The sequence below is a fragment of the Achroia grisella genome, unplaced genomic scaffold (assembly GCF_030625045.1).
Source record: "Achroia grisella isolate CSIRO2021 unplaced genomic scaffold, CSIRO_AGI_Agris_v1 utg308, whole genome shotgun sequence".
Lineage (NCBI taxonomy): Eukaryota > Metazoa > Arthropoda > Insecta > Lepidoptera > Pyralidae > Achroia > Achroia grisella.
This window is the reverse complement of record NW_026712791.1, coordinates 886,504-1,028,781: the sequence shown is the minus strand read 5'-3', so window position 1 is coordinate 1,028,781 and position 142,278 is coordinate 886,504. Positions and strand designations below refer to the sequence as shown.

The following is a 142,278-nucleotide window of genomic DNA, read 5'->3' as shown; positions in this document are numbered from 1 at the left end:
GTATTTATTTTGATGAAAAATTTTAAATGTCTGCATACATATATTGATTTGAAAGTAGCTATCATATAATATTAAAATAATAGTATATGCATATTTAGTAAGTAAATTTACCATTTAGAAATCTTTGCCTCTGGCTGTTTTGTGAAATTGATGATCCATTTGATGAATACTTTCTTCCAAATATATTTTAATTATTAATCTAGTAAGCAGAGCATTATGTTATATAATTTTGAACGTAAGTTTTTGTATTATTTTTTAATATTATTGATACTGGTAGCGTAATAAATACCACAGCTTAAAGCACTAAATAAAACTGCATGTGCCTATAGATATTTTCCTTTTGATGAATTGTTATAACCAGGAGTTACAATTATATATGTATATTCATTTACATATAGTACTAACCATATAGATAGCAATATATAGCAAGAATAAGTTTATTTGCGGACAACGTTATAATTTTAATTTTCATACTGCTTTCTTGATATATGATAGCGTAGCGGCTTTTGTATTGATTGCCGCATGCATCCTTATGTAAAGTGCGAATACTGTAACTACCATATAGTAATTTTTGTAGCTATGACGTGGTCGTGTGGAATGAGTAGTCATGCTCACTAAAATGTCCAGACATGTGGCGGCGTGGTGGGCCGGGTCAATGGGTTCCCTAAAATATGGTCGAGCGCAGTGATGGCTGGCTCATCCGTCATACTCGTGAACGAGTGCTGCTTGTAGGGACTGGTCTGCTCTTATCACTACGACTGATTAAATCTTATTGCATGATTATATTTGACCCAAAAAATTAGTGCTTGTTGGTAGTTTGTATTCACACGTTTCGACTTGTAAATGTAAACTTACAAGGATTATTTAAAAGAGCAACACACAAGTTTCTTGCTCGTTCTTCTTGTGATGAGACAGCTTTCCGAACGAGTGGTAGATAAAAAACAAATTGTTATGACTATTCAAAAGTGCTTAAATTAAGTTTATTTGAATAAATGATTTTCTATTCTATTCTATTCTATATCTCCCTTGTCACAAGTAATAATGTTTAGAGTCATCTGCACCTATCGACTGTCTAGTCATTTGAATGTCGCTCCACTTTTCTTTCTATATAATTGGAATAACAAAAAGGCTAATAACCCACCTGAAAGAAAGTAGCAACGGTCGCCTATGTACCTTCATGAATAGCACCCCTTACGTCCGTCTGATCCTATTTTGTCAGTCTAGTGGACTAAGATGTATACCCCCATGCCTCGTAATTTAGCGTTAAGGGGGTTTGGGCTATAACTTGGTGCTTCGGCCTGTAGCACTGCGACCTGCAGAGATCTATTGTGTTCGCCCCTTTTTTAGAGTTCACTACCTAGAACCATTAACGACAATAATTAAAGGATATTCTTAGGAGTGATGGTTTTATGTCCTCCTAGAGTGCGTACTTTCCAAAGGAGATATATCGTTTATTCATGAGTTGGCTACAACCACATATCTGTGGTGACTACTCACAAGTCGACTAGAATAAGCCGAACCTGCGCAGATGTCTTTATGCAAAGTCTGCGTTTGTAAAATAACTATCTACTGTCACAATCTAGTGCGCGACTGCATACTCTCAGTAATACATCTCATTATATAATGTTAAGATTGATTATATACCTTTTTGCAAAATGGTTCTCCATCTTTTGTGACTCCGAGTTTCGTAAGCTTCAAAGTGAGCCGCATACTTTCACCGTCGCTCGCGGCAATCACCAGCCGCCTGGACTCTTGGTGATTTTAATTAACTGTCTATCTATGGACATTGTTATTGGACTATCTAATAGTCACTGTCAGGGAACTCTGTTATACCCACTCATATCTCATGACGTGGAACGGAAAGTCACTTTAGTGTTTATATAGAACTCGTGAATGAATACAGTTCGTGTGTCCAATTTTTGTTTAAAGGTGCCTATTTCAACGGATACGAAATTAAATAAGGTATAAAAAAAGTTAAGAATAGAGTATTGTTATGGATTTTGTTTATGGAAGAGGCAATATATTTCAGAATATTTGCAATAGAAGAATGAACTTAAGAATAAGTTTTAACAGTAACTAAGTAGTGGTGTGCTTAGTTTTGTATATTATTTGAATAATGTTTAAAATCCAGTGATAGTATTAGGGGGCACCTATAAAATACGTCACGCAAATTTAATAATTTTTACCCATCCCCATTTTGGTCACATTTGTGAGACTCGATACATTTTCTAGTATGACATCACATAATTTTCAATTTTTAAATAAATATATTTAATTTCTTGTTAATAATTCCAATTTGTTTACTATTGGGTTTTCAAATGTGACCGTTTGTTTGCGAGGAAACATTAACATCAATCTTTCAAATCAAATTAAATTATGTCAAAACTTATGTCACTTCGGAGTGTTTTAAAGATAAGAAGTTATGACAAGAAACTCAGCTCTTATTGTTATAAAATGTGCTCAAGCAAGCTCATGAAATGAATCTGTATTATTGTAATGATATACAAATATCATTACAATAATACAGATTCATTTTAATAAATATTATATAAGACTATAACTTAAACAAGGATAGCAATATACGATTATTATTGAAATCATCCCTATATCTTCTCATCCTTTCCACATTTATTTTTTCTTTCAACAATTTAGATTTATTCCTAGAAATCAGATTAATATAAGCAGAGGTACCTATTGATGTTGGATTCCGTTACTAATTGAAACACTATTATATTATAGGATATTTTGAGATGTCAATTTTCTATTATTATAGGTCGTTATCGACCCGTTAAAAACGATTAGCCTCGATGTACTGGAATATTAATCACACATACTGTGTACGAACTACTATTACCGTATTCATTTGTATATACATGATCACCTAATTATACCTACACCGTTAGGTCTATGCGAAAGTTTTCGCCAAATTGCTATCCAATATCCGATATCCGCATAGATTATGTGCAAAATTAGCGTTTTCAATTATCATACTTACTTGTACTTGTAATTCAGTCACAAGTTGTTCTAGTTTTTGAGGTCATCAAAATTAAGAGACAGTCAATATCTAGAAGTTTCATTACATTTTTTTTTTACTATTTATATTTAATATCATGTTTTTTTAGTAACTATATGATAAAGGAAGAGTCTTGCCATCCACTCCTGCATAGTGATTGGCCGAGCATCAATGAACATAGAAAAGTAAGGAGGAACTTAAGGCATTTAGTTTTTGAATGCATCACGAATTAAAATTGGTAACCTACAAGTGCTTTTAATAATATATTATGTTTTATTCGTACTAAAATTATGAATGCGAAGGTGTGTACATATCTGTTACCTTTTCCCCGTAAACGTATGAACTGATCCCAAAAAAATTGTCGTAAGTTTAGATTGTATCATAATATTCGTATATTATGAGGCTATCTATAAAATGTAGCTTAGCCTATACTCTAAAAAAAGGTAAACCAGCAACCAAATCGGGGATAAAGAGAATTGTTATATAGTTATTTAGGTCTTAGTACTTCAGTACCTAATAGGAACTACAGTTAAAAAAAATTGTTGAGATGAATCAATTTCTTAATATATTTATATATATATATATAATTTTATGTTATATTATATATTAATCACGAGGATAGTAATATGGTAATTTTGTATTCAACTTTTATTAATTATAATGAATTAATTATACGGTTATTCAACTTTTATTTAATTATTATATTTATGACATTTAAAAAAAATTTGGATGCTGGAAAGTGAAATTGTATTTTATACTATAATAATGATAGCTGGGCCGGTTTTCCAGTTATTTACGCTACTGATATATTTATGGCTTAATATAGTACTGCATTAAATCAAACGTTATTTTTTTTTAAAAACCACTCTAAAGATTTAACTTTAAAGTCTAGTTTCAAAAATTTGCATAATTGAGTTAATGCTTTAAAAGTGCGAAATTTGTGGCTCAAGTTGCCATTTTTGTAATGCTTTTAGCAGTTTTAAGAATGAAAGTCAATATGTATGTTATTTATAGAAACGACCAAATAAGAACTTGTTTCTACAGTACAAAAAATGATATTATGTCGTTTAAAAAAAATTATTACTACTTTAACTTTGCTGATCCAACGTAGCAGCGGGCACAACTATTGCCGTCCCTCAAATTAACTGGGATCGTTTCCGAGTTTTCTTTTAGCGGAGAATTAGGCAGATATATAAATAATAGCATAGAATTTTTTGGTGTTTACCAAATTTGAACTCTTGAACTTTCCAGTCGAAGCCGGTTAGTAACATTACTGTTGGTTTTACAATTACTTATATCAAAAACAATCAAACCAAAAACCATTTATTAATTTAGGAAATTTTAGCCGCTTATGACCGTAAATTTTTTTGTAATAATATTTTTTCCCTACCGTCCTTTATAATAATACTTAAGTTAATATAGAGTAAATACTTTACTTTATGTGCTTTAATTGAGGGTAGGTACAATTATGTTTGTGTTGTTTGTGAGTGTTGTGTTTTCAGTCTATAGTGATAAATAAACAGTAGCAGTATACCATCGTTATTACTAGCTGTCTAACTTCATGATGGATTTTATAGGATTACACTCATGGTGTTGTACCCTATGGTTATTCTGGTGGCCAATTATTCTATTTGTGGGGCGGAGATGGCAGTTCTATAGCAACACTTAGCTAGTACGGGAAAATTGCCTATGGTTGAAAGGTCCACTGACTCAATTGTCGAATGTATACGTGAATATACTGTAGAAATGTATCACAGGTTAAAGACATAGATTTTATTAACGATATTAGAATATAATAGCATCTATGATTACTTAATTGTAGTGAAGTGTCTTTGTGGAAGTGGCTTTTTATTTATGTTAAATAAAAAATATATATTGTAAACACAATGTGTACACCTGTGTCACTATGAGAACGACCTATTGTTCTAAACGAGTATTTTTTTTTGTTGAGGCAACTTTATGTTCTTGTTTAAAATCCATAGAGCAGAGATTCTCAATCCCTTTATGAAACAATGCAGTACAAAAGCTTTGTGGGGTACGGGATAGATAATTTGAGATTAGTTACACACGATAAAAAAAAAGAAACATATATTTTTAAAATTGATTTTTTTATTATTCTTAATAGAGTTCCTGAAAGTGATTTTTATATTAATAAGTATTTATTATCAATTGTGAGATTTTATAGATTAATTTAAGATTTTATTTGAATACAAACTACCAAACAGTAGTAATTCACAAGAGTAAACTTTTGAATATATATATACTTGAGAAACAAAATAAATTAGTCATAGCACAGTTAAGATAATATTACATAGTCATAGAGATCAGGGGAGACGAGTTCCTACAAAGAATAAAATGGACCACATTATAATATAAAGACCAGTTATTACATAGGGTAAAATTGACCACATTACTTGTACATTGGCAAGCGGAGAGAGCGAGAGCAAAGAAATTTTCATCCGGCAATAAATCAGTTTCTGTTTATAATAGGTATAGTTCGGAACATGGAAACAGTAAAACATGAATGCTAATCAGTTCAGTGTACAATGAACGAGTTGTGTACGGTCACCTACACATATGTATCGTACAATAATTATTCAAAGTTATTTTTCTTTTCGTCATAATTTGATAATAGAAATTAAAATAAGATTATTTTCCCTTCCATCTTTTTTTCAGATGTAATTGGATCTTGCCTGCATTAATTTGGGATCTCAACTACAAAGCGTAATAATCATTAGTATTTTTATTGTAATAAGAAAAAGGGTAACCGGGATGTATGGAAGCGAAAAACATATTACGCCGACCCCAAATAAATGGGATAAGGAAGAAGCAGAAGATGATGATGAAGAAAAACGGTAACCGGTGTCCTTAAGAATAATCACAAATGTTATAAACGCGAAAGTTTGTGAGCATGGATGGATGTTTGTTAGTCTTTCACGCAAAAACTACTATACGGATTTTGATTAAACTTTTCACTAATATACCTTATATATCAGAATAACATATAAATTTCACGTTGATGATACCATGGGGACAGCTAGTATTCCAAACAGTTATATTTGGAATAATTATGTAATTAATAAATGGAAAGGATGAATGCGTAACATATTTTCGCAAAAATACATTATATTCTACATGCTAATATTCCATAAGGTGCTACTTTTTATCCAAAACAGTTAAACAATTTTTTTACCAACTTTCACATTTATATTATAGTGGGGTGCCGTGGATTAACTTTCACGATATTGTAAATCATACAACATAATCAATCAGAACATATTTAATGACGAATCGTTAATTTATTTCAATATGGTAAATGGTTTAATTGGTTCAATAAAAAGTAATTTCATTTGTTGTTTAATTCTAAGTATTTAATCATTCTTTCAATGATTTTTTGTGATCAATCATACCGGATGTCTGTCCGTTTTTATATTCCCAAAATTACGTTTGAAATTTTAACTACGTAAATATAAGTTTATTTAAAAAGGAATCTGTGTATTTGTAATCGTATACCAGCTTCATTTGAGAAGTATAAGAGCTGAGTTTCTTCTCAGGTCTTTTTAGTTCGAAAGCACTGCTAATTGATGGTGGATTTGATATCCTAAGAGTTTTTAGTGGACTTACATTAATATTTTTATTTCATTTGATTGTGATAATTTTATAAATAGAAAATAATTTATTATTTTTTCGAAAAAGATAGATATTATATGCATTTAGAAATTCTTGTACGTACAGCTTTCTATAGATTAGCTATAACATATAGATATGTATACTGTACTGTACACTACACCCTTTTGTAATTCATATAAGGGGGTATGTCTATACTAATGTCATGAATGTGTTTTTTTTTTAATTGCCTCTAAATATCATTAAAATCATTAAGATCTTAATGATATTTAGAGGGAAAACGGATTGTATCCCAGGGATAAGCAAAAAGATTGCCTTGTTTCTTCTTCTTTTATGCAAAAAGAGCAGAAGAAGTCTCGCAAACAAAACTGCATTTTAAAAGAAGTCTTATAGACTTTTCGTATTGGATGTCCATTGCATGCATATTAGACGCGCGTGCATCCTGCCACTGCACTGTGTTTGGTAAATATCAAATGAACTCGATGACCCTGTCCAACTACACGTGCATTACACACACGAAATCCCATGCGCTGTTATGGTGAAAACAGATTGTTTTTTTGGCAATTGTATTGTTTGCAAGATTAATATATTTATACTAGTCCGCATCCGGTTATTCAGAACCATGTCTGCCTTTTTTACAATAAAGGATAGCTTTTGTCTTCGTGACACATTGAGATCCATTCAGCCGTTTACACGTAGAAGGATGACAAATAGACAGACAGATAGTCTTCCACATGGAACAAACTCTTCAGCTATATACATATACATATAGCTGAAGAGTTTATTTGTTTATTTGAACACCCAAATTTAGTCTATTCTAAATTTAATTTCTTAAGCTTAATGTGATATCCCTGTCATGAAAATTGAAGAAATAATAATAAAATTATTAGTCCAGTTAGTTAAAGGAGAAATTAGTTTCAAACTCGGTACCACAACTAACAATATTAAGTTACTTTCAGTAAAAGTATTGAAATATATAGAAATAACTTTGCTTTAGTAAAATAGGAACCACGACATTGATTAATACTATAATCATTAAATTTATTCAAATTTATAGCTTGAATCGATTTATTACTCTTGAAATGTAAAGAACCGAGAATATCTGTAATGTTAATTTTGAATTACATGAGTACCACTTGGGCTAATATAATAAAAGTGACAGAATAATATGTCTTCTGTATAAATAAAATTTGTATACATAAAAATGAATAGATTATCTAACATGACTCAATAATTTTAGTATTCATAATTAAACCTTCGCGTTTAATACACATCTATAATATTATAAAGAGGTAAAGTGTGTGAGTTTGGATGGTAGAGGTAATCTCCGATTATTCTGAACCAATTTTGATTATTCTTTTAGTGTTGGACAGCCCATCTATCGAGGAAAACTATGTCAAAGTGGCTATAGAACATAACGCTTAGACTTGTAGATGCAGAGCTGGAATTTTGCAGAAAGCGGCAAAATGTGACGCAAACGAAGTACAGCATGTCAGCTATTTATATATAGTTAATGAATTATTAACACGAATAATTTCATGGTAGGTAAGATATTTACCTCTTTTGACGTTTTCACTAGGTTGCACTAGCCGTAGTCATGAGTCATCTTCTGACCCGATTAATTATATTAAAAATCATGTTACTACATGATAAGTTTTGAATTGTTTGGATTCTGTTAAATGATATTATTTACACTACGTAAATGCATCAGAATATATATAGTACATAATTTTCCGTGAAGCTATATAACAAAAATTTAATATTTTATCATTTTAGTGCAGTTAGGTAACCAAAAGTCTATTTGTATTGTTATTTATATCAATGTTCATTTATGAACCATTAAAATATAATATCTTATAAATAGATCTATTTATTCAATATTAAATTAAATAGTATCTATACATTTTATAATCATTAAAACTTAATTATTATATGTCAGGGATAGGAAATTCCTCCAATTTCACTTCCTTTAATGTTATTATAACTTTCTTGCATTAGTTTCGTCTCCATATTTAATATATACATCTATACATATAAATAAAATAGGAGTGTCTGTTTGTAATATTGAAATAACCGTTTTTTACTACATGCATATGAATATAAATACGGCACATACATCAAAATATTTTTTTTTACAATTTTTGTCTGTCTGTCTGTTTCGGAACTTTTAATGGCAGGTAGCTGATGTAATAAGGAGTAACGTACGTAGTAAGTAAATAAAGTTAAATTCCACGCGGACGAATTCGCGGGTACAGCTAGTATTAAATAATTATGCATTCATATAATTTTTATGTTATTAATCAAACTATGTTTTAAATTTTTAGATATATTCTGTTTGTATAAACTGACTTCTAAATGTATATAACGCGGTATTTTGGTTCAATATTAATGGTTATTAATGATTTCTTTTATATAAAAGATTTAGACCCGTTATGACCTAATATGTTATTTTTCACAATGGATAAGATTTTATTAAAATAAATTATTATCCTTTGTTAAGTAAGCATGTGTAAGTTTTGTTTAAATAAAATAGATAATACAAGCAGTACACAATGTATGTGATAAATAGCGCCTACATTACAAATATAGCAATAATTAAAAACTGCAACTACTATTTCTATTGTATATTTAAGTAATCGTTATTATATAGATTTTAAATACATAACTTATTTAGATTGAAATATTTAGTGAAGTACGAGTGACGAATGAATGAATAAGTAAGTATAGTCATAAATAGGAAATTTCTAATCTATTCCACATACAATTAAGTTATAATGATTTTTACATTACAAAAATATTCAAATTTGTTAAACAGTGTCAAAAATACAGATTAATAAATTTATACTGAATGCTCTGTTATGACAAGTTGTAAAAGCTTTTATGATAATTGTTAAGAATGCTAAGAATTCATTTTGTATTTATTGTTAATCTGATTTCTTATTATGAAAGCGGTCCTCAGTCTACTGTGCATGTCATACATAATGTGGGAAGCCCACCCGCGAGTTATAGATTTGGGTTCATTGTTTGTATAGGGACTTAAGACGCATTAATGACATTAATATAAGCCTCTCAGGCTCTAGGTACATACATATACGCATATTCGTCTGTTGGTGGGTGGTTATAGACATTAGTAAATTTTCTAAAAGATCCCTTTCTGTGCGATTGACAAACTACTTGATAATAGTAGGAAGGAATGTGGATGTGAATATTAAGGAAATTTAATATGCAGTTCTAACGCGGGCTGCCCTGATAAATATTATGACAAAATAATTTGAAATTGATAGTTTATTATATATAAACACAGTGCAAAAAGTATGCATGTAAAATATAAAAAAATAATTTCTTAGGAATTCGCCACGATACATTACTGACCTGATTTCAATCCTCATCCTTTACTGGGTCAACGCCAGTGTAGACTAATGCATTACATTATATATTCATATATTAAATAAAATATCATTAATATAAATATAATTATTTTTATACTTTTTTGCACCAGGTACAGAAAAGATTAATTAATATACAAATATGTATAACAATGACGAGAATGAAAGGCAGCCTTATCGCTAAGCAATCTCATATAGGCAACCTTTAGGTAGACGGTGAAAATATAAAAAAAAGAGTAGGTGGTACAAATGACAACACAACTAAGATAGGTATAAATAATACATGCAAATATACATAAATATATATAGACATACACATGTAGATAGCTACATAAACTTAATAATACACATATCCATGGAAGGTTTGAAGGAAAGAATGGGAATATAAGAAAAGGAAATGTAGAACTAAAAGGAAAGGAAATGAGTTTTTACTGTTGCTTTAAAGCTAGCAAGAGATTGAGCGCACCGAATAGGAGCGGGAACCGAGTTCCAAAACCTAATAATAATATAAATTAATAATATGTATATTTTATTAATAAAATATTGCATATATTTGAAGAAGGACACGAATTATAATGATTCTTTTCTGGGGCGCGTTTGAGGTACCTGGGGGTAGTGACACATACGTTCACAAATGTGGAGAGTCGACAATTCTCAAAAATAGTAAGCTGTCCGGTCTACTGTCACTATATACCTGCTAAAGCTAAGATAAAAAAAAACATTGGTTTATAGGTCACTGTAAATGCATGCATCTATAAATAACTTGGATAAGTTTCTCTATAGATACAAAATGTACCCAGTTACCTATAGATGGAATGTAGAGAGGAGGGTGGTGGCAGTAAAGTTGAGTTGATATAATTAGAAACAAATTAACGTTCTCAAATCATTGGAACTGCTATAAATGACGCCATTATACAAGCACATGGAATAAATTGATCTTGATTTTCGTTCGCTGGAAAGGCACTGATCAAATTACACGGAGACATTCCCTTGTAATGCGTATTCCTCGTCACTTCACTGTAATTCAGAAAAAACACGATTTTGTTTGCGTGAACACGAACCGAAATTTATATGAGGTGTTATTAACCTATATTACGATAATAGAGGTATTTGATGTGCTGTTAGTGGTACCACAGATAAGATAATATTACATAATAGTAGGTACTAAATTATTATAGAAAAAAATATATAGATACAAAATTTCTTAATTTAATATAAATAGATGTCTGTAAAATCCATGTCAAAATCAGTTTATTATGTCAAGCTGACTTAATAAACTGATTTTGACATCATTTGTACAAATAATATATAAAATATAATGTATATACTATTTTTAATATAGTGTCATGGTAGACGTCATTATATGTACACACGTCTATGCTAATGTATAATAATAAAGAGATAAAGTTTGTTATTTTTTATGTTCGGTGTAATTTTCGGTGGTACTGATTCGAATTTTAAAATTTTGTCTTGAAGAGCCCATTTTTCGAGGAAGAAAGGAACTATATAACGTAACTCTACAACTACAACCAATAGGAGCCGAGTTATAATGAAAAATATAGCAAAATCTGTGAAAATGTAACGGAAATCAAGTTGCGCGGGTCAGCTAGTTAGAGAATATGATAAAAAACAATAACATTGAATTTATATGAAATAAGTAATTTGAAAATAAAATATTCATATCTCATTCGTTATATTTCTATATAATAATAATAACACTGGACAATTCACAGCGTTATCAGATAATTTACATAGAGCCATTTAAACCCCAGCTAAGTAGAGCTTGTCTAATGGATACTAGACATCTGATAAAAAACTTATATATATTTTTTGTATATAAAAATGCATAATACATAATAAAAACCCAGATCGATACAAACAAGCATGGTCGTGAATATCAATAGTGCAACTATGATACCGTACCGTACCGATAACCGTGCGAGGAGCTGAACTCGCGACCACCGGAAGTAAAGCAGTGCGCTAAACCGCTAGACCACAAAGGCTGTCAGTATATACATATGTATATTGTAAGTAAATAGATAACATTACATTTAATAATACTTTTAGTTAATACTTACGACAAAGGTCAACGAATCGAAATAAAACAATGAGCGCTGTTGATGATCTTTTGTCTTCAGTATTCGTAACAATCGCTTTTGTCAACGTCTTCCTGTCCCATACGAACACTTTATAATTTACTAGACTCTTGAATAACATACTTTTGTTATTATACATGTGTGTATAATAATAAATAATAAATTTCTAGAGTCTGTAGGTTTTTGTTGTACGACTAAATGCTTAAATAGCTCAGTTTGAAGCTAGTGGAAGTAAAGCTAGAGTAAGTAAAGTATTACAACCTTACTTGTGATATTTTCATAGTGGCAATGGTCTATTTTACCACGTTGTATGAACATATTTGTTTCTGTAGATATAGTATCAATAATAATGTACTATACGTTCTTACATATTATCTTATCTGTGGTTATTATACTATACCTTAATATTACGTATTATACAATTATGTTAATTTTAAGGTACCTGTAGAGGCTCCTGTTTTATTTTGAGTTGATATATTTAAATGTGCGACTTGAGACATATTGCTAAAAAAATAGTTATACCTGGAAATTTATACATATAAATAAATTTGAAGTGTCCGTTTATAATATTAAATTAACAGTTTACTACATGCTTATGAATATAAATACGGTACATACACCAAAACAACATTTTTTTTACAATTTTTGTCTGTCTGTCTGTTCCGGCTAATCTCTGAAATGGCTGAACCGATTTGGACGGGACTTTTTTTGGCAGGTAGCTGATGTAAAAAGGAGTAACATAGGCTACTTTTATTTTATAATATATCTTTTATTTCAGAAAAATTAAAAAGTTAAATTCCACGCGAAACCGCGGGAACAGCTGGTATTAAATATATAAACACACATATTATTACCGCTATATTGGGTATTAACAACATATTTGTTTCGATGTATATGATGTTACTAAACATTTAAAAAAGTTCTAGTAGGCACGGATAGTTCTGCCTTATCAAAAGCTGTTGTAGAAAAAAAAGGAATTCGGAAAAAGCGGCAGCTCGATAACATATCAGTGACTAATATCCTGCGTATGCGCAAATGCATAAAAGTTCGTTGTTTTAGGTTTGTATAGAGCTTCGTTTGACTCATGGTATATTGTCATCCAAAGTACAATTCCAGGGTACTAATAGCCCCGGTTTAAGTCAACATAATTTTGATACAAGCTTGGATTTTGTTACATACAAGATTTCACCTACGTTGTGTGTGTGTACTTTCTCAAAATTCGTCTGCGTAGAAACCTCAGTTCACTTATCATATAGCTTCTTTTAATATCAATTGTAGGATAAAAATAGGTAGTGAAATTACATGATAAGAGTCATGAAATCTCAGGCCTCGAGAATGGAAATATAATAAAAAATATACATAAAAAAAACAGCATATGGCACCGAAATAGAAAAACACACTTAAAAGTGAATTTGGCTAATTAACCTGACATCATTCTGTTCGATCCGCCCTTCTCTTATATACATTAATAAAAAACAAACAGTACTGCTACGTTAGTACATTGTAATAATACATTTTCTAAATGTATATACATACATATATACAGTCTATATATATACGAATTAGTTGATTATCAGCTTTGGATCTGACATATTAAAATGGTCTGAGGTCTAGATTGGTTTGAAATAAAAATGTCTATAATATAAGCCGTTACTTCTCAACGTCGAATTCTTGATTGTAAATCATGATAATGTGTATTTAATATTTCATTTAGTAGCTATCGACTTGAGATATTTTATTTTATTTCCTGGTAAAGTCACTCGGCGAGATAAAACGCATTTATTTACATATATCCTTGCATTTAGCCGGAAACATTCGGCTTCTGAATATAGTTTTTATCTGTTCTGGAAACATTTCTAAAAAAGTTTAGGTAAAGAAACAAATACATATTTTTATTGTAGTTGTAGTATTCTTATTATGTGCAATTTCGACACTAAAAGTTTACTAAACATCAGTATATGGAGGAATTGGCAAAATAATGATAGGTTACTGTCAATTATTTTGAAATTTGTTAAATCCAACAAGCTAAACATTTCTATAAATATGTATTTAAAACAAAATTTACTTCTTATTCATTTTTTCTCTTATCTAATCACATGTTATCTTAAAAGAAAAGTATATTTCACATTTTTAGACATTAGACAACAATGCAAAATCTGAAACTATAAATAATGTATGCAACAATAAAAACAATATATACATATATAGCATGAGTAAATACGGAAAAAAAAATTAAAGAACTGTACCTACACTTCTTTCGAATAACACTTGAATATTTTTTCCGAATATTGCAAATGTTGATACCGTGAAAATATGAAACGAACAGAAATACGTAGAACTTTAAAGTTTTGGGTCATTGGTAAACAAACATGGAAATGGATATTCCCGCTGGAGATAGGACTTTCTAATATTTTTAACGAATGCGTCAGACATTACCAAGTCAAAAACTTTCCAAGACCAGTCAATGAAATCACTAACCTTGCGCCAGTTGGAATAGCACAGAGGTTTTACCGCGAACTTTGTGTTGATGTCATATTACATATAATAAAAATATACAAGGAAAATAATATGTGTAGTCTGTGTAATATTGCATTTTGATAAGCTTTTATCGGTTTATATTTGTGTGATATAGATTTGTATATGTGTGTGATTTCTGTGAGAACAGTATCAACAGAAATCACACTAGTCTTTCCAGAATAAAAGTACATGAAAAGTGACAATAATTTATCAATCTTATAAAAAGGGTGCAAAATTTCATATACATACATTTATTGTCTTTTTAAAGAATTTTGTATTTTCATAATAAATATTATTATTTTATATAAGATATATGACCATTACTGCAAAGGGTAAGTGACCCAGTATCTGACCGGTAGTGATTGCAGCATAGTATCCTATGTGAGTCATTGCCATTGTCATTGCACGTCATAATGACGAGAATTATTTTCGTTGAATTAATTGTTATGACATTTAAGGAACATACAGTATATTTAACTATTCTAGTTCTGTAAAAAAATGTTATATTCAAAACAAAATACCTTTATTCATGTAGGTCTATTACAGACTCTTATGATATCTACTGTCAAATCTACCGTTAGTTCAGAATGCTTTCGAGATGAGAAGAACTGACAAGAAACTCAGCTCGTATTCTTTTCAAATCAATATATCTTATATATAAATATGAAATGACGTTAGTTAAAACTCAAGAACGACTGGACTGAATTGATTAATTTAGTTTTAGAAATATAATGTATTTAAAATATGAAGGAATTACATGGAAAATAGTAAAAACTATAATTTTATTTTCCCATACAAACTGTTCGTACCTATTAAATATAGCGTTCAGAAATTTATTATAATACATAACTAAACTTTAAAAAATCTTTGTCATGTTATTATTATTTTGTTGCGGAACAGAGTTCGTGGGGTCAGATAGTATATATATATGTACATAATTTTCAAATGAGAGTGAATTCGATTGTGGACGACAACAAAAAAAACTTTTTGCATAATTTATATATATCAAAAATTAATCCGATAAACGATATTAATTTATGTTTTATTTATATTTACGATGCTATCTATTACCACTTACCATTAATCAATCGATCAATCAGTTTACTTACGTTTAATTTATTCAAAATTTCTTGTACGTAATCTAATTAGCTACGTACAAATGCATAAATTTACCATTGTTCAGTATGATATGGTGCCTTCTAATAAACCATTCGATACCAGAGTATTGTTGGTTACGTTTGTTACACCGTATTTGTTCGTCATAGTTGCGACGTGTTATATTGGTCGATTGTATTAAGATTCCGACAGGATTATGAAAATTACTGATTTAATCTAATTAATAATAATTTAATTAAATTGCATATAGGTATGTAGTTTTCAATAAGGGAAAGTATACGATTGAGTATATTTGGATGTATAGATACTCCTGATAGATCATACTCAGAATTGAGTTTGTATTAAGGTTTTGGGACGAGGAGTGATTTCTTTGTAGAATTTGAATATACTTAATAAATTTTAACCTTATCAAACTAATATTATATATGGCTAATAAAACTGTTATAAGGCATTTGAACATCATGTTTGACGTATTATCATTTAAAATAGAAACTAATCAACGGCTTATAAACGTATGTTGTGTCTGAATTTATTTATTATTACTGAATTTAGATTAAAGCCAACCTATCGTCGAGTGTAATTAGAAGTAGAATTATTTCAACTATTATAAATATCTTCAAACTATTATTTAATGTATTATCGATCATATTACGTCGGCTTTGAGTTTAAATTGCCGTAAAATATTAATTTGCACCTACATTGTCCTACATAATAATATCAATAGTAAACAACTGCAACCATTCACATTAATTATAATGATAAATAAAGAAAGAAAGTATGTGATATCAAATGGAATGTCAACGGATTTCCTTTAAAAGGAGTCCATATCTTATCCGTCTAGTAGAACAAATTAATCTTATCATAACCAGTTAAATAGCCAAATCCCCTCGAATTTCTATTTCTTAAATTTATAAGTATATTTATAAAATATTGTAGAGTATGTATATGTAACCTGAAAGTGTGGTTTTAAAAGTAACTAACTTCAATCTTATTATAAGTATGAAGATGGGACGGAATAGAAAAAAAAACTGTTATGAATTTTTACAATCGATTACACACACACACACACACACAAAACAGTTAAGTTAATATTCTACAATTTTGTAAACTGTAAAATATGCACTTAAGTTCATGACGAAGAAATAAAGGCGTATATAAATTTTATACCAGTATGGTACAGACTTCTTTATAAAATTCCAGACATATATAGGAATATAGAAAATAAATATTAACAGATAATTTTCAATGGCATATCTTTGATCATCTTAAATTACTATCCCTGGGGTCCTGATCCCTGATCTATCCAATCATAAATAGATCACACATTTATAGAGCTAATAGGACCACCTTATTTTTTATTACCTTGATGCCAATGCACGACAAGTTGACAACGTCGACACAGATTTGCTTAATAGCGACACTTAGTAATTGTCACGGTGCAAGACTCACACGAAGATGTCTTGGTCCAAGTGAAATTCGAATTTTCATTACTTATCCATATTATATATATGTAAAGAATCTGTATTATATTTACACTTATTCAAAATTAATACTAATTTGTTTATTTTTAAATTGTAATCATAAATATTGAGAACTCTTTCAAAAAATGTACAAATACTACTAATATTAACTCACACCTTTATTTTTCATTATGATATACATAGTTTTAAAGTAATGACTGAATGCTGATGAAAAATAAACGATCGATACACATTTAAAAAGCGATGTTTGTCCAGCACCTTTGAAAAGTAAATCTACAATACCTTACCTTCTTGTGTGTAATATAAATATTTTTTTCAAATATTATATATACTAATCAATTCATCCTATAACTTTTATTTTATTTATAACGAACTTCTAATTATCTTGAAGGCCACCCACTAAAAATCTACGCTGCAGTGACACGCTGCTACAATATTAATGGAAGCCTTTTTAGCTTATAGTCCAAATTAGTTTAACACTTATTGTTATTTTATATTTTCCTTCAGTGTATTATGCTATGATATCTGAATAAATATATATTATTATTATAAATCATTCTCTCAACATTCTCATTCAATCAATAAATCTATCTGTTCAGGCATTTCTTTAATATTCAGATATATAAACGTTGCCGCTGCAGTTGCTTGTACCTTAGACCACCATGTTCGTGGCTGCACTTTGTCTACCTGTTTTAAGTGTAGTACTGACGTCTAATGACCACTTACCGGTGTTGTAGACATAACACGATGTATCATATCAGTCGCCCACTACTTAGAAAGTGCACCAACGCGCAATGTTTAGTATCCTGTAATAAAACCAATGTAAACAAGAAAATCTTTAATTACTATTCTTAGGCTTTATCGATACTAGGGTTCATGATTTCTCGAGCTTTTCAATTTCTCGGGTCTCGAGAATTCTCGAGGTTAATTTCTCGGGTCTTCTCGGGTTGTCGAGAAATTTACATTTACGTACGTTTTCTCATATTATTTGGTTCCAATAACGTCAAAAAACTCAGTAGTTTCATTTGAGACGAAAACCATTGCATTTTTGTTAAATATTAAATATAAAATTTAACTATAAAATTAATTATAAAACTTTTATTGTTATATATTATACACATTATGAATATGCAATTTTTTTTTTTAAATACTGAAATATATTAGGTTCTTACATATGAAATTAGCGTTTTGTCGTACTGGCCACTTTGATCTTAAATATCTCCTCTTTGGTTAGAAATTTCAATTTCAAATTTATACGGCTATTCACTCATGCATTTGTTTTTCAAAAACCGTAATACATGTGCTTGGTTTTTTCTTTGGGCCACTCAGCTTATAAAATGGATAACTTAAAATATCTCGTCATTTACAAGTACGAGTATGAGTTCCGCCGACTAGTGCTGCAGAAACGGCTCGAAGGATTAATGATGTGTATGGTGGTGCTGTCGCAAAACAAAACACAATGCATTTTTGGTTGCAACGTTTTCGTTCTGGAAATTTCGAACCTGGAAAACAATCCCCGTGGGCGGCTGGAGCCCAAGGTTGGTAATGAAGAATTGAAGGCTATTGTGATAGCAGATCCATCGCAAACCACGTCCGAGTTAGTTGCAGGTTGCGGTTTAATGACAAAACTGTATGAATCCACTTGTAGCAAATTGGGAGGGTGAAAAAGCTTGAAAGGTGGGTCCCTCATGAATTGAGTGGACAATTCGCGTTTCGATCGACAAACGCGCGTAGACTGCTGCGTTACATTAGTCAACCAGCATAATAATAAAGGGATTTTAAATCGAATCATTACCTGTGATGGTGTGGATCTTGTATGATAATTGGAAACGCTCATCGCAATGGCTGAACCGTGGCAAACCAACCAAATCCTGCCCCAAGCGAAAATTGACCCTTGAACTAGTTCCGGTGTTGTTCACTTCAGCTTTCTTAAATCTGGCCAGATGATTACGGCAGATGTGTTTTGTCAGCAATTTTTTTCAGCAAGCAGAAACCATAATGGAAAAGCTAGCTGCTAAACAACCGAGGCTGGTCTATCGCCGTAGGCTACTGCTGCTTCAGGACAACGCTAGACCACACACTGCACAACTGACATTTACCAAATTAGAAGAGATTCAATTGTAATGTCTAAGACTTTACAATTGCTCCCCGGATCTTGCTCCAACAGATTACCATTTTTTTCGAAATTTGGATAACTGATTGGGAAAAAATTCAAATCCAATGAGGCAGTCCAAAGTACAAAGATTTTATTGATATGTCCAAATGTTCACGTTCAAATGTTTTTTTTTTTTTAGTAAAGATTTCAATGAAGTACCTATGAGATGGCAAAACTGCATAAATAGCAATGGTACATAGTTTGATTAAATAAACATGTTATATTTTGAAAAAAAAATACTTCAGGTTACTCCCTTACGAAACACCACTTTCATATGTTAAGACTTAATATTATTCAGACTTATATTTATAATGACAGCACCATTTTTGGCTGGTTATTTAGAAAAAATCTACCTTAATCTTGTAAACAAAAATAGTTTCTGTAAAACAAAAAAAAAATACACGGAAGAAAACCTTAATATCTTGTATTATTGCGCCGCCACGCAATACAACAAACGTCAATTTAATTTCTATATAGGTACTTGATTTCTCGAGTTCTCGACTTTTCTCGAGCTTGATTTCCCGGGAACAAAACCCAACGATTTCCCGGGAATTCTCGACCCGAGAATTCCCGGGAATGAACCCTAATCGATACTAATATTATAATTGCAAAGGTGTCTCTGCCTGTCTATTTGTTGACTGGTCACCACTAACGCGCTAAACGCATCTTAATAAAAGCCATGAAGATAGTATTACTAGGATGAACATTCAATATTTCTTACCTTAAATAATCTGCATACACAAAGACTTGCAAAAAGAAAACACCAGTTAACTTGATATTTAGGTAATAATAGTAAAAATTCTAATGAATGATACATATAAAAAAAACGAAATTTTATATAAGATAAAATGTAAAACTTATAACCATGCAAATTTCTGTAACAATCTCAACCACTTATTTTTAAAGTGGGTTGAAACTGTATTTACTGATAATTTGGATTTGGACTTTAAGTTTACTCTGTCAATAAACACAGAGTGGAAATAATATGCCGACCTAAAACTCTATGAAGTAGGAAGTTCTATTAAAGTAATAGCAGGTAGTATTCTTGATACAATTAAAATGAACAATAGTGTCTATCTATAATAATAACTATATAATTGAATACTAAAGTACCCGACATTATAGATAAACAAAACATATTCTAGGTTCTTTTTTATTACAGAACTATGCTCTTTAATCTAAACGGCCGACAGCTCAGAAATATAACAAATTTCTTAAAAACTGGTTAACACGATAAACGCTGTCCTGTCTGAGCTATAAACATTAAATTCTAAGTGCCAAACTCGGGAAGATTTTTTCTTTTATTCTTTTGTTCCGTAAGAAATTTCTACAGAGTGTTATAAACCTACAGAAACACAAATTATGGCGTAACCAATGGAAAAAGCTATTCATTCTTATAAATACAATCTATATTTATAAGAATGAAACCTCCTATGACTTCTGAAAGTCACACTAGAAAGAGGAGTAACGGGTTACATTACTAATAACAGAGCAATTCACACAGCGTCGTCTAGTCCTTAACTTAAATAAAGCTAGAACTGTGGGTCAAACAATTGATAAGAATAATAAAAATATATTTTTTTATGAATATAAAACACCTAGGTCAATAAAATGAATAGTCTAAGAATACAAATGTATGTCGTGCGGGGAATCAAACTCGCGATCATAGGAAGTGAGGCGATGTGCTAAACAGGGGTCCAATATCATTGAATTAGACTACAGATACAATATAGTAGTATACTTGAAACTGCATAAACAGTGTAAATGATTTTGATAAAACATCTGTACGTGGTGTGGTATGGAAAGATTGAAAATTAATCACTTTTAAGAGTTATATTTTCTATAGGTATTAAAGATAAATGAAGAATACCGAGTGTTTCACAGTGCATAATTGTATATTGAACTCTATGTGATTTGTTAAATTAATTGACCATTTTTGCAGTAATTGTCAGTGCACTATTGTCATGTTTATGTGAAAGGGGAAATACAGGAACAATGGATGTTTTATTTACTTGAGTCATTATTTTTTACAAGAATTGGGTATGTCTATGTAATTTCGGTTTAATTAATTATGTACTATGTCAGATGAGTACATCTGACATAGTACATATGAAAATAATAGGAAGTGTTTATTACATTTCTTTAGTTGTAAAATGAAGACTCAGTATTCCAAAAATCACCAGGTAGGTACTATTAATTCTGATAAGATTATTTTGGATATAAAGCATTAGTGGCAATGTCACCTGATCTTCAACTGTTTAAGCTGACTTTTTTGCATCATTTGATAGATCTAAGTGGCGTAAAATATATCTCATAACACGTACGGATTTATATATATATTTACATAAAACACAGTGCGTTCGTCCTGATTTTCGGAATTCGGTTGAATATATTGTACAGAGATGGTACACTAAGTAAGTAACATCTCGACGTAGATCCATAAATTAAAATTAATTTCCAGTATTAAAAAGACAGTGATCCGAATAGAGGTATCGTATAAGCGTTTGATAAATATGCCATTAACATTCCATGGTTTAGTAGTTGAGTGGGGAGCAGCCGCTATCTATCTTCTTTATTGGGATTAGGATATTAAACAACATAGATTAAAAAAAGACTTAAAAAGTTTTTTAAAGTATAGTTACTTTTGTGAGACCTACAAGAATTTTGTTTTTTTATGACTGTGTAATGTAAACGTCTGTTTTAGACCTTAGAGTTTAAAGTTCAGGTATTAGTAGATTTTTTATAAAGACTTTATAGAGAATTATTGAGAGAAGTTTGATCGTATTATAATACCTAAATCTTGAGAGCTGGAAAAAAGCGGATACAATAATTAAAACTTTTAAATAACCCTTCAATGCTGAATAACATTAAATATTCCAACAAAATATATGATTATTTACAAATTTATTATATACAAAATATTGAAGAATTTTATACAACACCATTGAAGTTACGTCCATCGCAGTCAAATATATGGACGGACTGTTTTCTTTTTAACAGCAGTAGTAAAAAAATAATTGAAACTTTATAAATTATCTTTATTTAACTACACCGCTCTCAGTAGGGAGTCTTTCTATATAACGCATTATTCTTGTAACGACAACAATGGACAAGAAGGGAGTGATAAATAAAATATAACTTTTATTACTTTAATTATAAACCTTATTGCTTACAAAATAAATCCGATAAAGTGCTCTGATATATTCTTTCAATACTTTGTTGTGGGTACTGATCGTAAACATTTTCCAATAACATCGCAGGGTGATTTATTCATCTATTCAGATGGCTTTAGACCCTAAACGGTGTATCATAAAAAAGCAGAAAATATATAAAGCACTGTTTGATCTACTAGTTGAGGACAACGGTATTTTTTAGAATTTTATTAATTTGTATTACGTAAAACTTATTCAGTAAACTTCAGTGATGATGGTGCCTTAAATACTACCTAATTTACTATACGTAGACTTTAAAAAGTCTTCTGCATGGATACCTACCAGTCTCACTTGTTTCAACCGTCAGTCAACTTACTTTGTAAGTTATGTTTAGGTTATAGGCTCATAGTACGCTAAGAAATGACAGACCGTAGTCTTCTGAAATGGTAACGCAATGATGTCTGTAATGCTGTTCATGTACATCTATAGTTGATGGTTACCGCTTACTATTGGGTTATCAGCTCTAATTAGATATTCCAATTACATTAAAAAAGAAAAAATAAACATTATTTTAATACAATAACAAATCAGTTTTTTATTTTCATCAAATACCTCTAACTACCTATATTTTTAACATTTTTGTACAAATAAATTAATAATAATAAATTAACAGTAATAGTAGTTTGAATTATTTATAAAATCATTCAATATAGGAGGACAGCGTTAGTGCTTATTCGTGTCACTCTGGACCACTCCCAGAAGGAGTGCCGTACGGTTCAACGGAAAGCGGCCGGAGGCTTTATTCCACTGGTGATTAGCTTCAACTCTTCTAGTGATTGTGAACATCGATCGTGAAAGCTGCGCTAGCACACTGTCAGAAAATTGTTCATTGCTCACTCATTGATTTTTCACAAGGTGATCGATTCAGTATAATTGATTCAGTCTGATCAAGAAGCATTTTTAAGAAAAGGATTGCTGCCTTTAATAGAAAAAAATCTTTATGGAAATATTTTCGCTATCAGCTTTTAACTAATCACAATTTCTACTTCTAGATATATCTATTAATTATGAAGTATTATTAAAATATATGTGATAATACTCACATTTGACTGAGCTCGGAGTCTGTCGCAATTCTTTTTACTGATATATAGACTAAATAATTTAAATATATTGGCTGTTTCTTGTAAAGACGGGATATTCAATTTATTCATTTAATTAAAAAAAATATATGGTAATTAATAGCACGCCCATAGTAGGCGAATAACAGCATAATTATCTAATAATCGACTCGTAAACTTGAAAGTTCGAATAGCACAAATTCGCAAGTGTGCTAGTAGCATTAAATACATCAATTTGATTCATAAATAAGCTTGATTGATTTGAGGCTCTTGTTAAATAAGTACATCAGTATCGTTCAGAGAAAGGCAAAGAAAGTGATTTTATAATGAACCTAGAATGGCGACTAAAAAGGAACGATAATGACTTTACTTGGCTTTTCTTTGATGTCACTTCAGTAGAAGCGATATGTTTTTTAAGTAAATGTTATTGATTGTGTAGTTTAATATATATATATAGCAAAATATGACTTCAGGTACGTGGTAAGGACTTTCTTTTTAACCAGAAATCTTTTTATGGCCGAGGTAGATTTTGTAAAATGCAAAAATGGTTGTGGCGTTACTAATGTACTTATATAGGGGAATGTTGCGAGCTAGGTGGGGTTAGAACTTAAAGTGAGAAGAAAATTGAAAAAAACTCATACTCTTAGACAGATTTTTTTTAAATGTGTGTATTTTACACGATAATCCCATTATTAGAGTAATTTATTACAAATATTGGAAACTAGATATCATTGAATTATCAAGAAATGTGTTTCTTCGATAGGCTTTGATAGTGACTACAAATGTTTTGTTTTGAAATACATAAATTAATCTGTCCGTCAATTTGCGCCATGAAGGTCGTCATAGTTCTCGCGGCAAGCATAGCATGTTGGTGATCATATAAATAAATATCTTTGTATATACTAAATCTGATATATTTTATTGTTGTTAAATTTAAAAATATAATTATTCATTACATTGTTTATTACTATGTTATGTGGTTATTACAATGAAGTCAAACAATGATTGTTCCAAGTGTGTGCTGGCAATGAAGTCCTGTCGGTTCCTGGTGATAACAGCCACTACATAGAGGGTGAGAGCCGCTTCATCTGGATGCCGGATGGGGACGGCGTACCTCTCTTGGTTGACCTTGAAGAGTCATTTGATGAGGAATTGTTGAACACACGTTACGGTGCCAATAATGAGTATTGGCTTTATACCAGGTACGTATACATATTATGACAAATTAATCTGTTATTTTAAGAAATTATATATACCTATTTTGGATGTATATATTCTTGAAAATTATTAAGAGACTAAAATGGAAACAAAGTATCTCTCCTCTCCTTATTTTCTTTTTAAGTAGGGGTTTCAACCCTTTAATATACTGCTATAATACAACATAAGCGCCTATGATACAATATTCTTTATTTCCTTTAATTTCAAAAATTATATTCATTACGATAAATGTTAAGAAGAAGGAATTATCTCTAAAAGACATCTCTTTCAATCAATCGCAGTATTACTGCGTGGTATAGGTAGTGTTAGTGAGATCATTATAGTGCAAATAATATTTTTATTTTTTCTAGAAAGAACCCGAACATTTCTCAACTCATTGTAAAAGGTAATGCAAACTCTGCTTGGAACTCCAATTATGCTAGTGGCAGACCTTTAAAAGTCCTTGTCCATGGATGGCAAAATAATGGAAACTCTTCTATGAATACTCTTATCAAATCTGCTTTTCTTGAAGAGCAAGACGCGAATGTCATTGTGGTAGATTGGCATGCTTTCGCTAGTTCAAACTATTTGACTGCCGCTGAAGGAGTGCCTGAAATTGGAGAGTATCTTGGAAATTTTCTCATCTGGCTTATAAATACTGCCGGCGGAAATTGGGATAATGTACATCTGGTAGGATTCAGCTTGGGTGCTCACGTTGTGGGTAATGCAGGCCGACAGGTTGACGGACGGGCGGCTCGTGTAACTGGTTAGTATTTACAAGAATATAAAAAATCGTTCACCTTATGTGAGAAAACTTAAATACAAAAAATACGTTTATTGTTTCAATCGAAACGCCACACAATCAATACGCGAGTATTACTATCCCATATTTTATGGTAAATAAGTTATCTGGTTTACAAAGTACTTTTTATGAAATAACAATGGAATCTTTTTTGAATGGGATTGGTTTTTTGTTCGCATTCGAGATGTTGAATTTTCCAATATAGAGTATATCAAATTTATTTCCTAGGTTTAGATCCAGCCGGTCCTAAATGGCATGGAAATAGCAAAGCGTTGAACAAACAATCTGGACAATATGTTGAAGCCATTCATACTGATGGAGGCGTTTTTGGTATATTGGAACCTATAGCACACGCTGATTTTTATCCCAACGGTGGAAAGAATCCCCAGCCTGGCTGCTGTCTGATGTCTACTTGCTCTCATAGTCGCGCATATGAACTGTTTGCGTCTAGTGTGCTTAATAATTCTTTTAAAGGTAGAGGATGCAAGGACCTCGACCAGGCAAAGAGTGTGAAGTGTAACGGTAGTATTTTCAGCATGGGAAATGGTATCATCTCTAAGAGAGGGTGAGATTTATACATGTTTTTAAATTTTTAATAAGTCTACATATTACTACTACTACTATATATATTCTGATAAAAGTCTAGATATTATACAACGAAATATTGACTTTAATTACTTACCAGTTTAACTATGTTCAAAAACATTAAAAAAATTTCTTTTTGTTTCTGTATCTAGATAATTAGCTATATTTTCCTATCAGATTTGCTATAACATGTATATATATATATCTTTATATATATATATATATCTTTTTTATATTTAATCCAATACAATTTCGTATCGTTATTCCGTTACGAAATTACCTGAATGACCATAGAATGGCGTCCAAACCAATTCTGTCTGAATAGTCTTGAGTTTTTGAAAAAAGCCGTTGAATTACTACCACTTATAATATTGAGATAATGTCAACTAGTTTTCCAGGTTTGATGTTTCTATAGTTTTCTCTAAAGATGAGACTGATTAGTTTTTTATCTAATAATATTAATTTACACATATATTATATTTGCTATTGCATGTTTTTCAGATTCGGCATCTTTGGACTCAAAACTGGTTCGTCATATCCGTTTTTCAACTCTACCGCTCATACTGTGATTCATGTAAAACATTTTAGTCACATATACACATCAGTTTTTTTATATAGTATTTTTAATTCTATGGTTCAATTTTAGTTGAGAAGAACTGGCGAGAAACTTGACTGTTTTTTAAAGTAAATCTGTGAATATAATTTACTTTCTGGATGTATACGTATGTTGTTAATTTATAACGCTATGCCCTTATGTTATTTAAGTACTCATTTAGTGCAGGGATGAGCAACACGCAGCCTGTTTAACATGTTCTTGCGACCCGCCAAGCATTTATATAATTGAATTAAATTTTTTGTATATATCCCATCAATATACTGTTATAAAATTAATTAGAATAATATAGTAGTACATACTAAACTGAAACAATTTTTTGTGACGAGTCACTCATATACACTCATAAGAGTACTAACTAATCTACGACTTGTTCAAACATGCAATATGAATATTTGCACGATCTATGTGCAAACATTCATATTGTATGTTTGAACATGCAATATGAATATAATATTATAAATAATTTTTTGTACATTATTAATAGGTAACTGCCCATCTTACAATTAAAAAAAATATTCTTTGATTACAAAGGTTGCTCACCCATGGTTTAATGAGTTTTTTGCTTTGTGAATTTTATTAAAAGTTATTAAATCAAGAGTGAAAAACAGTTCCTCGTTTGAAAAAATATATATATCTGATAAATAATTATATACAATTAAATAAAAATACAATTTCAACTACACCCCTTTGTTCCTAATATTTCTATCACAAAAGAATTCTTGTTTATTATTTTTTTTCACGAAATTTTTAATATGTAATTATGTGATTAATTATAATTAAATTATTAGATAATTTAAATTTAATATTATACGCATGAATAGATTATAATAAAATGGAAAGCTGATTAAGCACTGTTATCAAAAATTATTAATTTGAAAAATTAAATAAATAACAAAAATGGATAAATAGCAATGAGAGATATTCGCACCTTTAAAACAGAGATTATTTGCAGTTCTCGTTGTGTCTAGAAGATTATGTATTCTACTTGTTAAAAATACGTTTTTGTTTCATAATATATATACTAAATATAAAATAGGTTATATGTATTTATACAGTTATATTGATGAATGTTTAAATATAACTTTTCTCTTTTATTGCATAATGTAATAAAAGAAAAAGTTATATTTAGCAATAGCCAATAAAAGTATATCTATCTGTCTATTATTTGAATTCTTGCAGTATTTTGTTCTTTTTTTAAATGAACAAAACAACACAAAAAAGGGTGAGGAATTTGCTGGTCATTGGAGATTACGTCAAGTCGACCCCTAAATAATGAATGTAAAAGTGTTTCATCGTTTTGTCAAAGACCTTGTCCTATGTTTCATATACGTACATAACATGTAACAAGAGACGACATCAATGGGACGATATTAAACTATTTTCTAATAAACTGTGTCCGCCAGATACATGTTGTCAACACGTGTACCGTTCATTTGCAGTCCTGCAAATGCGATCTTTGAATGACTGTATATATCTATCTTTGTATTGTCTTAATAATATTTATATTTTCATTCCAAATTGTGTTGCTAATTCAGTTTGTCTCTGAGAAATGATAAAGAATAAGTAGGTTATTGATTATTTTTTTAATTAACTGGATCATTATCAAAGTCATTTCGAATTGTTATCTACTCTTACTTACCTAAGATGTATTTTGCAAGCGATAATAAAAATATAATATGGTAATATATAAGTAGGTATCTAAGAAAGTTCAGTGAACGACAGTTTGCTCGTAAATAACACTTTAAAGTGATAGCATTATGATCTTGAAAATTAAAACAATAATTTTCATTGTATAATATATGTTATATATAATAATAAAAATGGAACTGATCGCTGTCTATGGACGATATATGAGAAACTAGACCTTATATGAGGGTTCTTATCGATGTACATGTAATAGAAATCAAAACTATGATTATTATATTTTTTGCCTGTTCGCGTATAAACGTAAATCTCGCTCGCTAATCTCAGAAACGCTTGTCACAATATATTGTGGTATGCGTCATTTAATAATTTATTTTTATTTAATACAGATTACATCCACATGTGTTATTAAACAACTTACAAACTAAGTTAGTAAATTGTAATATATGGAGATATGCTCTCACTTCATATTGTATCTACGAGTATGCCCACGTCCAGAAGCACTGGGTCCGCAGTGCAACGATATCCAATGCTTCTGTAGCGAACAATCTGACATATTTGCAATAGTTGTTAGGAAGCGGTTTGCTATTCATTTTGTATAATTTATATTTATTATATTATTATATTTCGGTTTACAATCGAAAATGTTGTACAAAGTCGCGGGCATAGCTAGTTTTAAAATACGGTTAACATAAGTACAGTTATACGGGTGGTAATATTACACGGCTCGATAATCTCGCTTCATAACTGTCACCTTTTAACCCAGTTCACAATTAAACATCTCGAGATGATAGCAACATTATTAACAATTGAAATAATAACTTTATACTCACAGTCCAGTAAAAATCCCTCACGTATCACAACATGTTTTATATTTTCAGTAAAAGATTATTCGATATTAATAAATAATTGATTAAAATTTTAACAATAACAACACATTTAGATATTTTTAGACAAGAAACACAACTTTTTTATTTTTTAGGAATGGCAACACTCGATGAATGGCAATGTATGATGCACCTGTCTGCGCTACGGTATACGCTGGTGGTGCACCAGTGACGATGGTGAGGTCAGTTAGCTGATCGCGACAAAGTAGTATAGTTTAGTGGTATATCTATACTAATATTGTAAAGTTGAAGATTTTGTTTGTTATATTAAACACACTAATCTTAACAACTATTAGTTCGAATTGAAATACTTTATTAGTATTGAATAGTCAGTCCATTTACAGAGGAAGTCTATAGGTATAGCCTATAAGCAATAGGGACGAAGGTAGAAAGTATTGAAAAAAAAACGGAAATATTTATTTCTTTTGAGAGGTTTTCTCTTTTATTTGATGGAAACGAACTCGGGTCAATTAATAGCTATATATATATAATATAATTACCATTTTCAGTAGGTCTGAGAATCGACAACTATCTATTTTTCATACATCTAAGTGATAAGGGGTTGTCCACCTAACATATATTTCATGGATGAAATTTTTATTTTTAATATATTTGCATATAAAAATACATAAAACCCTAAATTTTAACCCTTCTACCATAAATCCCTATTTTTTAATAACGATTTTAATTCATATGGCAATACACCGTTTGTGGGGTCAGCTAGTATAATTATATAATATGTACTGATAAATGGAAGGTCAATGAAGACATTTATTATAATTATCGTAGGCCTAAAAATTCTGCATATTTAAAAAGATATAATAATTTATAACAAATTTACACAACTGAGATAAAGCGCAGATTGAAGCTGGAATGGAATAATCTAATTATAGAGTTCATTATCAATTTGTTATTGTTATGTCTAATTAATTTGTTTTTCTTATTTCAGTATCAAGGTTTATTGTAATATGCATACATGTTTTAAACTTTGAAATACTACGTATTTATCAATACAGAGAAATCAACACTTTTAGAGATAATTAATTTGCACAGGAAATTGAAATCATTTACGACTACAAGTTTACAGGGGTTTAAACCTTGAATAACATTATATCATATTACAATTACATATTTGCCTCTGTTTATTTATTCAATTAACACCAAACATGTTTATATTTTAAAACTATTATACTTAACTCTACACACTAGTTAACTAAATAAAGACAGGAACATTCTTATTTTATTTATTATAGAAGGCAAGGTTTCTGTGTGCACGTCAGCATCTTGGACCTTACACTAGTTGTCTTGGAGTCAAAGGATCTTGAAAGAGAGTGTACAAAACATGACCCTGTGAATATATAATATATACCTTTTTCGATATACAACCGTGAACATACTGGTTCCGTGTTCATAATAATAACAATATTAATAAGTAAGCTAGCTAAACAGAGCTTTTATTGTGTATACTTTCTAGATAACTGAAGGAAATATTTGATTACATTATTTTTTATCACACATAAATACATACATAATATACCTTAAGGCCACCGTTGCCTCAAGCTTTGTGAAATTATGATTATTAGTTATTATAAAATTGTTATTAGTTAGGTCAATATAAAATTGACTTATTTTTGACAAAATTAGTAAATACCTGTAATTATTTTAATTATGAAAAAACAAAACCTATGTTAGGTTTAGTATTTTCATAATCAAAATACCTAATCTACGTATATAAAAATTTAAAACACAAAAATATAGCTTAGTAGGGATCTTTAGTTTTTATGTATCTTTCACATTTGAACTTACTTACTTGGCGTCAGGATAACAATCACTAGGCCTCGATACTCTCAAAATCTAATTTAAAAAACTTCATTCTAAAGTCAATTAACAATATTTTAAATGTGACATAATAATGTCAGACGGTTATTACTTATTTATTATGTTTATATAAATTAAATCTAAGTAATGATAATATAAATTATGCAACTTTATTAATTACTTAATAATTTTTTAACACAATTTGTTGTAGCCATGTTTTAATTACAACAAAAAATGAAAATAAAAACACATCCGGGTACTGATAAAAGAATTATTATGAGGTTTTCTTTTTATACTACTTTTATACTGAATCAATTTTATACACCTACTGTGTTATATTCCATATTTTTTATAAATAATAAGTGTGACTTCAGATGCCAAGGTAATGTCAAATAGCTCACAGACTATCTGTCTATACATACGAGTTAAAAAAAATCGGAGCGCAAGTTGAGAGATAGTATGGCCATGAAATCAGGTCAGTTATCTCATCGTAGCGAATTCATCAGAAATTAACCATGTTTCAGGGGTGATCACATGGTGCTTCTTCTTCTTTGTCGATACCTCAAGGCTGAGGGTTGTGACCACTAGGAATGCTTCTTACAACCAAATCTCTCCAGGCTTGTATCCTGTGCTAAGTGGACCGCCAACGGCATGTTTCGCTTGACGGCATCTCGAATGAAATGAATCCATCAGATAGGTGCTCTAACGCTTCCCCTTTTTCCCTTCACGTGATCTACTATTATATATTCTCGTGGCTCTTATAATACTTATTTAAACAGGATGAAGTCGACGTTGTACTTACAAGTTATCTTACCCCTGTCTAACTTATTTAGCATACGCCAAGAAACTTTCTTTGTAATTGTAATTTGTATTTGTATTAGACGGCCACGGAGGTTTAGCATTTTCGTCTGCTAGTCGCGGGTTTCGATTCCTTGCGCGGTACAAACATTTGTATTCATGAGTATGATGTTTGTATCTGTTTGGGTGTTTCCTAACTATATTCTGAGTAAAAAAAGTATCTAAGTATGTATATATAGTATCCATAACACAGCTCTGCTTAGCTTAAAACTTGATAGCTTTGTGTTTATTGTCTGTCGGTAATAAAGGATATTATTATTATTACCGTTGATGGCCAGAGCAGATAGATATGAAAATGAAATTACAGTGAACGGAGGCGTGGCATCTTAGTCCTTTAAAATGGGAGCGCTATGGGATTCCATAGAAATCGGGTTCGTTATTTCACTCTGTAGAAACTAACGAATAGATAAGACCTTGATATTTTTAGGAAGATGAGCTGCAGTAATATAGGAAGAGGACTTTAGTAAGGTCGGTTACTCGTCGTGAAATTGGTTGTGTTTTTATAACGTGTCTCTTTACTACTTAAATGGTAAGAACATGAATAGTCAATCAAGTGTTGTCATTGAAATGACGAGACAGTCAAAATAATAAGACGGGAGAGGTCAAACTCAGAAAAGGAATTATTTATGTCAGATGAATTGAAAATCTACTTGCTCATCTACATACGTATAATAATTTACAAATATAATTTACCTTTGTAACTTGTGTTCGATTTATGAATAAATAAAATTAAAATTTCCTTTTATTCATCATATGTTGTAACAAAACATCAAGTGGTGAAAATATGGCATTATAGCTATATTTTCTTAGCTGTATTTCAAATAAACTACTTCGATTTAAAATAAATGATTAAATTTAATATTTAACGGAGAATCAACTATCGCTTAAGGTTAAAGATTTTCTGTTTGCATATCCTTATAGGTATACAATATACATGTATATACTATATATAATATATATACTATATATTTTGATATGTTTATTATTTAAACTTAAGCAAATCACGAAATCTTACCATGTTTCATTAATTTTTATTGAATGTCGAGGATTCAACAAACAATAAATTTTTATTAATTAATTTTTAATGAATAAAGAACTTTTAGTTGATAACTGAATAAAAATAAATATTTATTTAAATAATACATTTCGCTACAGATAGATATTGTAATAATAACCATTTTATGTTTTAGATTTATCATCATCAACATTCTCATACCATCATCATTAACATTTCCATATCATCAGCATCAAAACCACCAACATCTTCATTGTTTGTTATTTTGTTTACAAAACAAAACATCGTCATCGTTGTTTTGTTTTGTTCTTTTATTTTTATTTTATATTGTTTTTGTTTGTCATTGTTATTCTTTTATCTTCTCTTGTATTCATAATAATATCATATTTATAGAATATATATGTTACACCTAACAAAATCATAAGTTTATAAATCCATATCAACTCTGCAGAAGCGAGCGTAAACCACAGGCGCAAACGCTGAAGCATAAAGATTACAAAAACAAAATCTCATATTTAAAAAAAAATTGTTAACCAGGACATTGTTCTACTCGCACTGTATCAGGTCGAGTCGAGGCGGGCGCTGGAGCGGAACGACACTCGATACGGTGTCGATCGACCGTCATCAGGTTACCAATGCACCAACTCTCATTTCCCTCGTCCAATCCATTCACCATAGCAATTTGATTCTTGTTACAAAGTGACAAGAGCGAAAGTAGATCTAAGTAATGAGCAAAGTAATATGGTTTATATGTAAGATCGTGTTGGCGGCGAGCCAGAACTATTTTGCCTAGATAATCTAATGTCACCGAATAGTCGATAGTGACAATAAAATTGCTACGTCAAATCCAGTACAAGACGGTGTCAAGTCTTTGATGTAATGTAAGATTTTTTTTATATTTTTGATGATATATAGGTATATAAATATAAGAACTTTATTCCACATTTTTATCCTAAGATACATGACAAAATTACCAACCGAAACAATTTACTATAGATATGTCGGAAGCTCTATATATATATTGTATAAAATATATATATGATCTAAAATGTGATCTAAAAAAAAGTAGGTACTAGAAAGTTGAGGGATACAAAATTTCATTATGACGCCCGTAATATGAATTTTGTTACCTTAGTAAAGAGGATTTCGAAGAAGATTATATATGTATATGATCATAAAGAATTTAATACAATATATCAGATCAAAATATGGTGAAATTTAGCTGTTCCGAGTAAGGATAGGAATATTGCTGTAACCCTATTGCACCTAGCTTCTAATAATGTTCCCACAGATAAAGAACATGTGTTTTCGTGAGTGAAAGCAATGCTATTGTGGCTACAAGCACATGCCATTTGAAGACGTTCATGTTAATACATAGAGAAAGGTTAATGTCCTAAGACTTCACCTAGGTGCTAACGATATGTGTTCAATATAGTCACGACTTAGAAAATGGCAAGTAGCTAGTCTTGTTTGTTATCATAAATGTATTATTTACTTACAAATATGTTAATAATGTATAAGGTATAAAAGTGTAGCAATAGACATGTTCGAAGTTTTATAGTCAATTTCTTTTTGTATTTCAGTTTAGGGGTATAGTTTAGGGGGGTCCGGCGGGGGTTGGAACCACACTAAGGGTCTGGCAACGAGCAGAGCAAGTTTGTTTTTGAACAGGACCGTTCATATCCAGAAGGCGGCTGGTTCTAAATGTATAAGCCGTCATTGTAATTACTTGTTAATTAAAAAAAAGGGGAACGACCATGTTTTTGATAATAAATAATACTTATGGTATTATTTATTCTCAAAAACATGGTTGGTTCACTAAAATGAAGATACAGATTTATATAATAAAAAAAATATTTAATTAGTAATTTGTAAGCAGTTATTGTTATTACCTGTTAGTTAACAAAACTTATTTGTTATCTTGGTGTATCATAAAGTGGACGTATTGTTGTAATGCTCTTTATATAAATACGTTTAGTTTACCGATTTTAATGTTATGTACCAATAAATTCCATAAATACCAGTAGGTACATTAAATTTCTATTGGAATAGAGTGAAACTTCTAAAAGATGGTTGCCGTCTTATACGACCACCCACCATGTATCTATTCAAATCTACTGTTTCATTTGTCACTTGCTAGCACAATCATTTAATTTTGCTGTTACAAGTAGGTAATTCAATATGAAATACTTCATACTCATGATGTTGTCTGTACCTATAATATACAATTGTAATAGCAGGTTCTAAGGCTCTGATTGGATGTGACGAAATCATTAAAGAATTGTATTGATTCTCTATAACGAACAAAGAAATTAAGACTTTCCTCTTTATTAGTTTACATGTGTAAATAATATTATGAACAAAATATACAGAATCCCATGTAACTCTCTTCATAGACGTTCGCTCCTGATGATGGTCCTTGTCTGCTAATTATTTATTCCATTACGGAACTCAAAAAGTTGGTTTTGTTGACTTTCACGGTAAATTGATTTGGTCGTGCGGTACTCAGTAGTGCATTAACTGGCTTCATTTAGTTTCCTGGTTGGTCGTGATTTTTTATCATTGAATCAAGTCGAGACGATGATTTTGTTGATTAATCTATTGTCTGCGAACTCGCTGACCGCTTGATATTGTCGCTTCAAATAAATTTTATTGTGGATCCATAAAGTTCTCGAAAACAGAATGAAATAAAAATTGATGGGAAGATTGATTTTCCCGACACAATGTTGTATAGATTCATATAGATTCTTATATTATGTTTTTTACGTAAAGTAACAGGTGATATCTCTGAGGTCTTACTTCAAACATTTAGATAAAGATACTAGCACAGATAACATAAACTAGTAATATATAAATCAAAGTTGCTATTTTTGTCGATTCATATTCATGCATTTTTCATTATTTTAGAACGGATTTTAATACGGGTTTCATTTTTAAGTATAATACTCGTATATTCATATATAGTACTTATACTACCTCCGGTATATACTTTGTACGTCCGTGCGAAGTTGAGGTGAAATACTATCACGATCGATACTAATATTATTGTAATAATGCGAAAGTGTATCTGTCTGTCTGTTACTCTGTCACGATAAAAATGCTGAACGGATCTTAATGAAACTTGATGTTAATATAGTTTGCATCGCAACAGACACTGGATTTACTAAAAAAAAAAGCAGACGAAGTCGCGTATAACTGTTATACAGTTAGTAATTTAAACTTTAATGTGTGATCGATATCCGATATACGATGCTTAAGTATTTATAAAATTAATTAGTACCACTTACACCGTGTCTGGTAATCGAGAGCGTTCACTTTTTCAGTGTGATGCAACGCACTAGTGGCAGCTTTAAAGTCTGTGAGATACTTCAGGCGTTGAGATACGATATGTTCATATTTTATCAATAAATCTTGGCCTTTTTCAGTCCAAAACGTCAAGTATGCTGTAATTATTAATAACAAAATAATATATACGTTTGTCTACGGTACATTTGTGATTGTTTCTGACCGATACATTAGTCAGTAGAAAAAAGTTTATAATGAAATATCCCGTTGTGAAATATCAAGTTGTGTGATTTTTTAGTTATATTTTCATATATATAATAAAATTATAAACTATTGTAGTTATATTATATTTGTACATGTGTTTATTTCAATTCAGTCAGATCCCAAAAAAAGTTCTAACCTATTGTTATTAAGGGAACTAAGAGTACATTGTCGGATGTAACATAGTCCAGTACTGTTTAAATTGCTCGTGTTAAATAAATATACATTTGTCACGATGGCCTTATTGACCTGATTCATCATTATCTTTATCTATAATCCTCCATTACTGCTCCGCCAGCGTATAAGGTTAGCTAACGGAAGCACCATTTTATAATCATCTATAAAAAAAACTCCTAAATTATATTATCTTGTAAAGAGGATAACTAAATTTATTGTAAGTTGTATGTACGCATGTTACGTGACCTATTTCACATGAGCGGACACCGCGGTAAAGCTGTGTGCACGAATAACAAGCTCACACTTTTGAGTCACAAACAATCTCAATTTGGTTCTAACTTCTAACATGGCCACGTTCAATGAACCTGTCCATTAAATTTTCTACATAAATATATAACATCAGTATGTGTAATCTAAATTTTTAAAACAGAACACTTCATATGTATGTAGTATGTACTTTGCGGTAGAACTAGGCATTTCCTATCAATTAACAGTTTAATTAAAAAAAGAAATGAAATTATTCAATTTAATAATTACATATAAGATCAGGTATAACAGCATATTAATTTTCTCAAGCTGTAAGTTGATGAAGATGTATACCTAACCTATGTAGTCTTTGCTTGAGAAAATTTCACATTCAGGTCTTAAGTACTTCGTAGAGCAGACTAGCATTGTGATTTAAGTGTCTTACGTAAGCTACTTTGACAGACGATAGAGCGGATATAATATTGTTTTGTTAACCACGGTTCTTCCGTGTGGTAACATATTAAGAATACAATGTGCCACTTCTTCTTTCATCCTAGGGCTGTCGTAAGAGCCGACTAGGGGGCCAATATGTCCATAAATGTTAGAATAATAGAACGAAATCTAGAAATAAAACTCTACGCAAACCATCTGCTCAGATTGTAGCAAGCTGGTCAATTGTTGATGGTAGCAAGCTAAATTCTTATGTTCTCATTATAATCCCCTGTAATAAAGAGGGATAATGAGTTTTTTTTTTTAAATGAAGATGCTGAATCATGATTTGCTGAATTGATTCTAATTATCTATGGGTAGAGATGAGATTAGATTAATTTTGTATAGATATTGTCAATACAGATTATCTAGATAAATTATCTTTTTGTATTAATCGTATTCATCAAAATTTCTAAACTATAAACTTTACTCTCTAGACAAGATCTAGTATCTTTAATAATAGCAATTACTATAAAGTGTAACGTTATTATAAATGGCTTGTAATACGTTTTACTTTTTATACGAACAAAAAACAATCGACCTTTACTGTGGTAAACAAAAATTCTACCATATAGATTTGAACTATATACATTGCTATTGTATTATTATATGGACTTGAAAACGTTACCATCAAGTAGTCAATGAATTTTAAATTCTTAAAACATTACTACTGACAATAATCGTGATACTAATTCACCGTCTGGCGTCGGTCTAGTCCACGGAGTCAATGTCTGCGGTCTACTTTCTCAGTGAATTCGCGTCATATAATTTTTTTGTACTGTTATTGGACAAACTGATTGTTATTAAAGAACGGACAGCACTATTATTTCCGTTATATGTTAATTATATTCTTTGAAGAATTGCTCTAGTTTCGGCATTTGTGTGGTCCGAAAGATTATAGTGTAGTGATGCGGCCTTTTATGTTGATCGTGAATAATTAACTTATTGTATTAATATAAATGAAACAAAAAAAAGTACCAATTGAATTATCTATAATTTATAATATCACAAGTATAGGTACCTATTTGATGCAATTTTATAATTTAATCTAATGTAATATTATATTATCTGTGGTAATAGTAACTAATATTAACAGTTACGAATAATACACCAATACTAATTTTACTATTATCGAAGTAATTCAAAATATTATTAAAATTAAACACAAAGAACTGCAGGTGAGCAATAGATAATATTATCAAGAGATAAAGAACATTATGTAATTAAATCCAACACCAGGTTCATAAACAATAGCGGGATAAACATCAACTTCCATAATAAACTGAGTAACATAAAGTACATTTCAAAGTCTTAATATTTAAATTACCGCTGCCTTATCTGATCTAGTCTAGAACGCAATCAGAGATATTGAGCAATTACATACTGTTGAAGATATAGGTTACATTTAATCTTATGAGCGCTTGACACACCAAAGCTACGTATCTATAAGCGTATACTGCGAGTATAATAATATAGAGAGACAAATAAGGTTGAGTTATTGCCGATTTCGGTTCGCGAATGTTTAACGTCAAGCTGTCAACGGGTACTGTAACGAAAATATACAGTTCAAATATAGCAACTTTATTTCTGCTCGATTACTATATTTGTTTATATAATAGTATATAAATCTCCACATTTCCTTCTCTGAGAATGAGTATTTTTATCCGATATATTACGCATTCCAAAACATTACTACGAGTACATAGCACTTAATTTGTTATGTATTACATCAGTACGATTATATACAATATAGCAGAAAGAGTTTACAAAGTATCACTACTTTGCAAACTCTACTACTGATTTTATTTCAGTCTCACCTTCGTAGGTGAAACTGAAATAAAATCGGTACTTTATCTTACCGCCTTTGATTATATTAGAAACCAGGTATATATCTGTAGTTTTATTTTAAACGTATCTAAAAATATTGTCTAATTTTATGTACTAATTCTTGTTACTTCATTTTTTTGTGGTCAAAAATGTCTATGCCTAAATCTTTAAAACTACGCAATGATTTTGAAGCGGGTTTTTGTAATAAATAGAGTAATTCAACACACCCGCGCGAAGCCGGGGCGAGCAGCTAGTTATTATATAAGTTGTTAGTAAAAACGTGTATAATCTTCTTACTTGTATTATGTAATATTATGTTATCTGTGCTTGTATGTATTTAATTTAATATACAATTACATTCGTGTTTTCTATCCATTCAAATAGGCAGGTGACAATATTATAGACCTACCATTGAATAGTGTATAGGAAACATATAACTAAAATGGCCAGTTGGTTAACATTTTAAAAAACGGTTTCTAAAAACATAATGACACATAACTTAAGAGTAAAAACAAGTCTAAAATTTAGAAATTAATACTGTATATTAAACGATTGTTTTGAGTATTTTGTAATAAAAAATAATAACAATAACATATAAATAATATAATAACATATAAAATAAGACTCGAATATAAGAGTTGGTATATGAGTTGTTTTTCTTCGTCCAATTGGATCAACTTAACGGAGTCTCAAGGATAATGTTCGTATTTTTCGCAGAATTTTCAAGTCAACAATAGACGAACAAAATAAGAATAATATATACTTATCTAACATTGAATTATTGGAAATGTTATTATATTGTACATTTTAGCACAGACTATATAATATTACACGTATGTAATATTTTAGTTTTGTACTGTCTTATAGGATAAGTAAATTAATATAAAATAACATTGAAGAGACTGGTGGGTGTTTTTATACTTTCGTGTCAAATACACATTATTAATATAGTAAACCGGGTCTTAACAGGAACACTAATTATCAACACCTGTACGGATACTATGTTTACTATGTCTCGAACTTTTGTTGTCTAGTAATGGTAGTAGAAAAACTGAGAATAAACTCTGCACCTCTAGTAATGGCAGTAGAAAAACAGCTGGCATTTACCGACATTGATATCGCTGTACTCGAATCGGTTATTAATCGAATACTCAAAACCACAGCTAATGCAAGCTTGTCGAAGCATTGAGAGAGGTACCTTCATTTATTATAAAATTACTCTTGTAATAATATTAACAAAGTATGGGTAATAGACATATCATTATTACATAATACGAGTATAAAACAAAGTCGCCTGTCGCTGTCTGTGCCTATGTACCTATGCTATATATATAAATCTTTAAAACTACGCAACGGATTCTGAAGCGGTTTTTTTAATAGATAGAGTGATTCAAGAGTAAGTTTTATATATATAATACATGTACAGCGGGGCGAGTAGGTAGTATGGAATAATGTACTAGTCTACGCAAATGCATACGGTGACTAGGTATACCAATACTGAATATTAGTATGAACGTGAAGTAAGGCAAATTAGCCAATCACGGTGAATTATCCACGATGGTTTTCAAAGGAAATCGTGTAGAGATCTACCTGACATGGTATATTAATAGCAATTATGTAAGTAATGTAAGGATTGAAATTTTAGGCATTTGTTTCAGTTTACCCTGTAGCAATACGAGTATTTGGCTTTGGATGGATAAATGATTAGATTGTTTATTAGAAAATACTTGGTGTAGTGAATTTCAATAATTCTTAGGGGACCGAAATCAATATCATGTTATTCATAGATCATATGAATGAATTTGTAGAAAAATATATGATTCACTTAACGTAACTTGACCTTTTAATATCTGTTTTATATAAAGGGGCGTACTTATTATAAACTTTAATACTATCATCTTCTATGAATCATTAATAGTCATTCATTGTATATATAATTGGAGATATGTATATCTCATCATTTCTTTGCAACAAAGACGTTAAGGAATGGTACATAGTAAATACAAATAAAAAAAAGCAAACTTTGAGGTCTGTAAGATCGTTATTCACAGGCCACAGATTGCATTATAGACATCAAAACAATAATAATTTGCATTTACAAGTCCTTTATTTTCGACACGACTGAGTGGTAATGCATGGCAAGCAAGTTTAAAATTCTAAACAATAACTAGTTTAAAACGATATTAGAGCACAGAACTGTTTTATGTAAATATATTGTTTTGATGATAAAAAAGATTTTATAAGAATCATAAATTCGTAACCTGTATACCACAGATAATAGGAGTATACAGATTAGTTAAAACAAAATATATTGCAGATAAAAATTAACTTCAAAACGATAGGCGCCATTTAATTGTATATATTACACAATACTTCGTTATCGTCTCAGCGATTACGATATGAAGTCTAAAAGCAGACTTATTATAATATAATATATTTATTTTTATATAAAATTACAAGCCTAAACTAAAATAATTGTGACTAGAGGCAATTTCTAGACGTGAATCAGGAAATTGCATTGGTTTTAACCTATGAATAATCAAACCTCGTCTCAGTAATTATCACAACAAGTCTAGATATATTGACCTACGTTATAGTATTTTGTTTCTTTTAGCAATATACACTAATTAATTGTACAGTTATGGTAAGATACATCAACTGGAAATCAGGTTACACGTCATGTTAGTAATTATCAACAACTGTGGCATTGAACTCCATAGCAGTATTAGAAAATTAAAATGTCATAATATAATATGTTATTTTGGGATTTAAATAATCCATTCTACTAATATTATTAACGCGATAGGTTGCGACGATAAATGATTGATCATATTTATAATAAAAATTATTGCATGCAACAAATAGTAACCGCGACCATAGGTAATAAAGAAGTATGCCACCACTAGACCACCGAGGCTGTTTTGTTACTCCTTAACAAAAAAATACAACTAAACTAATTTTAAATTACATTTGGTTTACGGAGAGATCGAATCCATATATATATTAACACATAGGCGATATATTAACCCCTATTTAATTAGTATTATTATTAAAAAATATATATAATACATAAATGGAGTCCATATTGCATTACATTATTGATTCAAGTAAATACTGGTAGCCTCATTACTAATACTCTATAACTATATATATCATTACATGTTCCTTATGTAATGACATATATACAGTATTCAAAACAATATAGAGAGAGACTAGTATAATAGTTATTAATATAATATTATATATTATTCTATTATAAAAATGCTCTCATAACAAGCATAAATGTTTTGACATACAAACAACTCAATTTTAAATTGACATCATAATAGCCGCAGTCATTAAAGAGTACATTATAGATTAATCAATAGTTCCTAATTTATAACGATATAAATGTAGGTACTAATGAAAGATTATCTCGAATTTAAAGACATATCCTTTTATGTTCTATTACTGAAATAGCTTCGTAATAAAAATAGCAAAATCCGTTCTATAGTTTTTACGTGAAAGCGTAAAGAACATTCATCCATCTATACTCACAAACTTTCGCATTTATAATATTAGTAGGTAATATTATCTAATATGTGATAGTAGAATAATTTCGTAGTAGTAGTATAGTAGAAGATATATAGTCGAATAATTTCATTAACTAACTTACATATTTTTGCTTTCATATTTTAGGATATATATAGGTATATAAGTATGTTTATCAAATAATATAATTGCAATGATGCTTACGAGCGTGATAACAAATTTATGATGACATTATTTCATTTTGTGACACCTGTGGTAACGTCCTGCATTATCATTCTGGAGGACTAAGGAGTCACACATTTGAACCCTATAATTGCACTGCCATTACTCAGTTCAAACGAAATCACAGCTTACAAAGCAAGCGGCTGGCAACTGGAATAGCTAAGGTAGAAAAACCCTGACGACTCTACCGACCACAAAGTCTACCTAACCCACTAAATTTATTTGAAAAATGGTTTTATTTATTCCTTAGTAATTACTCGAATTACTTACTAAATGCAATCGGTAGATGTTATAACAAGATAATGTTCATTTAACAATAGGCCAGGATACGAATGTCGTGCTGTTTTGCGCATGTCCTGCCTTTTCCTGAACTATAATAGTCACGGAAAACTAATTGTGTCCTGACTCCTGACAGCAAGGTCATGCAGTAACCGCTAACTGTATAAATGCGAAGATTGCTCTTGAAATGCGGGTGACTGGTATGGTACAGATAGCAAATAAATTAATATATGACTGTATAAAACATCAATTTTGGACTTAAATCGGCATGGTTTATTATTGTTTATACTTTATGTTAACGCATTTAAAATGTATGTTTCTCTAAAATCTTATTCACGATTAAAAACAATTTTATGTCATTATCTTTTTATTATTTTGTTAATTTATTAAACTACACATTGCTAAAACAAGATAATGTAATATTATATTTACCTTTGGCTATATGTATATAGGTACTATATGTGTAAAAAGGAGGAAGAGACGGAAAACTCTAAATGGAACTGCCCACCAAGCCCTAAATCAGATAAGTAATAGAAGTTTAAATTTACTTATGAGACGAAATTATTTTAGTAGATATATAACTAAGAGTTCTATATCTACTAAATATTTTTATTATAGTATCATAATTTATTATGTAATGATATTTCATTTTCTATAGTTGTTTAACAATGTACTTGTTGGGTTTATAGATGAAATATTGACTCTGCCTATCCATGACCAGGACAGCGTCGAAATATTTGGAGCTCACAAATAATTTTATCCTTGTAAATATTACTTCTATATAATATGTTTCTTTTTGTTATGCAATAGATTAGCATGTACTTTTGCATGATATATATTCAGATTTATCAATAAATTAATTAATTGTATATATTTTGTTTGCTGTCGGTACATACAGACGGCACGGTTTAATTTCGGTACGTGTATGAAGATTGATCGCGCCCACCCTGGGCTTATTTTGCCACAAACAAATTGTTCCGTGAGTGGAGCCGATGCACCGACGACATCAGGACGTCCTTATTGCAGACCGTTCATTCCTTAAAGAACATCCCTAAGGTCACCTGTTATATTGTAGATGCGTAATAGAAAAAAGGTAACTATTAGACTCAAATATATATGATATCTTCGCTAAACCTGCAACCTAACTTTGAATGTGATCGCATAGACAGCAAATGATATTTAAATATTTTTATGGAAGTGTTAATACTAACATTAAACCTATCACAGAAATGTTAATAAATAGCAGTAATGTGCACAAATTTTGAATTAGTTTCTGCAAAAGATATATACGACATTGGACGAAAGTCAATAATATATTTGTAATCGATCGTATCGATTTACCTCTCGTTGATTTCATGTAAATTCTGTCATTATTGACAGATATTTATTTTTTTAGGATTATAATAGTTATTTCTACTTATTGTTGTTCTTGAAAACTAAATTAATATACATTTTATGGTAAACTGTAATTGGCTAACTGTGTAAAGTGTTTACAAAGATTAATTTGAAACACACTTGCGAAGAGACAGACTTAGCACTAAATCTTCTGCACGGATACTTTTGTCTCACCTATTTCTACCGGTCTAAGGTGCCTATTGCGTAAGATACGATCGGCTTAAAGGGTGAATAGTCATACTAAATTAATCTATAATTAAAGAATAGGAACAGCTCTTGTAGAATACTAGACTCAAAATCTATGCTGCTTACTACTTTGCAATAGGTGGGATGTATTCTTCACAACTTAAAAATTCATTACATAATCAGCTAAGTATTATAGTTGGTTCGTCCCACATTGTCAGGTAATATTATGTTGAATTTAAATTTAATTCTAAATTTACGTCCTAGTGCCGCACAGAGAGTGGGTGCAGTATAATTAGAACTAGTTTTGCTGATAACGGTTCCAGAAAGTACAATGTTTAGTGTATTATTAAGTCAATTCATGTGTCATGCCACTAAAAAGCAACTTATTGGCGACTGATCATTGCTTAACTTTTGTGTATGTAGGTATATAAGATTGAAGGCAGCCCCTTACAAAGTCATCGGTATGAGATTTGCGTGATCCTACTGATGTTAATAACAACGACGACCTTACTGAAGTAGATGATTAACGGTATTACTACACCTCGTCTTCCATTGACTTCATATTGATCCCCATGCATTACAAATCTTTGCATTGGATTTGACGAGTTTGTTACTTAATTTGTTTAAATTGAATAGGAGAGTTAAATATCTATCTATTCATGTATTATTTCTGCATAAAACATAAAATAGAATAGAATAGAAATAGAATAGAAAATCATTTATTCAAATAAACTTAATTTAAGCACTTTTGAATAGTCATAACAATTTGTTTTTTTATCTACCACTCGTTCGGAAAGCTGTCTCATCACAAGAAGAACGAGCAAGAAACTTGTGTGTTGCTCTTTTAAATAATCCTTGTAAGTTTACATTTACAAGTCGAAACGTGTGAATACAAACTACCAACAAGCACTAATTTTTTGGGTCAAATATAATCATGCAATAAGATTAAATCAGTCGTAGTGATAAGAGCAGACCAGTGCCTACAAGCAGCACTCGTTCACGAGTATGACGGATGAGCCAGCCATCACTGCGCTCGACCATATTTTAGGGAGCCCATTGACCCGGCCCACCACGCCGCCACATGTCTGGACATTTTAGTGAGCATGACTACTCATTCCACACGACCACGTCACAGCTACAAAAATTACTATATGGTAGTTACAGTATTCGCACTTTACATAATGATGCATGCGGCAATCAATACAAAAGCCGCTACGCTATCATATATCAAGAAAGCAGTATGAAAATTAAAATTATAACGTTGTCCGCAAATAAACTTATTCTTGCTATATATTGCTATCATCTATAAATTCATGTCATTCAATTCATTCATTCAAATGTTGGAAGATTGTGGCCTGTGGAGTATAATCCAAAATTGTAAGCACAGAGTACATTTTGAAGAGCTTAGAATTCTTATGGTAGACAACTTTTGACAATCTTCAGACAACCTGACACGAAAATATGGAGTACAGTAGAAAGTTTTTATATTACTATTATTGGTAATCTACTCAATCTTGTACATCCAAGTTGCAAATGATTTCATATTATTAACTCAAGCAATTTGGAGTCATTTATGGTGTGAAAATTATATAGTGCAATATCAACTCTCTTTGTAGAACGAGTTTAGTTTATTAAGATCGCGTTGTGTGCGGTGAAGTTTATATTACCACTTTCAGATACTCTGGTCATGTAAATTGTCCAAGTTTGCAGATTACAATGTACTAAGATAAATATCTCTCGACACAGTTAACAGTGGCTACTTTTAATTTTGTATTTTATCATTTATTCTTAATGTAATAAGCACTTTTTCAATACCGCATTAATACGAGAACCATGTGGAATTCTTAATGTATGTTTTTAAGAAAGTGTTGGTACAAAAATGAAAATAGGCAATGTAATATATACATATTCATCGGGGCATATAGAAATATAATGACGGACGGATGACGACGATGGTGATGATTGATGAAACAGATACATTTAGATTGACCTATCATTATTAGATAATGTGTATTGTCTGATGGATGTGAAGTCTCTGAAATCGCGTTCTGTGAACAGAAATGAAAACCTATTGACTATTAGTACAAAAATTGGTAGGTACTTAACTACTTGAAACTGTTTGGTTCGGTACGCTTGTTAGAGTCAATTTTATCTCATCCCGTGATAAATCAACCATTTGTGCTAATATCCCTCCAGCGACTTTTGACTAAGCATGACTTATTTTTCGTATAACGAACTGTTTTAAAAATATTAGGATATATGTTGCTTGTTTGTAATATTAAAATATAATTTAAAATTCTTTAATCGTTACTACACATAGATATAATAGTATATTCAGAAAAAAATCCATTATAATATTTAAAGAAAAGTAATTGTATCTAATTAATTACAGTCGTACTCCCTGTAAAAATATAATAATAAAATAGATGGTAAATATTATGTAAATTCAGAATTTCTCTTGTATCATTCTTTCATATGAAATTCTAGGTTTATTGGAAGAAATCTCTTTTTAGAGACAACTTCGCCTTTGTACATTAAATTTATTGTATCACTGTTTGTCATACCTAAGTGAGCACAATAAAGAATAAAGGAAATATTTTTTACTTAGCCAGAACAAATGTGGGTTTGGCATTCGTCACTTATAGACTTCTAATACTATATACCAACAATTCGTATTATATCGCCCACAGTAGTGATTACAATTTATTACTCGAAACTTAGATACAGTTAGTACAATCACAAATAATATAATATTACATACAATCAAACTCGTATTAATCAGAAAATGTAGGTAACCGTAGCAAAAATTCTTTTGTTATAATTCAGCGTGTATTTGGGACTGATCTATATAATGCTGGCAACGTCGGATGTATGTAACTGTCAAATTTTGATGATCGGATGTTTTGAATTCATGTTACAAAATGGTTCAGTGTGTGTAGCGAATATTCTGAAGTTTTTAATTACTGTTATATCTCATGTCCTTACAATCAATTGTTGATTTTTAATAAAATTAGGGTAATTTCAACGTAAAATGTTTATAGCTGTAAGTAAGTTCATACATTTATTGAATCCTTTTAAATCACTTGAAGGCATTGATTAATCTTTAGCATGTATTAAGTACGAAATTGATGATTGCAACTTATTTGTGACATGTACCAATTTTCAAAATTCTACTGCAAGAGCTGAGGTAGACTTTCTGTGTTACCTCTTTCAGTAATCACGCAATTTGATTTGTATGATATGTTTCTATTGAAAGGTGAAATAAAGCAGGAGATAAAACGATAAGAGTTATGACATCTTAGTCATGGGGAATGACAATCCCATGCATTTCCACGGGGAAAATCACGGGCACCACGTGTGAACTTTGATGTCACTGGTTCTATTTATGTACATATATAAGCGACGGTTATCTCTTACCATCAGGTGACCTGTATTCTTATTTTCTCTTCCAGTTACATAAAAAAGACTCAAGTTTACTTTGTGTGGCCTCCATTCTATATTTATCTTGATTGACATAAGCTTTATTCGGCCAAATATCTTAAATTACAGTAAGTATAAGATGAATTTACCAAAAAAGGAGAGACATCAGTCGTCTTTCTTTTCCATTGCATATAATCTAGTAGACATCTGGCATATCCAGTTGCTGTATTTATTCGCAACAAAGATTTTAATTTTGGCATTTCAACGTCAACAGCGCCGCTATTTCTTATCTTGTTTATCAAAAGCGGCGCCATCCTAATTGATGAAATTACTTGACTCAGTAGATGTTCTCAACTCATCACGTTTCCATCTCGATGGACGTTGACCCAGTTCTAATTAATGCTAATGACAGGTAACTGTTGATAGCACTGTGTGTGATTACGCGCACATACGTAATATATGAAACTGGTCTTTAAAACACAATGGAATCAAAATGAATTAGTAATTATGTCGAATTATAATTATTGAAATGCAAATATTACATAATTATAAATAAACTACTTGAATAAACTCTGAAATACTAATGTAAGACTACAAAAGTTACTAATTTGAAATATATTTGATTTGATTCAGATTCAACTTAATGTTTCACGTGTTTAATAATCTTTTTATATTACATTTGTTTTGATAATATTAATTGTTAGTCAATGATAAATAAGTTATAGCTCCTTTTTATGTTTCGAATACATAAATATATTTTTATATTTAAGAAGAGGTATAAATATTGCTAATTCTATATTCCGAGATGAAATGAGATAGGTATTCAGGTAAATCTAGTCAGGTTTTCTGTGCCACACCAAGGTCCTCGCCCACGGCAAAGGGACTAGTTTACGACTCGCATTTGTTGTCGCCGACATCCGTTGATATACGGTCGTTACAATCATATACTATTTCCCGTTAAAGGGCGCGTCTATGAATACCTGATGCGATGCAAGTCTTTGTTTATGATCAAAGAATTTCATTTAAAATTTAATTTCCAATCATTTTGTAAAAGGAGGATTTATTTCTTTATTTATACTCTTTATCGCACAACGCCCAATAGAAAATTAAATATTAAATATATATGAACTGATATAAAAGATGGTCTTATCACTAAACAATCTCTTCTAACTTCTAACTGACCTGGTTAGCTCTTATTGCCAAATGGACATTTACCATGACGAACCGCGTAGAAGTGAACTTGACATGGTAGCTAGGCTTATTAGTCCAGATTACTAACAATCCCCTTCCCTCCCAAGTGTTGGCATTACGGTGAACGCAACGAAAATGTGGGATTCCAACATGACAGGGAGCGTGTCTCGAATTAATTTGATTTGTTATCGGTATTTCCATCACAAAAGAGTTAGTCTTGAATATAAACTAGTAATCAAAGAATTTTTGGTGTGGGTTAGTATTAAACGTTAAACCTTTGAGGTCGGGTAGTAAATCATGCATACTTTTGACAATAATAATTACAAATTAATTAATTAACAACGTAACTAGTTTTAAATGTCCGATAAGATAATAAATAGTAATTTATTATTTAACGACTCCCTCTAAATTCTGGCCTAAGTAAGAAATTAATTCTAGATATTCACTTATATTTAATATGCTAAATACTTAGTATTTAATTACATCAATTATTACTGAAGGATTACTGTCGTCAGTGTTCAATTAAGGTTTTACGAAGAACGCAGCTTTCTAAACGGGGTGGCTTAGCAAGCTTGAGCAAGATCTTGCCCAATCGGGGATTAATCATCGCACCTTTTTAATTGGATCCTAATTTATCAAAACACGTTTTGTTTGTATGTTACTGGACTGTCAAACAAGTTGATGGACCTCATGACGGAAAGTTGCAACTGTACCTATTTATACATAAATAGCAGCATACATATCAAGTAACGCCCCTGGTACTACTGAGGATATTTCTGAGGACTAAGTTGTTTATAATGAATATATGAACAAGTGAAGTATTTTGTGCTCTAGGTTTTGTTTGAGTAAACTATTTTTAATTTATACGATTTAATGTGTCGAAATGTTAAATTTATGATTTATTGCCATCGTCGTCAATTGCGAGACATTTATATCGTATGCTGATTTAGATGTGGTATGTGTCTTGTACATAGTCTTCTGCTCAGAATAATAATTCGAGCAATATTGTACTGATTATTATCCACTTCTACATTTTATCCTGTATTATTCAACTTTCACATATTCGACATTATATTTTGAAACCATATATCTGCCGCTATATCTACATGCTTGAGTCATAACATTTGTGATTTTTACATTGACACTTTCATTCGCAAATTGCTCGAAGTTTGCAGTTGTGTGCGATGCAAATTTTTCCATCACACCCATTTCTACCACGCATTCCGCTTTCATTTTTTTCTTGTTTATATCTCAGTTTCGCTTGCATTTATCAGTTTAGTATCAAGTACGGGGCTATAATATGGTATTCTTCTGTAATCAGAAAGTTATATTGGAAAAATATCACTTTATAATGTATCTTTACTGTCAATATCACAAGCAAGTTTAGCAACATTTAGATTAGAAACTGGGTCCTTGGTTATAGATAAACTAATGTTGAAAAGAAGCATGGGACATGCTATCAGCGTTTCCAAAGCAACGCCTAACCCAAATATTAAAAATATGATTTATTTACTACTTAAAAAAGGCTTCGATCTCGATAAAACAATTACTTATAAATTACTTGTAAATAATGGGACATGATAATGCCAATTGCTGGCCGCATTTATGAAATGAAATGAAATAGGGAAATAAGGATATAATAGAATAATTAAAAAAAACATATTAATACATAATAATCATAATTCAGTCTTGTTCAATACAACAGATATATAAATATTGAAATTATGTCGGTATTTACGCATTTAGCCTCTCATCTATACGAGCCGTTGTGCCGATATTAATATTATTTCAGAGTTGGTAAAGATGTTGCAAAACATAAGGTACGTAAACATATAATACCCTATACCTAGACAGAAAATATAGATTCCCTAGAAATTCAATTTTTAAGTCCCTAGATGATTTTTTTACATAATTTTTCGTCAAGGCGCGATTTGAACGCCTTAAATTTGTTGATCTAGTACATACCTACATCTTGTTTGAATCTATTCACAGAGTTTAATTAAATATAGAATCTTTAACTACGTGCTAAAGTAATAAAGATTTACAACTCATTCAGTAGTAGCAATTATGTTTATACATACTTTCACCAAACTACTTTATCTTCAATTAATAGTTAACTATTAGTTAATGATCGGGGTTACGTATAAATAGTTAAGCTTTCTACAATAACATATCTTAATGATACTTGGCACTTTCAATTACAAACATCATCATTTCGTTATTATCGTTTAATAATTTGATAATTGTCCGCTGTTGATTCAATGAATGAAACATTGTATTATAAACATTAACAGCAAAAATGTAAACACAATTTATTTAATGTCCACACCACATCATACTTAACTTTATAACTGTTACAATGAATGTATTTAACTATTATTTAAATGCTTAGATAAATAATCTAGTTAGACCAGTTTTAATTGCTAAATAAATGGATAACCACGGCAACTTTGCTCCCCCCGGGTAACCCGGGAGACTCCGGTAATAAAATGATTAACCTCCCGACTTTCCGTAGTGCATTTGAGTGTAATTTCCCAGGTTCTTTTTATAAACATTAGATATCCCTGTCTTGGAGTGAAAAAAAATGGTCATGTTTCCTCTTTTCTTTCCTGTCTAATACTTCATGCGTTCACCGGATTGGTATTTTCGAAAGTAAAACCAAACCCTAACGGCAGCTCATAACGCCATCTAAACTCCATAAAAGTGAGAAAAACCGCTAAATTACTAAAGTCGTCAATTATCATTATTAAATTTATTCAGTTTTCCATAATAATGATTGTGATGTTAATTTGATACCCGATGGGTTAAACTATCGAGTTCTATATTCTATAACTGTTGGTTAATACCTATTTATTTTTAACGTAATTGAAACTATATTTACTTATATTTCATACTTGCTATAATTTTCTCCCACAATAATGAGCCTCTTATAAACTAGAACTGTAAATGTGAACAAATAGTTAAACAAACTAATAAATATATACATAGGTATATTGTTATTATTTTACTTATACAAACATCTAATAGAATTATATTCGTTGGCTTGTTCTATTCTTTCAAGCTACTTTCTTTCATTTGAAGAAAAGACAATCAAGTAAAACTTTATATGAGTAAAGAGATTTAATAGTACACCACTATATGTACTATTAAATTTAATTATTATAACGTCTAGCTATAGCGCTTTACATAGGGTACATTAAAGCAATAAAAGTGCAAAACTATGTTAGCACTTTTCCCCATCACGAAGCATCAAAAAATGCTAATGAAACTATTTTCATTAACATTTTCGTTGCACTTCAAGATAGGGGGAAATAGATTTATTGGTCGCATCAAGCGCCATTTCATTAATTTGATAACAACTTTGACCAAGGGGAGAGCACACTTATTTAATTTGTTCAAATGGTAATTGAAAGTCGATAAATGTGGGTACATAAAACTAATCAATTGGTGTTGCAACCAGTGAACAATAACAATAAGTACACAACTGTTATACTTAGAAATAACAAAACATATATAGAAATAGCATGTTAAATAATATATTAATAATAAATATTGTAATATTTACGTTAGTATTTTTATGATGTGGTTTGAGTGTATGTATTTCTCAAAGAACTGTACCCCCATACAGTAACGAAAGTTGTTTAAATAATTTAATTAAACTATCGTTTATTTTTTTTAAAATTGACTTTCCTAAATGTATTTTTTAATATTGTATTATATATATTTTCTTAATTGATTTTACAATACTTTTTTACAATATTTAGCTAAAAATGTTATAAACGTAATAAATATTTTTTATAATGTGCTAATGTACATATAATTTTTTATAATGTATTAACGTCTATTACGTTTTAATTTATGGAGGAGATGGTATTAAGAGGAAAGACTATATTTTATCGCAGCAAGCAGACAAATTTGAGAGACTGGTTGTGTATTTTTTTTATTTTAATAACTTTAACATATATCCAGTGTAGGCAATTTGATATGTGAGGATACAATTTCGAATTTCGACTAAGGTAGACATTAAACAGTCGTGTGCGTGGGTGCCTCAATCATCTATTTCAGCAGATAAGTATAAAGTATAAGGTTATAAGCTGTTTTTTAGATGTAAAGCGCAAATAAAGCGGTAAATTTGCAGGATAACAGACATTATATCTTAGTCTGCTGGAATGGCAACACATGCGTGTTAACACGGTTATCACATGATAATGTGATGCCTGTAATGTTGTTCATGTATGTAAACGAGGATTACCGTTTATCATCAGGCAAGTCGTCAGTTCATTTGTTATTCCAATTACATAAAAAATCTTTTTGCACATACTCGTACATTTGTTACAATAAAGAGGAAGTTTCTACCTACAGCTAATTAACGTTCGCTAGGTCACAATACAGCGAAACTAAATGTTACTTCACTTTTAAAGAAGCTATTTTACTTGCACACAACAGTAATGAGCTCCTTTTCTATTGACAGACTTTGCATCCGGAACATATTACACGGTGTATTATTTTCACAGAGATAGTTAAAAGGAGTCGGCATCTTTTCTGATGTTACAACTGCGAAAGTCGGTATGACTGTTACCTGTTGTTATTTAACAGCTGCATCTGCCGCTATAATTTTACATACACCACTGCAAATATTTTTGTGCATCGGATTGTTGTTGTGGTAAAAATATTAAGTCAGTTGCAAAAAAAGTGTAAAAATGTTATTTGTTATTCCTTAGTCAAACAATAGGTCTTACGTTAAAGACGCGGACGTTATTACGTCCAATTTAGGACGTATCATATTTGCAGTAATAATTATATTCTGAGTTTCATTTTAAATGACACTGCATATTTAGACAGTCATCTTGGATACATAGGTGTTGGATATTTCAATGTCGTATGTCACATTGTGTTTCTTACTTCGGAATGATTATAGTGTCCACTACAGGCGTCAAATGTTAGTTTACGTCATCTGTCCTTTTTTGGACGGACATATATCTGAGAGTCTCATTCAGTTACTACCTACTGCATGCAACTTTAGTAGGACAGAACCATATACTGATGTAAGTACTTCCTGTACCATACGATTATGTTGTAGTAATAAGAAAAAAGACTAGGTAAACGGAGAAAATAAATTAATATAGACTACTGACAATTAGGAATAGAATGAAGGAATTGAAGTATCAAAAACAAGAATGTAATATAAAAGAACTATAAATTCAAATACAAATTTAGAATATAAATTACATATCTGATTAGCCAGTTACATCAGATTGTATTAAAAGTTCTAAATATAGCACATTTTAAAATATTTCTTAAATAGTAATCGTATTGAGCGTAAAAATACATGCTTATATACTAACTATATGTTATCCTCGACTTTATTGGCTTTCTTTTAGATAAATACAGGCCATCATTGTGATACAAACTAGCATCATGTCTTACATTATAATTCAATGGAAAAAAGGTACCCATCAAACAAATGTACATACATAAGCATTTATAATAATTATAATGAATACATTTATTATTTATTTCATGATAAAAAAAGATAAAGGTCAATATTATTAAAAAAATATAAACTAAGATTCTTTTAAATGCCTAAGGTTAATTTAAAGCTGGCAACACTATAGTATAGTGCGATGATCTGCTTCCAATACATTATCTTGAAACTAAACAATTGCTACTGTTAAGCTGTTATCGTATAATGACACGCATTTAACATGCTGTTTGTCACACTTCGAACAACGATGACACTTTCCTGCCCTAGTGCTGACATTAATTTTGTTATCACCATGCCACTTGGTTGCTGCTATGTGGATTCCCATTTTCAGTTGTTTAAAAAGTAATTGTTCTTAATTGCACACAATATTCCTAGTGTTATCTATTACATACCTTTAAATACTAATATTATTATGCGAAAGTGTCTGTTACTTTTTTCACGAATAAATGAATGAGTCTTTATAAAAATTTGTTTATCCTTTGTGTCAAGAAAAGCAAACGAAGTTACGGTTTATGTAGTCACAAGAAAAAAAACATTTATTTTTACATTTATTACTGTATATAGTTAGATACTTAAACATTATTGTTAAATTAGCAAATTTATTGTATTCAGAAGGTTTGTCATTTATAAATATTGAAGCATCTATTAATCGGAAATAGAATCATTTAATTTAATTAAATTTATAAAATAATTATTTTATAAACTAATGTAATAATAATATTATTATTATTACATTAGTTTATATGTTGCTGACGTACTGGCCAAATAATTTTGTAGTCCATATTTTGTATTTTTTATTATTAAGAATCTTATAATATTTTTTTTAAGCAGAATATTAGTCCAATAAAGATTTTGACAGACAACATAATATGTCTTATGAAATCTATACGTATACTACTGTTGTAATGGGACAAAGGGATATTGAACGGTTAAAAGTAAACTCCGATATTGCTACTAGTTTTGTTTAATATTGCATGCATCGAAACAATTTAGGATGAACATATTTTAGGGTAAACATTCCAAAATATAATACGTGTGACGTCATCATCAATGCTTACGGAATTGCGTATAAACTCGTGGTGTCATCCAGTCAAAAAAAATCTTATCTCTTTTTTTTTACTTCACAAATGATAAGCAATGATATTATCGCTAACTTGCAGACAATATTTGCTTTACCATGAATACTGGCGATCAGAATTTATCTTGTCTATACTATCTAATCAAATGAAACTTTTATAAGATAAATAATATCTTATTTCAGGGCAGTTTTTTTATGGGGCAAGCATAGACAATCAGAAGAGATAGCGCTATTCTATTGTTTTTTTTTCATATATCTTTCGTTTACAAATTTACATTTATATTTTTATTCTATGTTCAGATTACTGTCCTTTCCTTAGCAATTAGTTAAGAGGTATAGTAATAATAAGATATATAAGAATAATAAAACTTTTAGAAATGTACTGGATAAACACCATTCGCTTGAATTTCTAGTTATCTACAACCACATTTTAGTTTACGAGTACATTCTTTATCTGTCCGTGGTTCGGCTCCGCCATATGTTACCGTTAGATATATCCTAAAAGCTAGCTCATTACTTGGTTATTAAGATAGTTACCAGTTCGGTAACGGCGAAAGTTTCTTTGAATTTTAAATGTATAATTAACTAGGTGCTCTGTGTTACAAAAGCGGTATTAACTTGCTCGTTACCAGTTGTTTTGAGGTTACGTCCACTTTTGCGATTATCAGCAATTCCATTAATGTTAACGTCCTTATTTTATGCTAGTAACGAACTCGGGATTCCAACGAGTGCGAGTAGAGATTTTAGGAATCTTCAATTTACACAATCCAGACTTCTTCCTGACAATGTAGCATTTTTCTTCTCTATTTCAGGCATATATTTTTTAATAACCATTATTGCATTCTTGCTATAATAAATACAATAATAATGATCAGTTAATTCACGATATATCATATCGGCGTTAGTGTTCTACCTTCCCGTAATCTATATGTTATTGCTATTGCAATTATATTAATAATGTATAAATTTAATAACAACACCAATATATATATACGGAAAAAAGGTATATGTTTTCTTAATATAACTAATTTCAACTTTATTCATAAACAGTTTTCGGTAAATAATAAGCAATTTTTATTCAACTCCTTTCATTTGCTTAAGCGTGACTCAGTAACAAACATTTAAAATACGAGCATCGTTATACATTTTGTAATTTATAATATGGAAAAAATTACTTATTAATTAATATATCACACACAACTTTCAAATAGATGCATTGCAATATGATTATGTTCGCGGTTTATGAAATATGAACTGCATTATTGCAATTGACATTGTAATTTTACATAATAAGCAAAATTATTAAGCAATATAGGCATCGCGCTATGGGCGTGGTTGACGATAAAATTGCTTTTATTTCATTATTAATAAGAGCAAGGAAAGTAACCCAAATTTTAATTAATTGACTTCATGTACGAGTTATGACGATGCAAATATATATTACAATTATCCAGTTGTGACCACGCTGCGTTTGAACTTATAATTTAAGAAACAAAGATTTTTTAAAAAAAATTACGTGACCTAGTCTAAAATTCTGCATTATAAATAATATATACCTACGCTCTATTCTTATTTCATGATGATAATGTTTATAGATTAATGAATAATTTAAGTACCTACCTATATCTATAAATCAAATTAGTTATATTGTACTTCTATTTTTCAGCTTCTTCTCAAAGGTTCAAAGACTTAAAAACCGTAAAAAAGGTACGAACTATTGAAAAATATATATGGTCTATCAGTACAAATATAAACTTACCTGGTAAGAACAGGCATAATACATATACAGTCATAATACAGGCATAATACCCGTATCAGTTATTTCTTTTTAAATGAAATTACATTTTATTTCTTATTGAACTATATAATGTTGACTTGTCAAAAGTAAGATTGCTAAGATTTCTACACATGTATTTGTATATATCCGAACAAAACAATTTAAATTTTCAATTTTAAGAATGTAAATATTACATAACATGCGAACAAAACATTGAGATCAGTAAATCACAACATATATGGGAAGTTGTGTATTTTTTATGTATGTGTAATGATGTATCACTCACCAGCAAAAAAAATGCCGTGTAAATCCGGAAATTTACCCAGTGACTGTTTTAGATTAAAATTGTGTATTTATATAAGAAATTATTTTGAATAACACCTTATCTCACTCAACCGAAACCTACCCGGGTTATGGTATTTTTTCGGCATAAATGAGTACCAGTTGAGTTTCATGCCTGAGTTTCTTCTTTTGTTTAGACGGTAGGTTACAATCATACAATCAAAATTATGTTTTTACGACACATATCGTATACGTAGATAAGTGTCTCACAGAAGCCAAAAATTATATATTTTTGTTATTATTTAATACGCAACTTGCGTCATAACTTTATTAATTATTGTAGTAATTCTATTCGTTTGTACCGAAATTATATCTTTTTCTATTATGTATTAGATTCCCATCGTTGTCATGTTCCCATGTTGTTGTATTATCTGCATTATTTTTTCTCTCCAAATTTTTATCTTAATAAATTTTATATTAATAATTAATTTAACATTACTGGTAAATACCTAAAATTGAAAACTCGCTTATCATGTATATTAAGGTATAATTAATATAATACATCATTGCAATTTGGTGATTTCTTTTATATTATATTAGTAATAGAATATTTTTTCGTCGTATACGCATATAGTTAACGTAATTACACATGTGAATAAATATTTCTTATGGTTTCTGGCTTTTTGACCTGAACATCTGTGAATGGACCACAAAAGAATAAAGCGACGGGTCGCAAACGACTATAAGGGTAGGGTATAATATGTCGAACAGCTGGCCATCAGATGAAGGCCAACTACAAGACATATCATCATTGAGTTTTTTTATTTAGTGTGTAAGCAAAGGTGCTTTAAAACATGTTTTTAAACACTGTTGTGCATCTGTAGCTAAATGTAATTCCACAGATTAAAAAGTACTTCAACTAGTTTGGGAGAAGGGAGAGTATAATCCATATTAATCTACACGCATAATAAAGTTATAACATACATAAACTTAAAGTAATGATTATTACGATTTTTCTCTGCGTGTTTGTAGGTCTAATCTCAGAAACGGCTTTACAGACTTGAATACGATTGCTAATCTGGTAGTAACATAAATGTATAGAAAATTATTTAGTTTTGTTTTAAATAGAGTAAGTGAGTAATAAATGTGGATGTCTGTTCTTACGTTCATTTTATATCTCTTTGCACCTTAACATTAAACATAATTAAAAGTACCTATATACTTACTATAAGATGTAGTATCATTATCATCTATAGGTACGACTTTTGACAAGGAGGATGGAAGCTACGCTTTATCCTAGTCAATTAGTTTGTTCGTCTAACACACGAAATGAAGGGCCCAAAATGTTGTCCAACTATACCGAAATTATAAAATATATTTTAAGTATACATGTATTAATATAACTAATATATAGCTTAACATAGCTATATTATTATTTGAACAAATATTTTTAGTTCACTGTACTAGGAGGTAGGTATATCCTACCTCCTACCTACCTACCTAGTAAGGTACCTGAAGATTTTAAATTAAATAATTAAGTAAACAATTGTTCACTTTATCATGCTAGAAGAGCTTTAGTTTAAACGTAAATTTATTTTGATACATAGTTTTTTTTTATTATTAATTACATATAATAAAAAATACAAATTTTAATCGTAAGAAAATTAATAGTCAATATACAGTTTAAGCGAAATGACTTTCAGAACAGGCGAACACATCGTGTAAGACAGAAAAAAAACAACTGAAGTAATAAATTCCTTTTAGAAGTCAATTGAAAATTAACCTCGTTAAAATAATGCTTTAAACATAACAGCGCATCGCCGCCCAACGTCTGCCGTCAGCGAGTTTCTACAAAAAAGTGTTAGGTAAACACGAATTTTAGAGGTGGTGTGACCATCGTACGATACTGCCTTGCGCTGAATGTATTCCAACAAGCGAACACAGTGCCGTAATTATAAGAGCAGTGTTACAACTCAATGTCAGGGTTCCACTGCCCGCTGCGAACTTATTTATAGACTTCCGAATTTTAATCGGCTCCCAACTCGTTTTGATTTTTATATCCTGCTACCGAATGCCAATTTCACTTTCCTTTTAATTTAATCAGATATGTATATTTAATAATTACATACTCCTTTCGAATAATTTATTAAACTCTTATTTAATTAATGTCACATTTAAAGTTTTACATTCATGAAATCCATACATGAGTTAAGATAAGTAATTAATAAGGCATGAAAATTTTACCTGTTGACGGTAAAATACATTTAGTAAAATTTATATTTACTTTAGTATCGGATTAGCAAAACCGTAGTTTATATTAATTTACAACAGACACAGTGACAGCTGTGTACTTGGAGCGAGTACATGCCCCTATTCCGTGTCTAGTCTACAGAAATCGAGTTTGGATGCACTGCAGCGTTGCCGGCTGTGAACGCCGGCTGTCAGTTCGCAAATACCCATCGGGTAGGTACCACGCCACTCACACACACTGACCGTGGCGTGAGGACTTAAAAAAATAATAAAAAAAAACTGCCAGTGCATAAAGTGACAGTGCCACAGTGAGAAGAAAATTGTGAACAGGGAAATTAGATCAGAACTAGTTTTTCATATTCGACCGACAGCGAATCAAAGTTACGATCCGACAGTTTTTAATTTCTGACGATTTGCACAATTTTACCGGTAAGTTTTAACGTTTCACTATTAATGTTATTATATTGTTTCTTTTTAAATAGTTCACTATGAATAATATTTAAAAAGGATCTGTGAATTTAAACTGCTGATGTCGGAGGTAGGTGATAAAGTTTAATCTTTCACTTATACGTTACTTATACCTGTATATGTAAATTAATGACGAATGTAAAATGTTATATACCTTAAACTTTGTCATTGAAGACTTAAACCGTATTTAAACAGGTTTTACAATTACAAATTTAATTGTACATTTAACTTTACTTCTGTAAGCAACCAAGTGCTAATTAGAAGAGAATAGTTTAAAATTTATTTACATATGGATATGGCGGGGTAATATAATGATAATGTAATGGAGGTACCTTATTATTGATCTAACAGATGTAATACTCTTAGATATATAATGTACTATTATTAGAGTATAGAATTGACACACTTACCTGGCAGATAACTTATCGCATAGGTAAATACGTAAGCAAGTATACGACATATTTATAGTAATTGTTGGTACATTATAGCCGTGATATAAGAAATTTTCTTCTTGATACTTGAATTAGAAAAAACAACCTTTTGACGAGACCAGTGAAACTCACTCGATTTCAATCAATTTCCAGCTTACTTTTCTTTTTTATTTCCGTACTTAAATCGGAGTGATCTCGAGAATATTGAATTCTTGTTAAGTAAATAATACCGAAAATTATAGATTTCAATTTTACGGCGTAATCTTTTTAGTTTATAAGATATCACATTCAGTGCCGGTAGTTGAAAACAATAACAAAATTATGTAACAATTAATAATAACAATAGTGCTGTTTAGATAATTATAAATGAGAATAGAAGACTAAGAGAAAAATAAATAAATTGATAGAATTTGTATTTCATGTCAGTTTGTATATTATTGCAATATTAATGTTCAATTTTGTATTAAGGTTAATTATTTATTAATATCAACAAATATACTAATATAATAGTAGTATATCATATCATAGTAGTGAAATATTTCGTTTTTCTGCTTAAAAAGAGTAATATCACTAGCTGTACCCGCAACTTCGTCCGCGCGAAATTTAACTTTCATTTTCTAAAGTAAAAGTGGCCTAAGTTACTCCTTATTACATTTGCTACTTGCCAATAAAAGTCCCGTCCAAATCGGTCCAGCCATTTCAGAGATTATCAAGAGGAACAAACAGACAGACAAAATTGTAAAAAAGGTTATTTTGGTGTATGTACCGTATTTATATTCATATGCATGTAGTAAAAAACGGTTATTTCAATATTACAAACAGATACTCCAATTTTATTTGTATGTATAGATAAAAAAATGAAGATTTCGGACTTTTATGAGTATGATAGTTGAAAATTATATGAAAATGTATTTATATTAAACTAAATAGTCGTATCAAGAAAGTTTATTTGGATTGTTTACTCTAATGATCACATTAGACTATAGTTAACTAAGCACACATTAACGTATTTAGTTAATTATCTGCTTGATTACTTTACAGGAACTTTGTTTTTAATCATAAAATCTAATTGCACGTTCATTTAAACTAGAATCAATTTTCGCCGTAAAATTTATAGAAGGTAATTACTGGTTTCCATAGACAGCTTGGAGGCTTCTCGGGTGCAAGTCGCTATATTACCGTAATAGCGTTATTAGCAGCCAGACTCGATTAACCTGCGACCACCATCACGAAGACACCCTCCTCGGTGGTTTCCTGGTTATAACCACTTGAGTGATGTTAATAATTTGTTCAATCTTTGCTTGGTATGTTTTGAAATACTGTAATTATTTTAAAAGAGTCTAGTTTCTAATACTTGGGTGTTTTCTGCCCTACAGTATATGAGTGATATTTACTTTAGTTTCAGTATATCAGTGATATTTGGTTTGTCTACAAAATAAATGTAGCATTTGCTTTAGAGGTCACTTATTTCTTCTTTTATAATTTACTTTGTAAATGCAGGCATGAAACAAAATAATTATGAATAAATAGATAGTTTATGTAAATGATAAACAATTGATGTCTGTTATATTTGTATTTCAAGCAATGACAGATGTCTGCTAAGTATTGTATTATTATTGTCTCTTTACATGCGACTTCGTCGGCGTCAAATTTGTCTCGATATTGATTTTCGACAATAATTAAATTATTATTATTAAAATTTTGTTAAATTGCCATTTTGCTAAATTCAGCTGTTATTTGACATAAAGCTTCATTATTCAGCATCAGATATTTCTACAGACATGTAATGAGCTCGTACAACTGATAAAATATATTTTTGTTGATATTATGATCTCTTCATTTTTTTTGACATTGGTTTAAATTGGCCAGCAGCACTGTAAGTAGGTCTGTACATACATGATGTAATACATAGTACTTACATAGGCGACATAAATTCTAAATTCTAAAACCAGCTTTATCTATAATACTCTAGCTTACACCGGTGAATTATATCAATCGCGTTATTGATAATATTGATACATGTACTTAATCAAAGTTTTCCGGGTTCAATATTCCAGGATAACAATGGCATTAAAGACGGAATTCGCTGAAATGAATAATTCAAATGATCTTTTATCGGAAGTCTAACCTAACTGGTTGTTGAGGATACTAATGTGAGGTTATTTTAAAGTTAAAAATAGACTACGTAGGGCTCTCGTGTTATCGATATTGATCTACTTATTCGTGAATGATTTTTTTTTAATAAATTATTCACAATTGGATCAATTTGATTTTAACGAAAAGTTATGATGAGTTCAATTCATATAATTACATAATAGATTTACTTACATAACAATTTTAAATAGTTTTATTATATTTCAATACGCTTAGCTAAGATAGCGTTAATGATAATAATCAAATAAGCATATGCCTTGAATATTGTTAGACCAAATGGAATATTGTGTAGTAAATAAAACATAATAAAATGTACCTATCCGATTGCGCTGGTTTTGTACCAAGCCGTCAATTTGAAACATGACTAGATAAAGTCTGTATCAATTCTTACTAAAATACCTATTCAATATGTTGGCGAATAAACATACGAACATAAAAAAGGACGGTTTGAATTACAGAGGTTCTCGAAACGATGACTAGTATTATATTTTAGAAGAATATAATCTTCTAAATATAATACTGCATCAGATAACAAACTTAATATATTATTAGCGCTATTACCGACGAATATCTATTATACTAAATACAAAAATTAAAAACGTATTACACAATTCGTTAGAATATCTCATTACAATATATACATAAATTACACGATTAAAATGATAAAGTCAGCTTTAAAAATTAATCAAATATACTATAACTGCAGTTAATTTCTTCTCATACAGTTACATTTTCTAAATGTTAATAGTGTAAATCTTTTCAGTTACAGTTTCAATAAGCAAAATCTCAAAGAATGTGGGTATGCTGTGTTTACTCGTATATTGATTCTTTTATATGATAAAGTTATGTAAATAAGATTGACGTGCATTTAAAGACACTCCAATGTGATTGATCATTATTTATTCTAAAGGATCGCCCGCCGTCACGAATTGTGTACATTTAAGAAGGATGTGACTAATAGGATATCCCATATTTTTTCTTACTGAGCATCTATGGTATTTTTTCATGGATTTAAATTTATTTCCTTCTTTAACCGTGAAATATTTATTAAACCTGATTACCCTGATTTCTTGACAGAAGCATTAATCCTCTTTCTTGTTTCTCTTATTTCTCAAAACACATCAATGATTTATTTTTGTTTTGTTACAAATCTTTTAATTAAATTAATCGCCATTTTATACGCGGTGAAAGTACTGCCTACTTTCGTCCCCTTCCCCCACTCGTTGCGAAATTATTTGGCTTGTAAATCTGTATCAACATTTGTGCATGCGTCGAATAAAAAATTGGTGTCATTAGGTCTTCACCTGAAATAACATCACGCCACATAAAATGCAACTTGTCAAGTATAATCTTGCTTAGATAGAATTTTTCTATTTTGTCTGATTTGCCTAATGCACTAAATTGCTTGCGTGGTTGTATTGTCTCGACTGGTTGAATATTCCTTTGATGACATCAGTTCGGATGACAATAGATCCGCTGCTTTGATAGAGACATGTAACTATTTAATCATTTCGATTAATTATTCATTGCAATATTGTTTGACGTGACTGCGTAATCACTTTGGTTATATAGATGGCAATTGGCTTAACAACCTGTTATCGATAGTATTAGTTAGTAAACGGATGTACTGCATATTAATACTTGTCGTCGACTATTTATCTTAGCCATTTGTAACATTAAATATTATTTTGAAAATGTGCTAAAACGTAGTATGTACTTGTAAAGTCGTTTCTATAAATAAAATTATCGTTTCTTCGGGTACCGTTAAGCCACAAATACGTTATGAGTTACGATTTGTAGGTGGTTTAGATAATAGTTCTTCCTAATTATACATACTGAATAGGTATTGCATAACTGTTATCAACGTTATATTTGACACATCTCAGTCAATGTGAGTCTAAACACAAATCGAAATTTTGCTTTAGTTTTATCAAAATATCATTAGATTTATTAAACAATAACTGAATTTATTTAACTTTAGTTTAACTTTAGTTCCGTTATTGTATCTTATTATTTTTTTATTTTCTTATGTACTGTATCTCGTGTTTGCATTTTGTTGTATTGATCTATGATTTATCTGAACGAAACGCGTGACTGACTTATTCATTAATAAGCGTAAATAGGCCATATAAGCGTAGGTGCGTCCATAGTATTACTAAATAGGTTAAAGGCCATTATTCCGAATGGGTACCACTGAAGCTATTGTAATTGTGGTTCTATTGTCACACACTGTCTGTACATTAACCTTTATGCTTGACCAGCTCTAATTATGTAATATTTTCTGGCGACTGTGTTATAAAATTTTTGTTCGAAAATGCATATAATTTTGTCGTGGATAAGTTTTGATGGAGTAACTAAAATTAAATAAATAATAACAAAATATCCCTGGGTAATTCACACCATGCACTCCAAAGCTAAACTAAACCTAAATCTAGGACTTTTTTTTATATTAAAGGACAATTTCAAACTTGTTTGAATTCAGACATATACTTACTAGGTATATAATATTCTTATTCTTTTAATTTAATAATATTCAAAATATGAACTGTATTAATTATGACTTTTAGCAAATACTTAATATGATTGTTCATAATAAATTATGTAGATATCTTGGCGCATCTGACAGGGAGGTAGTCGAGTGATTTCAATTGTTTGTTAATTTAAAAATTTCTGCACATGTAGGTACTTACTGTAACTACTTATGGTTTATTAGATATTTGTTCTATGGCATGACGAGTTTGTTTGTAATCTGTTGTTTTGTTTTGTTCTGTTAAAAATAAGTATCTGCGGTTCTGTTCACATTGATGAGTAAAATTACTTTTAATTCTTTATTTGCATTGCATTAAATATTTTAATACTCCAAGCTATATTTTTTGTATGTCTCAATAGTTTTTAATCAAACATTTACTATAAGAAGAGCTAGATATATTAGCACTTGAACAGCCGAGATATCAAGAATTATATACTCGTCATTTTTACATAACTGTTTATTTATATTATTACCTACAGAAGTATCATATATAAATGACAATAAAATTCATCGCGAAAGCGGTAAACAAATTAAATTGGTATTGCCAATTCAGTGTTATCTCTCTAATTGCTCTCTTGAGAAAGGTCTCTAAGTACCACGACATAGTAATAATTCATATGCATTATGATTCTGCAATTCATAATAAGTACTAACAGGAAGTTGATCAACAGCCGCTGATGATTATAAAGTTTTATTGAATGAAATATAAGTAATGATTTAATGACTTAGCCGTGGGAACGTTAAACTAATTAATGGAAGTAAAGACAAATGGGTCAAGAGATAACAGTGGCTAAATATAATAATAGATAACTTATTTGTTCTTCTAAAAATCAACTGTGTTTATATTGGTACTGATATACTCCAATGTCCAACTTATTCTCTCTCTCTGTGTCAATGACGATACTTGACAAAAAAGCTTAATCCGGATGATGGTTGCACCACCATCATTCAAATTCGATTTTTTTGTCGGATTACGATAAAATGCACTCAACAATATGATTTTCCAGAATGTGTTATGTTTACTACAACGGTAGCAGTCTTTGTTGCTGGCGGATTAGCTAGTTGATATGGATTTCTTTTTAAAATATTTATTTTATACTTACGTTATATTTGATTATTATATTTCCTACCCGGAACGGTGGCGGAACTAAAACTATTCCAGGATACTATTACATTTTTTTACCAAGATTCTTCTGCGATCATCATAATGCTTCTTAATACTCTGTCTGTGATTGCTAGTATAAAATAATACTACTAAAAGTTGAGTGACAAAACTTTGCATTATATTTAAAAATCGGCTTCCTTTCCTGTTTAATATTTTCCTATATGCAACAAAATAGCAGTATCTTGAGTCATATTCTAACATTATTAATCGATGTCACACAGGGTCGTATGTAGGTACTTAGATCTTTGAACCTTGTCTGTTTTGTTCACAATTAAATTGTTTCCTGCAACTTGTAGGTATATCTATGATGTTAAATTATACCTTCAATGCATGTCTCTATGATAAACATGTTCTGTATTAGATTCTATTTACTTACGATTAGAATGGTCACATGCATTGACACACGGCCGCTTATCTAACTGATAATATCGGTTCTAACTTATTTATATTGATCTTATTATAATTTATTGTGTCCGCAATAAACACATAGGTTTGTCTTACTTGTCTTGTATTTCGATTATCACAAAATCGTAGTCGTAAATTCGATGCATCAGTTCAATTGGGTCATGCTGTTACCAAATCAATGTGATTCGCTATCGTATGATATGAAATATGAGACTTGAGTCGCGGTTGATATACCTACATTACTCGTTTAAATGAACATTATGGAATACTGCATTTAATTAATTATTAATAAAACAGGCGCGTGACAAATGGCTACACTCTTCCGAACTTCGAGATGAAGTCGAAATAGTTACAGAGATAAGACGAAAACATAGTAAGTTAATTAAATTTTTATATGTTGTTGTACTTTGTGCAGAATAGGATGTACAAAAAACAAAACATAAGAACTTTTAGAATAGACTAAGATTAGACTACAAAGTGCATTATCATTACCAATAGTAGGTATAATTAAGATTATGCTCCATAAATATATCAATCATTTTTTTGTAAATGATGACGGAATGGAGATTCTGTCAGCTCTAACAGAATGTACTGGCGGAATACATGTGAACAATGAACAATTCATTTATAGCTATTGCGGTGGTAATTTCCAATCCAGAAACGATAAGAAATTTCCGATCTATCTTTCCCCTGTAAACATATGCTTATGCAGCATCTTCACTATACATATATATATTAGTACATAATATTATCTCAATATAATTATACACGTTCTGTCGTTGGGTAAACTTTCTCAGGATCCTAACAATGAGTTCTTTGACAGCGGTTTATCGACGTACAAAAAATCTAAACATCGACCAGACACATACTTTCAAAGCCATATTTCATGTTAACTACTTCAATAGCAGTAACGATGTACATTATAGTTTATTTATTATAATATTTAATTGACATTTGGTATTTATGGCTCCAATACCATTGTGTGCTTTATTTCTATTGGTTACTTAATAAAAAGATAACTTAATAGTTCTTTTTATCTAAGTAATTAATGTTGCATTATAATTTACTTTTCTATAAAACTTTTAAATAACTACTTTTTTTTGCTTTAATATTAAAGTTATTACTAGTGCTAAAGTCGTTAGTATAATATTTATATTTAGCTTCCTACTTGATTTTATTTATGTTTGGAAGAAGAGATAGTTTCTAAACAGTTTCTATTGATATACTCAACCTACCATTTAAATTTTTTTATCTACACCCATTCAAAACACTATTTAACTAGAGAAAGTCTTAAAATCTATTTCTATAAGACTTCTAATACAATAGTTTAGATGCTATAACCAACATATTATTTTGAAACGTTAAAAAAAATATTACTTTCACAAAAGGGGCTATAAATTTCATTGACAAGACTCTTGCGACTATTCGCGAATTTTAATAATTTATCTTGAGGAATAAAGCCTAAATAGCATAAAACCTTTAAGACTTGTTTACTAATTGGCAATACCCAAATTGATTGTCAGTCCAAAATTACGAAGTTGGAAGTTTATTGGGAACCCAAATCTTAAGTTATTTTAGTTACTATTTACAGAACTGTATTTTTACTTATTAAGGACTAAGTTTCTGGGAACCCGTACAGTGTGTTCTAGTGAATAGCCATGATTGGTTAGTCTCTATATAAGGCTAGACTGCATTGCCTTCCGGATTGATTTAGGATTCAGATACCTATGTTGCTATGGCGATGCCGTTAGAAGTGACAAAACATTGCATTTCTTACACAGTAATTGGTGTTATGACAGAGATCTAATATAAAAGAAGTTAAAATAATTTACTACTACTGAAATCTCTTTTTAATATATATTAATAAATGTGAACTTAAGTTTGTTTATTTATAATCTCATAATAAAAGAGCAAACGGCAAATCTGATCATCATAAAACTTGGAATTACATTAGATGAAGTAGAACATGGGCTGTCCTAATCACGCGAGTGAAGTCACGGTTCAAAACAATGAAAGATCTTTCATATCCAGTGTTTAAAATTTTTGTATAAAAATACTTCTGTAATAGGTAGGGTACATATTTTCACTACAATCTTTTCAAATATTTAGTTAATATTATTTACCTTTCAAAGTCGGTATTTTCTTTAGCGGGATAGGAACTACTAGACTATTATTTCTCAAAATAAAGGTATTTTACTTATTGACACTTTTCTGTCTAGAGATAATTTACGGGACAGTTATCCAAATATATTTATTTATAGGGCAACTCATAAGGAATGCTGTTTGAATTGCATTCTTTTTATTAACTCCTACACATGTAATATCATCTAATGATAAAAAAACATTGTTATGTTTTAAATAACAATTTAGATGGTTAAGTTATAATACGTTACGTTAACAACGTTAATTTAGGAAGTTTGTAGTTTATAAATTTTTACGAAGTAAGTATAAAAAAGGCACGCCGCTCTCTGTATGCTTAGATTTTTTTTAATTACGCAACATATTTTCTTGTATATTTTAGCAATATATAGAGTAATTCAAGAGAATAATTTATATGTACATATAATACATGCATAGTATAGTACCCAAAAGCCGAGAATAAACTTGCCAACTTTTCTGTACTGCATAATGCATCCGAAGCCGGGGCGCGTTGGTAGTGGATAATTAAATGAATAATTATGTAATAGTTTGTAAAGATAACGTGAGACGAGTTGATCACCTATATAATTGGGTATAAAATATTCAGTAGTTACAATTATTTTGTGTATGTAAATATTTATTATATTACTCGTTATGATAATTTTGTTTATCTTTTAATCAATTATTTATTTCGATTGTTTAGATTAGATTAATACCTCATTCATTTCTTTGCTAATTGCTATTACGGCTAAATATAATGTTATTTTTTGTAATAATTGTGATTTGCATATTTAGATGTTAAACTCATGTGACAAATTCGATATAACCCATTTTATGAGACAGATCCTCACGCGAATAATTTGTTTATAATAGATGAGTGTATACTCCTAATATCCACTTTAATGAACGCAATTTTTAGGTTCATTAAGTGGATAATTTTTTTTTATAAATGACACTAAAAGCCGTATGCTTGTTTGCCACCTACGTGGTATAAAAACAAGCAATGGATACTGACAAATATTAAATTTGGAACCGAGACGATAACATAACGTTATTATTTGCGTGGAATCTACTAATAAATAACTTTAAACGAAGTTTACTAGTACTGTGCGACGTTAGTTTAAAATTGAAAAAAAATTGACGGTAGTTTTTTAAACTATTTAACATGGCTCTAAACCAGTCCGCCCATGACCATGGCCAGGGCTAGTCGATAAATCGATAGACGGAAATACTTTAGTAACCATAAAATTATTCGTGTTAAGTCCCGATTATATTATCAATGTGTACTAAACATGAAAGTGTAAAAGTAACTATTTTTGTTGTTCATAATGAAATTGAGTCAACAATCTATATATAAAGAGATTTGTACTGACTGATTGATTTATTAGTAAACGGCCTGAACCACTAGGGCTGGAAACTTGAAATTTCAAATATAGATTCCTTTTATTACGTTAACGAGTTTGCGCAGACGAAGTGGCGGTAAACAGATAGTTTATTGTAAGCATGTGTTTTTAAAATAATAAACAGCAGTCGGCTTGTAGAAATCAATTCCTCGTATCGGTTCATAATCACCTAACTCCCAAGTGTAGTTTGTTTATTGATTCTACAATACGCTGAATGCCTTTATGTACGAATTTAATATTAACAGACAAATTCGTACACTAGTAGATATTAGGGAAAATTTTACTACAGTACTACTAAGTTTCACATATTCAAATTATATCATATAACTTAATAATGTCTTTCCAAAAAAAATATATAAAACTACCATTCTACTTAAAAACTACTACCATACTACTACTAAAATTTGTAGGGAACTAACATGAGAGTATCTATGTACCTTACCGTTTGCAAAAACATAAAATATGCAGTTGAAGAGAGAATGGAGAACATTTTTTATATGGGTTTAAAATACTTTATCTCCATTATATTGATTACATAATAATTAAATGCCGTTTTTATAAACTTATTGATGATTGACCGAAAAAAGTTATTCTAAGAATTAACCATAAAAGTAATTATTATCAATATTTTCAAGTGTATATATCTAATACACGATTCATTTTTAATGTTTGATACTTTATACATTATTGAAAATATTGGAAATATGTCTAGTCTGGAATGCGTATTGATAATTCGTTCCGAATTTTATAGTTTGTTAACATTATACGATTATCTTTGGCATCATCTGTATAATGAGAGCTGAGCGCGTCGTGGCCTAGTAGTTTACTGCCCTGACTTATAGGTACAGGATCGTGTATTCAAATCTGGCCACACAATAATGTTGTCAATTTATATTACTAACTGACTATCCGGTAAAAGAAACGTTGATTTGAAATATAATTCTAGAGATGGCAATAGGTTCGCCCCCTGCCAAGGTGGATTCAAATATAGCGAAGAATGGGCATGTCTAGTGCAGCGTTTATCAAAACATCGACCGAGAACTGCGTCTGACTACCCCTTTTGAGATAAAAATGTGGCGGCATATCAGTTACTCTTCATTATAAAAGTGATAATTAATAATATAAGAGTACAAAAGTGAGAGAATATTGAAGACGCGTCTGGAAAAAGACCACACAAATTTCTATAAGAAGTTATCTTATCTTATAAGACTCGTGGCCAGTAGTGAAATGATAATTATATTGGTTTGTCACGATGACGCTGATGATGATGATGACGCTAAAATCAACAATAAATTAATCCGACTCATAGTCTCTTCGAGTAGAGCTTATTTAAGACTGTGACCATTTCATTGTATTGGAATGAAAATGCTAATATACTGCTTTCGATATATATATGCTTTTGTATATATTTGTATTAACAATTTGTTACATTACTTATTAACTATATTTACCTATAGTATATGTATTATATCAGATATCAAGTATTAAGTTCCATGTTGCTAGTATAACGCATATAATTATTTATTATTTATTTCCAATGATACGTTATATCGTCCTTGTATTGATTGTATCACAAATAAAACAAGATTCATTTTCAAGTTTCAATTTAGAAAAATCTATAATATTATAAAGAAGTAAAATTTGTGAGTTTTGTTGTTTGGGCTAATCTCCGACACTAGTGATCCGATTGTGAAATTTCTTTTTGTGTTGGATAGCACATTGATCGGCAAAGGCTATAACAACACGCTACGATAACGATATTCTGAACATTCCGATTATTCGATACCTATGTAAATGGAATTATATGCTCTCATTGGATAATTGCGTGTGGGGTCTGAAATTTGCGACCTAATAATGATACATAAAATTTTCTTAAATTTTTATTTATTTTCTACCTCTTGTAACTACACACTTCTCATAGTGATGCCCCCATCTCTCTAGCCCGTTTTAATAGTACTACGGCGTTTTTCTCTGCAAAACAATTGTCCGCAAAGGAAAATCTGTTTTCCGTGAGCAGTTATTAGAATGAAAGAAAAAAAGAAGTCGCTTGGAGCTAGATCTGGCGAGTAATGCGCATGGTCAAGCAATTCAAACCGTACGTATATTCTTATATTCCCGGCCAACCCTGAGCATAAAGTGGAGCTAGATGTCTCGCAAATAATGAGGAATAGTTTCCGTTGTAAGTTTCACTAAGGACTGGTGTGCTTACGGGCGATCACGACACCCACGCGAGACGTGGGCGAATTGGCCATGCGAATAAATCTAAGTGCACACGACTGGACCCAAGGGCCAGCACTGTAGGGTTGTCTCCTGTTAGTTCGTTTACAGTCTGCGTCTTTGGAAACGACATTCGTCTATGTGGGTTACAGGTAGTCTTATATCCCGACTAATCCATACTAGTATTGTTAATTCAACTATGTCTGTCTGTTGGTTTGTTACCGTTTCATTACATAACTGCAGAACGCACTGTGTCGTGATTCACGGCTAGTAATGTAAATGGAAACATGATTTTATTTGCTTGTTACCGCTTAGCCCTTTAACGGTTAATGCATTTGTATGAATTTTAGTATACACAGAATGTGAGATGAAGGGCATACGCATGTTTATCAATTCACTTGGTCTGGGCATTATGATTTATTTAATAAAATATTAAAATTTTCATATTACAATTATTCATAATGAAACTGACTGACTGAGTAAGTTGCTGGATACGTATACGTATATTAAAAAAATATACTTCAAAACAATAATAATAATGAAATCTAGAAAACACAAATTTCACGACTCGTTACTGGGATGCTTTATGTTATGAAATAATTAAATACATCTTGTTTTTGAAGTTACAACCCTGAGTGTCGCGAATACAACTATTTCTAAATAGTCCTTTCGTTTATTGATCTGTTCAAGAATGGAAATCTGGACATCATTTACAGAAAACTATGGAATACAATTATATACACAATATGTCCTAAACCTTAAAATTTCATTACCCTGACAGTGTACTACAGATAGATACACGTGACAATCATTGAAATCGTATTCATCGTTTTGAATAACAGCAATTTAATCTAAAACGATGCTATAAACAGTTTCTCGATTATCGTATATGACTATTCGAATAAATGTTTAGAGTTTATTTAGAATGGATGAGTAATAAAATCTATCGATTTCTTTTGCCGATTGTATAATTGGCTCTGAAAGTTATGTACCATGAAGGTTGTTGAACGTTTGACTGCTAAGTGTTCAAGATGCGATAACATTGTTTTTATGTAAGGCTCTTTACGTTTATGTGACTAAAAAGTTGTCTGCGTGGTTACCTCAGTCTTAATTACTCGTATTTCAGCCGCCAAGCAACGTGTGTTTCATCAGATTAGGCAGTGGAATTACAGGATAAGAAGCATGGCATCTTAGTTTTTAGAATGGTAACGCATGAGCGATATCACCGGTGTTGTACAGGATAAGAAACCTTTTTAAATAATTCGAATTTGGAATGCGTAGTATTCATTTGTTTCATATGTACATAAATATTATTGCCGTGATGTATAAATAATAAAATATGAGACGTGAAATAAATTTTATATAATTATTGTGATTTGAAATGTATAGTAATGAGAGAGTGTCATGGCTTACTAGTTTACTATCACGACTACGCCCAAAATGTGTCAATTTATGATTCTGACAAAATCTGAAAGTCGGCGGTAGGCTTGCCTTCTGCCATTCATTGGATTCAAATATACCTATATATATATGTTTGTTTTAAGTTTGTAATTTCAGATATTCTGTAATACTTCTAAAAAATAATCGGTATTTACAGAAATCTATGAAGCATTAAATGTAACGACTTGCATGAGCGGTTATTACCTAACATTAATACCTAAAATGCGGTGCCTTATGACTTTGTATCTGTACTAATGTTATAAATATAAAATGTGTTTATCTGTGAGCTGGTTTGTAACTGGTTATTATTATTTCTTAAAAAAAATCTAGTTAACATAACTGTCTGTTTATATCAGCCTATCTGCCTTGGTTAACTATCTGTTTATATCAGCTATAAAATTTACTATAGATTTCCATGTCTTGCTGTAGTTACATGTTAATAAAGATGGCACTATGTTCGACCAGCATACAACATTACCATGAATTAAAATGGCGTTTTAGAGATGAGAATAGTTGTGGATATTTTAAATTAACGTGTATGACTAATTAAACTGAAGATAATACTTTCTGATAATTGGTTATCTGGAATTCCTCATACAAGGTTGCTAACAATGTGAACTGAACGCAGTCTAGCGGTTTAGTGGTTTAGCACACCGCCTTACTTCCGATGGTCGAGGGTTTGATTCCTCACAAAGTTCAATATTTGTATTCATGAGTATGATTGTTTTATTGGTCTGGGTGTTTGCATTGTATATTATGTATTTATTTACAAAAAAATATAAAAGTTTTTATATATAAGCTTTCCTTAGCTTGGAACTATTATTAAAATATTAAAATTAAAAATAATTGAAGTTTTCAGTGACTTTAATTATTTTAATATTTTACAATACCTTGCAAAAGTATCCATTCGATAACAAAACATTAGACAAATATGCTGTGGCTCGCGTTACATGCAAAACCATTTTCAAGTTATACAGTAGACTGTAGACGATAATAAATATTTTGTGTGCGGTTTAAATATTTAACAGAGTATGCACATGTATTCAATTGACCCGTCTCCAACATTCAAGGACTATGAGGGTACACAAATTAATACTGTACGAGGCGAGGGGCCTGTGTGCTTTACTTTTTTTTACTATTTAACTTAGACAGTTATGTATGTATTATCTGACCTAAATTCAAGAGCACATAATAATTGACGAGTTGTCTTTCAAAATTATTTGTAAGTTTGAACTAAAGACTGTTATACATATAATAATTATTATAAGTATTGTCGAACTTACATCAGATTAATATAAATGTAAATCTATTTAGTCATTTACATAACACGGAATTAAAATAGATAGGTATTTGAATTTGAATGAAAACTTAAAGTTATACTAAATATGTATGTGTTTACTTTGAAAGCATAGATTCTTATTAGGTATATTCATATTGTTGCAATATACAGTCACGTAGTGAACACTAAGGTCATCCTTATTTGTGCAAACAGTGTAGTAGATAGCCACGTCTCTCCTCTGTACTCATAAGTAACTGAGATAATATCAGCGTTAGTCGGGCTAAAGAAATTTCTACCTGAGTCCGCCATGCCGACGCCCGATACGAAATCGCTGACAAAAAACCATTTCCTATACATTATGTTTACAAGACCTCCGACACAGAGGTCCCTTTTGTATTTCTTCCCCACATTTCAAACGATCTTTTTTGTGCGCATGCTTTTCTACGTCATGTTTGCAAGATTTTGACTCATTAGTCAGTTTATATTAGTGTTTTTTTTATATATGTACCAATTAGTTTTGGTCTTTTTTTCAAATATAATTAATTAGAATTTCAAGAACTTATTTGAAGAGATTGTTCAAGTATTTATGAAAAGTCACCGATCTTAGGTGGTCTTCGTAAAGCATGTTAGTATGTTGAATACCTGTTTAATTGTATTCTAAAATAACTAAGCTATTCATGAGTTTTAATTTGCTATTCAAATCTCGTTCCTGACTTGAATCAATGTTTGTCATCTATTTTATAAAATGACTTCATGTAAAATCTATGCTGCAAGTATAAGTACTATATAACTGTGATGTATAAAAAAGGTCAGTCGTAATATATATATATATTATATATACCCAGCCGAAAGCTAGTTAGGTACTTACTAAAAGGAACACTAAAAAGAATACGTACTATAGCATTCAAGTGATCGACTTGTATGAAAGGAACTATAATTATTATTAGATCTCAACTTCGTTGGTTCTTTATCAATCCGTTTGTAACTGATCTTAATATTTCATATAAATTAACCAATTGCTACTATCTATATATTTAAAATGACACAATTTCACCCATTTAATTTTCTACAGATTCTTATAATTATATTGTTGAAGCGTTACTTAAATATTTCGGCCACATGTTTTTCACATGATCTTTAAGGTGATATCATTTTTTACTACAAGTACTAAAGTGCTAAATACTTTGTCACCGTGAATATTAAAGCTATGACAAATCGCTAGCGAAATATTACGTATTCCAAATTTTTTTGACGTGCATTGTGGACAAAATTAGACACAGCATCATATTGATGAATGTTACTAGAAACAAATGAACGCCCCCTGATGCATCAATTCTGTGAATTACCTCACAAGGTCTTTACTATATATTCACCTTGTATTTAATGCACGAATGCATTGTCTGGGACAAATTTTGTTTTTCTTTATGAACAATATTGTAACTGTAAATTTAAATTTAATAATTGTCGAACGAAGTATAGCTTGCATAATAGGAATTAATAATAAATATAAATCACTGGTCAAGCTAGAAAAACCTATGTATAAAATAAAAGACGTGGGTATTAACTAGTATTAAACATACTAGTTACTACCCGCGTCTTTGCCCTCGTGCCCATTCATTCTAATATTGAGAATCCCATACGCAAGGTTTATATACTTACGTATAATATAATACATACAACTATATGGTTATTCGAGCCCCATATACATTGTAGAACCATGCGAAGCCATGGATCGTTACTAGGTTATAATTTATTATTTCTTCCTTTGTACAAAATTTCTAGTACCCGTAACACAAGTTCTGCTTAACTTAGGACTAGATGGCGCTGTGTGAATTGTAATATTATTATTATTTTTACGTATTTTCTGTTCCTTGAATGGTTACATTGCATGTAGTTCGCCCCTAAGGAAATACTTTTGCTCGTAGTTATTTAATTTAGTCCACCGTGTCAACAAAGTCGTCATGTCACCCTCGCTGACCTTGAGTGCAAGCAAACATATTTATCAGTGAGTGCCTTTTGTTGACGTTAGGATTCTCTATACCAATTCTATTCACTTTTATATGATTTTTTTAGGTTGACTTTATATTGCTGAAACGGACATAGGTAAATATATAGATTCATTCATAGGAATATATAATTTTGTAAAAAAAAAAATTACTTCGTTGACAAACATAGTTACGTTACATTTTTTAATATCATCATTCATCATCTGATGATAAAGTAAGAAACAGACAATTTATAATTATGTCATTTAGCGGTGTTTACCACCAGAATAGTGGAAGTACGAGTATTCTAGGGGAACTGAACATCTCTGAATAACATATTATTTTCGATAACTATGTAAAAATCAAACTATTTAACCAACTTTAATGAAATTTCTATTTGAGCAATCTAATAATAATCATATCCTTGGATATTAATTGAAAAATATTTTTTCTTTTTCAAACATGTTTGTATTTTTTTTAATTTGTTACTTCCGAACTTGTCAGTTAGACAAGTTCGGAAGTAACAAATATAAAAAAATACAAACGAATATTGAGGTTCGTTTGTATTTTTTTATATTTGTTTGTCTTTTTGTTTGTTGGTTATGTGTATATTGTACAGTAATTACTATTGAGTTTAAGTAGAAAAAATTAATGGAATTATTACATGAAATATTTTAATATCATTTAATGATAAGTATAGTTTATGCATTCCGAATGTATACTTATTGGATTAGGGGTGGAATGTTGCCTCTATTAATGGTTATTAGAAAGGACAGGTACCTTACGAAGTCTCTCTATTAAGACCGAACTCCGACACGGCTTTTAAAATGGCTTAAAATATCTATCCACAGCCAAATTGAGAACATCAAGAACGCGTGACAGTTTAACGTGATCCTTTAAAAACAAAAAAAATAAATGGATTGACGTTGGGAAAAAGTATTTCGGAATGTAGAGAGAGCAAAAACGTTTCACTTATATATATGTTATGGAATACTAACGTTTTGTAGATTTTCTACAACTATGTAGTAAGAATTATGATGCAAGTATATTTTGGATATCTATATTTTTTTATTAATCAGTAACTGGGACAAAAGTTGATAATTTGTTGTTTTATTTCTTTTTTATAGTATATGTAGGACAAAAACGGAAGAAATTTATAATTTTCCTAGATTTTTACTATGTCATTGTATAGCGGTTTTCTAGTTTTTCCCATATTCTATACATTAGGTACAATCATACGAGTATATTATATTTATTTCCTTTTCCAGATACCTATAAATTTGTAAATGCAATGCGTGGACTCGCCATTATTTATTTTTTACAGGGACAGTTACAATTCTTATCAATTATCTTCTGTTCTGAAGTATATGATTAAACAACAATATACTATAATACCAATTATAGACACTATTACATCACAAAAAGAATCAACAAGGTTAAAATCAGAATATTGTTTATATAACAAACCTTTAACTTTCAACCCCTCATATCAATTGATTTAAAATAATACAATAATACAAATATTTTTGTTTTGGAAATCATAAATTACCTTAATAACAAAAACTAACTAACTAACTAATAAAAACGAATTAGTCTAACTTAGACTAAGAGCGACAAAGTTAAAATGTTAATGATACATATGCGCACTCGTATGCAGCACTTAAGTGCATTTGTATATACTTATTCAATATATTTATATATGTAAATACTTTAGCAAGTCACACATGGTATTGCTTAAAGATAGTTCCCACGGCTGGCCACAAACTTGCGTGTTAACTAATGAGTACTAGCCGATGAAATTACACGTACTTATGCACTAGTGCAGAACAACAGATGACCGCAAATGTATCTAATTATATATGGCATCTTGAAATGAATCCCGTAGGAGAACTGGTATTCAAACTTTTTTGCAGAAGCTTATTAGCTTCTGCAAAAAAGCCCGCATCACATAACTTCACAAATTAGTTTTAAAATCAATTCCACTTTACTATTTAGCGTTCTAGTAAAACTTCATTAGTGTGTGATTTTATATATCTTAATAAAGGTGACGAGTTTGATTATTAGAAAGCGCTAATGTCTTTTAGTAGGTCTTGAAAAAGAGCTTTGTGGTTAATTATCCAGTTTTTAGGTATCGATTAGCAAAATCAGGGTATTAAACATCACGTATACCAAATTAAACAACGGGAGAAACTTCGGAGAACGGGTTTTTTACAATAATGATTATTAGACTAAGGGACATTAAAATAAAATATGACAGAATATGACGCGTGTAAAATTTATTAGATACGCTAGAAACATTACGTCTTTACAATGTCACTAGAAAAAGTATTGGTTACATTTCATTGTGTATATGTATACTAATTATATATTACATATATTCATTCACATATTGATGTAATCTTGAAATATTTAGGTGATGCTTTAAGTACTTAGTTTTATTTGAATTCTATTGGTTAATATTGGAATATGACGTATTATGCTTATGCGTTTAGTATTCGAATTTGTATGATAATTTCTCAATTAGTACACTTGTCAAAAATGGTCAATGAATTGCTTATGCAGATTTATTTTTTGCAGCTACATATGGTTTATCGTATGTCAGTCTTGTCTTTATATCGTCATTTATCATATCAATGAACAAGTGAAATCTGTAGTGGTAATAGCACTAAGCAGTGCATTCATTAGCTTCTGACAGACATACGAATAGGTACGACATTCTATTTAGAGGACGGTTTTGCAAATGCCACCCACACTCTTATTATTTACTTGTCTACTTTCACTTGGATTCGCGCCTCCAGGTCTGTTATTGACCAACACTTTATCTTCAATTGTCCATTAGGATCTATAGAATATTTATGTATTCATTTTCTTACAACATCGTTGCCAGTCAAAAAAAGGTATTCTTAGTTAATTTTAGTTTTTTATAATTCATCCAACCATTACAGTATTTAAGAAATTTGACATTCTTTGTTTGAAATGTTGGCTTATAGAGCGTATATTATCTCCACTCGCCTTGGATTGACTTTTTCTTTAAGTAATTGGAATAGCAAGCAAAGTTAAGGGCCCACCTAACAGTAAGCGGTAGCCGTCGCCTACGTACATGAGCAACACTACGGATATCACATTATCACCAGTGATACAACTCATGTCCATCCCTTCGAGCGTCCACCATTTTGTACGGATAGCCTCTACAAACATTATCCTTCTTGTCGTGTAATTTCACTGATAATTTAACTCTAATCTAACCTTACCACTTACACCGATCATAGAATGACTTATCTATTATATTGCACCACTTGTAGATTTGTCAGTGTACCCATTGATGGAATTGCCTAATTTAGGCGATCCCAGTTTGGCTGGGGTCCATTTTAGCTTGATTTGATACCGTAAAATTGTTGTCACAATTAGTACATATTACGTTTCGTCTATTTTTTTTAATGAATAAGATCTACATTTTTGTTATTCCCATATCAATTTTGTCAAATAGGCTCACTGTTTATGCTATCAAATAATCACATGAATTCAGTATTTCTTTAAAATAAGAGACTTACAGCAACTTAATTTTGTTATCATAATCTTGAAACACACATTTTAATATCCTGTCATATTGTTAATGTCACTATTATTGAAATATTTTATCATTGAATACTATCAATTAGGTGTTATTAAAATTAAGTCTTCGCCGATATTATAGAGTACGAATTTTGTGTTTCTGTGTACGTGGAGGCAATTACTAATAATAACTGTTATTGCAAAAAAATGATCAGTTGAAATATGCATTATTCCACATGGACTTGCAGTAATTCGTCGTCTGTATAAATAAAAAAAAATCAAACTTAGAAGGACAAGAGCTCGAATAAAACAGCAAAAAGATTTAATAATTTTATTACCGTTTTATCTAAAACTATATTTTGTAGAAATTGTACGTCTTGAAGACATAGGCATTACAGTTTATATAAAAATAATTAGGTACACATTTTTTAAATAAAAGTTATATTGCTACCTATACCAATTTGCCTAGTTAATTTCATGTAGCCTTGCATAACGACAGTGTAAAACGGGAAACGGCGGTCACGGAACGGATGATGTCGTTTTTGTTATTTCGGCATTATCACAAATCTTATTTCAAGGTTGCACAAATGCAGGTTGGCATGCCGATTGTCTGTCATGTAGAGACGAAAATTACGACTGTAAATGTTTGTGTAGGCTACATACGTTAATAACGCTAAATACCTTCAAGACGATATCATATCCAATGTCTTTTTATCGAAATAATGATGGTATGGACAAATGGACGGTGTTACTGAGTTTTTTGGTATAGGTACTTATGTTTTAGTAATAAAACAATCACAAAGAAACGAAATTAATTCTGATTTACATTTAAATTACTCATTTTTATAAGTAGTAGCAGTCCCTCATAAGCTGTCATATTAATATTGTTTACTAAGGATGACACCTGAATATGTGTTTACATCATGATATTAACTCATGTCGGGCATGAAGCATGTAGTAAATGCATTACGAATGTGTATAAAGTGAGGTCATTATAAAGAGACAGGTGTAGTTCTTATAAAAAGTGACAATATAATAAATAAATTAGGTAATATATTATGCAGGGTTTATTATTGTATACATATTAATATTTAGACTAATATTGTGAGGAGGTAAAGTTAATTTATATATTCGCTGCAATCTCCGATATTATTGTAGCGATTTTGAAAATTCCTTTAGTGTTGGATGACCCATTTATTCAGGATGGCTATAGGCTCTATAATATGACACTGTAACTGGTATAAGCGAAGCTGTAATGATGCAAAAACTAACTGACTAGGGTATAGCCAGTATATAATAATAATATAAAAATAATTATAAGTTTTATTTGGAACACAAATATCGATACAATATTATTGTATTGAAAAAAAAAGACAAACATACACAGAAGTTTAAAATATGTCGTTAATACCAACGCCCTTCAAAATACATATATTTGTAATATGTACCTACATGTATATTACTAATTCGTCTAAATTGGATGATTAAGTGTTGTTGTTTAGTCATCCATTTCTTTAATTAAAAATAAAACAAATTTCTTTCTTAATCCATTCTTTAAAAATAACAAATTTGATGATCCTATGACGGTAGTAGTTGTTGTAAATACACCTGCAGTATTTTGCACTTTTTCTCTCCAATTAATTCAGTATCTAATCGTTAATGTAAAGCGAGTGTCTCTTGAATGGTCAAATTTGGTAATATGCAACATTCATCGCCATTTTTGTTTTATGTCCCGTACGGTATTTGCAGCGGTATATAATTACAGTTATTTTAGATGGCGGATAACACAAGTACTTACTATTTTATGCGTGCAAATATTTTATACTTAATAATGATAAGTGAAACTTAAGTTATTTTTTAATACGTATTTCGTTTATGTCAATGTCTGCTACAGTTTTATATAATTTTATATTGCACTTTTTGTTGAGTGATATATAGATAAAGATTTAGTGCTGAAGAAGAAATGGCATCTTTTACCATCAAGAAAGGCCAGAACCTAATTCCTAGGATCGGCATTACTAAATATAGTATACCTTTTAGTATCAATTAATATACTATAAATTGTAAATAAATTGTACCAAAGTCAAATATTATCCGTGCATATCGATATATAACCTTGTCACTATTTGTGATAATAGACATGTTGAGAATTGGAAGTATTGAGAATTTGAACTGTGTATTTTTTGCGTCATGCAATTCTCGGTATGAGATGACCGACAACGACTATTGTAATATATCGCCAATATTTGACTAGTATGATTCTATATATTTGCTTAGTAGTCTTTTCCTTAATGTACGTGAAAGAGTCAAATTGACTGTGACTGGTTAAAATATAATTTTGAAGTGTACCTTTATATTACTCAGATAGAATATTACATAATATGATATATTTTATTGCGTCAGTTAGTATTTATATCAGTATTATAAATGCGGAAGTGTGTCTGTGTCTGTTTATTAACTTTTCGCGACTAAACGGCTGAACGGATCTTAATGAAATTTGATATGGTAATAGATTTTATCATGAGTCGAACATAAGATATTTTTATTAAAAAAACACTTGCTTGGTACGTCTAGTAAAAAATATACCGTATTTTTTACTTAAGTCAATTTTGTTTTAAGTAACTTATATAATATGTATTATGAAATTGCATGGGATTGGATGTATAGCTCAATATGGGTGTAAACAAATTAATAAAGTAGAAAAGACTTGTTCACTTGCGTGTTGATCCATATTTTCTTTATTCCTGTGTCCTGATAAAATTTATATGGACTTATGTATATTAGTACATTACCAACAGACTATATTCAATAAAGGAGAGAAAATACATTAATCATACTTTTAAATATATATTAAAATATGATGGACATTTCATTTAATTATCTGTATTTATAAATTCAAATAAAAGTAGTCAAATTGACGTACCCGTGTGTACCTTAATCTCTTTACAGAGTATTGTTAAAAGACGTCAGCAAATTGACAGTCAGCCGACCGGTTTTTTTAATACTTTGTATATTCGGTGTTTTATCTGGACATTATATAATCAGCGACTATGACGCATTATGACTAATACTCGATCCCACGTAATCTAAGTTGCGGATTGTCGTTAATCTTTATCTATACGTGTACAAAAATTGTAAAATTCTGACAAGGCGAAATCGTTTGTTTGCCTGTTTATGTAAAGCTTTCAAGTGAAAATATATTTAGGATGAAATTTTCACTGAATATGTTATTAAAAGTGAATCAACATATTATTATATTTTAGAAAAAGTTCTCCAATAGAAATCATTATTTATTTCTTATTAATTTTATATTTGCCTTATAACTGTTTCTTTTAATTTATTTATTATTAAAAATATGGCGTTATAAAAAATGTCTTTTGACGATCGTCAATATGGCATCATATGAACGCGTACGCATATGCGAATGAAGTCAAGTGCATTAGTGGATATGTATACAGAATTAATACACATGTTTTATAATAACACATAAAAACTGTTTTATCAAATACAGAAATTTGATACGATAACAAGGCCATAGATTAAATAATAGTTAGCCACATAGAGTCCAGTGCATCAGGATATTCGTAAATTGCAACAAATTTAGTAATTTTTAGCTTAAAAAGGATGTAATAATATCAAGTTATGTTTACTTGGCACTTGTAAGACTATCTGTTACAATTTAAACTAATATCCCAGTGCGTATTTCCTGATGAAAATGTAAAGGCTAATTTATTTAATAAAAAACGTGGTATGCGTTAATAAAACACACCTCCACTGCCATTTACAACTATCTATAAAAGCATGAACTTGGAATACGCTATTTTGCAAAAATAGTCATCCAAATAACTACATTTTTGTCATTTGGTTGTTATATGCTTAGCTATTTATATGCTATAACTATATATATATGTATAGTTATTTATACATGCATAGCTGAATTCGAGACATCGTTCCGTTGGTATTCGGAAACAATCGATTATAACGTTTTTATTTGTAAACCGTTTGGAATAAAATGAATACAATTTTTTTTAAGTAAACCTTATCACAATACACTAGTGAAAACCGCAGTAAAGTCGGTTAAGCTGTTTCTGCGATTAGCATGCACAAACACACAGACAATATGCGCAGACACTAATGGCTAAATATCTAATATTCGTAGTTTTGGATTTTATTGCCTTAACAATAATATACCTTCCATGTTCGATCACTTTCCTATTATTACTTTATGTTTGGTATGTACAGAAAAAAAAATATCATCTTTTTCGTCTGCTCTTTATGTTGTCTATGTAAAGTGTACATTATGCTCTGGTATTCCAAGCTATAAATTACAGGTTAGATTAATTTATTTATATCATTTCTAAACCTGAATACTTCCAGTATCGTAAATTTCTATAGTCACAAATAAAATATCCCTGTATTTTACTGCAGTAGATTTGCATGTCATTAAGTATATAACCGATAACCTTTAACCCAGAGACCTACATAGCAGGCTGATTGTGAATCATGTATACATAGAAAATAATGCATTCGTCTATGCACTAGTATATAATAACAACATAGTATAAGGGCAGAGGAAGGCCGAAAAAGAGTTGGATGGACTGTGTGAAAGATGATATGGTAAGAAAAGGAGTAAATAACAGGGATGAATGGAAGTGAATAACACATAACGTCGACCTCAAATAAATGGGATAAGGACGAAGCAGATGATGATGATAGTATGTAAATCTGTTAGAACTATAATTGACTATTCTAGTGGTACTTACACTCTTAAAATTTAAAATAACGCTTCTGGACAGCAATCATATAAAATAGTCAAAGTCAGTGTTAAATGTAGGCGTCGTTTTGCAGGCGTAAAAAATGTAAAAATACGGTTAACTTTTACTCGAGACTTAGTCTGCTAATTGTGAAATAAGATAATAAACGGCTCTTCTTGTGATATGAACTATTTTCACGTCTTAACCCGTTTAGTTATTAACAAACAACAGGCAGATACTCATTTACTTCTAAATTAAAACAGAATAAATGATTAAAAAGGATTCATTACAATAAAAGATAGGATTAATATAAGTAACTATACGCAACTATGTGCATTTAATCACATTTAAACGTAATAAAAATGTAAGTTATTTTATCCAAAAAGGGATGGTCTAAAATCTCGCGATATTTTACCTGCACAATTTAATAATAGCTGTTGCGTGCCTCGCAACAGCTGTTCGAGAAACCATTGTTAGACCGTTATTGAATGCTTCATTCCTTTTCTTTGATTCGACTTCTTTGTATATCACTCGAGCAAATAATTTTATTCCCTGTAGACGGTTGTTAATATTTTTTATTGCTGACATTGTAGCAATATTGTTGAAAATGCGAATATTCTTTAATAAGTAGTTTCATAAAGAATACTTGATTGCAATATTGTGTAGTGTTAAGATTCATACAGGTACTGTTAGGGAAATTAAATTGAGATATGTATATATATATATATATATATATAGCAACTAGCTGTGTACACGGTAATTTGTAGCTTGTGATATTTTATGTATAAACTTTTATATTTTATTAAAGTTTCATTAAAATCCGTTCGGTAGTTTTTGCATGATAGAGTAATAAACATCTATCCATCCATACTCACAAACGTTTATAATATTATAATGATATATTATTTTAAAAAATATATTAATTGTAATAAAGCACATTTTAAAATTTTTTGTAAGAAACTATCTTGTCATCATAGTAATAATAAATTATTTCTTTCACAGAGGTGCAAGATATGGGATGTCGCTACTGAACACTACTTTTATATCTAGGTATGTATTATATATAGTACTTATAATACCTATTTTTGAAGAATAATGACTTTACAAGTGTGTTTAAATAAATAAATACCTTCAGTTACGGAAATTATTAAAGAGGTCACAAATATGTTTTGCAATAAAGTCCTGCTTGCAATTCTTGACAGTAGGTATTATCGGTATTAGAAAAACATACATGTTGACTTTGATGTCGATATCAATCGATATACGACATGCGATGTTTTCTCTTGGCTGATCTGATACCATGTCCTTTCGCGTTTAGATTTACTTGTTTTTTAGGTCATCAAGTATCGAATCCTATTTAGAATTATTCTCTTTGACGTTAATGGTGGTGACTTAACATCGATGTTTCAAAATGTCGATGGCTTGATATCAATGTTATTGGAATAAACATCGATGTTCATCGATCATCCATATATTTAAGTTATTCACTCACTAATAAATACTGCAGATTTATGTTTTGTTTAATAATCACGTGTAGTTATCGTTTATTAGTTAGCGGGAGTAATTATAGTCGAACTTTGGATCATCGATAAATCATTTGATGTTTTAGTATAGTTGTATGATCTTTACATACATTTTATGACCGGTTATAGAATAGTTATCTTCCGCTAGTGAGGGTTAAGTCAGGTTTATTAGTTTATACTAGCGAAGTCACTACAAATTAATCAACGATAGTTTTGAAGGGAACTGCTTGGTGGTTAACCATAGAATAGATTGCTAGAAATGTAGTAAGTCTCATTATTCTCGAAATTTAAATTTTGTTTCTAGTTGACACACACATTGAGTTTTATCTCTTGTAAAATTTGTAATTTATTTATTTGTTAGAAACTTTATCTAAATAGATGTAATTTTTTTCTGTCTAATATGTTTCGCCCCTAAATGGTAAATATAATTTTACTCCATCATTAACAATTTTACAAATCAGGTCGATATTCACGCGAGGACTGGAAACCATCCTGATAAATTCCTTGTAAATTTGTTACGATGTGCCACCTGACTTGACCTCATGCTCCTAGCATCCTCCACTGGAGCCCCGCCAGCCTAAACCATAAACACAAACGGGTGCATTATTTTATCATCATTCAACAAAAAAATCTAAAGCGTGCAATAGTCTCTATGGTATTCATAGGAACTATTGCACGCTTTAATTCTAAAGATTAATAATAAGATAAGATTAAGATTAATAATATAAATTAATATAAAATGAACAAAAAAAATCTTTTTTGTTCATTTTATATTAATTTACGCAAGCAAAACCAAATAATATAATATCAATGTTATGTATTTTATCTGTACTAAAAGAATATCAAAGTTATCTATAGTTATCAGCTGGCCCGTGGAATCAATGAAGAGAATTGACATTAATTAAAGTGCTTTATCGATCGTCAATTAACTGTCACAATGTTTTGTAACAACTCAAATTAATGCTAAATTGTAGTCTCACAATAATTATTGTTAACGATGTCAAATGTGCTTGCAGAAAAGTGCAATAAAGTAATTTTAATTTAGGATTTTTTCCTATACTGAAATAAGCATGTAGAATGAATACAATAATGTTATACATATGTTTATTATAAACATCCACCATATAATTTACTATTGTTATTTATATAGTGCATTGATCGAAAAAGACTATAAGATATCACGTATTACCTATAAGAGCAGAGCAACAATGAAAAATGTTGCAAAGACGTGATCTATATTATGACGCAAGAGATCACTAGTATACAATATATTAAATATAATTATAAACAATATATATTATAAATAAATTCCAATGTTCTGAACAGGCGTCTCTATCCGTTTCTTTAGTTGTTGTTTTTAGGTTAAAATGCCTAAACGGATTTTAAAGAAACTTGGTGTGATGTTACATTGTAACACAAGGACGGATGGCTGTCTTTTATCTAAACCACGAAGTTCAGAATAAACGACGACGCATACGATATAAATTAGTAGAATTAAATGTTTCACTAGAATAGAATACCGTTACTAGTGTGAGTATTTACATAATGGTGTTAAATTCTTGTTACTTGTTGTATTGACTTGTCTAATTTGGATAACATTTTGTTATTGATGCTATTATGCTTATTAGAACCGAATTAGTTTTTTCCGTAAGTATAGCTAGCTATTACCCGATACTTCGTCCGCTATTAACAATCAAATTTTGTTTATTGTACAGATTATTTGTATTTTTTTCCTCTTTCTCTTCTTATTTTATACTCTTTATTGTATTTGAGATATATAATATATATTTATGGAGTATAATAGTTAAATTTAAGAACTTGTGCAAGATACGTTAGTTAATTTTAATTGACTTTGAATATATCAAATTTAAAATACTAATTCTGAATTAACGTGATTCAGATTAAATATCTCTCTCCATATTAACTACTTTAACTAAAAAAATAAAAAATTGAAAAGTAGACTTTAAATTGAAAGTTATTAAAGTCGATATCCCAAATTTGAAATTATAGAGTTAATGCAGTTTTGTATTAAGCATGCGATATGTTACATCACTAAAATTTGATGATAGCATGAATTACTTCGATCTGTTGTAATATGTAAACTACGCATAATAATTATCAAGATAGTTTTTTTCTCATAACGTAAACTGTACAGCACAAATAAATTGGATGACTTTTAGCACGTCAACACTATATTTAATGGAAGAATAAAAGAACGTTTAAATAAAAAAAACTTAAAGCATAAATTTTCAACAGTTTAAGTAGTTCATTGTGAGGCCAAGTCTTTTGTTTTCTTACTTTTTTATATAATTGTAATGGCAATTAAGATGGCGCCTCACGTGAGAGTTAGTGGTAACTGTTGCTTATATAAATGAACAGTAGCATAGATTTTACGTTATTATACGTTCGTGACATTCATACGTTGTCATTTGTCTGCAAACCCTCTATTTTCAATTGCCTTATGAGTGTTCCCATTTGTAATTATATTTTATGCTGATTTAAATGTTGGAAGAATAAATTTGTGACAGATAGGACAACTTCGATCAGTTCCCGGGATTTCTGATCAAGGTGTAGGTTTTAAGGGGCCCTTTGCCCAACGTATGTCGACACTCGCCTTCACCGCTCGTGTTTCTCTTTGCTCAACCAAATCTGATAGGAGCCTGCTAGTGTAACTTTGAATACACGTTATAGCATAGAAGTTACTGCATTTCTTTACAGACTAGATCTTTTTAAAGTATTAAATAATCTGTTAGTTATAGTTATTCTTTATTATTTGTTTTATTAACTTTTTCAATAAAATAAAACTATCATTATCATTGACATGACATTGAAATCTCTACATAATTCATTGAACAATTATCTAACCGATTATGAAACCACAACTATTGATAACCATTGAGCAAAACAACCTTGTATATGTTACCTAACTTTATCTTTGATAATATTCAGACTGTGCTCTAGATAGAGCGAAATATAAAATACAAGTAAATTGATATTAGGAATGGCCATTCTGGCTTTACCTGTAAGTTTGGTGCTTTCTTCTACATCCACCTTATGACGACAATTATGTCACTACAATTACCTTAACCCTTTAGTGAGCTAGCTTTAACACTATTATAAAAATAATTTAAAAGTGCTATGTGCTACTATTTCCAAGCTAAATGGTCTTTTATTTTTGAAGTATTCTATAATAATAATATCCCTGGACAATTTACACAACGCCATCTAGTCCCAAGTTAAGCGGAGCTTCTGTTATAGGTCTAGTACCTCTTACACGTTTTTGTAAATATAATTTGTCAAAATAATTTTACTATTTCTATAGATGGTATTATTTATAACTATTTATATAATGCTGTGCTAATTGTCCTGCGGTTATGACTATTATTATCAATAATAATAACATCTCAGCTACTCGAAAAATAATTAAATTATAAAGACAATGTAAAGAACTGAAACTAAGATAAATTCATATTGACATGCATGGCCACATGTATAATACCTAAATTGGGTAAAATCAACTGACCACGATTTTCACAGCGTCACAGAGAGATTAACAAATCTTATCTAACTCCGATAACAGTGTAGGATAAAGTAATTCCAGTGCTAATAAATATCGTAGTTATTCAAACAGAAATCCAGCAAACGAACGAAAATAACACATTCGTATTTTGTTTATTCAAGTATTGTAGAAGCGCATTTTCTGTTTTGTTTTATTTTAGGCGATGATGGCACATTTTAATGAATAGTTTGAAACTTTTTAGTAGACTTTTTAGAAAGTCGTCTGCGTGGGTACCTCTGTTTTACGTACTTAAGACTCTAAGCAACTCAGTGAGTTGTATTGTGGTTGAGGGATGAGATAAGCAGTGAAATCACAGTACAGTGGCAAGACTTTTAATCCTCCGAAAAGGCAACACACAACATTGGTAAAAAATATTACTATATTTTCTAACATAGCATTTTTACCTATACGCTTGTAAGATATGTAAGATAAAAATATGTTATTCAATATTTTGATTATAACCCCAAGCCACAATCCAGATAATAAATACAACTCGAAGTACTAAAAAAGAAATAGTATACATATTATGACTTCTACAAAAAACCTTTTAAACCTGCGTGACTGAAATTGCTAAATAAATTATAAGCTAGAATGGAGATAAATCATAATTACGTTTATATATAATGTCTACTTAATAGTAAATAAAGTTAATACCTCAGTTTATGTATTTATAATTTTTCTGCGATTTTTATAATACACCTTTAAATAGTATAAATAAAGCTTAGGGTTAAACTCATGAATATTGTTATTAATAAGTGATGTTATGTTGTCTCTTCTTATACAGAATTTATTACGAAGAATAGTACAAATTACAATATTATAATTATACCTATTTACGAGGACCTTAAAACAATATTAAAAAAAAACCTTGCTCAATAGAGGTTTTGTTGTATACATTGTGCAGACATTGTTACGGATCTATGTTAGTTTGAGCTAATTTGATACCTAATATTATATTTAATTGGCTAATTGTGCGAATTAAGCTGCCAACTTTATTTTTTTGTTGTATAATATTCAACAATTATATTCTCGTGATGGCAGATAAATGCTGTAGTGTTTTGTGTTAAAAAATATATTAGTAAAAAGGATATTATTAGTCTTACATGATTTATAATTATAATTATATTATTTTTATAGTAAATATTTTAGCCTTAGCAAAAAAGGATTCTTTTGAAAGACTATTGTTACGCCGAATACCGTGTTTGTCCATATAAGTATAATATAGTAAATACACTTGGCAGAGTTAGAGGAGTTATGTTACTTTGATAAGACGCCGAATTTGTCATTTTAATTACGAGTAGAATTTTCTTATTAATTTTTAATAAATCTTTCTTAATTTAAATAAAAGAATGAATGATTGAAAATAACTACTTAATTTAAATATAAATATAATATGTACGTACTGAAAGTAACATCAATTTGTAAGCACATTGATAATAACAATGATGAAATGACACGACATTTTAATTATTAAGTTTTATATATTATAATTAAACAAAAAACTTTATATTCCCTGCCCAGAATTATTATATTATAATATCACTTACAGCTTGACAAAACTCTCTGAAGTATATCGCATTTCTACCCATTGTATAAAAATAAATTTAACGGAGAAACTATAGACTTACTACTTAAATTGGTGACTACATTGGTGGCGTCCAAATGCACCAATTAAACACGTCGTAAGTCGATCTGTCTGTTAATATAATTGGGTATCCATGGTTACTTGGCGACGCCGTGTCTCAAGCAACAGTTGGCTGCCCGCCAATCAGCTGTTCTCGGAGAAAGGTACGATTGACTGTCTCGAATTCGGCATGACTCTGATCTCGGTCAGCACGTATAGTTTTGATAACCTACATTGTTCGTTCGTTTATACATTTTGCTATCACTTTTTATTTGTCTACCGAATTTAATTATTTTATGGATGTCTATGCATATATAGTAGGTATATGACCGGATATTTAGCACAACGAATGGTATTAACAACTTGTTTGATTGTACCATAAAGATTGACATATCATTATAATTCTCTTAACTGTAGTATTTGTTCTTAGTTTCAATAACTATAATGAATATGTTAGTATTATGTATAAACTATTAATATCTTCGCCACTGGGGTCTTTTTACTTTGTTACAAGCTGGCAAGTAGTTGTGAGAGAATTTTACGATTTCTTTTTTTTATTAGGAGAGGACATTTTTAAGTCAATTTCAGAACTACTCTTTGGGCAGTCGAGTAAATAAAGCGATATCAATTATTCACTGAATAAATACATTTTAATTTTACGGTAGACCTGATTTTTATATACAATGCAAATATAAAAATTGTATGAAATGGTTCATTAAATATGATTACTCGATTACTTGCTTTATATTGGCTTGGAAAACTAGTTCTAAAATAGGGTAAAATTTTGCACTATTTGTCTAGTGACAACTGATAGAAATACATACACAAATACACACATAAAATACATAAGAAACACCCAGACAAATGCAAACAATCATACTCATGAATACAGATGTTTGCATCGTGCAAGGAGTCGAACTCGGGATTATCACAATGTACTAAACATCTACACCACCGAAAAAGATAATTAGTAAAAAGTCATAAAGAAAAGTCACACCTCATGTATTGGTTACATTATTACTTTGCGTCTAAAGTTATAGCAAAACAAGTAGCTGTGACATTTATAATTTCAATATCTATGCTTCGGGCTATGTTGATATAATAGTTGGAAAAATTATATATTACTATTTAGTTATTAAAATGAATTGGAAATACCTTGTATCGTTTATTACAATCGAATTTTTGTGCTCTTTGTACCAGTGAAGAAATGTTTATCGATATATAATATTACACTTAACCAGGGTCGATGATCTATGACCTATTGATAAGTGAGGTGCGGTGGTGACGTTTTTTTGCCAATTGTATGTATTTGTATGATAGCTATATATAATACCTATCTATTATATTATCTATGTAATGTGCATGTACACGCCAAATTTTTTAACGTTATTGTTTTGAATATAAATATCTTTATTTAGTTGAAAAGTGGTATGCACCAAGGTTAACGGAAAACAGATTTTTCGCTAGGAAGACTGAATGAAAAATTAACATTATATGATTACGTCAAAATTTACATATATGTTATCAATTAAAATAATTTTAATTATTTTCTGTACGGACTATGTTCCCTGGCACTAGATGGCGCTGTGTGAATTATCCTTGGTATATTATGTTTGTTTTTATAAATGTAATTTGTATCTACAAGGTCTTTTGTAATTTGACGTGGATACATCCAATAACGTCATGTTATTGTAGAATTTGCAGATATCAATATTACGTACGCATATCTTGTGTGCTTATTATTTGTGTGTCTCTGTCGTAAATAGGTAAATTGTCGTTAAACATATACGTAATACGATTGTACTCGTACTTGTATTAAACATACGTACGTTTTTAAGTTTGCGGTGCTGTGAGATTGTTTATGGGACGTCAAAGTTTAGTAATAAAGTAAAAAATAACGTAACGTTATGGTAGGTTGCATCATGATTCAATGCGGACTGATGCGGTAGGGTGAGGTGTGTTATTTAAACAATGTTAAAAGCTTGAATGTAGCACTTCACATTAAGCATGGAGAATAGGTATCATGGTTTGTACCGGAATAAAAAAAAAATATGATCTATTTTTTTTTATTCCGGTAAAGACCATGATACCTATTCTCCATACTAACTGTGAGGTGGTATACAATCATCTCTAAAAATATAAATTTCTAGTCCCAGTGCAACTTTAATTATGTATTTATTATGTTACGGAGGTACTTACTGACACTTATAAATAGATTTTCACCTAGATCTGTAGTGAGGGTACATTATTAGCATTCCCAATGTGTTTGAAAAATATTACGTATTTATGAGAAACGCCATATTTATGGACGAGAAGAGATTTGATTTGCAAAAAGTTCTATTGACGCACAACAGAACCTATCGCGAATGATGTACCGGTTTATGAATGAATAACAAATCTATGTGGGCTCGTAATAACGTTTACATACATACATTGTTTCAACAGAATTCGTCGTAGTTTATTATTGTAAAACATAATGTTAAAATAAATCGTAGTTATGTTCTTATCGTTTACATGTGTACTAAAAAAATATATAATATATATCTATCGCGATAAAATTAGTATGGACCGTAAAACTAATTGATTGCATAAAAAATTCGTCAAAATTCATATAGGTACATTTTGATCGGGGAACCAGAATAACTAAAACATATCGTATATAACATAATTTAAAAACAGCTTATCAGCTTTTATTTATACACTGCGTTCATCGTGCTGCGTTATTCGCTACGTCTACAGTTACGCAAACTATACGAAATATGAACTGACATATCGGTAATTAAATATCGTTGTAGGCTGCTCATATTTTCTTTTGAAGTAACTGCAATAAGTATCTCTAACCAGGAGAACTTATTAAGTTTTATGTATTGCAATACAGGCATACAGCTATATACTAATACAATGAGTAATTAAACGGATTCAACAGAGACACTGCTATAAAATATTGCTATCATATTATTATAATACTGCAGAAATGGAAATAAAAATAATATTAGTCTAATATAATTTATAGCAGTTTTGGAAAGGATTTTTTTTTATTTTACCGCTCATTTGCAATACAGATTGAGCCAAGACGAAGAAAAATTTGCCTGTTGCTCTAATAACAATTGTTGTGCAATTATACATTTTAATTTTTTTGTGTATGAACTACTTAATAACAGGCCGATATATAAAAATTACAGAATTCGGTGACTTGATTCTCCGAAAGTTTCTCTCATGCGCTGCTTACGTAGGACTGCATTGAGGTGTCACTTGGTTGGCGACATGATGTCCTTGGTGCTGTTCATGTAATTATGTAGGCGATGTTTGAATTACCACAGTCGTGGGCCGTCAGCTCGTTTGCCATTCCAATTACGATTAGAAAAAAGATAGCACGCATAAGACTGTCTTCAGTAAAAGAGTCCTATATCAATAAATCTAATATAACGGACGATTAGAAACGGTATCAGTCGGTCAGTAGTCTATTCAATGTCTGTCGTAAATACAATATATATTTTTTTTTACAATATCGTAGAATTTTGTATTGGACATCGTCCAGGAACGACTATCACCTTGTACCGCAAATAAAATGTTTCACTTGTTCGAGTGCAGTGTACAGTGAAATCTCACATTTTAAACGACGCACGAGTGAAATCTGAGTAATTGTTTGAAATAACTGAGTTTGTTTGGAGAAGTCTTGTTTGTTCGTAGTCCGTGCATATTGTCTTTTGTTCTAAGGTGAGCGACGTATCGCAATTGTTATCAATATTTGCCACTGATTGTTCAGTAGTGGGAAACAATAATCTCGGGTAATAGATTGTGGGTATGCACTTGCGTCGTCAAGTTAAACAAGTCATATTTTGCACTAGTCTGTGTGTAAGGAGATTAGAGTAAGGCGCCGTTCACACATCGGTGGATTTCGAATTAATTCTACGGCCTACAGCGTTTTTTTTTTCAAAGCAGAAAATAATAACTATGTTAAAAAAATAATACTATTATTGCAAAAATTCAAGAACTTCAAAGTTTAAAAGGTGAAAGTTCTTAATTCAATTATTTTAAAGAACATTGAATAATTTCATCTCTGTGCAATAACAATGATGGAAAATACAGGAACCTTTTAGTAGGTTTTTATTATTTATCTAGATTTTATATTGTGACTGCATTCAATAATAGGTAATAGATAAAAATAATAAGAGAAAATATTCACTACTAATTATAATAACAAGTTTGGATAATCCCTTTAGCATTTATTCTGTTTTTAATTAAGTATTCTGTGACGGGTCAATTAGAATACTTATAACACTATTATTAATTATGTGGTGACATAACTTATTGCTTTTATAATTAAATAGAAAATATAATTACAATAGTACGAGCTCTGTTTACTTTAGAAGTTTGGGCTTAAATGAATCTGTGTAATAAATATTTAGATCATTCTATTTTTATTTTCGTATTATAGAATATGTGGGTAAATGGGATGTTATGGATATGAAATTGCGGATACGGATAAGTTACGGATATAGAAATGATTATTATATCAGATACGGATACGGATTAGGATACGAAATTATTTCGGATTTTCTAGTAGATTCGGATATCGGATTTCGGTTACGCATATTAATTTATTAAGTAATTTCAAAAGTAAAATACAAATAGCTAATTAAATGGTTGCATAACATACCTAATTTGGGCTCCTACTCGATATTATTAGAAACTTTTATTTCAGATTCAGTTACGGTTACGAATATTTTTTTATATCGGATATCCGATCATTTCGGTTACGGTTACGGAGCTCCCTAACATCCCTGATGGATATGCTACAAATATAGAAGAAAGTGCCAACGCTACAACAACGGCAGTAATACTAACAGTAGATATTTAATTAACCAAATGAGACGCGCCCCGTAATGACCTGGTCACGAACCAGTTCAAACATTTGCTCGGTTAGTTATTAATTACACTTTCATGCCTCATTATTCGTTTGTGGCCCGGGTCCACACCAACATGCTACCGACCTTCATGAAGAATGACTACTGCCCGAAGAGGTGGTGTATCGGCGCTGACGTGACAGATTATCGTTTTTTACCAAAGATAGTTTTATATTTATGCTTATTTATATTATTATTACATATGTATGTTACTATAGTTTATTTATATGGTCCACAATTCACTGAAATAAATAAAAAAATATTTAGAAGTATATTATAAATATACAGAGATTACTGCAATGCTATCAGTTATATGCCTCACTATAATAATTAAATATGTAAAAATAAGAAGCTTTTATTTAATAATAGTAACTTAAGGTATTTTAAATAAATTTTAATAACAATATATGAGTCTAAGGCAGTAATTATTTTGCAAATTAAATATGTAATAATTTAAATGAGAGAGTTATTTTTTTAGAGAAAAACATATATATGAAGTATTCTTAAATCTTAATACGTAGATAAACTACCTAATTTACGTATTTTGCTAGTTTTATATGTTACGCCATTATTGTATACCTATATGTTGTGCCTCTACAGTTAAGTTACACAGTCAAGTTATAACGGAAATATTAATATTATGACCATATATACATATACTGTTTTTTTTTATTTTAAACATAACAATACCGTCTCGCCTGCTTTGCCAGATGTGTTGGCTAGAGCTCGATTTTTTCTTTTTCCATCGTAAATTTTATTATTTAGTCCAAAACTATATGTTTAGTTGATATTGTGGTGTACGCAATACTGAGATGCCTACATTTGGGTGTTTGAATCTAACGGGACAAGGGATGTACTTACCATTCGGTATCGGATTGATGTCAGTTTAGTAATCGGATATCCGTAAAAAGACCGGAACGTTAGTTAGAAATATAAAGGTATATACAGTTCTTTTTTAGGAGATACTTCTCTGGCAGATGCTGGATCTGAACTCATGACCTCTTAGGTGTAATTCAGGATAGTAAATAACTATGCCACGACTTATTACTAAATACGTGTGGGCAAAGATGTTATAATATTATTTTAATAAAACAGTTGAAAAATGAGTTTATTTTTAGTATAATACTGCAAAATTTCTTTTGTTAATTGAACATACAGTAAGCAGGTAGGTTTGAGTCCATAGATCTCGACCAACGTGAGGGTTTTACGACAAGCTGCGCCGGCGCATAAAACTGGCAGCATTAACCCGTGAAAGTAGAGGGGAGGTGATTGGGTGTTATATTGTTTCGAGGAATTCAAAGTTATTGCTGCAAATATTGTTCTGTCTCAATGCACACTTGCAGCACTTAATTAGTTGCTTGTAAGTTATTATCCGCCAGAAATTTGCTAACGTATTTCAGGTTCCTATGTTAATTTGAAAAAATGAAAGATTACGCCTATATTTATAGGTGCAACTCATCTTAGAATAAGTATCTGAGATTGGTTTCGAGTGCTCTCTCTCTTTCCACTTACGCTCATTGTTTGTCCAGTGAAGCTGGAAAGGTTAGCTGCAGTCAATAGCATTAGAATAATTAGAAAAAATTGCTCAGTGTTTATCTTGAGTCACTTACAATCAGGAGCTGGTGTTGATCTCTTTATTTAAAAAAAATGTCTTCGTTTCATGTACGTATGTAGGTATGTCTGTTTCCTGTGAACCCTCAAACTTCGTAGAATGGATGACGTTAACCAAACGGCATAACATGGATGGGAATATTTTCAAACAATTGTGAATTAAAAGTCAACATCGCAGTGAAAAATAGTACCAGTCCGTCTGTTGTTGCGACACGGTATCAATAACATGATGTTCCGCTGTACATAGAGACAAATCTTACTTCCTACTAATATCATAAACGCGAAGGTTTGTGAGTATCGATAGATGAATCGATAGATGTTTGTTACGTTTTCACAGCATACATCAGAATAACACGTAAGCTATAATTCAAAAAGATATTATTTATATTGGGCGACATATAATGATAAACATCAGGTAAGTGTGATACAGTCGAAAATAGTAATAAACGTATGTTTTTTTTATATTTATAATATTAATATTCGACTAGGAAATTGTCTGTATAAAATTTAAATAATATTCCAAAATATTCCACTTTAAATATACTTAGTATAAAAACATGCATAAATCGAATATGGTTTCAGGTTCAAGTACATTATGAACGCCGGTACAGTGAGAATTGACTGTCATTGAGGGTTCTGAATGCTATTTAAATGTAGTTTTATTCTTTCTACACATATGACAATTATTTCAGCTTTAACTTATTTTTATAACGATATTACTTACAAGAAATAGCCGCTGGGCTATGATTATATTTCCTTAGATTAGAAGAAATATGATAGTAAAATTAGATCATCTAGTTTCGTTTATTGAAATTTTGAAAGTATTAAAAAATATTATTCCAAAAATTCAAAAGCCTTATTTTCACTTGAAAAATAAATAAAATATTTTTTATTTTCCTTTTCTTTTGATGACAGTATTTTAGTGTTATACGTATGAAACATTAGTCATTTCGGAAACATTGTAGTGTGACAGGCAGACAGACAAAGTAAATTAGGGTTTCATTATACATTTTTTGGTATAGAACCCCAAAGTTAGGGATTGACTGTCAGTGATGGTTTTCTTATTAAAATATTGACAGTTAGCACATTGTCAGGTTGTTGTTGTCAATGTGTCAAATACATAATAAACTACATGATTGCCACGACTTTGTCCGCATGAATTTTTATCGTCTGTTAGTGTAACGGAAATTTCACAATTTCATATCTCAGTCGATGCCTAAATAATAATAATATTAAGCAAGTAATATATAATTATAGTAGGTTCGAAGTAAAAGGAAATCTATTCGGAATTTTAGGTTTCGACTCTATTACTTTTTAGTTATATTATACAAATTAAATACAAAATAAGATGGAACAGTCGGTCTTCGTGAGTTCCGTTGCCTGGTACTGTTAAATCTAATATATACTACCTAGACAACTATTACTACTATATATACTTATAGCTAGTAAACATTAAAATATTCTCAGAAAAATGTGTGTCAACTGTTATGACCAAAAACTAGAAATTATCCAATGGACTACCCTATAGGGTATATAGGCTATATATAGGGTATATACCTTATAGGACACCCTATAGGGCTACAGTCGTAACGATGTTTATGAGTATCCAGAATTATTTTTATTTCCAGAAAATTTGTAGTAATTTGTTTCTATATAGAATAAAATTCTCTTGTATAAGTTTACTTTGAAATTATCAAACCAAAGTTGTTTCATAATAGTTTGTTGTGATATAACAGTACATAGAACCGTTGTTACAGTACATTACAGCTATCACAGGATTTATTGGCATTGATATCTTCGTAATGGATTCAATGCAAATATATCTTCGGGTTCAAGTACGTAAAATCAGACAGACAGAGACTTATTTGTAAAAATATGTGAAGGTTAATTTTATTGCATATTTCCTGTACTCAGTGCAGTGTAATTAATATCAACAGTTTGTTTAAAACTCTTGTACTTTTGTAGACGCCACATTGAAAACAGTCAACGGCGCCATCCATTATTTAATGAATTAATTAATAATTCGTAATTGGCATATTGATATAATAATACAAGACAAATAATAATATTTTGTAAATAACAAAATATTATTATTTGTCTTGTATTAAAATATAGATATAGTTTAGATATAATATATTTAGAAAGTTCTGAATACGGTTTTAGGAATATATTTATAGACGATAATTAGATAGTTTAGAGACAAACGTTTATTCAACGATCATGTTAAATTTATATGCAGTATGCAGATAAGTAGGTACTTTAATGATGAAATCACTGTTTGCAGTAGCTTTATGATGACAATTTAAAAACAAACGTTTGATGTAAAACTGTCATATGCTGACTACACATTGCAAACAATGATTTCTCAACAGTTAATAGAAACATGCTCTATACTAAATTTCACTATAATACAATAGTTAATAATACAATTCAATACAATGATACTCACGTTAGTCTTTGATCCCTATATTGAATAAAGACTCTTTCAGTAGTCTGTGTATGCCTAAGAGAAATTACGAAATTGTAGAAACATAAGTTTATCTTTAAATAAAACGATCAAAGTCGCTATTTTCGTCTGTCTGTTGATTTTGATATAGTTTTCACATTTCATATATTTACCAACCCCGTGAGAAACGAACATGGGTCGTTAGTTAATGATCAATAAGATTAGTTTTATATAATACTTAATTTTGAAAATAAGTGATATAAAAATTACAACTTTACGGCTTTATTTTGTACCCTTCGAAGACACAACCCTTCATTATGACCTATAGTCTATAGTATAGGTTTCTTAAAAATTGTTGGAAATCTTGGTAAATTAGTTGGTAGTACTTTGTCTTGTTCTAATCAAATCTCCGAGGTGGAGGGAAAGGGGATTGTTAGTAATGTGTACTGATAATCTTATTGCTAGCATGTCAGGTTGATCTCCATGCGGTTCCTCCTGGAAACCATCGTGATACATTCCTAATGAATTTGTCACGATAGCCTAACTGTCCTGACCTCATGTTTATCTTATCGTCCACTGGTGCCCCGCCAGCGTAAACCGTTAGCGCAGGCGTCAGCACCATTCCATAATCATTCATCAAAAAAATCTCCGAGGTTAGTAAATGTTTATCTGGACAAGGTTGTTTAGCGATAAGACCGTCATTTGTATGTATTGTAGTTTATTTATATAAAAATATCAATCTACCGTATATAGACACAGGCTGTAAAAATTGGTCAAGAGATCGACCCTGTAAAAGGGCTTTTGCGATTACTCACCCAATGTTTACAGCATGATATATTTTATTAAAAGTTCCTTTGCCATTATCCTTTTACATCGATATGACATTTGCAGCCCACGGTCGCCCAGTGGCTGTCTGGTGGTGCAACCCGCACCAGTCTTGTTTGTGACTCAAGATTTTTCGTCACATAACAAACGCTATACTTTTATGCAATTATACTCACTACACTACAGTACAAATTTTTATACAGCATGATTTTTAGCACTTTGTCGAATTAGCAATTACCTTTTGTTATGGATTTTTGTTATCAAACTTCAAACTGATACTTATTATGCATATAGGCTTTAATGTATGTTTCACCTATATTATAGTTTTAAACAAAACTCAACTCTCTCCATCAACTCAACTCAACTCCACATAACATCGAAATTAATAATTATGGTTTGTTAATGTCGATCGTCCTTAGTTCGAATCTGTTTCTCATTATAAGTTATATTTTTATGAACAATATTATTCCATGAAATTTTCAATGAAATTTCCTGTTTCGTATGAGCGAAAGTGACCTTGTATTATATGTTTTATGTTAATAGATGTGTGTAGGCGGTTGAATCATATTTGTACTCTATATGACAGATAGTATTGCCATTTAAAAAAAAGATGTGGGATTTGTTAATACCTAATTAGCATCAAAACGTCATATCTGTGCAGTTCTTATATGTTTATCTATACTCATATTACATACACAGCGCGAATTTTGGTTGTTTGTGTGTTTTTAGTGAGTAATATATATACATATATATAGGTACCTAGTATTATTCATTTATGTTATACCAGATGAACATATGCTAATATCCATTTGTAAAAGGCATCATCCGATTTCGTTTACTTACGGCATAAACAAATACTATACAACCATACAGTCGAAATTAAGATGCGATTCCTTCTATTGGAATTGTGCATAATAATTGATATTTTAATTTGTTATTACATAATTTATTATTATTACTTACGTTATCTCACTTAGTTATTTTTAGGTTAGATCATAGACACAACAATGTAATATTTTAGATATTTTATTTTAGAGCGGCAACACAGAATATGTGTAACATATAATACACGGTGACACTGTGTCATAAGTGTTAAGACATCAAACTAAACCGCTTGGAGACAGGAAAGGCCGAATAATGTCGGTAATAATGTCTATCAGCCGTACGAAGGCCGGTCATGATAATTCCGTTCAAGTTACGAGACATGAGCGACTAAGATCTAGACACGCGGTAGCGTGTCAAGCCGAGGTTCAAGTAAACTGGCTTGCAGCACCGTGTGTATATTTACACGAACCATTTGGAGCCACTTTTGACCCCCTCATAACTCAAAAACTCTTTCACACAAACCTGTCAAATTTGGTTCATATATTGAGACTTGCGAGATAAATATGTGTTCCAAATTTCATAAACATATCTCAAACGGTTATTTAGATATTAATGTCCAAAAATCGTCATTTTTATCACTGATCAACTATAGATCAAAATTATAACCCACTTCCAGATGACCTAGGAAGTTCAAATTTGGCATGCAGATAGGTAATTAGGTGAATATAAAGGAAAAAATCTGAAACTGGTAAATTGTTATCATTTTACTACAATTTTTCACTTTAATTGATTATATTTCAACTTATACTGGACGATTACTAAAATTCTATGAAAACGTCGATAGCCACCAATTGACATTGATCCCTGGCGAAATATCTCATCTTGTACTGGACGGAAAGTAATATTGTATGAAAACGTCGATCATTACCAATTTACGTTGACCCCTTCACATCAGTGTCGGTCGATAACTAGCGAACTTCAAACATTGCATTGAGCGGTAAATTTACTATATAATCTGTCTAAAGTATACTTATAACAATAATAAAAGAGTACAGTGGAGTTCCGTATTTATTACGTTATTAACTGGGATTTAGTATAATTGTTTCAATATTTATCGCACACCAATAGTGTAAGATCATTATTTATAAATATTTATTCAATAATAGGCATTTTGGTATACGGCGCGCGGTGTGACGCCGGAGCGGGGGTGCGGGGTGGGTGCGGTGCAATAAAATCTAAACGTATCCGAGCGAGTGGCAGCCGCGCTCAGAAGCGCGGGCGCCGTCTTGACGTACGGTTTTCTCTTGATACCTATAGGGTCTATAAGATTTATGCTACGAAATTCATAGGTTTTCTTATATCTTATGTAGTTGTGATTATATTATTACTACAATTCTTTTAGTAAGTAAGTATGGTATATAGGCAATAGTTTAAATCAAAAAGTAATAATAATTTTAGTACAGTTATATTAGTTTTAAGTAGGAAATGTACATTTAACTCCGAATGACTTCGAGATTACAACTCATTTTTAACAAATTGTTTTTCTTGAAAATACTACAGGTAATTTGTTACATAACTTCTTAAAAAAATTCTTTTTATTACTTATATTGTACAATGAGTCATACAATAGAATTACGGGTGGGTTACACACTTACCTTACACCGAATTATTCCAATGCCTCCAGATGGAAGCTGCCTATTCCATTCGATTGCATATTTATTGTTTGAGTATAATAATATACAACAAACAAATAGGTTGCGTGAAACTATAGTAGAGTATGTATGTCGTAACTGGAATGATTTAAGTATGTACACTAGCGCTCCAAACGGGGATCCTTACTGCTCTGAAGAAGAGTATCGAGCAAGCATGCTTTGTTCAACAACGTATGGAGCTGTTTCTGAATTAAAGGCTGCAGTAAATTTACATAATATTAAGATCGAAGTGTATAATCAGGATGGTGTTCTGCTAGGTTTGTTCGGTGAAGAGGGATATCCTACGAAGCGCTTGCTCTTTACAGGAAATCTCTCTTCGGGCCATTATGACGTGTGTATTCCAGTGGAACAAGACATCAATAATTTGTGTATATCTCCGTTACAAAGGGGCCGTCCACAAAAGCGTAAACCAGGTCGACCTAAAACGTCTGAGAAATCCCGTGCGGAACAACGGCGTGATGCTAATCGGCGTTATAAACAAGGGCATCCTGAAGTAGTTCAAAATTCTCAGAGACGTTATGTAGCCAAACACCCCGAGGTGTACCAGGCAGCCGTAAAACGTTATTTGGATAAAAACACAAAGGTGCGTAAAACCGCGGCAAAACGTTATACTGAAAAAAATCCAGATGTAGATAAAAGATCTTCGAAGTTATACTACGCGAAGAAAAAATTATCGTATACTAATGGAAATGACATAATTAACAAACTAACAGACAAAATTGGAAAGCAAAAAAAGTTAGAAGCTGAAAAAATTGTGAAGTGGGTTCTTGAGCGTCGTAAAAATATACTAGATAATTATTCAAAAGTTTTAAATCGCGTTCAAAGTAAAATTACAATAAGTATGGAAAAAATGAAAAGTATTTCTTCTGACAATGACATATTAGAAAAATTTGTTATTTTTGCCGGAGAATCTAAACATGTGAGCACTCAAGAACCATACTATTATGAAAGTTCGTATAAAATGTTTTGTTCGGATAAAACTGTGTCAATAAACGATGAGGGTCAAGCTGAGATATTTAATTTACAGAATGAAAATAATAATGTATCTTGGTCTTGTAATCCCAAACAATGTTTATTAGATGAATCAATTCTACAAAGTTTATTGGATGTTTTCAAATATATAAATTCAAAGTCAGCCATAGATATATTCAATTTAATATCTAATCAGAGTCAAGAGTTTTTAAATAAAATTAAAATACTTTATAACATAAAAACCCATTTCCCTAAAATACGAACTATTGTTAGAGAGCTCTATCAGTTAATATGTTATTGCAAAAATATAAATTCAATAGATTGTGATTTGAACTCTGTCAATGTAGATAAATTATGTGAATTAGGAGTACCTTTTGATATCAAAAATGCTCATTGTGAATTAAATATGCGTGAGAGCGAAATGAACGAAGACTTAATAATAGAAAAATATAAATGCGCTTTTAATACCTTGAAAAAAAGATGCGATGATATACCGATACACCATTGCATATCTTGCCATAGACTTCTTTGTTTACGTGACCTGTCCGCTATTAATAAACTAAGAAATCCTATCGAAACTGACATATGGCAAAGGTTACAACTTTTCAATGAAACATTTCATATTGAGCCCAGTCCGTTTATCTGTCATTTATGCCTACAAAAAATCCGAACAAATGATTTACCTCCTAATTCTATACTTAATAGTTTATATTACGGTGACGTACCTAAGCAATTAAGTGATCTTAATAACTATGAAAAAATGTTGATACAAAGAGCTAAAGCTTTTCAAGTAGTAACTAGCTTGATTCCAGTGGGAAATAAAAATATACCTAACAAACAGATGATAAAAAAAGTTAAAGGAAGGACATTTCATTTGCCATTACCTATAGAAAATACCTTAAATAAATTGCCTAAACCCGAAGAATCATTAAACCCCAATCAAGAGCTTTATATAATCTTGCGAAGCTGTCCGACTAAAACTAAAATAATGTGGCAAGACTTAGTGGATATCGGCAATATATACAGGGCATTAGTATATTTAAAACAGAATAACTTTCATTACAGAAACATAATTTTACCGGCGAATTCTAATAATTTATTAGACAATCTTGACCAAAATTTAAACCATACTATAGAGCTAAATGAGAACGAAAAGGAGTTACAAAATCAGTCTGCCTTTCTCACTCAGGTAACCGAAGATAAGGAAGATATTTACGAACAGTATACAATATACCCGCTACACGAAAAGAAACAAAATAGTACAGCTTGCGCTCTATATCAAATGTTGAAAGTGAATGCTGCACCAATCGATAATCATAATAAGGATATTGATACTTTATGTTTTCCAGATTTATTTAATAAGGGCAAGTTTGGTCAATTTTATGATCGCGAAAAAAAAATTACAAGTGCAGAATTCATAAAATCTCGCTTAACTTCCAAAGACTCGCGATTCAGACTTAACCAGCAATATTTATTTTATTTATTGAATGACGCAAATATAAGACAATTAAATGCAGGTATATTTTATAAATTAAATGTAACTAATTTAAACCAAAAATTAACAGCGCAACAGTATTTAGAAAAAATAGAGAAAAGCGAGCTCGAAGGAGATTTGATGGCCATATTTAGTAGATTACGAAACACCGAGCAATTCTGGAAAAAACCTAGAAGCGATGTTATGTGTATGACTCGTCATTAAGGACCGGCTACTTGGTTTTTAACAATCAGTCCTTCCGAATGGAGATGGACGGACCTCGCAGATTATATTAAACTAATCAATGGTTCTGATGCAAGAAATAAATCTACTAGTGAGTTAGTAGCAATGGACCCAGTTTCAGCGTCGCGGTTTATTGATATTAAATTTAAATCAATATTAGATTTTTTAACATCACCTAAGGCTCCTTTAGGTGAAATAGAACATTATTTCTGGCGACGTGAATACCAGTCTAGGGGTTTACAGCATTTCCATCTAATGTTGTGGGTAAAAGATGCACCAATACTGCAAGTTTCGACTGTTGAGGAGGTGGCAGAGTTTATTAATAAATACGTTACATGTTCTATCCCAGATAAAAATGTATCCCCAACATTACATGATCGTGTTATCAATTATCAGATGCATAAACATAACACATATTGTTTACGAAAGAAAAAAACAAAAACAAGCTTTACAACGGTTTGCAGGTTTGGATTTCCACGACCAGTAACTGAATATCTAACGATTAATAGTGTAACCGAGTCAATAGCGGCTAGAAAAACTTTAAAAATGAGTAGACTTTATAATATACCTCGCGAAAAAGAATCTTGTTACATTAACGACTATAATCCAGCAATCCTTCTCGCTTGGAATGGCAACATGGATTTACAGTATGTAGGCGAAAAGACAGCTGTTCTAAATTATTATATTACAAAATATACAACTAAAAGTGAAAAAAGTCACGCAGTAGACACTTTTGACAACATAAATTCTACCAAATCTCTCGCTAGTAGACTTTTTAACGTAGGCCTCCGAGCACTCAATAACAGAGAATGTGGTGCACTAGAAGCAAGTGATACACTCTTAGGAATTTCACTTTATGGTACCGATACACAGACCACAATCCGATGGCTCGATGTAAATATATATCGCAACCGAAGAGTAAAAGCTAAAAAAGAGATAATTGAACTTGAATCAGATTCTACTGATATCTATTTCGAATCTTGGGTTGATAATATTTATCCTCAACGCCCTCAAGACTTAGAGAGTATAAATTTATATAATTTCGCTCGATGGTTTGACATAGTTACAGCCCCGCCCTCTTCATCAACAGCGGCACAGGTATATAAATTATCATCAAATAAATATTTAAAGAAACGACAGAGACCTTATTTAATAAATCACTATACTTACGACGTAAATAAACACCCAGAAAAATACTATTTTTCGCTTTTGTTAATGTTTCATCCGTGGCGAAATTTAGCAGTACTGAAGTCTGGACAAAATACGTACACTGAAGCCTTTAATTTTCTAAAAAATCAAATTAAGGACGGACTTGATTACGGAGAAATGCAGACAGAATTCTTAGATAACATAGAGAGAGCATTTGAAATTATTGAAGAAAAAGTAGCGGAAATAGAAAGAGATCGCCAGGAAGATGATCATGAAGATGATGGTCTAGATAATCCTCTGAACTTCTTACCTGTTGAAGCTGTGAATGCAATGGAAGATTTTAGAAATGCTAAAGATTTGGTATCTGAAGATGAGCTCAAACAAATGATAGAAGGTTTAAATGTAGACCAAAAACGCATTTTCGACAAGATCTCTAAGACTTTATTAGATGAATCTAAAACTTTGAGAATATTTGTTAGTGGGACAGGCGGCACGGGAAAAAGTTATTTAATCAATACAATTAAAAACTGGGTTAAGAAGCGAATGAATAAGTTAGCTGCAGTAGCTGCACCCACAGGTATTGCTGCTTTTAATGTAAACGGTCTGACGATACATAGGCTCCTACAGCTGCCTGTAGAGCACGGAAACTGTCCCAAGTACACTTCCTTATCAGACCAAGTATTAAAAGTATTAAGATGTGATTTAAAAGATGTAGTACTTTTAATAATTGATGAAATATCTATGATTTCTAATATAACGTTAATGTACATACATCTTCGATTAACAGAAATATATGACACCGGTGACGCTGACGACGGATGGTTCGGCAAGATTCATGTAGTGTTGTTTGGCGATCTGCTCCAACTGCCTCCAGTGAGACAACTGTCGCCGTTTGAAAACTTAAACTCGTCTGATGTTCTTAAATGTTTAGGATCCCTTAGTGCTCCAAATTTATGGAAAGAATTATTTTGTTATGAGGAATTGACTGTAAATATGAGGCAAAAAAACGATAAACTCTTCGGCGAAATGTTAAATCGTTTAAGAATGGGTATAGTAACAAGTCAAGACAGTTGCACTTTATCTCATCGACTTCTCAAATTAACCGCTAAAAATCAAATCGACCGGCTTAAAGAAATCATATCTTATTTTAGACTGCTGTCCGATAATACAGTATGTTTATTTCCCACTAAAAATATGTGTAACCAGTTTAATACCGCAATGTTAGCAAGTATGGAGCAACCAGAAATTAAATTAAATTCGATAGACGAAATAGACTGTCCACGGTATTTAAAAAAACGAGCAAATGAAGTACTTAAAAAAAACGAGGATGATTCGTCGCTAACTGCTGGCTTAGAAAATGTAATCACGATAAAAATAGGTGCACGTGTAATGTTGCGAAGAAACGTAGATGTCAGTAAAGGACTGGTAAACGGATCCATTGGAAAAATAGAGAAAGTACATTGGGACGTCAACAACAGCAATAGCGCACGTAAAATTACAATACAATTTAAACATAACTTAATTTACGAACTAGAACGAGTCAAGACCAAGTTTCAAATATTAAGTAATGTATATGTTCACAGGGAACAATTCCCTATTTGCTTAGCATATGCTATCACTATTCACAAATCACAAGGCCTTAGCCTTGACAGTGCTCTTCTCGACATAGGTTCCTCTATATTTAGTAAAGGGCAGGCCTATGTTGGACTCTCCAGAGTTAAAACCTTAGATGGAGTACATCTTATCAATGTAGATCCGAGCCAAATTAAGGCACAAGAGAGCTCAATTGTAGAGTACAACCGTCTTCGCACATTATACCGCCCCGACTTGGCTAAATTAATCATAAATAGAAAACGCGTAAAAAAAAAACCGGATGCTGAATGGACAATTCACTCGAACATTTCAAAGGTTCAAGAAAATATAGAAAATAACAAAAAAAAGACAATTTTACCCCGTAAACGCAGAAAAATATAGTAGTGTAAAAAAAGAATTTGATATTCATTTTGTTATAAATAAGTACTTACTAAAAATTTATGAACAAAAAGTAATGATATCCCATCAAAAACATAAATGTGAAATGATAGCCGAGTTTAACATTATGATATATGCCTTGATTGTTGACTTCTTCGACAAAAGAGGTGAGATCTAAATGGGTGCCAAGTTCAATGGTCTGTCCTGAAATGTATTTATAACAATATAAAATATCATTTCTTCTTATAACTAGGATAATATACTTTAGCCTAAGGTCTAACTTGGCTAGTTTTCATATACGAAATATACTGTAGCCTTCGCAAGTTCTAAACATGTTACTTGTCGGTTCCTATTTTATTATTAGTAGTAACTAGCAATCGAAAGTAATAATTGGTATATGAGAACTGGCCAAGTTAGACCTTAGGCTAAAGTATATTATCCTAGTTATAAGAAGAAATGATATTTTATATTGTTATAAATACATTTCAGGACAGACCATTGAACTTGGCACCCATTTAGATCTCACCTCTTTTGTCGAAGAAGTCAACAATCAAGGCATATATCATAATGTTAAACTCGGCTATCATTTCACATTTATGTTTTTGATGGGATTGTTATTTTCTTTATTTAAGTCAAATACTCATGATCAATATTGTGTCAGTAAACTACTTGTAAACTATGTTACTAAAATATTAAGACAATACAGCTCAATCTACATGCACTGGGTCCGCAGAAGTATAATGATGTTCAGTACCTCTAGAATGTACTATACAATCCGTCAAACATGCTATATATGTGTGTATTGCGTGTGAGTGTATAGTGCGGCTGTTTGCTATATAGTTTGCTCCCAAATATTGCAATCCTTACATTCCAACTTTCAAACTATAAATCATTTTGATACTATTTCGTTTAGTGTTGACAATATTTAAGTTTTTGTAAATAAAATTAATATATTTTATGATATATGCAAAGGTTACCACTTTCACCATCAAGTGGGACATCAGGTTGTTAGTCATTGCCATTACATTAAAAAAAAGCTGATGCAATTGGAATTAATTACTTTGTTTTTGATACATTGTATATAGTACTATCTACCCGCACCGGCTTCTCACGGATCACCGATGTAGATGTATTAAACATTATAATAAACCTTCCTCTTGAATCACTCATATCTATTGCTAAAAGCTGCATTAAAATCCGTTGCATAGTTTATAAGATTTAAGCGACATAGACATACACACCGGAAGCGACTTCATTTTATACTATATAAAGATAACAAATTCAGAATACCTTTATTCATGCATTCATTTATCAAAAGTGTTTTAATTGTTTATTTTTTTTATTTTAATAAAATATTAACATTTTAAAGGGCCATTTCTTGTAACTTGCACCAAGCCTTTCTTGCCGCTGTTTAACGATAGGCTCTTAGCGTTATAAACTTCACGTCGTATACGATATTTATTTTTGTTTTTGTCTTTAAAAATCATTAACCACTATTTTTTTATTGTCGAGATTTAAAATCCATTATATCTTATGTTTACACAACGCCTATTGTATCTTTGCTTAAATATGTCATAAACTACGTATCAGTTATTACTCTGTGCAACCATCAAACAAGACCTTGTTACCCAACTTATTTATTCTTAATTTTTATCCCAAAATTTGCCAAGTGACCAAAATGTGCTACAATAACATCGAAATAACATATACTATAATACCAATGCAGATGTATTAGAAAATAGAAAAGAGACTCTTGGACGTTTTTTAGCCGACTTTAAAAAGAGGGAGTTTTATATAATTTGTCTTACGCGACATCTTCATTAATTCAGCATAGATGATGATTATTTTTGTCATCGATAATAACAAGTAATTACGTACTAGATATAAAGGCTTATTAGCAGCGCCATCTACAGCGGTTAAATTATACATATTAAAATGTTTACATTAACTTTTATCCGAATCAATTCAGCAGTTTTTGTGAAGTAAGGTAACAAACATAAATAGGTACAAAAGTATTAACTGTAAGTGAAACATAATTTTTGTACTTTTTTACGAAATTTGCACGGACGGAGGAGTATAAATTTATATATAGAAGTAGTGCAAAATGCTAATATATTTTTTAAATCATGGAATAAAAATACATTAAAACAATAAACAAAACATTAGACAAATTACCAAGTATTTCGCACACACATACTCATATACTCTTTTGTTTATTGTTAAAGTGTGTGGTCAAATTGAGAAAGGATTAATATTTTTTTTTAATATTATTTGTCTAAAGTCTTACTGAATATTGAATTTATTAAGGTCGAATTTCGAGCACTGGTCGACCACTAGTATACGAGTATATAAGGATACATTTGTTATTTTGCGACACTCTTCGAAACCATTACGCATGACCGAATCATTTTTTCAGTCACACCCCACATGAAGATAGTTTTGACGTTGTGCTCCTCATATTCGCACAAATGGTTAACCGTCGGCTTCCTGTTAGGATAACATTGAACCACTTCTGGAGCGAGCGCCGGCCAAGTGCAGTCAGGATGTTGTTACGTAGATCAAAATAGAATTAACCATTTTGTATGTTTTGTACGTAGTAGTAGTATACAGCATCGGCATACGGCTACATATAGCTAGCGGGTGATTATGTCACGTTGCAATTAGTATTGTAAATTGTTTGAAACTGATGTTTGCTATAAATTGTTGCGTTTTTTGACGGCCTTGATAGTTCAATTAACGGTCTTTACGTCGGGTAAGATTTTTGGTTGACACAACTTGTCAATTAACTATGATTCGCCATGCTCTCATTGATTGTTGCAGTATGGTTACTTATTTCAACCCGTTGGCGTTTTAGGTCCTTATAATTAAAAAAATAAATTTTAAAAATTTACATATTTTGACAGAATTGGTTAAAAAAAGCATATCTACGTTTGTCTCTACCATTACTATGGTTATGATTTATATTTTAATTTAATAATGGTTTATAAGTAACTGACTGTCGAATTTCATAAACTTGTAGTCTTTTTTGATATTAAGTACTCATATGACATTATCATGGATAATGTCATATGAGTACTTAATATTATAGATGCGAAAGTTTGTCTGACTGTGTGTCTGTTTGCTACTTTTTCACGTATAATAAACGGCTGACGGAATTTTAATGAAATTTGATATGGAGGTTCATATCAAATTTCATTAAAATTAACGTCCTCCTATAACCTATTCTCACGAAGCTGTCGTCCTGACAATAGAATATAGGATAAAACCTATCTTGAATTACAAAAAGTAATCTAGAAGCAAGTGAAATTAATAATGAAAGTTTGTAGTTGATGCAAACAAAGTTACGAATAACAGATAGTTTATTAAGAAATCAAATATATCTACTGTAGCATCATTAAATTACGTATTAATCAGTTCAATAAACACACGCGTATATCAACGTGTAAATTAAAATTATACAAGAGTAAAATTATGGGATAAAGAAGAGTTTTGTAAAGTCATTGCTGTATCTATGACAGTTTGATATTGTGTCCTAGACCAAGAAGCCGTTATCATTTAAAGGAAGTTCGTACCTATATTCAAATTGGCTTATAAGTGCAGTTGCAGTAATTGGAGAGGCGGAGTCAGTAATAGACCTGGGGAGCGCTCACCGTGCTCGTATATCACTCAGTTATTTATTCAACAAATTGTGACTAGGGACGTCGTGATTTATTTAATTGCTTCAAACTGCCGATCAGAATAACCGGTTATTACGTAGTTAGAGAATATATTCTTTATCCGGTACTTCTGTAACAATGTTTATATTTTAGTTAGTGTTTATCGAAAGTAGGTATATACATGAAGGTAGGGTATATAAGTTATGGATGTGTCAGGCAGGTGCATGTAATGCACAGATTTAAATTGTCTTATAAAGTTATTAGTAGATATCTATATATATCTGTATATTAGTAGATATATATATTAGTTATTTGTTGCATGTTTCAGCAATATAAATAAAAATTATAATTAGTATAATACATTAAATTACTTTTTTTTCTTTTTTCAGGTGCTGAATTTAAATAATGGCGATGTGGATCCAAAGAGCCGTTTTTCTTCTATCAGTATTTTTATTAACGGTCCCGAGCTTGGCAGCGGTGTGTCCAGATGGGTGCGTGTGCAGTACCACGCGCGATGGACTCCATCGTGCTACATGCAGTGATCTCCTCAAACTGTATAAATTTACACTCCGGCAAAAACATCACAATATAAATATATTGGATTTGTCACATAACAACATTACTAAACTAGCTCACGAGCTTGATCGACTTACTGAAGTCGTAACATTGGACCTCTCCACGAATGGAATAATGAACCTTAATAAATTCTTACATAATGCAAAAAAACTGGTACATCTCAATCTCGCCAATAACAGGATACAGACGCTTTCCCTAACCCAATTGCCCACCAGTGTTAGTTCGTTAGATTTAACTAACAATCTGTTGGAAGATGTGCCTTCGAATTTCGTTCATCTCGTAGGTTTGGAACATTTAGAATTAGAAGGTAATCCTCTAAATTGCTCCTGTGAAAACATTATGGCACGGGATCGGCTACTCCTTGCAAATGTATTTATTGATGCAGTTGCATGTGTTGTGCCTGAAAAAGTAAAAGGTCGATCTTGGTTAGAATTGAAAACAAAGGATGTGTGTAAAATTCCAAAATCAGAACCAAATTATCTAGATATGATGATGGGTGATCAGCCAATAGATGCAGAACGTATTGGCAAAGAAACTACTGCTTTAAAATCCATGCCTTTAGTAGCCAGTAACGATTTAGAGGATGGAAATGTTATTCAGGGGGATAATGAAAATGACGACGATGATGTTAAGCAATTTATGAAAGTTGGTCACATTACTTCTCAGTCTCCTTTAGATAATATTGAAGGGTCTGGTGAAGCCGAGAGTACGACGGTTGCCGGTATAATTGTACCGTTAGAAGCTGGGAAGCTTGATTCAAGATTTTTTGAAAATGATGAAGTGTTTCCAGCTTATACTATTGCTACTACGACTCTTGATCCCCAAGAAGGTTCAGGAGAAGGATCTGGTTCGGGTTTTATACCGTTCTTTGAAGATATTATTGAAGATACAACAGAAGCTGTTACTCCTGTTTTCGTGGGACTTAATCCAGGACCTGTACGTCGAGTTTTTGAAGATTTCAATAATGGTACAGAATTTCCAGTCCCGGAAGCCCCATCTGTTTACGAAGGTGGTTCAGATTGGCAAATAAAATCAGATGTTACTATTGCTCCCACGGAATATTTGGCAACAGTTCCCGTATCACGAGATACCACAGTGTCAGAACACATAAGAGTAACTCAGGCATCTGAAAATCTAGGTGCAGCTCCAACTACCGTTAAAAAAGAGGTTCCACATAAAACAGGCACTTATGTTTGTATTGCAATAATAGTTGTGCTTCTTGTCGGGTTAATTGGGTTTGCTATCGTCAAAGGACAAATAAGAAAACGAAGAGATAAAAGAATATTAAGACAGCAGAAAAGAGACGTAGAAAAAGCATCAAAGGAAATGGTAGATATGAATAGATCACTATTAGGCAAACCCGCAGGTTTAGAGCCCCCTGGAGAAAAGCCGGTTAATGGGAAATACGAAAGAGTACCCACACATGAACCAATTCAAAGAAAGAGTGAAAATGGTGATGTTGCCAATGGATTTAAGTACAGTGACAATAATGGTATGAGGACTGATAGTCCTAGGGATACAAATCAGAATAAGAATAGCTCAAAAGACAATAATTTAGTAGAACAAAAACAAATTCCAACACTAGATACATCGTTGGAATCGGCACCAGCTTCTCCTGATTCTAGAAAGGACACAAATTCTTTATCTAGTGTAGATATTTTCGTACCTTTGAATGGCGATGAAACACCTAGATTAAATGGTAACGCCGATTCTGATTACTCCCAGCCTCTCATTAATGGTGATCAAATTACAGATTCTGATTTTCTATCACCATCCCGCGATTACGTTCCAGTTTATTCACCAGATATGGGAAGGGTCCGAATAAAGCTGGCGGAAATTCAAAAGCCAAAAACACCAGAACTAGTCACCAGAAGTAGGTCAAATGCTGGAGACATCATAATCACGCGTTCAACAGATATTAATGCACGCAAGTCAACCACTTGAAGTTTAATTTTAACAAAAGTAACAAAAGAAACCTTAGCACTTCGTGTAAAACAGTGTCAGTCAGCAAACACTTCACTATTGGCGAAATTCTGTGATTATTTTGTGTGCATAGTTGGAGCAAATCGTTTTATGTGTAAGGACCTGGTAAATTTGATTGGTACTTTTTAAATGTAGATTGATATTTGCTGCCAAAGTGTGTTTGTAGTCGACGGTGCCTTTAACTTGTTAGTGGTATAAATATTTATGAGAGTATAATGCGCAATAAGTAAATCATATTTTTATACGTGTAAAAAGTGTTGCCATGTTCATGTTAGTAATAAACCTATGTTTTTAGAAATTATTATATTTCTCTAGATTACCTACGTAGCTAAATGTGTATTTGTAGGTACAATAATTTTATTATGTTGTACGTACGTCTATATAGATATTTCTGTTTGGTTTTGTACAATTCTTGATCTATAAAATTTCAATGGTTGTGTACTTACTACCCAGCATAGACAATAATATGATAACAACGAAAATAATAATTGGCTATGGTTATTATCTCATTTTTCCATAGAGAATTCTTCATTCTTTAGTGGTCTGGCTAAACATTAAGTTCCTCTGAAGTTATTTTTATTCTAGTTTAATATTAGTATTTAAGAATGTGATACCATTTATTGTAAGTAATTCCCGCTATTCATATTTGTATGTATATAATTATTTCGATTGTGTCCTCCATTACGTATAATTGTCTAGTTTTATTTTATATTTGCAATTGTTTTATGTCGTAATTAAGAATTGCTTTTTACTTTCTATTTGCTGCGCTTATATGAATAGACCTATTTATTTTTTAAATAGGCAATTAATTTAATTTATTATCGCGGTAATATAAAACCAATCAGGAACTAATTATTAAGTGGAACAATTTAATGAACAATAATAGTTTTATAAACATATTTTCTATGAAATGATGTATTTTTTTCAACGAGATATAAATTGGTTGAGTAAAATTACTTTGTTTTAATTACTACTGGAAACCTGAGTAGCTATAGGCGGTTAATCGTAATGGGTATACCTACTGAACAAAAAAATTTAAATAAATAGTCAACATTCGAAATAACTACATCGCTTAGATGTAATGATAGAAAAATTAACCTTATTTTCATAATTTGACATTCATTTCAATCACTCGGAATGCAAATCAGCTAACACTCATCATATTAAAAACTTACCTGTTGCTTTTTTAAATGAAGGTAAAATTTTACTTTTTAGATTTAAGATATTTTTTAATACAAAGTGATTCCACAGATAAGAAAAGTCTGTGTAGATTATTCACTCAAAATATAATCCTATACTTGATAAGATACGTTAACTTTTTTCCCACCAAAGTAAAAAGTATTGTGATACAAGTGGCGCCATCTACAAACGAAGCTGTAACTATCACTGAGGACGACATTTTGCATTTTACACTGAAAAGTGTAGAGGTCACTACTTCAACTTTTTTTCGTATGGATGATGGAATGATGCACTCGCTTGCGCTAACCGTTTACGCTGGCGGGGTACCAGTGGAGGACGATAAGATGAGTATGAGGTTAGGTCTGTGAGCCCGTCGTGATAAATTCACCATAATTTTATCACGATGGATTCCAGGGGGAACCACTTGGAGCAGTTGGAGGTCAATCTGACATAGTTTATTGCTAGTAAAGTAGTTACTTATTAGTCCACATTGCTAAAAATCCCCTTCCCCCTATAACGCAACTTTCAAAACTGGTTACAGTGACTCAGATATTTTCTTTAATATTTAATTTTCTTACTTAATTAGACTTATTTCCATAAGAAGACATAAATATAATGGAACATTATGTTACAATTATATCTTAAATATGATATAGTAAAATATCGACTATCTTAAATATGATATAGTAAAATATTGACAAATAAATTATATAGATGGCGCTCTTTCGCGTATTCTAGAGATACCAACAAATTTATTTCAGCTGTTAGATGACTGACATTTTATTTTCGTGACTATATGGTACCAACCTCTTTTCATTCACATCAAGTGACATAATACATTTATCTGAAATCTGTTTTTGGCGAAATACCCTAAAATCGAGGTGAATGCCATACCACAAGAGGAATATATATATAAATGATTAAATTACTTATCTGCAAATACTGATAACAATCACAATTTTGTTTTAATTGGAGGGGCACACGAGCTGACGGGCGAAATCATGTGGCCCACCTGATGGTACCTAAGTGGCAGCCGTTATCTATATATGAACATGAACGGCATCACGTTACATTATTACGTCCTCATCTGAGTTCTGTGGTATCCCTTAAGCGTCATCTGAAATCGTACTGCTTCTTCTTCTTCTTACCCTTCAAACGAAACACGCTAATAAACAAGTATAAAGAATAGTACAAAGTCAGTACTAACCCTTCGTACAATCTGTATCTCGAAATCTTTACCTAGGTATATATCGTTACCTTTTTTTTATATCACGTAGATGGCAAACAAGCATCCAGCCCATCTGATGGTAAACGGTTACCGTAGCCTATGGACGCCTGAAACACCAGGGGTGTCACATGCGCGTTGCCGACCTATAACAAACCTTAATATACCCTTATTGAAAAACCCCATGCTGTAGTTTCTCGAGAAAACCTCGGCTGGTAGTTCATTTACTTACGCGGGAGGAAGCTTCTCTGAAACTGTACTGTCCGAGACCACTTAGGTTCCAGCGTTCCATATCTTTACCTAATATCTCATAACAATAGTAGTATCACAGAAAACATAATATTACATAGTAGTATTATGTAATATTATGTTATCTGTGGTAGTATAGTCATTATAACATGTCTGCCATATTGCATTTACTTTAACTTTTATTTTGCAAGACCTTCCTATCTAGACCTAGATCTAAATAATAAAAACCTTCATATTACGCCTATCTTCCTAGTTAACTCATGTTGAAAATTCTATTTTATATACCTATTTGTATATACTCGATTGTTTCTGAATAGGATATCGTGTAATATATATATATATATGTATATATATATGTACATATCAATGCATTATGTACATCATAATATATATCGTATTATAATGATTAGACAACAACAAAAATATTAGACTATGTATCTTTTAAGGTTTGAAAGTATATTCCCCTGTGTTTATGAAAGAAGCATCAAATAAAAAACTCATACACGCTCCTATTTCTTTTGTTAATGTTAATGTTAATGTTATATAAATTTATAAAAGAAATAAATTATTAATATATTTCTTTTATAAATTTATATAACATTAAAAGAAAAATAAAATGAAGGGCATTATTAATAAAAATGTGTCCTGTGTAGATATGGCCTATATGATGTGATTGTCTGAGTATATTCAAATTAAACTTAGCAGGGGGCCAGTTTATACACATTTCATAACAGCGATAAGTATATCCATACAGGTATGTTATATCAAAATATGAAATACAGATAATGATATCTGAGAGATAATTTCTCAGTTAGGTATCTACTGTGGGTAATAAATAGCAATTGCTTTATTATTATATTTTCAGAGGAACTCTACCGTACAACAATAACGTAACAGGGGATAGGCTGGCTTTGTTGGTACTTAGAAATTACAGCCGCATTACTAACAGTGTAACATACCATAATCCTGGTCGTTGGTGATTCAATTCAGTTGGTGATCAACATTGCTGATAATTTTGGTGAATTCGCTGCGATGAGATAATGGAGCTGACTTCAGCCTCATCCTATCATTTTCTACTGACGTACTGTACGCCAAATGCACTAGACTAGATCAACAGTGTAGAGACTGTACGTATACTATACGTAAATTCAAAGGCAATAAAATAACAAATTACATTAAAAAACAATTTAATAACAAAATTTTACAAGATTATGATTACTTCTACAAATTATATGATGTACTATACCACAAATCTTGTGATGGCTCCATCATCAAACCATAATAATGGTAGGTACTCGTTGAGACCGATCTAACAAATTCAAAAACGGTGGGTGGATCTACTGTAACTACAATAGAAATTCATCATCAAATCTGTCCATGAACACTTACTGTATAGATATTTGTCATATTGTATATTAAAAACTAAAGTAAATTTAAAAATATAAACCAATTGAAAGTTATATTAACTATTGGAGAAATGATTGTTTACGCTGATTAGATTTCTGTAAAATTCGAAGCTGTAAATAAAATTAATGGGAGGGTTTATTTTTATGCGTAAAGGGCTAAAACTACAAATCGGTGTGGGTCTATGGGACAATGGCAGTTATTGAAAATATATCCAATCTGGCTTCTCAAAGAATACTTGTGTCAACTATTGATGAGAGAATATTTACCTAAACTTTTGACTTAGAAGTTCAGAAGTCAGTCTTGTGAATCAGAAACGATTTAATAGTTGACCCAAACTCATGCTGGGGTCAAGATGATGGTGTACAAAGTTAGTCATTTTATATTGTACTAATAATCAGAAGTTCATACTTTTCTTGACGTCATTGTTCATGACCTTTTACTTCTACAATAAATAAATACATATCATTTACAGAACTTATAAAATACTTAAATCAGTATAGTTTTATTATTTATATGCTTAATAGTCTATTGATCAATTACAAAAATAATCAACAATAGAATAATACTATATCTAATAGGTAACGAATAATTAAAGTATATCCAACTAAAATTGTTATGTGCGTTTACACAAAGAAATGCACACAATATTTTCAGTTTGTTTATAAAGTCACTATAAGTCACTTTCTCTTAATTCAGTATTATCACCAGAGTGTCTCCTTGTTCTTTCACGTAAAGGTTGTGTCAATTCAGCCTCAACTTCAATATCAATGCTGTTATCGACTATACCATATTCTGACATACGCCTTCGACGAACGCCAGGTGAATGCTCAAGTTCATTGATTTCCTGACTACACCTCCGTTGTCTTCTTCTTCGTCTTTGTCTATCGTTATCGTCACCTAACTCGGTAAGTTCTAATTCATTATGTACAGGCAAATCACCATTTCTTTCTGTCTCGTCTAATAAATCTCCACTTGACTTGGTTTTTCTTCGCCCTCTTCTCCGTTTTGTTTTACCTGTACCTGTCTCACATAATGAATGGCAAGAAGAGCTCAACTTAGGCATTGTAAGAGCTTCATCGTATGAGGGAGGTGGTATTAAATCCCTAGGATCGGGAGTATTACACAATTCTTCTTGTTCTGCACGTATTCTTTGTTGTCTTAATCTGTCTCTCATTTCTTCTGCTTGTCTTTCCCTTTCTGCTTGTACTGTTGCTAAACGTCGTTTCATAGAATTTCTAATGCAATTCACTATTGCAATGCAGGATGCTAAACCTATAATCATTACAACTAAAAACCAAATCAAACCATCTGGATTAGGCGCCTTTTCGGCTGGATACCATGTAAAGTAACAAGCTTCTAACCATGTTTGCCCAATTACATTCAAGGGACTGTTACATATAAGATTGTATGAATCTTCTTTTCCGTATGGTTCTAGTGTTAGAAATTCAAAAAAGTCATACATATTATCGTCTTTGCAATCACATCGCCACATATTATCGCTTACTTCAAGTCTTTCCAAATACGGATTTGATTGAAAATAAGACCTTTTCCATATAATCGTAAATCTATTACCAATCACTGATAAAGTCGTTAGTCGTGGAAGCATAAAAAATGTGAAATTATTTATAAAACTTATTCTATTGACATTCAAATTCAAATGTTTAAGGGTGTTAGAAGAAATACTGTCAGGAATGTGCGAAATGACATTGTGAGACAAATCCAAATAAAGGAGAGACTGTAAACCTTCTAATGAGTCCTTTCCTATAGCACTAATTTCACACGAACTTACATCTAAATCTGTAAGTGAATCAGATTTTAAGTGACCAATATGTGTAAGATAATTTCTAGATAGGCTAATACGACTCAATGATGGCAGTTCTTGTAAACAATTTTCAGGTAATATGCCTATTTCATTCCAAGATAAATCTAAATTGTTTAATAAAACTAGCCCACGAAAAGTGTCTGATCTTAGAGATCCAATATTATTATAAGACAAATCTAAATGTTCTAACTTTGTATTATTAACAAATTCGTTACTTACTAAATATCTGATCGTATTGTGACTAATTATAGCTTTTTTTAAATTTGGAAATCCCTGTATATTGGGCTTTAGTAAATTACAATAAGAGATATCTAGGAATTTAACTGTATCAGAAAGTAATCTAGTTGATGATAATTTCAACCGGTAGTTATGTGACAACTGTAGGTAGACTAGTGAAGATAAATAACTGAATTCCGTATATTCTGTTGAAGTAAGTTGAGTGTTACTAATATAGAGTTTCCTCAAAGACGGTGAAACCAAGTCAAGAAATCTCAATAAAGGATTTGAATTTAATTGTAATTCTTGTAAATTCGTAAGTCCGCTTATAAATGATCTTCCATATATAGAGTTTATTTCACAATTGTTCAAAATCAAAACTTCCAAAGACTGACTTATAAGAAGTTCATGGTTCTTTAAATTATCCATTGCTTTAAATTTATTATGAGATAAATCCAATATTTTTAGGTTCGGTGTTTCTCGAAGAAGATAGTTCGGGTTTAGTTTGGACCACGATTCAAATTGGTTACTTGACAAATCAAGTATTTGCAGTTTAGTCACATTTCTAAGGGCATTTTCAGATATTTCACTAAGCAGATTTCCACTGATGTCCAATGTAATCAAATTATCAAGTACTGTTAAATTCACGGGAAACTTAGAGAATTCATTATTTGAAATATTTAGATATTTCACCTGGAAAAGAATATATGTTTTGAGTTAGTAGTTAGTAAATCAAATGCATAAAATCAATAACTATGTTACCCATAGTTATTAATTTTATGCATTTGATTTATACAGCAGTAAAACATTGTGTTAAAAAAATGTTCAAAGATTTTCATTCAACACAGAATGAAAATCTCAAATTAAATCGTAAATCTTAAGTACAGAATTTACATTTGGCAAATATCTCACATGTACTACAAGCCAGCAAGTTCATAAAAATAAATCTACAAGTATAGTTTCTGTTAAAAATAGCTGTTGCAGTGAATATACACAGATTGAGTACGGGACCAACACACTATCGATTGCAAATAAATAGTTATCAAAATTGTTGCAATAACAGAAAAGATGTACCATTACTATAAGCACTTTTTACTCAAGAAAATGATTGTGTGATGTTGAATGTTTAATAATGAATTACCTTTCCATCAATACCATTTGGAATCTCTGTAAGACCTCTGCGTGAACAGTCCACATTTGTGTTGTCTTCGCTGCAGTGGCAAAGATTGCAGAGACTCTCTGAATATTCATCTTCAAAATTATACGTCTCCCCTTTTTCAATCAGGGTGAATAGAATCAGAATACTCGCCGCACCTTTAAAGATCATCACGTCACCCTGTTCATCACTACCTGCAAATATTTTATTGTTATTGCCACTTGTATTATCTTCACCAAATCCGAGGATGACTGAGGTACTACTCTTAGAACACCTGCTTGCATAGCGGTTAATCCATTTTACTTTCACGTCACGTCTTAAGACCGAAAAGAAGGGCAGACCTTGTATCAAAACACTATTGTCACGGACCTTTTGTAAGTGTGCACATGTACCTATAATTATGTACATACAGCCATTTTTATCTTTGTTATCAGTTATTGATAAAACTGTAGATTGTGATATGAATTTGGGTCGTAGACGTTAACGTACCTGTTATTAAAATCACAGATCATATTTTATGTTGTCTAGTGAGTAGAACATATGTGTTTACGTTTGCAGCATTCCTGAAAAAATAAATGCTTAAATATAATAGAGCAGTACTAGTATATACATCTTTATCATTAGATATGTCTCTGTGTTAGTATAAGTTTATGTATTTCTTATACTATGTTCATAAATAAGTATATTTGTTGTAATTGTTGTGTTTATATAGGTAAATAAAAAAGACTAGAAACAACACTCGGAGCACAGACATTTATTGAAGGACTGTTAAGAAGTTAAAATAATTGTACATGGAAGGGACATAATTCTAAACTTAATGACCAATTTAGAATATAAAGATATTTTTGATTAGCCAGTTAGGTTTAACAATATTGAGTTTCACTGAAGAAGTGTTGAATATTTTAGAAGTCAATATTATTATTTTAACATTTTACTTTTTTTTCATAATTGGATATAAAACGCATATTGTAATTATTTTTATAACTTATGTGGAGGATGCAAATAAGTAACAAATATAATTCAATATTACAATTAAAACACAAATTAAGTTTTAAAATAGATATGAATTTGACATATTTTACTGGTCCTAAATTATTATCATATATATGATATTATGTTATGCTTTCTAAATTACTGAACACTTACTTTGATTAAAACATTACTTATGAATATGACGAATACAATAAAACACTCGTATAAAAACTTTATATTAAACAAATAAAAAACGTAGGTTCTATAAAATATAAAATCTTTTAAAATGTGTATAATAATATATATTATATAAGTACAAGTTTTTCTGAGAATTGTCTGTTATAATTGTAGAGTATCTATTATGGTCGCTGTTTCTATTATATTTAGTTAGATAAGATTTTTTATGAATATGCAACTATGGTATTGTTACTTGATCAATTTTTCAGCAATAATCAATAAATAGCATATATATAATAATGTGTAATACATTCAATGAATTGTACCGAATGAATTTTACTTTGTTTCAAAAGATAATGCATGAATCACCATTGTGTTATGTCAATTTAGTTATGTCTTTGTTACTTATTTTATGATTATACTTATATTTAGGTAGTTTGCTTAGGCTCTATTTTACATAAACATTATTTATGAAGTATTTTTTTTAATTCATTCCAATGGTTAAAAGTTCTGACCACTCTGTTAGAAACTGTAGTCGTGGTAACCGTGTATTTTACACAGGCTTAGCACCACGGGCGTAATCATGAAGTCATCATATGATACCCATGTTAACTCTCATGCGTTACTAATCAGGAAACCATTATGTCATGCCTTCGTAACCTATCTACCCCTTTAACCAAAAGCACAGTTTACAAAACAAGCGGCTTGGCAGCTAACATAGGTAAGTCAGTAGCAAAAACCTTATAAGATAAAAAACCTTTTTTATATATAATGAGAGTAAGAAGGCCTTTATGACATTTTATTTTAGAAATAATTTCTGAAATCGGTTTCCTAACAGAGTTTCTTCACCGAAAACTTCTGAAACGGATAACCGTTTATATAACTTATAGGGAGCTTAAGGTTCGTTTCAATTCTTATTAGGAAATTTGTTTTAACAGATTATCTTATGCTCGCATCAACCTATTGCTGGTTCACAAGCCAGGGTCTTATGGACATGTCTGGCAATTTCTTTTGAATTGTAGTATAAATATGAAATTATAACTAATTAAATCATTTACATAACTTAATTGTACAACTAGGTACAACCTAAAATTAAAAAGCTTAAAAAATATAATATAATAAATAGGCAAAGTTCTGAAGATACTGGCAGCGTTCCCTCTTTGAATAGCTAGACTAATTCTTTGTCCAAGGTAGCTGCTAGCTCTTCGGTCTTCTGTAATATGAAATTACTTCAAGATAACGTAAATTTCTTAGTATTCAATTGTAAGACATATGACGAATAAAGTATGTGTTGTAAATAATATAAGTACCTACCTATGACTGAATGTTCGACCACTAATTTAGTCATATACAATTGCATATGTAAGATTGCAAACAAATGAATGATTCATTGATTTAAATCGATATGTGACAGAATATTGTAAAATATAGGTAGGTACTATATTTATGACTTTATTTACATTTGGCGTTTGTTTATTTATTCGCCGAAAAAGTAGACCAATAGCTTGTGAAAATATAGCTCGTGAATTCTCCGAGTAACGATGCTCACCAGGAACATCGTTGCTCGGAGCTATATCGTTGTTTGTTGTGAGTCTTAGCATGCTAAGTATGCTAACCACAAGTAAGCATCAACCCTGCGCATCACTATACAATACATACCTACTAATATTATAAATGTTAAAAAGTGACTGGTTGATTCTTTGTTAACTTTTCATTGTTAAACGGCTTAACGAATTTTAATTAAATTTTATATGAAGATAGTTTGAACAAGGATGAACATAGATTATATTTTAAGATAAAAAAAGAATGCTGATGGAAATGAGAAAAGGGATGTAATTTTTAGTAAACGAATTAATTTTATGATATATTTTACTATTTACACTAATGCTTGACAAAGCTGATAGACAGACAGAGATTTCCACTGTTTAATTTATAGGTATGGTCTACGAGACGACATTAGAAATATGTACCGGTATCAGTTAAGTGATGAAGATAATGTGTATATATATGCTAGATAATTTACTACTTTATAAACAATTGGGTTGCCAGGTTTAAGCCGGAATCTATACATATAAGTAAAATTAGAATGTCTGTTTGTAATATTGAAATAACCGTTTTTTACTACATGCATATGAAAAATGTGTATGTACCGTATAAATACGGTACATACACCGGATTAACATTTTTTACAATTTTAGTCTGTCTGTTTGTTCCGGATAATCTCTGAAATGGCTGGATTTTTTTTGGCAGGTAGCTGAAATAACAAGGAGTAACTTAGGCTACTTTTATTTTAGAAAAATAAAGTCGCGAGTACAGCTAGTTGGTAATAAATATAAGGTAAGGTTTCTTGGACGAAATTGGTAATTTGCAATAAGGCCGCTCATTGTTACCTCTGTATTGTAATTCTATTTATTTTTTATATTTGGTATACCTACATATTAATTTGTGTGTGTTTCAGGTTTTAGACTTTGTTGGTCCTGGCAATACAAAATACCTTCACATCATAATTTCTACATTCAGTAATATTTCTGTTCTAAATATATGTAGGTCTATTTGTTATAAAATAAAAAAAAACAGAATGAATTAGGATCTGTTCTTCCGTTTAGAAGTAAAATAATATCTAACAGACATACAGATAAACATTTATAATAGGACCATGTACAGCCGCATATTGTACTCAACGAGTAGAACTAGTAACGATTATAAGTATATGAGCGTCTGAGTAATCGTAGGTATACTGTTGCTAGATAAATGCATGGTAAAGTGTTTCGCATGTAACTTAGAGCTCAAATGATTTCATGATTATACTTATGTAGGATTATTACGTTATGTATTAAATAAATATGAGTACTTAAGTAGGTTATGAGATGTGTATGTAATGTAGGTCATGTATATAATGTTTTTTTTTAAATAAACACGTATATGAATCTACAAATCAAAATACAGAATATTATGAAATACTAGCTGTTTACCGGGACTTTATCCCTTTTTTAAGACAAACGACAGCTTATCTGTTCATGTGAAATTTAATGATACATTCAATTTAGTGTCGAGTATTTATATTTATATTTTTTAAAGATTATAACATTATATAGTAAAAGTTAGCTTAAAATTTACGAATACTAAAATTATCGGATTTCCTAATACAAAAGCTAGAATATATTAGGTAAGCATTAAACTCTTGGCTCTTTTTTATATTCACCTTAATTATAAACTTCAAGAACGACTCCTTTTAGTACTCAAATTTTGGCACAGTTTTTTTTTATAACACAGGGGACAAACGAGCATACGGCTCACCTGATGGTAAGTGGGAATTGCACGTACCAGGGCAATTGCAAGTACGTTGTCGGCCTTTTAAAAAGGAATAAGCTCTTTTCTTGAAGGTTTCAATATCGTATCGGTTCGGAAATAATTGCTTTTTTAATTGCATTGCTGGAAGGTGATTCCACAATGTGGTTGTGCGTGAAAGTTTAATATTAATAATAAAATATTTCAATAAACCTATTTGTATTTTAAATAATTATACAATCTTAGCAGGCTTTATGATCTTTCGAGTCGGATACCATCGACTACGGATGATACTCGTATTACTATGATACACTTTTAGAGATTTCATTTGCTGGTGCGTTGTGCCTGAGATAGATACAACTGTGTTACCAGGTTATCTTACACAGATAAGAAAAAGGAATATTGTATTTAGGATGAACCAAAGCATAACAATGTTTAAATAACCTTTAATTATTTGCGCGGCATGTTTATTTTTTGACGCGTAATCAAAAAGGTGTGGTTTTTTAAGTTTGAAATTATTGTTGTGGCACAAAAGCCTTGTCACCAAAAGTATGCCTACTTTTAGGTATATTTTTTCAAATCTTTCAGGACTCAGATAGATACACATACCTACTTTTTTATATTCTTACAAAGAAAGCGATTGATTACTTTCTGTTTTTACCCAATGGTTAGGTCATAGAGCATTAATTAAATGACATATGGCATTAAGCTCGCCAATTGCATATTTAAATAGTGCAATAAAGAAAGTGTAAATAAATAATACTTTCAGACCGGATATTTATGGCATAAGGAATTGCCAGTTCCATTCCAGCCCAATCACTGCAAATTTAATTACGTAATGAAAATAATAGCTAATTATATATTATACATTACGCTACATCATTCATTTACTATATGCTTTGATTTTAATTAATCTACTAGATATCTACTGGTCGAAGCCGGCTAGCCTTATGCAAGACAGACACAGACACACATAGGTAACAATTTTATAGTAATTCCCTTTATGCGGAAAGCATGGTAAGAGCAATAGTCAGCCGAAAAACTGCCATTTCAATTACATATTTTACAAAATTGAAAAGTATATAAATTTTAGTTAAATCGGGCAAGCAAAGAATTTAGATTGATAAAAAATTAACTCATGCCCTTAGACAAAATACATTAGATACTTTTAGAGGAGTATTATAGCGAATGTATATAGACTTTTTGACTGTAGTATCTAGTAGGTACCTAGATATAGGTGAAATTATAACTCAAATCGCTTAAATAGGTATTGTGTTTAGTTATACCTAACGTGATTAGGTAAATAGTACTTACGTTATCAAATCGGCTATTTATTTATCACATGCAGCAAAAAAAATGTTTAACACTTGTGGTCACTCTTAATGGCTTATGGGCGTCACATACGATTAATGATCAGAACCGGTGCTTTGTTATTCATTGTTATTACAAATAACAATAATTCAGAATGCGTGTGGATCCTATTAGACGGTAACACTGAATGGACAAAAGCGTGACGTGTTATCATAGTAGATAATTGATAAAGAATGGCAAAGATTATTATATGCGTTTATCCAGTAATCTGGATTATGTTTTATACGAAAATCGATTGAATGAGTAATGTCTCCTACATTGATGATGTAATGTTTTATTTTGTATTATTTGGACATAATATTAATGTTATTCGATGTCTTTTAAAAATATAAAGTTTATTACACGTTTAAATAAGCAGGTTATAATATATATTAACCACATTTGAAATACATACCATATTTGGGTCCTTAAATAAATATTAATTATATATTGAATAATAATAAATACGAATAAGCGCCATCTAGTGAGTATTGCCTAGAACAAAGCATAATATTTAGCACATCTGATTAGCAACGTACGTAAGTGAACATGAATACCGTTTTCAGTAAAAGATACTAGGTGTCGCTAACGACAACGTTTCAACATTACAGATTTATAATAATAATAAAGACATTTATTCAGCATGACAGTATTCTTAGATGCTATTTATCTTATATACTATACAACTTAAAAGCTAGAAGCTAAAACTAGTAACGCTGAATGTGACTCCCACTCAGCATTTATACTGCAGTATACATATACCACAGCGCTGATTTTCAGTGGGGCCACCACACACGAGAGCGCGTACGTAAATATTACTAAAGATAATAAAACGTTAAAATTAAGACCATTTCACAAATAGGTATGAAAATGTATGTAAAGATAAATGCAATTTTATTTAATGTATTTAGTAAATATTGTATATTATTTAAGTAGGTATATTGTTATGTAATGAGATAATTTATTATAATAAAATTTATTAATAATATTTAAATATATAACGTACATAAATGGTGTAGTTGGTACATGTTTTAGATGCTTATTATATTATATGTGTTCCCTGCTACAATGATTTTTGTTCTTTAAAGAGGTGAGTGAATAATTTATGTTTAAAAGAACTAACTGTCACTGAATTAAGGATAGGAGGAGGCAGATTATTCCAGCACTTCGTGGCAGAGTATTTAAAACTACCACGAAAAGCTGTGGTGTTAAATTGGGGATATATTAATCGAGAACAAGTTTGACCATAATTACGATTAGAAAATCGAAGTTTATATAATAAGTAAGAAGGCTTTAGATAGAGTTCGTCTGTTTCCCTGTACTTTTTGTGTTGATAAATATATTTTTCGTTTCGGAAATCTGTTGAACTAATGGTAACCCAATATGTATGTTCTTGATACTTAAGTCTTTCTTTAATAAACAGTAATTATTAATAATTAGTAGGTAATCAACCCTACTTTTAGAAAGGTCAGATACATAGATATGTACCTACCCAAAATCAGCGTTTTTAATACCACCATATCATGTCAATAAAAACCATTACGGGCAATTTTTAATTACTTTTATTAAAATAAAATATAATTAACATATTTCTTAAAGTATTTTATAGACTTAAGGTATCGTTATGTATTTGAATTGTACGTCTTATAGAGCGTCTATCAATGGTTCTAGGTCTATATTCTGTGAGATCACCAATAGATCGAGACCTACGGTAACGTCGCCTATCATTTCTATCTTCATCCACAAAATCGGGTAAAGAATGGAATGATGTATCCAGCCGGGGCATAAGCAGAGCCTCGTCGTAAGTCGGGGGTAGGTCTTCCTGTAAAGGAATACGTATCACCACGGGATCGGCGGGCTGAGTTGTGCCATTGAGATTCAAAACTGTTGTCTCTGGACTCGACATCGTCGAAGTGTCTACTCTATTCGCAGCTATCAGTCCCCGACACACAAACGAAGTTAGAATAATGCCTATAACAATACCAATCATCACCGCTATCGCTGTATAGGATTCCCCAGAAGAGTCATCAGGATGCCAAGTTCTTATATATGCCTGTCGCCAAGTCATTTGAGTTACATTTGAAGGAGAGTAACAAATTAGAGATGATATGTCTTTAGTTTTTGGCGGTTCTCTTGTTAAGAATTCATACATAAGCAGCAGATTTACACTAAAACCTTCACAGCTCCATCGGTTTCCTTTCACGTGAATTTCCCTCAAAAATTCGTTTGAGGCGAAGTGTGAAGTCGACCATACTTCTTTGAAGTCGTTTCCTCTCAAATCCAACACCGCTAAATGCGGCAATGATAAGAAAGTACTGTCAGTGAGTGACGTTATACCATTGTAACTTAAGTCTAATTCTTGCAGTGTATGCGACGCAAAATAATCAGGAATGTTTTCAATCTGGTTCATAGACAGGTCGATGAACAGCAATGAATTCATACCGAGCAATGAGTCAATCGTTAAATTTGTTATTTGACAGTTGCTTAAGTGAAGGCTCGTCAAAGATGGCGATTGGAAATTTGGCACGGCGGAAAAGTAATTTCTGGACAAAATGAGGGTCTCCAAGTTTTTCGTTTCCGAAAATGTATTCGATGGAAGATCATAGATTCTGTTTTCGAACAAATTAAGAAAGTACAAGCGAGGGAATTCACTGAAAGCGCCGACGTCGATTTTATTGATTTTGTTCTTAGATAAATCTAGTATTGTTATCGTGTAGCTTTGTTTGGTTGCCACCCAAACGTCATAGTTGTTATTTGATAAATTCAGTGTTTTTAGATCTTTTAAATTAGGCATATATGCTGGCAACGGGCTGCTTAAATGATTTCCAGACAGATCCAAGTATTCCACTTTAGAGAAACGTTCGAGCTCAGCTGGAAACTTTGCGAAGTTGTTATTTGACAAGTCGAGTATATGGGCCTGAAATAAAAAAAATATATATTAAACGCTTTACTTAAGTACGTATATTAATTAATGTTTAGCAGTAAAAAGTTTTTTATATATAGTATGATATAAAAAAATCTTTGTTATGTATTTATTTTTATTGCACTTATGAAATTGTACAATTGGCGAGACCACATTCACATGGCATTCACTACTAGTGAACGATTTGTTAAAAACCGAAAGCGTTTGATGATAAAGTTTGGGAAAAGAAAGGACTTATCATTTTACCTAATATATCTATGTAAATAGGTTTTCAAAAAGACATTAATAATTATTATAATACATACAGTACATATACCAATAGATCACTTAAATAACAATTTAAAAAACCAACTATGTGTTTCATCTTAAATTCGATTAAAATATTTTTTTATTCATTTTATTCTGAATGTGTTATACATTATATCTTTTTAACACATATCTATCTATCTAGACTTCTAATTGTAATATCTATTACTTCTAAAATGTAATAGACCAATATACCTACTTCATAATTCAAGTCAGCAGGCAACTCTGTTAGTCCTGCAGCGGAGCAGTCCACATGCAGAAGATCATCAAGAACATACGAATGGCATGGTATTTCCTGCTGGTCATAACTTCGCAACACACCAGATTTCACGGCCACTGGCAGCATCCATAAGCATAGCGATAATAAAATTACATCTGTAATTAAAAATAAAAAATAATTAAATAAATGATAAAAAAATATGCACATTTGAAAATAGACATAATATTATCACAATATTGCCAACAAAAGAGGATAACAATTCTTAATATTTATATTTTTTTAAGATCAATTAATTATGTTGTTTTGATTTATATTTTCCAAATTAAAGAAATATAGAATAAAAATATGATTGCGATTGAAAGCTGTGGTGATATTTACGTTGATTGCAGTTTCACCTTGTGAATTCGCGAAAAAGTATATTTATTATACATATAAGGCCCACATTTAATTGTGATTCTTGGTGTTTTAGTGATAACAAGTTTCAATATATATTAAATTACAATAAAAAAAATGTAAATGAACATAAAAAAATATTTAATACCGTTAATTTATCTGATTATTTCATAATAAAACTGAACACACACTACTCACACACTCACACATGCCAGTTTAGCTACATTTAAATATACGTCAATTACACTCTGTATGGTATTTGCTCTTCTAGGAACTGCTCTTCATGAACTTTGTGCAAAAGGAATGATCATTCGCAAATTCGCATATAAAATTGAAAATATTTACACTTTATCCAGTTATTGTTCACTAGTACAAGTTACACAAATATAAAATATATTGTCATTAGTGCAGCTATGTTAAACAAAATCGCTGAGCAGCAAATGTTACGGTACTGTAATACACGGAGAGACTAAACTGATTATGATGAAATCATAAGAGTATTTCTTATGATTTCATTATAATCTGTTAAATATATTAGATATGTCAACAAGAGTAAAAGACATAAGATAATTAATGAATTAACATAAATATTAAAATGCATGTATTTTGTGAGTATTTGTAGTATTATATTTAGATATGTAACAGTATAATTTAATGTAGAAGTAATTATGAATTCAATCTTATTATTTGTTTACCCCTACGGGGTGCTGAATGTCATGTACTTCTATTATTTAGTAAGATGCAAAACTCGACCATGTAGCAAACAAATAAATGTTTATGATTATTATAAGAGAGTACATTAATATACAAATAGGAACCATTCGACTCGAGAGATAGGTAATCTATATTGTATCGGTGGCATATCACTTCAAGAGGTAGGCTATGTAAAAAACACGATGATGTAGCTGTTGTGAGTAATTGAAATGAGAGTGTTGTGCCTTAGTAGTTTCCCAATTGGACTAACAAAAGGTCCTGAGTACAAATCTAGCTCAGACCGAATTATTTGTGTTCGTTTACATTTGTAACTGACAAATCACGGAAAACGGTAAAGAAAACATCGATATTGAACCAAAAATTAATCCAGGAGATGACATTGGACTCTCCCATGCCATGTCAGATTTTTGGCATGTCAATGCCATTGACTATTGTTAAAAATGCCTCAGAAATAACCCATCTAGAATAACAGTAGTAATGTGACGATATGCGAATTTTGTTTCATTGTATTGCGAAAATACACTAAAATGACTTATCTCATCTGTGAGAAATCTTAACGCCTTAGATTTGTGAGTGGTGACATAGCTCAGGTTCCGTGTAATAGACTATTGAAGTACTTGATGAACTTTGATGATTACAATAATAATATAGAATAAAATCAGAAGCCAGTAATTGGATTAAAAAATAAAGATTAAAATGTCTTCAGAATTGTTATAGATAATGCCTATACTAAGCATACCGTAAAATATAGTCGAATTGAAAATCCATGGATTTTGATGTCGATTGAAAATAATCTTTTACAAATGAGTATCACTGTTAACTCACAAATAATTGTCATCATTACAAGCTCAGAGGTGGTTGTCATTTCTTAAAGATATACAATGGGTGGCAAATTAATTAAGACCAAGTCATAATGATGTTGTTATATGAACATTTTATAAGAATATTGGTTTTCCAATATTCTTAAATAAGTAATCGACTTTCTGATATGTAATCTTTAATATCTCAGTCACGTATTATTCAAAACCAATTGGCGTTGTGCAGCAAAGTTACTCGTCGGTCCTAATTTAAATTGATATGTTTACAAAATTTTGGTGTCGATATTATGTTCTGAAGAGTTGAAAAAAGATGACATACTACCTTGACCTCAAATAATGAGATGAAGACAATGCAATAATGGTGATGATGATGATTATATTCTGAAGAATTAGATGTGTTGTGTAATCTTTGACACAATATTTCAACGCCCTTGTTCTTGTTCTTTGGGAGTAATGACGTATGAGTGGTGCCACAGTTATGTATGCCGAAAATCCTTTAACGATTTTGGAACTGTCTAAGAAATCGCCTTTATTGTATTAGTAGTATGAACGTATATAGCCGAAATGAGAAAATACGCCTTTTTATAGGTAAATCAAGATTTACTTTCACACATATAAACAAACTAGCTGTGCCAGCGGTTTCATTCGCAAGAAATTTGTAGCCTATGTGTTATTCAGATGTATAAGCTATTTTACTGTAAAGTTTCATCAAATCCGTTCCGTAATCTTTTCGTGAAAGAGCATCTATCCATCCATACTTACAAACTCTCGCGTTTATAATATTAGTATGACAAGACAGTAATTCACAAATGATTGTCAATTTGAACCCATGGATAATTGATATTGAGTAGTCACAAATTATTGATAATTTCTTAGAAATTACTCACCAAGCTCCATTAGTACTATCTATTGCACATTGTAGTATCATTAATCACATCACCGATTTTATATATTTTAACTTTATAATGACAGTTGCTGCAGTAAATTTGAAAGTGCTTTTTTACAGAAACACAATCAATGATTATCATTTAGCAGTATATTTGTTGACGCTCACTTTGGTAATGTAAGATAGTGTGAGGTGACGATAGGCGGGTTTCTTTGTGGGATCGGTAATATAATACAGGCTGCGCTTTTTATAAATTATCTTTTCTCAAAATTAGAATTACTTAATATACATTGAATTTATATATATGTACTTATTAGTGTTCTCACGTATATGTTCGGAAATAAAAAATAGATTTATATTTCTTTAAATCTAAAGGTTAATTTTTGTATTAATTTATCAATTCATGTTTTGGATGGAAAGGTAGCAAATATTTATATATTTTAATTACATTTTAGTGTATATACAATGTAGCCGTCGTCAAAACTTAACAAAATTTTCATGACGTTTTTTGTATTTAACAGGAGTCACTGCGGTGACGGTTATATACTGATTACTAATTCACGACTACATTCTTTTGTATTTTAAAAATTCTTGGATTGTTTAGAAATTAAACTAAACTAAAACTGGAAGTAAAAAATTCTAAAACCCAATTTACTATTTCATTCTGTTTTAGTTAGAGCCTCAAAACAGAAGAGCAACCTGTATAATGTCATCATTATCAATATGCTCTTTTTATCACTGATTACATATCGACTTATCGCCTGAGTAAGAAATACCTAACATAGGGTACGAATACCCGAATAACTTACAATTGTACAGGTGTTTTCATTCTAAAATAATTTGATTTAGCTGAAAGATTATTAATACGAAGATACCATAATATAGATATATTTTGTATATAATGTATTTGTATGGGGTAATCTTTATGATTAATGTCTATTGTTAAATTATCTTTCTAATTTGGTATTAGGTAAACACATCTATAAGTAGACATATGTGTAATAGGAATTATCATATAAATAAGAGACTTTACTACTGCTAAGGTTGCTTGGAAAAAATCACTATTCATTGATAAGGCTGACTGTACTTACTCGTATTTTGTCTTCCTTTTTGTAAGTTAAGTGTACTATTTTTTTTTCAGCATTTACATATTCACAGTAATATGTATGCTGTAATGCTGAAAAACTACTGTGCGTGTGCGTGTCTCCAGTTTTGCCACACGCAACCCCATTGTGGAATCACTTTCTAGCATTGGTATTTCTGAACCGTTACGACACTGAAACCTTCGAGAAAAGAGCTTATTAATCTTAATAGAGCGCCAATGCACTTGCAATTCCTCTAGTGTTGTGGGTGCTCATGGGCGGCGGTAATAATTTACTAACAGGTGTATAGTTTATTTGTTCACTATGCTATAAATAGCTATAGCACCTTTTTAGTTCGCCCAGCAGCTTGCTTTGTAAAGTGTTTTATTTGAAAAGTGAGATGTTGCAGTACAGTTATATGGTACTAGGCAAGATATCTTAGTGCTCTGCAATGGTAACGCATGATTATCACGCATGAACTATGGGTGTTACGTATAACATGATGTCTATAGACAGTAGTTTGGTTGCCACATTAGTTGCATAAAAAATCGTTTTTCCTTAACTATATAGGATATACTCTATAAGAAAAAAATATGAGTTTTCCAGCACTCAGACTTAATAACAGGTATTAATCTTAAATATTTTTTTAACATTTTTCAATAATCAGGGACCCATCGTACGCTGTCGAATTTCCCGATAAATCCTAAGTGCTCTGGTACCTATTAATCCGGCCAGGTGTCGGGTTTGGAAATGCGACAGTTCGTCTCAATACGCTTGTCTGAACACGTTAGTACCTGTGACCTACAGTGTTGCCAACACAGATTAAGCAGGACCGCTAGTTGTAGGTATGTCTCAAAACCACCTATTATACTATATATATTTGTTCCCCTCAGATCGATCCCCGTCCATTTCAAACGGGGATTGAATTTACGACAGCCTGAGCAGAGATTACCCCTACCGGTGCCCTTAGACTAAAGTCGTACGTCAGGCAGGAGTTGGCCTTCATTCGCTCCATACGTCCTTCCGCGAGATCGGAGTGCCATCTGCATTCGCCCCCCCTATCGTCCGGCGAAGCTGTAAAGGCCAGCTGCGGCAAACAGCGTTAGAGTAGCCCGAAAAAAATCTTTTAAACTGTACCTTATTACAACACAAATAATAGACGACTGTGCTACAAATAATTCTGTCATTATTTACTTAGTTTATATAGAATTACCAAATTAATAAACATTATAAAAATTTTGGTAAAGTATGGTGATCAGTAATGTTTCAAGTGTAGAGTAGTGTTTGGTAAAGTTAAGTAATGAGTATGTTATATTCCCGCAAGATATTATTAAAATGTAATCTGTAATACCTTGTGTTTTCAAACCTCACTAAAAATAAAGTAACCACAGATACAAATTTTGAACACCAATGAAGGTATTATATCCACCAAATCGAGTGGTAAAACCACTAAGTAGGCAACACTGGTGACCTATTTATCATCCCCAAAGTTGACTTTCAATGGGGAGTAGATGAAAGACGATTGATAAACCCTCCTCGATTAGAGCCCGAATGCTCGGAGCGGTACATAAGATTTTATCGTAAACGTAGCGTGTGGGCAATGTCAAAAATAATTTTCAGTATGTTTTTCTGTTACTTTAACTTAATGAATTAATTTGTTCATCATGAAGCGGTCTCATGTTTTAATATTGTTGCTACTATTCTGTCTGTTATAGTAACAAAGTGTCAGATGACACTCCTCTTTATTCCCAATACATATATCTTAAGATGAAACTAATAGTATAAATCACAATAAAATGCAACTCGCAATAAAATATTGTTTGTTGTATGTATTAAATTAAATTCTGAAGTAATATTATTACAATTATGCCAATTGAATGATAATCGTATCGTTTATAGTTATACCTACAATAAAATATTTTTTCACTTTTTACCTCAGGATTTATTTATATGATATATACTAACTATGATATAATAAATAAAAGTGCAAATTATATTTGCGCTTCAATAGTATTTACATATTCTATTTCTTTAGGGACAAGATAAAAGGCAATAACAATAATATTAAAACATTATATATTATTTTAGAACAACAGCATTTTTCTAGTTATCAGAGTAAATATTTTACCACGATGATGGTGAAATAGAGAAAATTTTAAATTTTGTATCGCGCCGATTTCGTTTTGGAAAGTTCAATAAATAAGGATAAAGCCCATTAGAGACGGTCCAGCAAATCTTCGGACGCCGAACGCCACTTACTTACACTTAAAGTGTTCAGGGAAGCCATTTTGTTAAAGATTTGGGATTGTAACGTCCATTTTGAGATATATTTTACCGCTAGACGAAGTAATTGTGTAAATTCTGGTAATAGAAATGTGTATTTCGAAAATGTAGAATGATATTTTGTAGACAGTTGTAGACTCATCTCTTGCCACTTTGAATTCCAATAGATGCAAGTTCTTGATAGAACTTGGGTAAGTCGAGTACTAAATAAACTATTACGATATGTCAAATCTACCGTCAGTTCGGAATGATTTCGAGATGAGAAGAACTGACAAGAAAGTCAGCTCGTATTCTGATTCCATTCTATATTTTCAAATAAATATTGTACATGTTTACAATAATATAATTTTATTGTATTGTATATGACTGTTGGTTTCTAAATAAATAAATAAGAACAGTTATAATTTTGAAATTAATTTTAAAAACTGAATTACATAAGTTAAGTAATTTACTTAGAATTCCAATGACCATCATGATGATTGCCACCTCTTTCTACCAAAGTAGATACTTTAAGATTTAATGTTTAACATTCTAGTAGGTACAAGTATTAAGATAAAATAAGATCTACACGAGATAAGATATCCATAATTCGCACATCCTATTCAAACGAATTACATAATATGTTTTACATTTCTCTCTGTAACCTCCACTATACTATCTAATATTATCTTATCTGTGACTATACTTAATTAGATATATCTTTCCATTCGATTAACTAAAAAACATATTAATTTTTGTTGTGATAACAATCATTTTGAAGGATTACAATTTTATATTAATTAAATTTAAATTAACTTTATAGATTCTAATTTGTAGGACTAATAGCAACACTTATAGTACATACTCTAGCTATATGATTGTTTTAGTCAAGAAGAAGGGAAAAGGAACCCTGAGGTTACTCATTTATATGTTATTACAGTTTTATACTTCTGTGAATATCATCGCTTCTTCAGTAAATTAGTACACATGTTTTCTGTAATAAGTAAATAAATAAAAAATATTTCATAATTATTCTTCTAAAAAAAATATAGAGAATGTACGTAATAATTAATAATATCTATACACGTTAGTTTTCAAATCAATTCAATGTTTCCACAAAAAAATATATATTTATTTTATATACATAATATTTTTTTGTGTTTTGTTTGAATTTGAATTTGAAAAAGTTGACTTGGCATTGATAGACATAAAAATATATCAATTCTATATTGAATGAAGCACTCCTTATATCATTCAATATTTAATAGATTTGTATAGGTTGTACGAATCCGGATTTTCAATAAACAGAAACAATAAAACTTTCAACTTATATAAATTGGGGATCGACAAAACAAGTATTATAATACCCTAAGACCGATCTATTGCTGACCCTTCGTATCTTAATACCCGGGGATCAGGAAAATATGATACGTAAGAAGTACCTTATTTATTTGTGCCCACTAAGGATTTGCCCTTCATATGTTAAGCCGTTTGACCTGATGAAATGAGATGACCGTAATTTACTGGCGACTTCTTGATCTATATTATTTGGGAATTAGAATTTGGTTTATACTTTGCAATAGATTATAATATCGTTGCAATTTACTGAATATTAATCTCAGTTATCTGATTTGAATAAATACATATTAATAGTAATAATAATAAAAATTTTAATGATATTTGATACATTACAAGATGTAATGAAAACACGGCTCTCACTCTCTCAGATTAGAGGTCAAAACCTATTTAAGTACAATTGCAAATTGTATCTAAATCAATTTTAGTCTCCCATCCGACTGTCAGAGGACATTCATGGAGGAGATTCACGCAGTCAGGACATTCTATCTAGTATAATAATGGTACTAAACTCTATATTATTATAAAAAAAAACTTGCAGAAACTCCTTCAATTATATTGTACTAATTAATAAGTACAGCGCCAAGTGCTACTTTATTATAATTGAAATTAATATCTAACAAATATATGAATAATATAATATCTCATAATCATTGTTGTAAGAATCCATTACTACCCTATTACTGGAAAGAGTAAAGTAAGACTCGTTGTACAGGAGAGTCATAAATAGTCTGAAAGCGGAATAGTCTAGTTTTTTTTATATTATATTGAATATGACACATATATATATATGGTAGAAATAATATATTGGTATGGAAAATGAAGTGGCTTTCAA

General features: G+C 30.7%; 3 protein-coding genes across 3 annotated transcripts; 2 read left to right on the top strand and 1 right to left on the bottom strand.

The window, feature by feature from the left end:
* Positions 1 to 24,491: 24,491 nt before the first annotated feature.
* On the top strand, positions 24,492 to 33,401 carry LOC131843412 (pancreatic lipase-related protein 2-like; the record flags this gene model as incomplete). Its single annotated transcript, XM_059192047.1, has 6 exons — positions 24,492 to 24,528; positions 24,677 to 24,863; positions 25,230 to 25,624; positions 25,889 to 26,225; positions 26,747 to 26,792; positions 33,390 to 33,401. Coding segments are annotated over exons 1-6 (1,014 nt in total), but the record flags the coding sequence as incomplete, so codon positions are not given.
* A 27,227-nt stretch (positions 33,402 to 60,628) lies between these two features.
* LOC131843411 (protein windpipe) lies at positions 60,629 to 117,421 on the top strand. The gene is made up of 3 exons (XM_059192046.1): positions 60,629 to 60,893; positions 87,389 to 87,436; positions 115,273 to 117,421. The coding sequence occupies exon 3, from the start codon at positions 115,289 to 115,291 to the stop codon at positions 117,401 to 117,403; it is 2,115 nt and encodes a 704-aa protein (XP_059048029.1). The 5' UTR covers positions 60,629 to 60,893; positions 87,389 to 87,436; positions 115,273 to 115,288; the 3' UTR covers positions 117,404 to 117,421.
* A 3,894-nt stretch (positions 117,422 to 121,315) lies between these two features.
* Positions 121,316 to 133,770, bottom strand: LOC131843435 (uncharacterized). The gene is made up of 4 exons (XM_059192079.1): positions 133,759 to 133,770; positions 132,089 to 133,400; positions 124,682 to 124,890; positions 121,316 to 124,233 (listed from the first exon to the last, which is right to left on the bottom strand). Exons 1-4 carry the CDS (start codon positions 133,768 to 133,770, stop codon positions 122,173 to 122,175), a joined length of 3,594 nt encoding a protein of 1,197 aa, XP_059048062.1. The 3' UTR covers positions 121,316 to 122,172.
* Positions 133,771 to 142,278: the final 8,508 nt, after the last annotated feature.

Bases quoted from the DNA above. Each gene is read 5' to 3' on its own strand.
- LOC131843411 (XM_059192046.1), top strand. From the start codon at position 115,289: ATGGCGATGTGGATCCAAAGAGCCGTTTTTCTTCTATCAGTATTTTTA.
- LOC131843435 (XM_059192079.1), bottom strand. The intron at 124,891-132,088 runs AAAATACTTTAA...AAATATTTGCAG, and splicing joins TAACGATACCTTAAGTCTAT to GTAGTGATGAACAGGGTGAC. The intron at 124,234-124,681 runs GTAATTCATTAT...ATTCTTTTCCAG, and splicing joins CAAATGGTATTGATGGAAAG to GTGAAATATCTAAATATTTC.